Source organism: Lethenteron reissneri, chromosome 39 (genome assembly GCF_015708825.2).
Source record: "Lethenteron reissneri isolate LAM-NWPU_2019-01 chromosome 39, ASM1570882v1, whole genome shotgun sequence".
NCBI classification, from domain to species: Eukaryota; Metazoa; Chordata; class Hyperoartia; order Petromyzontiformes; family Petromyzontidae; genus Lethenteron; species Lethenteron reissneri.
The window spans coordinates 11,548,230-11,664,445 of NC_083817.1; the positions used below are offsets into that span (position 1 = coordinate 11,548,230).

The 116,216-nt window shown below is 47.7% G+C and overlaps 4 protein-coding genes across 13 annotated transcripts in view; 1 reads left to right on the forward strand and 3 right to left on the reverse strand.

The window, feature by feature from the left end:
* AKR1A1 (aldo-keto reductase family 1 member A1) overlaps positions 1-20,915 on the reverse strand; it is a 25,218-nt gene extending 4,303 nt beyond the window's left edge. The window contains exons 1-6 of one of the 3 annotated variants that reach the window (XM_061567480.1): positions 20,601-20,915; positions 19,347-19,445; positions 4,390-4,509; positions 2,372-2,523; positions 1,488-1,683; positions 625-824 (exon numbers count right to left, since the gene is read on the reverse strand). In XM_061567480.1, the coding sequence (XP_061423464.1) occupies positions 625-824; positions 1,488-1,683; positions 2,372-2,523; positions 4,390-4,509; positions 19,347-19,436 (758 nt within the window). In that variant the 5' untranslated portion in view covers positions 19,437-19,445; positions 20,601-20,915. Of the gene's footprint in view, positions 1-624; positions 825-1,487; positions 1,684-2,371; positions 2,524-4,389; positions 4,510-19,346; positions 19,446-19,803; positions 19,823-20,210; positions 20,382-20,600 lie in introns of those variants that run through there. The other 2 variants (XM_061567481.1, XM_061567482.1) reach the window with 2 other exon arrangements.
* Positions 20,916-38,932: 18,017 nt separating this feature from the next.
* Positions 38,933-55,930, forward strand: LOC133352062 (peroxiredoxin-2-like). Of its 2 annotated transcripts, none has more exons than XM_061567791.1 (6): positions 38,933-39,081; positions 46,644-46,753; positions 48,908-49,061; positions 51,853-51,975; positions 53,613-53,743; positions 55,265-55,930. In XM_061567791.1, exons 2-6 carry the CDS (start codon positions 46,651-46,653, stop codon positions 55,345-55,347), a joined length of 594 nt encoding a protein of 197 aa, XP_061423775.1. In that variant the 5' UTR covers positions 38,933-39,081; positions 46,644-46,650; the 3' UTR covers positions 55,348-55,930. The 2 variants fall into 2 exon arrangements, with proteins under 2 accessions (XP_061423775.1, XP_061423776.1); XM_061567792.1 differs by having other exon boundaries at positions 39,023-39,096.
* A 7,544-nt stretch (positions 55,931-63,474) lies between these two features.
* Positions 63,475-79,291, reverse strand: LOC133351993 (CARD- and ANK-domain containing inflammasome adapter protein-like). 3 transcript variants are annotated; one of them, XM_061567667.1, is made up of 2 exons: positions 79,156-79,291; positions 63,475-68,641 (listed from the first exon to the last, which is right to left on the reverse strand). In XM_061567667.1, exon 2 carries the CDS (start codon positions 67,598-67,600, stop codon positions 65,147-65,149), a length of 2,454 nt encoding a protein of 817 aa, XP_061423651.1. In that variant the 5' UTR covers positions 67,601-68,641; positions 79,156-79,291; the 3' UTR covers positions 63,475-65,146. The 3 variants fall into 3 exon arrangements, with proteins under 3 accessions (XP_061423651.1, XP_061423650.1, XP_061423652.1); XM_061567666.1 differs by lacking the exon at positions 79,156-79,291 and adding an exon at positions 78,889-79,089; XM_061567668.1 differs by lacking the exon at positions 79,156-79,291 and adding an exon at positions 69,138-69,165.
* A 3,563-nt stretch (positions 79,292-82,854) lies between these two features.
* On the reverse strand, positions 82,855-106,912 carry LOC133351957 (probable 2-ketogluconate reductase). Of its 5 annotated transcripts, none has more exons than XM_061567591.1 (7): positions 105,284-105,394; positions 104,460-104,626; positions 102,455-102,866; positions 90,827-90,998; positions 86,645-86,823; positions 86,421-86,517; positions 82,855-85,025 (listed from the first exon to the last, which is right to left on the reverse strand). In XM_061567591.1, exons 3-7 carry the CDS (start codon positions 102,822-102,824, stop codon positions 84,863-84,865), a joined length of 981 nt encoding a protein of 326 aa, XP_061423575.1. In that variant the 5' UTR covers positions 102,825-102,866; positions 104,460-104,626; positions 105,284-105,394; the 3' UTR covers positions 82,855-84,862. The 5 variants fall into 5 exon arrangements, with proteins under 5 accessions (XP_061423575.1, XP_061423577.1, XP_061423576.1 ...); XM_061567593.1 differs by having other exon boundaries at positions 104,460-104,547; positions 105,284-105,380; XM_061567592.1 differs by lacking the exons at positions 104,460-104,626; positions 105,284-105,394 and adding an exon at positions 106,876-106,912.
* Between the last annotated feature and the right edge of the window lie 9,304 nt (positions 106,913-116,216).

Genomic DNA, 116,216 nt, shown 5'->3' on the forward strand with positions numbered 1-116,216 from the left:
CAAGCGCGCACACATGCACACACAAAGGCCAAGGTCCACCGCATAGCCTTGACAGACTGTTGGGGGTGCCGTGGTTGCGAGATGTTATCTCCCTCGCCTGGTATGCAGGAAGTCGTGGGTCCGATCCTGACCCTGATGCCTGCTGTATATTTGGAGCTTGTGTGTTTCTCTCCCCATGGGCACATGGGTTTTTATCTGGGTCCTCCAGTTTTTCCCTTCACATGTAGAAACATGCGTTCAAAATAATTGGCTGCTATAAATGTCCACATGATAAGCCACTTCGTTGAGCTATCATTGATGGCCAGGTTGCTTTAAAAAAGAGCTAATAGCTCAGTGGGCCTTACCTGGTAAAATAAAAATAGTTTAGTTTTTAGTTTAAGTGCTGTTAGCGAGCACCTATGAAGGCCGGCATGGCACATGAGTGGGTGGCATGCACCATGCCTGGTTGCCTTTGTCTCCCCAATGCTCATGTTTACACACTGCACCAGGCACTCATTTAAGGCCAAGTTGACCCAGGGGAGGCCCAGGAGTAGTGTTGGCCATGAGTGGGAATCAAACTCGGGTCACTGGGTTTGGAGTGCTGCGCGATCGCTCAGACGTGCACACACACACACACCCACCCACCTAATGATGACCTGGGCGGGGGACTTGCCGTACTTGTCGGCAAGCGAGCGAATAGCGGGCTCCTCCAACACGACGGGCTCGTGAGACTGGCGCCACGCGCGGTCGGGCGAGCCGAGTGGGCTGTAGGCCGTGAGGGCCACCCCTCGTGCCGTGCAGTGAGTCAGCAGAGCCTTCTGAGATAGGTAAGGGTGGCTTTCCACCTGCCAATCGGAAACAAAGTCATGTTCAAACAATGACAGCAAAATCCATTGCTGGATGAGGGATTTCCCCAAGCTGCTGCCCTCTATCAACGAGATGCAGAAATCCACCTAGCACTTGCACGTGAGCTGATTTCATAGCTCCATCTCCTCGGTATACGTCATCTTGGCTGCCACTGTTGTTATATTTGACCACCGACCATAATTCCCTCAAGCAAAAATATTATCGAAGAATGAGTTTCAAGACATTTTCAGTAGGACTCTGAATTGGGATGTTTAGCCATTTCTTTTTAAATGAGTTTTTGCAGGTGAGATTATACCGTAGTAAGTGAACAAAACGTGCACATACCAGGTCTACAAAGACGGGTTTATGAACCAAATTGCTATACTGCTATGTCCTGGCCACCTTGTGGCCGAGCAAATTTTAGAGCTGCAAACTTACATGATGTCACAATGCTTGCCTTTAAATGCACTATGTTACAGCGTTAAACCCCTACACAACTCCAACTTGGGTGTAAACATGCCAACTTGTTGCCAATCTAATATCCGAGTGCATGCGAAGTTTGCATGCCAGTTTAGACAGGATTAAATGCTCGATTCCTGCCACTGCTAATTATTTTCACATCACACACAAACACGCTATGTGCACATTTTCGTTCTAGCTACCTGCAAGATGGCGGGTTTGACGGTAGCGATGGCGATGATCTCGTCGATCTGCCGGCTGTTGAAGTTGGAGAGGCCAATGGCGCGGACGAGGCCGCCTTCCACCAGGCGCTCCATGGCGCGCCACGTCTCGCGGTAGTCCGTGTAGTCATAGCGCACCGTGCCGTCCTCGTTTTTGGGGAAGGCGATGTCGCCGCGTCTAAGCAGAATCGCCGTTTACATGGTGCTATAAGAAACTCGGACACATATCACTCTGAAACTACTCCTAGACAGAAATCGCCCAGATGTCGGTTGAAAGATAGGGTGCTCGCTGTGGTGAGATGTTATCTCCCTCTCCTGGTATGCAGGAGGTCGTGGTTTCGATCCTGACCCTGACGCCTGTATATTTTTAGTTTGCATGTTCTTTTCATGGTCACATGGGTTTTTCTCTGGGTCCTCCGGTTTTTCCGTCCACATGTAGAAACACGTGTTTAGAGTAATTGGCTGCTATAAATGTCCACACTATAAGGCACTTCGTTGAGCTATCATTTATGGCCAGGTCGCTTCTGAAAAATAGCTAATAGTGTGCTTTAATCTTGATTTGAAGCTTTCGTGACTGCAGGAATCCATACTCTTTGGTTCTTTTCGGTAAAGTCACGTCGGTAGAAATAAAACAAAATAAATCACGACGTTTCTATAGCAACACAAGCCATCGTCTTCAGGTGAAAATCGCGATAGCCGCGATGTCTGCTGTCTTAACAAGGCAGCAGACATCGTGCTGCCTTAACAACTTTACCGAAAGAAACAAAGTATAGTGTGCTTTACCTGATAAATAAAAGGGTTTTTTTCATTCAACGTTACAAACCCAGGGGTTGCGCTCATGGAAGCAGGGACTGGCAGGTTCTTACTCGAATCCGTGGGGCCAGTGAATGAGGTAGAGGTCAAGAAAGTCGAGCTTGAGGTCCTGCAGACTCTTCCGGCACGACGGCTCCACATCCTCCGGGTGGTGCTTGGTGTTCCAAAGTTTTGACGTCACAAACACATCCTCCCGGGCGATTGCCTTGATCGTTAGGGAAACAAAAATATGAAGGTAAAATGAAACTGTGCTGACAAACAAGCAGCATTTACGTGTCTTTTTCCACATTTTTATCCCGATTGTGCCATTGGTACCATCGGAAGCTATTCCAGAACAATACAGGTTTCCCACACATTATGCTGGAGTAGATGCATTCCAAACAAAGGTTGCAACAAATCCAGATACCTGCCTGTGAAGTTGTACACAGAGTACACACAATGTTGTTCCACGTCGAACCGCATAGCTGTACATGAGTGAATTCAAACCACATCGAGCAAATTTTTGTCATATACAGCGCGAAATCGCACACACCGGACCCGCATAAAGCGAAGGAAAGCTGTACAACCCTTCATGTTACTTAACGAACCACAGAATTGGATGCCACAGAGCTACCTCTGAGATCCCTTTCAAGTGACCTCTGGTCTACACAGGAGGGGGAATCACATTGCCACCCTCTCTGCCACTGAGAGAAATGTTCGTCAAAAACAAATTCAAACTGGTATTTTTAATTCTCAGAGCTGGAATTTATCCAAATGAAGCGCACAACCAAATTTAACACGATGGTTTTGTTGTGTAGAGTTATTGGTGACCAGCCTGGGACTATCCCCTCACTGGAGAACCGGCTTTAACCACTGTGGCCTGCTGCTGAGCTATGCTGTCAGCAGATGGCAGTGCAGACAAATCCATTGCTGATTCTGATGAGCGATGAAGATCTTTTTCACAGATGTCCAGTGAAAGTACTAAACTCTACCCCGATGTCTATCTATGTTGAACTTCTTTCACACTGGATGTAGACAACTGTGCTAATCGGAGGTCTATGCTTCCCACTTTCACCAAACCACGCTGACTAGTGTGGTTAAGTTTGGTTAAATAAGCCTGACGACCCACACGGTGTCGACGGGTTCTCATTCAGCAGTGGACTGACAAAAGAGCTGTACATGTTGCTGTACATATGATAAAAACGATCACCATCAGTGGTGCTGTAGCACGTGGGATTAGACGACCCTATCAAGGTCTTCAGGACTATTGCACCCTCTTGTATTGTGTCTAAACTAATAACCCGTTGTCTTTTTTACTGAGAATAAAGTGACTGCTAATCTTGTCTCACGTGAACAGATCTTGCGGCAAAACATATCTCGGTACAGTACAATTTGGATTGATAAACTATCGAAATGAAACAGCACCTCAAGATGCTGTGCAAATAGTGCGACATGTACATCAAGATAATTGTAAGAGGAGGGATTATTTATTAGTTCCGGTTATGCAATTGCAGGACTCAGACCCTACCAATTCTGGGGTAATCCTGGGAAATACCATCTGATAAGAGGACGGGCTCATGCATATACACGTGCAAGTTTGTAATCTTGGAGGGCACATATCTACTCTGCAGCAACTGTGAGATAAGGCAGATTGTGGAAAGTCTTGGCGAGGTGTGGGGAGCTCGACAGCTTTGACGATGACAATGGGGCGCCACGGTGGAAAGATGTTAACTACCTTTTCTGGTATACAGTAGGCCGTGGGTTCTATCCCGACCCTGACGCCTGCTGTATATTTGGAGTTTGCGTGTCTCTCTCCCCATGATCATGTGGATTTTTCTCCGGGTCCTCCGGTTTTTCCCTCCACATTTAGAAACATGCGCGAAGAGTATTTTTCTGCAATATATATTTCCACGTGATAAACCACTTCGTTGAGCTATCATTTTTGGCCAGATCGATTCTGACAATGAGATAAAAGCTCAATGGGAATTACCTGGTAACACATATATACACACACAGTAACATCTTCAGCTATTGATCTCCAATGAACCATTCTGCCCACTGGTGTCGACCACGCCTGGCTCGTGTGGCGCACCTTCCCAGCACCGAAACACTCCATCAGGGCCTCTCCAACCTCCGCCTCGTTCCCATAGACGGCGGCGCAGTCGATGTGCCGGTATCCCGAGTTCAGCGCCGACGCCACGGCTGCCTTCACCTGTGTGGCATAAAATACAGCTGGGCGTCATACTCACACAGAGGTCAGCACAATGCACTGCCATGTGAATTATTATTGAAGCTGCTCTCATCTCCATCAGTCATGCAGCGGCTGATGGTGAGACTGGACGAACATCTTCCTCTCCTGTAGGCCTACATTTATCTCTTTTAAGAGCTCATCTTTGATGCCAGGAAACCACCTCTTGCTATCTCTTGCAGACGGCTAAATACTTCCTGTACCTTCCACATGGCTGTTCAAGGCCACTGATGATAATTTGAAGGATGGGAGCTCTTGATTCGATTAATTAATGGTAAGAAAAAAGCGTATTTTTTATTGAATCATTAATAGTCTTGAAATTATTTAATTTAGAGTGCCAAGTGTAGACAAGGCTTTGGTACTCACGTTAAAAGTCACGTTAGGCCCCGTTTTCAGAGGCGGCCACCGCCACACTTCAAGGTCACTTAATGATCTACATCCTGTGCCAGTGTCTCAAAGTCTCAAACATTTGACAAGTGGGGGCCCTACCCCCTACCCCCCTCTCCTCAGAGAGGCAGGCACCAAACCCCAACCCTATTTCACAGGTCCCCAGGCCCCGTTACTCAGTGCTACCTTGTCAAAGAAAACAATTCGGGGACACGCACACAGCCTCCCACACTTAGGATATTATGCCACAAACAATACAAAACCAATCAAAGCCCCCAACGTCCCACCCCCTACCACAGGAGACAATGCGACACCCCAGGAGTGTGTTTATTGAGGTAAACGAGGGAGGGAATGGAGTGGGGTGGTGGCTACCTCTGTCAACTGGGCTTAATGTGAGCACGAAAGCCCTGTGGTTACTTGATTAACCCACAAAAAAGGAAAACAATGGAAAGAGCACTGCCGTGCCAAAACGGCCCTCCTGAGACAATAGATTGAGTGCAGGTTTGGAAGGGGACTCAAGACCGCTGTCTGACAAATTGCGGCCAATGGTATCCCCGACCTACTAGCCCAAGACACTGCCATTATTCGAGTGGAATGGTGGGCGTGCATGTGGCCAACCCGGCCAAATCCCTTAAGTACGCGATCTAACCCAAAAACCTTTATTATGAATAATATTGGTCGCGAAAGCCTACGTGTTAAATAGACTTTCTGGATTCACTCCCGCACCCAGGCTGCGACCAGCTGCGACCAGCTGCGACCAGCTGCTTGGGTGCTAGTTCGCCACGCTGCTGCCTGGCATGAAAGACGAACAGCCAGTCGGATTTTTGTAAAAGCCACCTGACACTTTAATTAAAGAGATAGCGCCCGAACCAGGTCAAGCCTATGCAATTGTGCGTGGAAGTGGGAATGGCTTGGTGAAAAGAGAAGGCAAATCCTGGTTGACATGAAAATCAGACAAGGACTTGCAGTACAAACTGAGGAGAGGTAAGCAAATCTTCCCACTCGTTATAAATTAGTGAACAGATTTGAAGTTTTCATGACTGCAGAAATCCATACTCTTTGGTTCTTTCGGTAAAGTCACGTAGGTAGAAAAATTAATAATAAATCACGACGTGTTCAGCAGTTCTACTGCTGTATCTTTCCACCTGATGACGCTTGCTTGTGCTGCGGTTGAAACGTCGTGATTTATTATTTATTTACCGAAAAAAACAAATAGTATAGGGAACAGATGTGCTGCCATAAGCACCTGTAATACATGCACTCGCCTGGCCAAGGTGATGGGCAATCAAAATTTCCATCGTTAGAGGCAAGAATCTCTCATCACAGGCTGCTATTGGGTCAGAGGGTCACAAATGGCAGTTCCAGGGAGGCAAACTGAATCGCACAGTAGCCTTTTCCTGCTTGGAAAGCCAAAAACAGCCTTCCCAAAAAGACTTGAAGAGCCCAGTAACTTGCCCCAAAGGACTAAATGGAATGCCAAGATAGCCAAATACCTTACGACGTTCGGGGCCATTGTGGAACACCCCTTATGAAAACATTTTCCATCAGGTATGTAGTGATGGTGGTCAACCTGCAAGACACACGGTACAAGCCGCGGCCAGCACACCAACGGTTGAAGTGGCACCAGTGGGAGTTGTAAACTCACCAGATGGAAGGGCGGAGACATTTTAAGAGAAGATGTTGGACTGCGACATCAAGCCCTAAATGACTGAACTGCTGCCGTTCAATTGCCATGACAGCAATCCAAGGGTGTGTTCCATAAAAATACCTGCTGGCACAACAGGTCAGGCTGTAATGGCACCGGCCGAGGGTTGGCATCAATGAGGCCGGGAGATAGGAAAACCAGGACATCTTTCCCGGTTTGAGGCAATCAGGTTAACACACACCAATTTTTTGTCTGGCCACCTACTAAGGAACCTTCGAGATCATGGCGAATAGAGGAAGACAGAACCGAACTCGCAACAAAACAGCTAAAATATCAGGCCATCTGTGGACAGCGCGCCGGTCTGACAGAAATGGGACACAAAGCGAAGCAGCTTGGCATTGCCTGGTACTGTGAGCAAGATGGCCTGCCATGATGACCAGAACAGTCTCCCGGCTAAACCAGCCAGCTGTCACGTTTGGCGCTGCTCCCTCCGACAGGGAGTGGTAGGACTCCACACCAGTCAAATGTTTCATATTTCTGAGGCACTGACAACGGGATGGAGTTTATCAAGAGACCACTTGGAGCTCGCTGGGTGGCGGCCGCCGAATGTACAGCATCACCTCAATTGTGGCATCTTGACTTGGTTTCGGTTGTTTTGTTGCTGTCTAACCAGGTGCGGACTTCAAGCGACCAGGATAATTTTGTTTGTAAGAGCGACCTGGGTCACCGAAATTACAAAAGTTATTTAATGAAATATAAAGTACCGCGATGAAGCAAATATAAATTCGATTAAAAAAAACAACAAATTGAAAATTTGAGCAAAAACGATCGTGTTAGAAGAGAAGTCACACGTGCATAACTTGGCAATGTTTTGTAGAACATCTTCAACTGGCTGGGCCTTTGTGTTTTTTTTACATTGTGTGTTTCTTTTATACATGTCAATAGTACACTTACTATACACCGTGAAATGATCCATGGTTTTGGTTAGGCTGCCTCGTGCTTCCTAATCATACATAGTATTCTGGGATCTAGGCGTTACAGCCCTGGGTGTCACGAGATGAAAAAAAATAATTAATGCATCATAATTTGCAATCATTAAATCAATGAAAATACATGTAGATTGAAAATACATATATTCTAAATGAAGCTGGAACAAGAAAATAAACGAAGTAGAATCTTTGTCAAATCTATTCAAAATTAAAAAAGACCCAAGCGGCTGAGCCCGTCGGCACTCCAGTCTGAGAGAAAATAATTGAATTCTGTGTGGAGGGTCCTCAGGGAGAGATAGGTGGCAGGGACAGATGCTCAGTACCTGTCTCCAAACTCTCCCTGCAGATAAGGTTTCCATGCCTAGGGATAATTGCTAAAGTTGATGCATAAGTACAGTCCTTGTGGGCGCCAACACTGACATAAAAATGTACGGTTTTGTTCAGGTCTCTGAACTCTTCTTAACCATCAATCCTGTTCTAGGATCTGTGTAAATTTACAAGAGGCTCTGGAAGTGTAAAATGCCTTGTGCAACCGCAAAAAAAGGAATATTATTGACTTACAGCCAGTTTTAACTGCAGGCTGAAGGTTAACCTGACAGTTAAATAACCCCACCCATGACACTCTGCCGACTGATCAGCATGACAAAGCTCAGTCTCAGATAATCTGCTGTTGGGTAAATACAATTATTCGATTAGTCAATCATGAGTCAGTGACACAGATCATGAATGTGTAGAGTTCATGAGGGCACGTTTGGGGTTGAATGTGGGGGTCACATAGCAGACAAGAGACCACGCCTATAAAAAAATAATTAAAGAAGGGTGCTGGCAAGAAGACAGGAAAAACGAGATAGGACATTTGAGGGGATAACCCCAGTAAGTGTGAAAGGGAAAAGGGTATATAAGGGATGGGGAGACAAAGAAAGAGCAGCTCTGGGAGAAGAAGTCTTGCCGTAAAGATGTGTGGCCATGCCCCGCAAATGTTCATGTTGGTGATGTTTGGAATATTAAAATTCCCTTACCAGGACGACTTGTGTGAACTCCCTTACAAATGCACCAAAATCTTGTGACTTATCCATAACAATAAAAAAGTGACTTATCTTCTTCTACTTTGCACCCTTGCTGATTATGGTTTACCCAACATCCTGCTTCTGCCATTGGAACTTTCTGCTGAGGTACATGGTGCCAAACTCACACATGTCACTGCTTTGCTTCTCTTTTACTCGACCGGTGAAAGAGTTTGGCGGTGAAGAGTTCAAAATAGTTTAAAAGTGGTGGGCCTTGACATGAAGCACAATGGACTGAGTGGAGAAAGTGGACCTGGAAGGCAGATCCCAAATGACTGGGGAAATTCCAGGAAGAAGAATAATAACAAAGTTTGGTACAGGAGTCAAACCCCTGGCAGAGAGATGAACACAATTTTAAAGAGTGGCAACACTAACATAATTTAAATGTCTTACGAAACATTTTCTCCTTCAACGGAACTGCTGTCTTCATTCCTGCAGCTCAAATACAAGTGTGGTGCACTGCCTAAAGTACCCTTAAATAAGCTCTTAAATTCATGATTATCAGAATCAGAATATGCACTTATACTGGAGGAATCCTATGAGTAAATTATCAATCACACTGTGCTTAATGCACAATATACACATTTTCTTCACATTAAAAAATAATGCAAGTACAGGGGTAAAAAAGAAAGTCAAAGTGGTTTATTGCTCAAATAAGCACTGGGGCAGTGCTCATTTCATGTGGACAGTCCTGAAATAGTAGTGGACATTGCACATTCTCATTACAGGGGTCATCCTCTCAACAGAACTACCACTGTTGAGCTGCAGTGAACAAATGATTATGCCGATTGGAAATACTGTATATGGCTGTTGTTCAAAATTGCACCCAGTACAAAAAGTGTGCCTGTCATTTTATCGAAACCAGAGGAATGAGACGGCTAAGCCAACCCCCAACCGTGATTTGAAACACAACCTTACCAGTGTGAGTCACTCTCACCAAGTACATGTAAATCCCTTTGTCAATCCACTGCTGTATGAGGGTCTCTCCATGCCGTATCATTCATGCGAGTTGTTTGACCATATTTCACCACGCTAGTGAATGCAGGTTGGTGAAGTGGGCGCCCCAGGAATGGTTCAGATATCACTTGCCACTGACGTCAGTCATTGGCTGGGAGATGAACTCAGGTTGCCAGGTTCATAGTGCAGTGCGCTAAATGCGCCAAGTACTGCACCACCATTCCTTCCCTTTACACACAGGCAACAAATTTCAATATTTTAACCATGGAAACATGCAACGCTCTCTGTATTTTTAACATGTGACGACTAATCCTATCCTCTCCAAAATAACTGTGAAGTGGTTTACTGAGAACTGCGGACGATAATTCCCAATGCAGAATTTAAATCATGAATTGCTTACCCTTTTATGAGCTTGTTGCACTTTATGGAAGAGTTCACACAGAGGGCATACTTGTTTTCTGGCCAGTGAGGTTATGCACCGACAGCAAGAAATTACACATGCGGCGTAACAAGTCACCGCTGTATTATGTTGCCAATCTCAATAGAAAATGAGAGAAACCTCCCAACACCTAAACACAGACATTGAGAAAATATTGCACCAGCATTCATCAAAAATAAATATGGGATATTTTTTTTATCATTATCATCAGTCATGATCAATCCACTGTTGGATGCAGGCCTCCTTATGCCATCGCCGTCATTAATGATCCTCCGATGCAATAACCAACCTCCCCAGACCATCACAAGTTCCTCACAGGCGTTTTTATAGCAGCCAACTATTTATTTTGGGCAATGACTTTGCTTACGACTAGCCCACACAAGAAAGATGTATAAATTAAAGATGTTCAAACAGGTTGGGCATCTTTTATTACCAGCATATTAGCCCCGAGTGACCTAGTGAGTGCACAGGATGTGCGTGTGTGCCTCCGAGTGCTATTAGAACTTTCTCGATGGCTGGACAAAAAAATGCAAGTCATCCTGAACCAACACCCACGTCACAAGGCTAGGGCTTACATAAACAGTTCTGCCCATTTGCGAAGCAGAACTGTTTGGAGAGAAAAAAAGTGAAATGTACAATAAATGTGTCCTTCAAAGTATGCATGCCTGGTTATACAGTACAAGTGTAGACATTGTTGTAGTATTGTATTGAAAGCTTTAGATAACATGCCAAGATACGGATGCTGTCTGCTCACGATCTTAATTTGCGGGAATGCTGGTGCAGTGGTTAGCACACCGTGCTATGAACACATTGACCCGTGCTCAATTCCCAGCCACTCCTATGGGGAGGCTTTCAAAGTAGCATTGGGTTGACAAAGGACGTGTGGTGAACGTGCAAGGAGTAGGGCAAGTGCCAGTACAATAATTGCAGGGTTGCACCTTTACCTTATACAGTACCTTCACTAGGATTGTGAAGCTGGATCTATATACAGTACTCATGGACACCGTTGTGTGTGCAGCATGCAGAATCCTCCCATTTCTACTTGGTAGCAAGATATCTTATTGTGGAAGATTTAAGGGGGTATGAAGGCTCATGGGCTGCCCAAAAATTTGCAAAGTTAAAATTATGTATTTAGCTTTATAACAAGATGTAATTGCGCAATGTTATTGTGCAATCAGTCTACGTGGTATTGCACAATCTACATATGTAGACAAAAGCCAAAGCACTGCTTAATGCAAGAAACACACAAATTGTCACTTCAATAACACAATTCGAGTGCATAAACGATTTGTTTTCCAGCCTGTAGTATTTTCTCTGATTATGGTTTGTCTCGATATGTGCAGATTTTAATCATACAATTTGCATCCACGTCTGGGGGTGAATGGAAGTCTTCAGGGGCTCATCGTGGCCATGTTCAGCAGTGCGCCAGAACATCCGAAATAAGATGTTTAAGTTCTTGGTCTCTGCGTCTCTCACAGTGGGTTCACAATGGCTGTGCCAGAGCTCTGATTCAGGTTCAAGTCCTGAGACTGGGTCTGAGACTCACAGTGCCAAGCAGGTTCATCATCAAGGTTCTCACCGATTCAGCATCAATGCCCAAAGATGGTGGCTGCACAGTACAATGCAGGAATTTCACAATGACAATGTAAGTATGGGACAGGAGAACTCTTCTTATCCACGTAAGAATAGCACGTAATAGGAAGCCCCGCCGCTATGAATTTTCGGGTAAAATCTGGAACATGAATAGGGCTGCAGAAAACAGTAATGGATGAGAGCAGTTCTGTATTTAGCTTTGCCATTGCCAACACCCCAGGTGAGTGTTTACTCAGTGAAAATGTGCTATGTCATTTGACCAAAATATACAACTGGTTGAAGGTGCATTTCTAAAAATACCATTTGTTTCCTTGCAACCAATCTTCACAAATAGCTATTATGCCAATTGGATCTCATCAATTTATCATTTTCCAAAAACAGACAGTAATACAGACCTAGAACTTCATAAATGAGGCTGTCGGCATAGACACTCATCAGATACCCAAACAAACCGAAGTAAAAATCCCAGAGATGTACAAGTATTTACCCTTTGCGGTGGCCAATGCCTCAGGCATTTGAATTAAACCAGTGTTGGCTGAGCGTAAAAGACAACATTTTATGGCAAATATGCAATGTGATTGAGAAGTTTTGAGTCATAGCTTTGGACTGCATAAGCTCACATCCACATAAGCTCCGTAGAAGTGTTGAAATAATATTTAAATAACTAATGTGTCTGCGACCACTATGATACATATATAATTATGCATGCGTTTTTCTCAACAGTGATGTATCTACATTTAACCAGGAAAAACTCAATGAATCTCACGCCGTCCTTTGAAGGATATTGCGTGGAATGTTAGACCAATTACTTTTTTAAAGTATTTTTGTACATGGCAGAGAGTTACTGGAATTTCCGGAGAAACGCCACACAAAGACGGGAAAAGTAGGTTTGTAATACTAGTGCTCCTTAAAGCCACTTCATGTCTCAAAAAAAGCTTGTCTCACATATATACAGCTCTCGAATCTGCGATTCAGTAACCTGACATCCAAAGTCGCGAGATGACAGGCATGACCCACCACACCTGATTCTGGACAGCCTCAACAGTGAACGTGTAAATGAAACACTCACTCACCCCTCCCAGTGACGTGCGTCATAATTTGGGGTGATAAATGGAGTTTAAAAAAAGAAATCGTTGTCTTATTACCGTCTCGTTTAAATTGCTTCTCATGGGGAATTTATCGTTTGTACAGATGCGTTCACCGCATTAGCCTAAATGTATCGTTTACATAAAATTGCAATGGCTGTAATGTAAATTGTAAATCATCAATTCTTAAATATACAAAATAACTCCTCTGATCTGTGATTTTACTGCACTTATCTGCGGGTGGTATAATCACGGATAATCGTGGATGATAGGATGAATTTGCCACACGACTCCACTTATCCGTGAAAAACTTGGGGATAACGGGAATTATGGCTGAAGGTACAGGCCGTGGGTAAAAGGATACATTTGCCACACAACTCCACGTATCTTTGAAGATATGGTGGATAATGAGACACGCTGTAGGGGGTCAATGACAATGTGTTAATAATAGAAAGCATAGGGTCACAGAAAATGCGTTTCCACAAGCCTTACAGCTGCCACAGATAATACGAGTCATATATAATATGGCTGAGTATAACAGAATATCAGCCATACAATGTTGCTGCATGTATTGCAGACAAAGGGTCAACTACCATTTTAACTGTGTAACTGTGTAATCTGAATACAATGAATATCATCACAATCAATAGACTCACGAAGAATAGCATTCACAATATTTAATTCTAGCTTTGCAGAAGATGTTGCTGTAATTGCAATGTTAATTGACCAAAGGTCTAACATACCGTGGTTGAAGAACCGATCTCAATCGAGGACTCAATGCGTGCCTACTCAATACAGAGACGTATAAGCTTGATATAGCGTCGAGTTCCATTTCGTGTGAATACTGAACAAGTTTACTTGTTTTCAAAATGGCAAATGGGTGCTACTATTGTCTTGCACAATTTTTATTCAACGGCAATGCCATCCAAACATGGCCTTCCTGTGGAAAAAAAAATATTTTAGAGGTGTTTGATGTAAAGTGGGACAGATAAATTATAAACACCTACCCCTTATTTTATATCACGAGGGAAAGTAATTCGTTATAATACAGTCATCTGACTTATTGTGGAAAAGATGAGCGCAGGCAGTTGCTGACACACGACTGTACCCGACATATAATTTAATATAAAGTACAAAGTCAAAATATTCTTATGGCTAACACTTCAGAATCACTTATTTCCTTCTGCTAGATCCTTCAGATATTTAATAGTTGTCAGCTACCTTCCAAAGTCTCCTGTTACAGTATTACACAATCCTGGCTTAGGTATTTAACACATTTGCCAATCACTGGGTGTCCATTTCAATTCTTGTCTAGCTAACCCACTGTCCTTGATCATTTTCTTTCAAAGTTATTTATTTAGGTAATTAAACTGCCCTGCCAACACAATAAACCACAACACTCCCCTTAACGATAATCTCGTTATGCTAAAATCAGCATACATCATAACCTATCTTTAGGATATACAAACAATTCAAAAGAAACTAGATGGAATTTACAAGGCAAATAGCACAAACCAGACAAAATATAATTGATTATTGAGTTGAACCCTAACATCTCCTTGATTCCCTGTGGGAGGTGAACCATGACGTGCCTATTAATCAGCAATCCAACATTGAAGGGGGATGTGTAATTATGAACGACTTTCTCCACTCCAAAAACAAGTAAAAAACCCGAACAAAGGTCGTTCTCAGTCAAGAACTGCTGACAATATTACAAAAAAAACACCAATAAGAAATGTGTGATGACACTGTGGAATCTGAGGATTTATGTTCACTGTTACTTTAGAGTAAACACATTTAACCAGACAGCAGCCAGGTAAAATGTTTGACCTTTTTGAATTATCTTTCCAACCACTACCACATAGGTCCAAAGTCTCCTGGATAACTCAATTGCCACTGTTCTGAGTAACCTTTCACCTTTTATCCGACTCCAGGCAATTCTAGCCCATTCACGGCTAAACCATATAACTTTTCTCTGGGATGTGTTTGCTCACTAATGCTTGACTTGTATACTGCTGACTAAAGCACCTCTTGCTAAAAGTCAAAGTGATTTCCCACTCATCTCCTGTTTACAACCCTGCACCAGTGTTGGCTATTCCACATCCTATGACGGTGGGGAGTTTATCATCCAACAACCAATGTTGACTTCCCCACAAAAATGGCCCTCACTTTATTGACCCCAAAGATATGATAGGCTGAATAAACTCCTAACCAAACTGAAACTTAAAACTTTCGTGACTGCAGGAATTCATATTCTGTGGTTCTTTTGGAAAAGTCACGTAGATAGAGAAAATAATAACAATAAAATAATAAAAAGAAAGTGAATAAAAATATCACGATGTTTCGATCGCAACACAAGCGGTCGTCATCAGGAACAGGGAGGTTAGCCTCTGAGAGCAAGCTGTTTATAAAGGTTTAGAGATGGACGGGGCAGCTAATGTTAATGTAGGAGAGGGCTCCGACACCGGCAGTAGGTCAACACCAATCAAAGCATTGCACCTCACTCCATACACCCACACTGCTGACGGTGGAGGTTGACAAGAAAACACAAATCAAGTCATGACCCAAAGTGTATGATGACATCTTTCCAATGATTTCTGAGTCTATAACCTTTCTCTCGGTTGAAATTGTCTCTGTGTGTGTATATATGGATGGCTTCATGAACGAATCTTTGTTAATAGCCAGTAGGCTTTCAAAGTACCATCGTCTTAGAAAAATCAATTTTGTCTGAGCCAGCCGCTTTAAAATAATGATCAGCCACGGCAGAAGTATTGGTCCTACCATGTTTCAAATCTGCCTTATGTTCACGGACACGGTCCGAGACATGTCGCTTAGTTTCTCCAATGTAACTGCTGCCGCAGATACAGCTTAGTTTGTAGATGCCAGGATATTGCATATCAGGAATCTTGTCTTTCACCGATGGATCTTGTGTTTGTTCATGATTTTGGAAGTATATTTGGTTACCCCTGGCGGCGTGACGATGACGGCAATGTAAACCACGCAGGAGATCTTCCACGTGGCCGGACGACGGAGAGAGGTGTCGGCAAGCAGCGACGCAGCCAGGACCCAGGACCCCACACACGAACCCCGAGCCCCGGGTCCGCTCCCCCTTATATCCCCCCAGGCGTGGCTAGGCCCTGCCTCCGGCCACGCCCTCTCATGGAACCTTCAAGCAGGTTGCCGGAGTATCTCAGCCAACCCCACCTGTTACCTTTGCCCCAGATACACCTCCTTCTCTGATTAGTTGTTACTTAACCGTGCCCGTACCCGTGATTCCCTTTCCAGGCCAGCAGGTGTCACCCTGTCATTACACAAGCATGATAATATAATTAACAGAGCTTATGCAGATTTCAACTACAGAAAAAAATTCCATTAAATATCAATGACCTACATTTATGGATTATAATACTGTGCATTCAAATAGATAGCTTTTCCAACATATTTTACTGTATTACTGTAGTGTACTTTGTAGGTTGTAGCTGTACAAACTTGGAAAAAGTATGATTGTACAGTACGGCTAGCATACACACAATCATTTGAATAATCATTTGGTGTTGTGAGACGGAGATTACCAATGCATTTTAAATACTCTTAAACTAATCACATACCAGACATGATCTAATTCCAATCCAAATAATTATTTCACTGAACAAACATCTCTTCTATTATATATGAAACATTTAAAGCACTGTGATATTGTATTCACTAATTCTGTCACGTGGAAAGCAATGCAAATTTAGCTGATAATTACTTTTCTGCAATCAGCAGTTATGGCTTCTGAGATATAAGGCATGTTTTCGTTCATGATTAAAATACTTCTTCCTTCTAAAAATATAACTCTGTTATGATAGAGTAATAATTTACAGCACATCGTCCATACACTGCTGGATGAAGGCTCCCCACACCATGCCAGTCATTGGGGCTGTCTTATGATACTTCACCATATTGGTCAATGTGGGCTGGTGAATGGGGAGGCCCCAGGACCAATTCAGAAATTACTCGTCACGATTGTTAGCTATGGCCTGAAATTTAAACCAGGTCAGCAGAGCTAATGTTTAGCCTGATAACCACTGCATGCCACTGCTCCTCCCAATACCACTTTCAACCTAAAAAATGAAACGTATTCGTGTACACTCTTCTAAATTCATGGGATTGAGAGAATCTGAATTTTTTTAAAAATAGATACACTTTCAAAACATGTACCCAGACTTCTGCACATTTTTTGGCTTTTTTGCCATTGCATGCATTGTTCCTAAAACAAGGACATTTAGGAGTTATGTAAGCTAAGACTTTAGAAACATTTCAGATTTTTTTTTTTAAAGAGCAATTGCAATAAACTAAAGATTACTTAATACGTAATACATACACACATTTGCCGCACAAGACAAGTTTAAAAATATTTAGTGTTTCACAGACTGACAACAGGCGGAGGTTTTCAGTGTAACCTGGCGGTCACAGCAACAAATACGGTAAATGCTGCAAATGCATGACACACATGTACAGGTACAATTTTGCATGAACGTTCATGAACATACAAATACAGTCAAGAACATACTATGCACAAACAAGATGGTACATCCTATATGTCTTGTACGAACAGATGATTGTGGACAACAACAGTCATGATAGGAGGGCAGCAGACAACAAGAGTTTTATTGAGCACACTTTTCATCAAGCTAAAGGGGTCACATACCAACAACAATGACTTTCTGTCTTCTGCCTGATCCCCAACCTGTTACAGAACCATTATAAACCATCCAAGATGTATTCTTACCACATCCCACCAGATGGTTATAGGTCTTCCCCTTAGTTTCTGACCTGTCTCAGCAAACCTACATGTGTCCAACCTGCACATATTGCCTAGCCATCAGAATCTTCTCTTTATAGGATTATAAAAAAGTATCACATGTTTTTCAAAAAATCCCAAGTTTCTTACCTTATCTTGCCATGACATTTCTAGCAAACTCTGCATGTACCTGCACTCAAAGGCCAAATTATAATTTCTAGTTGCTTTGTCATATCAACTGTCCAACAAATGCAGTAACACAAACATTCCATATGCATAAAAAAACCGCAGCTTTTAACTTAACACTCTAAAGTATTATACAGTCGTTTATGTTGTTCACCAACAACCTATGCTTATGATGAAACTTTGCCTGTTGACATTCCTTTCAGCCTCGGGGTTTACCACCTAAATACAGTGCACAAACCCCTCTACTCTCCCCCAACTCCAACTTCCCGCTGACTCATGTGAAACAGGAGCTCCTTTACTCAGCAACACACCTAACCTTACAGCCCTCGTATCCAGTCTCGTTGAATAAATGTACAGATAGCTGAAATGTGTTATCCAATTATTTTTGACCTGATCCAGGTACTTGAGATCACTGAGGTGAAACTGACTAATCGTGACTGCTGTGTTGCGTACCATCCCTACCCCATCGACAATTTTCATGAACATAAAGTGGAGCACGACATTCATCAAATGTGGGCGGCAAAATTAGGTGTCGCAAGTGTCATCAAACCATTCTGAAGCCTCTACCTCTAAATAGACAAGTTTCATCTTACAAGTTCTGAAGCATCATCTTACCTTTAGCTCTTATAGCTCTCCAAACAGCATACTTTGTTTTCTTAAATAAACTAAGCCAATTTAAAGCTCTTACCCATATAATATTTATACGAGCTTATTGTTATAATAAAGGTACTCCAAGACACCTTGCAGGAATGCAGATTCTTCAAGCAACTTCTACACCACACTCCTCTACTGATGATACAAATTCACCAAGGCCATTCATTCAACCAACATCCACGTTAGATGCTCATAAACCAGACCCTGAATGAAACGTACTTAGGTATAGGCACGTTTTGATGCCTGACATAAAGGTTAAATGTGTGTGACAGAGGTTCTAATGGAAGACGGCTCGTTAAATTTCACAAACACTTTACCATTGGCAAAGGCCAGATGGGTTTGCGGAGACTGCCCAGGAAATAAAAGGTAAAAAAGACTGCAGTGGCTGGTTATGATAAGGTGTAATGTCTTATGTAAAATATGCAGGTGCAAGCTCAAAACTATGCTTACACATTAGTAGAATATTTCAAAATAGTTGCCTAACAATAAAAATCTAACCTGCTCAAAACACACAATGTTTAGTTTTTTTCTATCTTGAAAGCATAGTTGGCTACGTACAGTGCGAAAGAAGTTCAACATACATGCATATGGAGAAAAATAATGGGAAATTTAGACATACTGTTGAAAGTGGCAGGGGCCTTTGCTATTTTTCCTTGAAGGAAAGTTCCGCAAACGGGCAGAGCAAAATGACTGTCAAAGTGGGCACGGCTCAAGATGATCAGCAGCAAAGGAGCACCAGAAGGAGGGGGAATTATTGGCACAAGATGTCAGGGATGGGAGGGTAATGAGAGGGGAGGGAAGAGTGGGAGAGAGATGGAGCAAGTAGAAGCGAGCTGGACAAAGCGGCTTCTGTTTTGACAGGGGGCGGGGCGAAGGGAGGGATTCTGAGTGGGAGTGGCAGCGTATAAGTCACGTGATTGCAGGCTTGAGTTAGATACTGTAGAGATTAACTAATATGTTATACAAACTTAATATAAAGAGTTCAGTTCAATGTGGATGTTTGATGCATGACTCACCTTGCCTGGCTCACTCTTCCACGTCCCCAAACCGATCATGGGCATCTTAGCACCATTGCAGAGCGTGATAGCCTCACCAACTTTCGCCATGACTGCAATCTAGCCACGTGTGGACAACGCAGTGCATTGAATCATATGTTGTACACAATATACTGTAGAATTCAGAAACGTATATAAATGACCAAATATTTTGATGTGATCCAAGTCAAAAGCACCACAGTGAATTTCTTCGGAAATTTGCTATGTTTTTGTATAATATACTTATGTTTTGTTATGATGGGTTTACTCGTCATGTTCCTGTCAGAATGAGGCATAGTCCGGCTAATTTGGTCAAATGCATAACATATATAAGTGAGAGACAACACAACATAGACACACGTCTATGTTGTGTCTCTCTCTGCTTGTGTGTCTGTGTGTCTCCGTGTTTGTGTTTTGTCTCTCTCAAATTTAGTTTTACCTGATGACGACTGCTTGTGTTGCAATTGTAACGTCGTCTTCTATTATTTAATTTCTTTTCTTTCTACGTGACTTTACCGAAAGAACCAAAGGGTAATTCCTGCAGTCACGAAAGCTTAAAATCATATACAAATATATAAACCAACACGCTGCGTCGTTGTGCAAATGACATAACTTCATGTAATAAAGTGTATACCGAACAGAAACGCGACTGTGCATGACTTTGTTGAGCATGAATCTTGAATCTGTCACATCCCTGGTGCCTGTGCAATGTTGACACTGCACCGTCTAATTGCAAGCGCATGCGACATCGCGCAATGAGCACGCAATCGCTCACAACAAGGTGTCGTCTTCCAAACACCCGCTACAACGTCCCTAGAAGCATTAGTGCGAATAGCCGGCGCTTGCCTTTTGTAATGTTGCGTTGAAGTTATGGCTCGGGCACTACAGAGCAGGCCCAGTGTGTCAAACAAGAGCCTGCCGTGTATCCTAGATCTCTCGCCCGCGTCGCTGCCCTCCTCGTCCCGCCGAACTCTACCCAGGCGGCGCCGCGGATTGACACGAACAATTCCTCTCAGGTTTTTTCGGTAAAGTCACATAGGTAAAAAAAAATAGAAGTTATAGAAATAATAATAGAAATAAAGTGATTTGTAACTTTATTTCTATTTTTTTTTACCTACGTGACTTTACCGAAAAAACCTAAGAGTCTGAATCCTTGCAGTCACGAAAGCTTCAAATCTCGCACTAACAATTACGTTCTCAGCGACGTGTCGACGTTACGAGGGGAGCGCAACTTACTGCGTTTTTTGTCTCCGCGCGATGTCGGCTGTCGAGTCGTCTCCCTGAAGCAACTTTGCGGGAAGCGTCGCGCTGCGTCTGCAGAAGTGGAATGAATGACTCGGGATGCCACCCCCCTCGTGTCTTGCAAATTCTTAACCTAACATCGGTTTATGCAACACTGTGTGGTTAATGTGTGAAAGAGCGTCCTTTTATATCAGAGGTAAAGTGTCTCTGTGCACTCGACGATTACAATTACTTTAATAATGCTGCTTTTGCCGAGCAGTGAAATGAATGTTATCTCCGTCTGCACCGGTGCGTGGCGAGGAATGTGGAGTGGCGGCCCTCCTCTGTGCGTTGTTGCAGATAAGAGTCAATATACAGAGCTCTCTGAAAGTTCGTCATTCACAGTGAAGCCTAAGATGTGCCTTCGCTCTGGTCTGTGAAGATGAGTCATGCTATGACGAAGGCCCATTGCTCGAAACGTCGCCTATTGCATTTTGGTTTATTTTAAGGCCACTGTTATTGACGAATCTGTTGAGTTTGTTTAAGGGATGAATACATTGACGCTAAGAAGCACAAGTGGATCCTTTAGCTCGGCTCAGTTAACAATGAACTCTCAGAAGATCAAGGAATGTCAAGTCTGGCTCGTGCATAACCACTCCAACATGATCCTGCCAAGTAGGATCGCCACCTCTTGCACAGACCGAACCGGTACATGGTTCTCGCTCAGCCTACGTCTATACAAATGGATATATCACAGTCGACGGGCAGTTCTCAAAGTATGAGCTGAAAATGTGGGGCCTCCCATCTCTTTACAAGGCGTGTTGTCAGCGTGGAAGAGTAGACCAATTCTCTCTAGAGCTCCTACCAGTTAAGATATTTCCATCTGCAGTGGTGTGCGCAAGCGAGAAATTCTAGGGGTGCAACTTTTTGACCTTTCAACTGAGAAATTAGGGCAAAATATGTCAGATATGGTGACTTACGCCATCGTGCCGGTTGTAAGTTCCCGCCTCCCATCAATGAACATAATTTCACTGGAAACGAACACTCTACCAGTTCATGATGTTTGGAACCGGTAATCTATTCTCAAAACGATTATTGGTTACCGTTTAACTTCTCTAATCAAAACGTTTACAGTGTTCTGAAATAAAAGTTCAACACAATACCGGTACCAGAACTCAGTACAAATCAATTACTGCCACCCGCATCAGATGTGCAAATTCCCAGTCTGTCCAGGTCAACTCCAGACAAGTGACAGCCCCTAACCCTAAGAGTAATAAAGACCTATAACATTTTTCAGGGTGCCATAGCTTATTTGGACAGTTGTGAAAGAACATCGTTGGTGAACACGTCTCTACATTTACCTTTGAAATTAAGATACATTTCTTTTTAAACCCATAAAGTCTAGTGCATCCGACTCCTGGAATTACGTTTGATTGTCATAAGCATCTATTAACTCACTATTGGTAATGCAGTGTAATTATAATGTATGTTGACATCCTTTTGCACCGTACGAAGCCAACCGTGCTGATCGGAGGTGCGGGGCAAGGACAACAAACTAAACACAACAATATGTTTTTGTTCATAATAATAACAGCGATGGCACCCGGCTCATTGGACTCGTTGGACACAAAAGGACTCGTGGAGGACTGCGTCCTCACTCGATCGCTTTTGAGATGCGGTATTAAATTGCGTTTAATACGTTATGCCAGTTCTCAATGCTGCGATTTTCCATTGGTTATATCTGTCCTCTAACTTTCGTCCACATCTCATGGTGTGAACGATGCCATTCATGTCGGGGGACAGCTGCTCAAGACAAAAGTCCCCTGTCCTCAGGACGAGCAGAGCAGCCTGACAACAACTCTGCTTAGTGGGGGCATCGGGAACGTTGCGGGAAGGGCCACTGCAAGGCAGACCAAGCAGAGATATTTATTTGAGTGCAAGAAGTAACATGATAAAGTTGACTAGTTTAAATATTGGATCATTTGGCGTTCAGTGTTTCGCGTAATGTTCCACGTGCATCGTCATTGTACTGCAGTCAAGCTATCAGACACGCTCTATAAATACTTTTGGCTTTCTTTAGTCTGACACTGGCGAGACTAGGTCATAAAGTTTCAAAGACAATGCATACATTATCAGAGCATGTTTGTTTGCATGATTACCACAAGTACGTGTGGTTATTGCAGACCCGATTCCTTGCAAAAGGTATATATTTGGTGTTTGAACATCTTAACTATTGTATTGCCGGACAGGGTAAACCCTATTCTTATTTCTCACACGATCTATAATGTTTCAGGTTGTGCGAACCTCCACTGCAAAGACATTTACAACTCAACTGGAAAAAAGCAAATGGTGAAATAAACTCAAATACTGTACATTGAAAGGGTAAAAACATGCCTTTGCAAACAACCCATGCAGTATAAAAGAAACTAAAGTAGAATCTCGTCCTAAAACCATCCGATGATGCTTCCGTGTTGTTGATTGCATTGTAGTAAATCTGTTCTTGCAGTGTACTGAAACAGGCAAACGCAACATGATGAAGTGCCTGATAGCTTGACCGCAGGACAATAGTATTGATCGTTCATGCTTTGTACATACGTTCTTAAGTTGCTCGCTATCGTAGATTAGTACCATACACTGCATATGTTGCTATTTTTTGGTTTCTTAACGTTTTGTTCATGTCTTTTGGTACCTCAAGCTTTCTCGGCGCTAGTTATTTGCACGTTAAAGAGTACATGGTGTGTGGGTTAAGGGAGATTGAGATCGCCTAAGTGCGACAAGTGCACTCCCCATACCAGGTGAAGAGAGAACCCAACACCGGTTTCAGATATCGCCACTGATGTTAACAAAATTGAGTCTCCATGTTCCCAGAATCGTGTGCTAACCACTGTTCCATCGCCTACGAATACCAATGCCCAGACTTGTATATAGTATGTCAATATATACTGTGTACAGTGTTTGTCTCATATCCTATTTCCACATGGCCCCTTTAAACTGACTGTGATTACTCGTAGCCGGATTCCGTGAGGCAGTGTTTATGATTAAGCTGGATACACTGTCGGGATTTACAGAGGCCGGATTAGTTCCTGTTCTGCAATATCATAATGGCCAGTATGGACAAACATGAAGCAGGAATCAGGAGGAAAGCTTCGTGTTACAACAATGTAGACTGTAGCCTGCTTCTTAATCTGAGTGAGTGTACTGGTAGTCTATAATGTAGACTGTAGCCTGGTTATTAAGTTTGGTGAGTGTACTGGCAGTCTATAATGCAGACTGTAGCCTGGTTATTAAGTTTGCTGAGTGTACTGGCAGTCTATAATGTAGACTGTAGAAATTAGTATTCCGCTGGGTGAGTGTACTGGAAGTCTATAATGTAGACTATAGCCCGGTTCTTAACCTCGGTGAGCGTACTGGCAGTCTATAAGGTAGACTGTAGCAATGGTTATTGAACTGAGTGAGCGTACTGGCAATCTATAATGTAGACTGTAGTCTGGTTCTTAACCTGAGTGAGCGCACTGGCAGTCTATAATGTAGACTTATTCTTTGGTTCTTTCGGTAAAGTCACAAAGATAGAAAAAGTGAATAAAAATAATAAAAAAACAAAAACCACGGCGTTTCGATCGCAGCACAAGCGGACGTCATCAGGAAAAGGAGGGTTAGCCTCTAAAGGCTAACTGTTTATAAAGGTTTAAAATGGGCACAGCCCAAGTGTCAGCAGCATGGGTGGGGCAGCTGATGTTAATGTAAGTGATGGTAGTAGTGGGCAATGGCGGCGCTGGTGGTGGGTTTCCACCAATTAAAGGGCTGCCAAGTAATCATTGCACCTCGCTTTACACAATCACATTGTTGACGGTGGAGGTTGCTGTTAGAGGTGATGGTAGTAGTGGGTAATGATGGTACTGGTGGTGGTTTTCAACCAATAAAGGGCTACTGCTAGTGCTGATGGTAGTAGTGGGCAGTGATGGTCCTGGTGGTGGGCTTCCACCAATTAAAGGGCTGCCAGGTCTAAAATGGAAACATAACAGTCAGTTATGACTTCAAATGGTTGATAACGTCCTTCCAGTGATTGCTGAGTTTGTACCCATCTTCATGGTTAAAATTGTGTCTATGTCTGTATATATGGATGGCTTCATGAACGAATCTTTGTTGATAGCCAGTGGGTTTGCAAAGTACCTTCGTCTTATAGATATCAATTTCGTGTGAGCCAGCCGCATTAAAATAATTATCAGCCACGGCAGAAGTATTGGACCTACCGTGTTTCAAATCGGCCTTATGCTAACGAACACGGTCCGATTCATGTCGTTTAGTTTCCCCAATGTAACTGCTACCGCAGATACAGCTTAGTTTGTAGACGCCGGGATATTGCATGTTAGGGATGTTGTTCTTCACAGATGGGATCAGATCACGAATGTTATGTAAAGTGTTAAATCGGAACTGGATCTTGTGTTTGTTCATGATTTTGGAAATATGTTTGTTTACCCCTGCTGTGTATGGCAAGGTGATGGTTTTGATTGGATCCTCAGATGTCTCCTTCATCACGGTTGGGGTGATGGCTTTGCGGATTGTGTAGTCAGAGTATTAATTCGCCTTGAGAGCTTAGTGTACGTGTTTGAGTTCACTGGTTAGGTGTTCATGGTCAAAGATACATTGAGCTCTATGGTGTAGAGTTTTGATGAGGGAATTCTTCTGGGATCGATGGTGGTGGGAGTCAGGTTTTAGGTAGGCATCAGTATGGGTTGCTTTCCTGTAGATAGAATGGCTCATTGAGCCATCTGGTCTCTTTTTGATTAGAACATCCAAGAAAGGTAGCTTGCCATCATTTTCTACCTCCATGGTGAATTGATGACTGGGTGTATGGAATTGATGTGGTTGAGGAATTGATTCAGAGCCGGTCAGCCATGTGGCCAGATGACAAACGTGTCATCCATGTACCTCTTCCACAAGGACGGGTGTAGAGTGGATGCCAAGATGGCGTCCGTCTAAAAAATTTCCATTAAAACATTGGCTACAACCGGAGATAAGGGAGATCCCATTAAGGTGCCTTCAGTTTGTTTGTAGAATGTTCCATTCCAGGTAAAGTATGTATTGGTGAGGCAGTGTCTCACCGGGGCCGGTGCATCAGCATTCAATCCTTGTTGGATCAAATCTTCAATGATTGCAATGGTATCGGGCACATGAACTTTGGTGAACAAAGAAACTACATCGAAACTAACGAGAAAATCACCTGGGGACAGTGAGATGTCTTTTTGATGATACCAGGTGAGCTAAGTACAGAAGAGGTGGTCTTGCCAGTGAATGGCTGTAAGGTCTCAGACAGATATCAGGCCAGCTTGTAGGTGGGTGGGCCAATGGTGGAGACAATGGGACGAAGGGGTGTACCTTCTTTACGGATTTTTGGTAAGCCATATAGCAGCAGAAGTTTTTAAGGAAAACCGTTTGTTCTGTTCAATTAATGAAGTTGAATCAGTGATGAAACTGTTCGTTTTTGTAACGAGGCTGTTGGAAGAATCTCTTTAAATTTTTGTGTAGCTACCATCTTTAAGTAGGTCCTGAATTTTGTTGTTGCACACGGTTTTGTCCATGATAACAAAACTCTCATCCTTACTTATGTTGCTGACTGGTATCTTTGGGCTTTTGAGGGTTGTAGCCATTTCAGGAGAAATGCTCCGACACAGTAAGTAACTTCGGTATATTTATTCAAGGTTTGGTACTGCCACCCCTCTCGTTCTGTGAATGTCGACCCGCTCTTGTGGCTGCGCTCCCCCGCGCCACGTGGCACTCACCCCGCTCTCTACCACACCGCCGGCTGCCAGCACGCTGAGGAGCGGCTTGAGCGGCTGGAGGTCGAGCCGCCACATGGTAGGTGGAAATGGCGCGGCAGCAGCGGCAGGGAGCTCCTCTTCGATCTTCAAACACCAACCCTTAACGTTGCTGTACCCTCTGCTTATATTCTCTTCTCCGAGGCTAAGCCCCGCCTCTGGCCACGCCCCTCGCCATCTTTACCCACTACTACCATCACCTCCACTGTCAACAGTGTGATTGTGTAGCCCTTTAATTGGTGGAAACCCACCACCAGCACCGCCGTTGCCCACTACTATTGAAATAAACGACTTTGACGACGACTGTTGACTGGCGTCTTTTTATTAGTAGAACTTCTGCACAGCTCACTCCCGCTCTCCGAATATTTCCCTGCTCTCTATTTCCAGGGACGAGCCGTTCTCTCTGCTCCACCATTGAGGGTCACCTCTCTCTCTCTCCCTGATCCCGCCGCTGGTTGGCGGCGTGCCGGGAGGGGAGGCGAGCTTTGCCGGAGTCCCGCCACGTGGTCGATGGCGAGGAGAGGCTTGTGCAGTGACGTGGTCCAGACTCGAGCTTTCACACACCGACCTCGAGTCCTCCCCTGCCTCTGCTTAGATTCCTCTCGGCGGAGCTAGGCTCCGCCTCTAGCCACGCCCCCTCGTGGAACCTTCCCGATGGTTCCCGCACGTTCCCCTTTGACTCAGACCATCACCCTTGGCCCAGATATATCCCCGCTTGGGATTGGATACCCGTTACCCGGTGGTGGCCGTACAGTTACCACTTGCTGCCCATTAGATGGCGCTCTTTCATTACATCACCCCCCCCCCCCCAAATCAAGTTAAGAGTAGTTAAGAGTAATGAAGAGACGCTTAAAAGAACCCAGTGGTAAGTAAACATAGGGCCACACACAACAGGGATGAAGGCGATAATAACAAGAATTAACTTTGAGAGCAAAAGAAGTAGGATGAATCCCATAACGCAGGTAGATGAACAATCATACAGCAACATCAACAAAACCGAGGAATTTTGGAACGAGTCCGCGACGCTGGACCATCCACGGCAGCCGTGTCTGGTCAGGAGTTCGCTGAGTGTATTGCATAGCAGTGTAGGACTCGTACAAGGGTTGTCTTTCTCTCTCTTTATTTTCCTCTTAGAGTCCACCTTCGCCGCGCCACCGCTCCGCGTCTCGGTCTGTTCTGAGCGACCTCGGTTGCACACGAGAGATTTTAAAATTTTCCATTTGAGCATCAAGAATCTGCATCTGCCATGGTTTGTGCGGATACAGTTCATGGTGAAATGTATGGAGTCTTTTTTCCACTCCATTGATTGCATCCAGCCCCTCGGGCAGAAACTCTTTTCTACTGCACAACCAAGCCACGCCAGGGCTCCACCAAACCAGCCCAGCACAGCTCAGAAAAAGACATGCATGCTCTTTTCCACAGCAGAGACCCCAAGCACTATCGTTGACGTTTAGAAAATTGTTAACCCCGCTCCTGGCCCTGCCTGGGCCCGAGCCAAATTCAGATGTGTTGTGAGGATCAAAGTGCATGCTTTGGTTCTAAATCAACTCAACTCGGCAAATAGCCAATAAAAAAACATCTGTGCTTAAATATACGAGTGGAAACGGAGTAGTAAGCAAAGAGGGCTCCTGTATTCTGTCATAGTGTAGAGGTGTAATTGCGCATGGCTACGGATGTTGAGGTGTAATTATGCATGGCCACGGATGGCCAACAAACACAAGGGGCGGGGTTACGGCCGTACACAAGGGTGGCGCTCGCACCGACGTCCGCATGTGCATCCCCCACGGGCCCCCCCTCGGGGGCGAGTCCTATAAAAGGTGATGAGCTCGAGGGCTCGAGGTCGGGGCTCAGCTTTAACCAGAGAAGAAGGAAGACCTGCTAGAATAGGCCCCAGAGCTCCCCTGGCTCGCTGTCCTTATAAAGGCCGACCAGGGCAAGCCGGTGGCGTGGCCCCGAGAGCCCAGACTAAGCTGGTCTGGAGACTCAGGGTGCCGGGATCCCAGCTTAACCAGGCTGGGACAGATAGCCTCCCCTAGCCCCGTAGTGGAGGGATTGGCATAGGTTAGCGGGGTTAGCTGTTGTGCATCCCTGTAGCCAAGTGACCCGTGATTACTGTGTTGGTGTAATAAACAAGTGTGCCTCCGATCCTGTCGTCAAGCCTCCTACATAAATACTACATCTGGTGTCAGAAGTAAAAACGTTCAACGATGGACACACGAGGGACGACACGTACCAAGGAGTCGGAGATGGAAGACGCCGGGGCCGAATCACCACCAGAGATGGCCGGGGTCGGATCGGAGCAGCCGGGGCCGAGTACGCCCGCGCCGCTACGACAAGAGGGGGGGGATGCGTCGGCCGAAGGACTCCGGCTGGCTTACTCCCGCCTGGCGGAACTGCTCTATGCCGCGGCCGCCGCATTGGAGGAGATCACGCGGCTGGGAGCTGGAGGGGCAGCGCGGGTCGACGACAGCAGCCGACGCGCGGCGACGTTTCCCGCCACCCCGACGCGGCTCGCGGTTAAATTTCCCGCCATCACTACAGTGCGAGCAGAGGGCGGGGCCGGCCCGCGTCAGGTGACTGCTGAGCGCCAAGCACAAGCCGTGACATCATCAACACCGGCCAGCGCGTCAACATGAGAGCGACCGGCGATGCCATGCTCGCAGCCCGCCCACACTGTATCATCTGCTGGGAGCGACGGAGAGCGATCAGCAGCCACGGACGTCGCGTTACAGCAGCGTCTGCCGCCTCTAAAAGAATTCGTCGGTGCGGACGGAGACTGGGGCGGCTTCAAGAGGCGGTTCATCGCTCATCAAGAGATGGCGAACTGGTCGGACGCCGAGGCTCTACGCGCGCTGCCGGCGATGCTGGACAACGACGCCCTGGCTACCCTCACCTCGGCGCCTAAAGAAAAGCGCGCCACTCTGCACCTGGCGCTGCAGCTGCTGTCAGCCGTCTATGGGCCGCCTTCGGACTGCAGGCAGCTGTTCCACGATCGGCACCGGGGCGCCAACGAATCGCCCCTGGCCTTCCGGACGGCTCTCCTGGCCCTAGCGAAGGCTGCTTTTCCACGGATGGACGAAGAAGGAGTGGATGCCATGGTGGCTGAGAAGCTGCTGATACTCGCTGATGAGCTGGACGTCAACGTCCTGGCTCAAGACGACGCAGAAATGTCGTCCCTGCTGGTCGCGCGCCACATCCACGGGGGCCTGCGGTCCCTACGTCGAAAGGCGGCCAAGGGGGCGGCCGGCCATGCCATGGCAGCCACCGCCCTCCCATCGGAGGAGGTCTGCGGGGTGGAGCGGCGAGGGGAATGGAGATCGGCAGCACCACAGGCTCGGAATGGACCGAGCCGCCAGGAGTAGCCCAGGACATCTGGGGCGCTCACACGCTGCTACAACTGTGGCCTGCAAGGCCACGTCGCGTCAGGATGCCGGGCTCTCCGTCAGCGCGGGGCGACACCTCGTCAGGACGCCACGCCGTCTCCTCCCAAGCTCCAGCAGAGAAATACGGCGAGTCGTGGCACCTCACACGTTTGGCCCATGCACACATCCGACACACACTCGCGCGCTCAACTGAACAGGGCTCGAAAATCGCCGTCCGTCGCGCGCGATTGTTCTGTAATGCGGCGAGCGCTCCAACCGGGTCAGTGGTCGGAGCTCGCCCATCGTGTCGTTGCTGCGTCGGCGGGATCATCGGTTGTGGTTGGTCACATTGATGGGGTAGAGGTGCGGATTTTAATTGACACAGGGGCATCGGCGACCATTATATCTGATTTGATTTATAACATCCTTCCCGTTCAAAGTCGTCCCTTGCTCCCTGTTGACGTGCCATGCTATGCTGCTAACGGGGGCTCGCTGGGCATTATTGGGCAAATCCGCGCCACTATTTGCATTGGAGACATTAAATTATCCGGGCCTGTTTTGGTTTCCTCCTCACTCGCGGTTCCGTGCCTGTTGGGGACGGATTTCTTGGCCAAAATGCCCATCCGTATCCTGATTGACCAGGGGTGCATCGAGCTCCCATCGGGCCGACGTGTTACATTTTTGTCTTCCCCCACCACGGAGCGTCGGGCGTTTGCCACCGTGCAGGCGCTCGTGACAAAAACTGTGCGCGTACCTCCGGGGGCTCAGATGCTCGTCCCTCTTAGGTTGCGTCGCCGTTTAATGAAGGGGTTGCGGATCGGGGGGTCTTGTTGGGACCATCTCGAGCCGGGGTCAATGGACCCGATTTGCTAGCGGCTCAGACCATGGTGAGAGGGGATGGGGACCCCTTCATTGCAGTCCTTAATGTAGGATCGCGAACGGCCGTGGTTCCTCAAGGGACCGTGCTTGCACACGCAACGCCGGTACCCTATGAGGAACCACTCGTGGGTCAGGTAACCACCGATCCTCCGTCGCGACCGCATTCGGACTGTGATGACGGATGGCTGGATGCGCTTTGCGCGGGTTCAGTGGACCTGTCCGACGCGCAGCGCGCGCAGCTGCGAGTTCTCCTGAGCGAATTTGCTGACGTTTTTAGTCAACACAAATTTGATATTGGTTGTACTAAATTGCTGCGACACCATATTGACACGGGTGACAGCGCGCCAATCCGCCAAAATCCCTTTCGGTTGAGTCCTGCCGAAAAGGATCATGTCAAATCGGCTGTTGATGACATGCTAGCCGCCGATATCTTTTCCCCTTCCAACAGCCCGTGGGGCGCGCCGATCGTTTTGGTGAAAAAACACGACGGCTCACTGCGGTTTTGTGTCGACTTTCGGCGTTTGAACAAAATTTCTGTGGCAGATGCGTACCCGCTTCCTCGAATGGATGAGTCGCTCGATGCCTTGGCGGGGGCGCGATTCTTTTCCACCCTCGATTTGCTATCTGGATTCTGGCAGCTTCCTCTGGATGACGAATCAAAACCTAAGACTGCTTTTCGTACACCGCAAGGTCTCTTCCAATTTAACCGCTTGCCGATGGGTTTACATTCTGCGCCGGCAACTTTTCAGCGGTTAATGGAATTGGTCTTGGCAGGCTTGCAATGGGATTCGTGTTTAATTTACTTGGACGATGTCATCGTCTTTAGCAAATCCTTCGAGGAACACCTCCAGAGGTTGCGTGCTGTTTTTCTCAAAATGCGGGCTGCCAATTTAAAATTTAAACCGCAGAAGTGCCATTTACTCCGCGAATCGGTGCGGTATTTGGGTCACATTGTTGGGCGCTCGGGGATATCCACTGATCCCGCCAAAACGGAATGCGTCAGCTCCTGGCCGACTCCCACCTCGGTGGGAGAGGTCAGGAGTTTCATTGGGTTCGCGTCGTATTATCGACGGTTTGTGGCTGACTTCGCTACGATCGCGAAACCATTGCATGCCTTGACATCCAAGGGAGTCAGGTTTCATTGGGGGCCGGAGGAGGAGGCTGCTTTTCGCGCCCTCCGGAATGCCCTGGTGGGGGCTCCGCCGTTGAATTTCCCCGATTTTTCACAACCCTTCTTGCTCGATACAGATGCAAGTAACACGGGCATCGGGGGCGTGCTGTCCCAGCTCATTGGGGGCGTAGAGCATGTGGTGGCTTACGGTAGTCGGGTACTGTCTCCAGCCGAACAGCGGTACTGCGTTACCCGTCGGGAATTATTGGCAATTGTTTATTTCATTCAGCAGTACCGCCCGTATCTGTACGGTCGGCGGTTCACCGTCCGTACAGATCATGCGGCCCTACAGTACGCCCTGCGGGTTCAACAACCATTGGGCCAGTTGTCTCGATGGTTGGAGATTCTCCAAGACTATGACTTTGTCACCACATATCGTAAGGGCGTCCGCCACACGAACGCTGACGCCCTGTCGCGGTTGCCACCCACTTCGGAGTGCGCTTGCCTCTTGGGTTCGGGGCGTTGTAGGCCCCCGAACGTCACCACCGATTCGGTCCTCGTGGCCGCCGCCGATGCGCCTTCGGCTTCGGGTCCTATCGAGCAAGAAGGGAGGGATTCGTTGCTGGGGTTGTCGGTCGCGGAATGGGGACGCCTCCAAATGGAGGACACCTCCCTCCTCGCTCTGCGCCGTCGCGCCGGGGGGGTTGGTCAGGGGGTGGCGAACGTTGACTCGTGGGGGTTGTTCCAGGGTCTTTTAATGCACTGGGACGGAAAAACCCGCCGCCAGCGGCTCGTGGTGCCTGCAGCATTAAGGGGTAAGGTGGTATGGGCTGTTCATGAGCGGCTTCTGCACTTGGGGGTTCACAAGACCTTTGCCACGCTCCAGCTCGATTTCTTCTGGCCGGGCATGGCAAAGGACGTGGGGGATCTCCTGGGGTCGTGCACGCAATGCGCGCAGAGGAAGCCACCTGCTAGGGGGTCCAACCCTCCGCTGCAGTCCATAAAGGTTTCCCGGGTTAACGAGCTCGTTGCTCTAGACATACTCGGCCCATTTCCCGCTACACCCAGGGGAAATAGGTATTTATTAACGGGGGTCGAGTACTTCACGAGATGGCCTATGGCCTGGCCCCTGGCCAACCAGTCGGCAGCAGCCATCGCGGAGGCCTTTGTCCAGGGCTATGTCCTCGACAAGGGTGCTCCGGAACGGCTGCTTACTGACCAGGGTAGGAATTTTTCTGGTAAACTCCTCCGCGAGGTGTGCGACCTCTTGGGTACGGAGAAGGTTCGGACCTCTCCGTATCACCCACAAACTGACGAGATGGTGGAACGGCTGCATCGGACCATCACGTCTATGCTGTCCCAGCAGGTGTCAGTATCCCAGACAGATTGGGACCTTCGTATAGCCGGTGTGTTGCAGGCCTACAGAATGGCTCCCCATGCGGCCACCGGATTTTCCCCTTTCTTTTGAATGTATGGGCGCGAGGCTAACCCCCCTGTGACGACCCAGCTGAAGCTCTCGGCGCCCCAGGCGAAGTCTAACTTGTCCGAACATGTTAAATTTAACATCAGCAAATTGTCTGAGGCGCGGGAAGCGGCCGTGCAAAATTCTGAACTCCGCCAGAGGGCGAACGAGAGGCTTCGGTTGGGGCGGGTACATGTGGTCAAATGGAAACCAGGGGACAGGGCATGGTTGCACTGTCCCCAGGTGCCGTGGCGGGGGCCAGTGGAGGTTGTACAGGTCTTGCGGCCGCAATGTGTTCGCGTCAAATGGGGGAGGCGTCGGTGGTATGTGCACCCCTCAAGGTTGAAACCGTTCATCGCGCCGCCCCGTGGTTCACACACACACACGCATGGCCAAACGTGTGAGGGTTCCGCCGACTCCCCGACGTCGCTGCGCTCGCCTAACCTGACATCAACTGTTCCGTCCCCAGGTGAAACAGGAGTGACGGGTCCACACCCGCCAACCCCTCCCGGAGGGCTCGGGGGTCACTCGGCAGCGACGCCTGACTCTCTTGCACCCGGACCGTCAACAACCGCCACTGAGCGTGCCGGGACGGGCCCTTGTGACGGGCCCGCCGCGAGAACGCGCGCCAAAACGCGCAGACTATTGTGAGGTCGGCCGTTGGGGGGCCTTGCGGACAGTGTGAGGGGTGGCGTCCGGAGTGTGTGTATATATGTTGGTTTTGGGGTGTTTATTCGGGGGGGTGCGTCGGGTTATTTTTTTCTCTCTCTCTCTCTCTCTTCCTGTTGTTGTTCTTGTTAAGGTTCTCTTTGTTCTTGTTAAAAATTACGCGAGGCACACACACACGGTTTTCGTGAGGGATGCACCTTTATTCTGATTTTTTTTTGCAGCCGGGGACGGCTGCGAGCTGTACAGGGGGGGGGTGATGTAGAGGTGTAATTGCGCATGGCTACGGATTTTGAGGTGTAATTATGCATGGCCACGGATGGCCAACAAACACAAGGGGCGGGGTTACGGCCGTACACAAGGGTGGCGCTCGCACCGACGTCCGCATGTGCATCCCCCACGGGCCCCCCCTCGGGGGCGAGTCCTATAAAAGGTGATGAGCTCGAGGGCTCGAGGTCGGGGCTCAGCTTTAACCAGAGAAGAAGGAAGACCTGCTAGAATAGGCCCCAGAGCTCCCCTGGCTCGCTGTCCTTATAAGGGCCGACCAGGGCAAGCCGGTGGCGTGGCCCCGAGAGCCCAGACTAAGCTGGTCTGGAGACTCAGGGTGCCGGGATCCCAGCTTAACCAGGCTGGGACAGATAGCCTCCCCTAGCCCCGTAGTGGAGGGATTGGCATAGGTTAGCGGGGTTAGCTGTTGTGCATCCCTGTAGCCAAGTGACCCGTGATTACTGTGTTGGTGTAATAAACAAGTGTGCCTCCGATCCTGTCGTCAAGCCTCCTACATAAATACTACAATAGCATCAATATACCTTTTAAGTTAAGACAAATATAAATAATTTGCGGAATTGCTGCTGCTTTGTAGCATATTTAATATTTTAGATGGCACCATTAAAAACAATAATTGTCCGCAATACCTTCCCTAAACCCACTGTGACATGACATACAGAGTAAAACACCTGATTTCATCACAATATAAAAAAAAAATATTAAAACGCATCAGAATTCCCAAGCACACAATTAGGCCAAGGTGTTATACAAACAAGTGTAAGGTCATTAAGGTGTGAAATGAAAATGCTGGCAGCAAGTCAAGCCAGATTATGCTATATGCGTTGAACATTGGGGAATTAAATGTTCAGTATATTGGAGCTAATTTAGCTGAACTCTCACTAATGTATCCACATGGGACACTAAGCTTTTGCTTCGATTGCTTATGCCCAGCACTGCTATGCTATGGTTTTAGTGGTGGTTCGCACACTGCACTGCGAACCTTGACTTGGGCTTTGTTCTCGGTGGGAGATAGCATCAATAACGAGCGGTATCTGAACATTTCCTGAGCCTCCCTTATGTTAACTCAGCCTTAAATATGTAGCTGACATTGTGTGAATATAAGCACAAGGGAAATAAAGGTAGCTGAGCATAAATAGTGTGGTATAGGCCACCCTAACTCCTTATGCGCCGTGCTTGCCTTCCGATTAGTACGGTTGGCTACGTACTGTGCAAAAGAAGATCAGCATACATCCAATAGCTGCTCGCTGACAGCACCTGACTATTACCAAAGCATGGGTAGAAGCCCAAAATATGGTTCAGGAATAGTACTCTGGAAAACCTTATTCCAGGCCTGGAAATAGTTAATTTCAAAAACAGTATTTCTTAATGTATTACTATTATTATCATTACTTCCACCTTCTAGTTTACAAAAGTGAACCATGACCACTTGTGCCATTCACAAAAACAGGAAACAACTGCAGCCATCAATATTCATCAACATTATTCTTTAGGGCTTTGTAGAGGTAATGGTGCAGCACTGCAGTTGTGTGCTCGTGACACTGCTGCCAGAAGGGCCTTCACGAAAGCGAACTCGAGAGAGCCCCTATCAAAGGATATTTGGTCTACTCTTCCAACCTGGCCAGATAACTCGGGAGAAGTAGGAGTACCCACACTTTACCTCACCACACGCAGCCTGCCGATAAACTGTGTACCAATGAACAATGCTCGTGGACAAAGGTTGGTGTCGTGCCGAGAGGGCTAGGAAGTGGTATTCAATGGGAGGAACGCCGATCACGTATCCTCGTTTGACCTTAAAACCACATTGATGCTTGTCTCATTGCTTCTCTGTGAACTGCGCAACAGGCCCCCAGTAGTATACCACACAGTACGGTACTCTGGTGCAATGCCCTTGTCGGAGCGAATTTCAAATGTAAAACATAGAAAGATTCATGTTCTACAGTTTTAAGTCAGCGGTTTAGCAATGATATACAGTACATTTTTTCATAATCAACGTTTTTGGGTTTAGATCGCGTTTATTTATAAATGTGTCGTAACCCTCCACCACCCGACACGGCCAATCAGTAAAAAAGTGTCACGTTGACAAAGACAAACAGTTCACTGCTTTAGCCCACCGGTGTGTTGAAGCCACAACAATTGTAAATTGTTGTGGCTTCAACACACCGGTGGGCTAAAGCAGTGAACTGTTTGTCTTTGTCAACGTGACACTTTTTTACTGATTGGCCGTGTCGGGTGGTGGAGGGTTACGACACATTTATAAATAAACGCGATCTAAACCCAAAAACGTTGATTATGAATAACATTGGTCGCGAAAGCCTACGTGTTAAAGTACATTTTTTATATTTATGTTCTGCGATATATGCAGTAGTTTCTTGCGAATAATATGTAGCAGTTATTTTGGTTATGCGACTTGCTATTGATAATTATAATTGGAACAGCGACCGATAAAGAGGTTGGGGGTGTGGTGTTTAAATTAGGGACCGTCCATAAATGACGTCACGCACCTAGGTGGGGGGGGGGGGGTCAGACATTTGTGACGATGTGTGACGAGGGGGCGGGGGGTTAAGAAATGTAGAAATGTGACGTCACATCAAAATGCGCAACTTTAAAACAATATAGACAACACGTTCTACTAAATTAAATATACTTTTAAATACATGCTTTCGCCTACAACATCAGAGTGCAGCGCCACATTAAATACGCACCACAATGACAATAGTTTAAAGCGATTTGAAGCATGTTTTATTTGGGGGGGGCGGAGCTTTGTGACGTCATATTTGAGGAGGGGGTCTGACTTTTTGTGACGCCGTGTGACGAGGGGGGGGGTCAAAAATCGTCCAAAATCGCGTGACGTCATTTATAGACGCCCACTTAGTGATTGCTATTGTTTGGCTGTAACGGGTGGGTGATTGTGAAGGCGTGGGTAACTATGGAGGGTTGGTTGGGTGGTGATGCAGGAGGGGGGCACAGGTTTGTAATAAGGGAGTGCGGGGAAGATAATTGGAGGGGTTATACAAAGAAGGGGGGGTTATAAAACTGAAGGGGGAGCGCTACCAGGGTGTGAAGGGGTTTGGATTAGGAGGGAAGAGGGAGGATGAGCAGCGGTTTTACATAGCAAGCAGTTTAATTGAAACGTCGTGCTCAGATTGTAAATATTGTGGCTTTGCTCTCCAACACACTGGTGAGCTGTACTAGTAACAAATTTGAATGCTCTGTTTACGTGACAAACCTTACTAATTTCATGTCAGGTGGTGACAGATTTAACAACACATTTACGTGATCTAACCCAAAAAACATGTGTTATGGAGTTTAATTTTAGATGAAAAAAGGATAGCTGCCGCAATGAATAGTTTTTAAAGGACATCTTGGGTTAAGCGTTCACGCATACCTACTCTCACTTAGGTAGCCTGCCGGTTTTAATTGTTTTTGTGAATGGTGGCTAATAATAAAGAAGTATCACGAAGTAGAACGTTTTGATTTGAAGCTTTCGTGACTGCAGGAATCCATACTCTTTGGTTCTTTCGTTAAAGTCACGTAGGAAGAAATAAAATAAAATAAAACAAATCATGACGTCTCGATCGCAACACAAGCAATCCTCATCAGGTGGGACAACCACAGCAAGGAAATGCAGAAGTCGGCGGGAGAGCTGGCATGGCAAGAGGTTATATAGGGCAGAGAGGGGGGAGGAGGCAAGGGGGGAGAGAGAGAGGGGGGTGTGGGGGAGGCCTCGTGAGCGCTTGGGGAAGAGGACGTGAGGCTGGGGGGGGGGAAGTGGGCGGGGCTAGAAGTGGGAAGCTGGGGAAGAACAGATAAATGTGCTAGTAAACCGGCAGGTAATGATGGGAACAACAACAACAACCAGTTTAAGCATTGCCTGGTTGATAACATCCTTCCAATGAATGTTCAATTTGTATCCATCTTCTCGGTTGAAGTTTTGTCTATGTTTATATATCTGGATGGCTTCATGAACAAACCTTTGGGCCCACTTAATCTCCGACCAACACCACCTAACCAGTGAACTGGAACACGTACATTATTCGCAAAGCTGTTTCTCAAACCATGGAGACACAATCTCCTGAGAAACCAATCAAAACCATAACTTTACCATACATAGCAGGTGTTACCAAAATATTTCCAAAATCTTAAACACAAGATCCAGGTCCGATTCAATACAGTACACAAAATCCGTGATTTAATCCCATCTGTGGAGGTCATTCCTGACATGCAATACCCTGGAGTCTACAAACTGAGTTGTACCTGCGGTAGCAGTTACATTGGGGAAACGAAACGGCATGTCTCGGACCGTGTTCGCGAACACAAGGCAGATCTGAAGCACGGCAGAACCAATACCTCTGCCGTAGCTGACCATTGTTATAACGATGTGGGCTCGCATGATATTGTTTTTTTCCGAGACCAAGGTACTCTGCAAACCTTCGGGCTACTATCAAAGGTTTGCCAGTTCAAATCCTGGTTGTGGGGGCTTCACCCAGCCCATCATCGTTATCCCCCAGGAAGGGCCTTCATCCAGCCATGGATGATTGACCATAGCCGCTGGTAATGTTTTACGCCTCCTAACAGCGACACAACTTGAGACGAAAGTCCCGTTGCCTCTCCGTTACGTAACTGCTGCGGTGCACAGCCAATCCATTGACTCTCTCCGCATTATCGATTAGAATCGATTCGAACCGCCGCAATCCGTGGTACGGGGAGCACACGACGTGCGCGCCGCTCGCACGAATCGATCAACGCATTGTGTCAAGTCTCGCGATAATTGCGGCCCCCAGTTCTCGCGAGACTTGGAGCTTATATAAGACGGGTGCTTCCCGCGGAGGGCGCCACTCGCTGCTTGAAGCATCAACGACGAAGTCGCTCATCCACTTCTCTGCTCGACCGCGCCCGCCGCATCCACCCTCCCGTACGACTCGCTCGGGTTTGGCTACCGCGTTTATTTATTGACAGTAAACCCCTGTACAGTGTTGCGTTGTGATCTCAGCGATGTGGTTAGTTTCGGTGCGTCGGCAATGAATGAAGGAGCGGTTCATTGAGGCTGTATCGATTCCAGGAATCTAGGTGGGTCGAATCGTGGCGAGTGTGGGAATGGAGAGTTTGAAACGAATTCTCACTGCGAAACGATTGTTTAGTGAACCGATTATTTTGTTTACGCATCGTGTGTACAGTATACTGTCCAGTATGCTACGAGTGCAAGCGGCAAAGTTTTTCCATCGGATTTAACGATTCGCCCGGAGCCGTCACGATTCCATTTCGCGACGACAAATCACGATTCCTTTTGTATCTGGAATTTGTTGTAACGTCTCGCTCCGTGAGATCTCGAGCGGGTGCAGTTTGAATATAAGAATTGCTTAATAGCATCCACGGTAATTGCTTTATTTGTCGTGGGGGGGGGGGGGTAAGAATTGATTGCAATCGATTTGCCCTCGATACTGATGGGGACAGGCGTGAGTGGGCGTGCGTAGCACGTTTGGGGCCAATGGTGGACACGTTGGTGCGCGCTGCAGGCTGCCGCAGTCCCTCTGACCGTCTCCATCACAGTCGCCCTCTTGCTACACGGCTCCCGTGTTTTATCTATAATCCAACCTACCGCTGGACGAGGGCCTCCCCGCAACGGGCAGCGCCGTGGAGGTTCCCTGGCAGCAGCGTCTCGTCCCGCTGGTCAAAGCCGGGTGTTTGTGAGGGTTGACGGCGCCAAGACGCGCGGAGACGCAATTCTATTACGAAATCTCCATCGCACCCCCATTGCGGTCGCTGCGAGGAGCGTATGGGGGTCCTCAAATCGTCGCAACACTTGTACCGACGCAATTGATGACCCCCCCCCCCCTTTCAAAAATAAGACTTTCCTCTGTTAAGTAAATATAATACGTAGGGTACAATATCATACAGCCCCGTGTATACACCTGCTTTGCCATTGCAACTCGTGTATTGGGCGTGAACCCCATGGCGTTGCTCGTCTAAACGACACGGACTCTCTCCTGTCGCCCTGTCGTGGCGAGGAATCCTCCACACTGGCTGGCCTCTGCCCTCGTGATGCAAGGCACAGAATCCCGTGGTCCTTTCTAGAATCTACAGCGGGTGGCTCTCTCACCTCTGGTCCGCAAGCCCCGTAGTAGGTAGCCCATGGAGCTGTTGCAGACACCAAGATAATTCACAACATAATTTTTTTAATCCTGAACATTTCCCAATTACGCACGTTTAATAATTAAAAGCAGCTGCCTCGACTGCGTCTGTCGATTGCAGCATTGGTTGGAGTAGTTTTAATGTTTCAACCTGGTATTGGTGGTACGAGAACATTCGATGTTAGGGTTGACTGGACGGACCTCTGTGAAAAGTGCTTCCTAGCTCGGCGGATTCCTGCAGTCTCAAGGATTCTGATAATAACTAGAGCGTGTATGGCACATTGTTCACTGTTGGATGAGGATATATACATACAGTATAGACTAGAGTATTTAAGACTTTAATGTTCAGTAGGTCGTGACGTCGATGTGAGCAGCCCTCGATTACGGTATAAATACATCGTTAATGTTTAACGCATTTGTATGCCAAGTTCAACTTAAGCAGCAATATATCAACGAAATGGTGTTACTGTGTGCGGTGTGCGATAGTGTAAAATGCCGCGGGGCGTACTGTAGACATGTCTAACTGTTGGCGTGTTATGCTCGTGTGTAATGTATAGATCACTCGTCTTACACGCACAACACAGTGCATTGTCTGCGCAGTTGCCGCCGCTAAAATTACAGAATGCTAATGTTGCCAAGTATGATAGGCGACGTATTGGGCAGTCGCCCTTCATCATATATAGCACACAAGGCCCTTGACTCTTTCTTCAAGGCAATGTATTGACGAATTGATGTTATTTGTGCGTTTGCACCACTGCCAACGCAGCAGCACCACCACTAGATAATTTGTTTAATACTGCAAAGCAATACTATAATTACGACCACAATGACATCGCATTGTCTCGCATGTTGCCTTAATAAATTAGCAATAACTATAGCATTCTACTACTAGATGAGGGTGTCACCTCGTCGTGCGAGTTTGTAGTTATTTAACCACACTTCGCTACGCTGGTCAGTGCGAGTTGGCGAATGTGGGGAGTATACACGTGGAAGCATAGTACATTACAGCAATCGCTTTTGTTCTATCTTTGGTTGCCATCTTACTGCCCACAGCGCAGCCATGTTAACTTGGCACACCATGACACGAGACATAAACCACGTATCTTTGCAAAGAGATCGGTGAGTGTGTCTAAATGTAGATTAAGCGATATGCTTGGGGGTGTATTGTTTACATACTATTGCCCTATCTGTAAAGTTGCTCGTAGCTTATGCGAGGATACTTTTACGTCTTCAACAGGGACTGCTGCATTTGTTTACGTGCGTCATACTCTATGCAGTTTGGCAGGTCAAACTAAACTTGCCACCAATTTATACCAGTGCCAGATAATGTTAGTATTTACACGTGTTCGCCTTTTGGCGTTCTCTGGTCTAAACACCGGTGAGACATGTTCATAAAGAAGGATGTCTGCTGTAGGCCAGTTCGTTCCAAAGACAATGCATATATTATCGGAGCATGTTGGTTTGCATGTTTTGCCACAAGTACAGTACGTGTGGTTAATGCAGACTTGATGCCTTGCAAAAAGTATCTGTGGTGTTTGAACATCTAACACCTGTGTTATTGGCACAAAGGGTAAAATATATTATTTTTAATCAAATGAAATCCTCTTAGACTAAACAACAATTCGCATTTTAGAACACTAAATTGGGGTTTTCATTGATATAAATATTTTTTACACATTTTCTCCATGAAGATAACTTTAATGCAGGGGTGGGGAACGTCCGGCGCGCGGGCCGTGCAAGGCCCGCGAAATCATTTGGTGTGGCCCTGCCAAGGCAACCGCAAGTGGGACTCGAAATTCAATAAACCCAGGAGCAATCCTGGAAAAGCAGTTGCGAGTAGCAACATCATCAATACCAGCTAACATCACACGCCTTACCAAAGAGGAGTTCCAGCCATCGCATAAGGGGTGAGTTAATTAAATGTTTGACCAAATATAACAGGCAAATTTTTAAGTTGATAATTTTGTATGGCCCGCGAATGATGTTATAAATATCCAAATGGCCTTTGGTAGAAAAAAGGTTCCCCACCCCTGCTTTAGTGGAAATGCTTGAACAAAATCCCCTTCCTATGGAGTATGGGTGGTATTTTTAGCTGGTCTGACTGCCTGGTAGAGGTGTGGCCAGAGTTTGGTTAAGTTCAGGTGAGGTATTTTCCCTTGGGGATAATGTATTGGCGAAACTTTAGTTAAAGCACTGAGTCACTTGTGAAGCACAATTGAAGAAGATGATTATAAATAAATAAAAATCAATGATTGTACCTATACACGGACATAAATTGCTATTCATAAAAAAAATTCCCTTGAAATGACTGTACGTTTTCCAAAGTTGAAAACTGCACATTACATTATTTGTGCACTTAAATCGTCTGTGGGGGAGACACGGTAGTCATTGGATCCAATCGTGTCGGTGCGGCAGCTCGATGTCACTCTTTGCAGATTTCTGCTTGTGTGATCGATTCTCCAAACAGAGTAATGGAGAACTTGCTGAAAAGTGCAGAAAAAAGCATTGGGAGTGAATGCGACGAATTACCTTTGGTGAAAGTGAAAGACGTGATTTAGAGAACATACAAGTTGGAGATGACATCGACAGATTTTATTTAAAAAAACAAGTGGGCTTGCAGAGGACATTTGCTTGAAGAGATGGTCAGTGTTTTGAGACTTAAAAATGACAGCCTTCTTGAACATGCCCAATATGGCACGTGTTCCAACCAGGTACAAATTTGATTTAGGAGCAGGCAGTGTCGTTTTCCACGCGTCAGTACAGTTGGCCAGCCGTTAATGTATTCGATTGCAAAATCCTTTGGTGGCGAAATATTGAAAGGCTCTTGTGACATGACTTCAACGCTATCTCCACTTGCATTTGTGTTTATGCACGTATTGCACGGTTTTGTTTGGAGATAAAACTACACCGTGCAGTCGTGCTTTTTAATCGTTTCAAATGTTGCCGTAATGCATATGATGTTACTATTTGTGTATGATGACAATATGAACTGTTTAATATAAGATCAAGAAGTGGTTATGGCCATTGCTGTTGATACCACGAAACCTCATTGCTTCTTTTCTGCTACATCCCTCCGATGTTGTCATTTGACGCGTGACCTGCAGACGTCGATTGTACAGTATTTAACCTTTGCACCTGTATACTGTACATTATAATTCTGAAGATGCTATGGACAGAACCTATGGCCAAATCACCTGGAATGCGTCCGTACTCGTTATCTCTGAAGCCAATCATTTTCGAGCCTGCATATCGTTAGAATCCATGACCGCAGCACATAAAAGGTGGTGTAGGCTGCTGCGGGACATTGTTTTCAGCAGAGATTGCAGTGCAGCTAAATACATTGCTGTACCGTGCTCCAGTGCCAATGCGCTGCTGTTAACCAAAACTGGTGGGCGTGGTGAAGTTTGGTTAATTAATCCCCACTACCCACACAGGTGTAGGGAGGTCGTTGTCCCGCATTGGGTTGAATAAAGGGCTTTACAAGGACGTGTTTTATTCAGTACTGAGTGTTATACTTCATGGGACCTCCTTTGCCAGTACCAAAATACACCCAGTACGCCTTTTGGCGTCCTCTGGTCAAGGGCAATGCATATATTATCAGTTTTTTTTGCATTCTGACCACAAGCATTGTGGTTAATGCAGACATGATTCATTGTAAAAGGTTGAAGTTTGGTGTTTTAACATCTGTTTTGTTGCCAGAAAAAAGGGGAAAACCTCGAGTTATACTGTCATGCTGTATACAGTGTTGACCTTGACCAGGATTTGAACTTGCGTCCTTTGCTCTTTCTGATACTGTAATCCTGGTCTTTCTAGTCCTGTGCAGTGCCCCTGTGAATTAATGCAGTATGCTATACTCTCATGTATATGGGAGCAGTATTGTTTTGGAGTGTTAGAGTACAGGTAGTCCCCGAGTTACAATGGTCCGACTTGCGATATTTCGATCTTACGATGGCGAGAGCGATACAACAAAATTGCCATCAACAACCCAACATCGTTCAAGTATGCAGACGACGGACAGAATCTTGGTGGGTACAGTACAATATGATACGTTACGATATGTTCAATGCATGTATGATACGTAGCTTTAGCGATTTCATTTTAAGGTTACCACGATACGATACGTTCAATGCATGTTAAAAGTTTTTATAGGAGATAGGATTGTTTCCTGAACTTTCTATTAAATTGCAGTTCATATAGGTAGGCTAAGAATTTACCTTGTTTTTTTTACTAACATTTTACTGTGCAATACAGTATTGTAATTAATAAATACATACAGTATATAGTTTATACAGTACGGTACTGTAAATTGCTCTGTTTTGCTAAATTACCATTCTTTAAGAATCCGAGGTAGGCTAAGCCATCTTCGACTTACGATATTTTCGACTTGCTATGGGGTCGTCGTAACGCATCTCCATCGCAAGTAGAGGGCTACCTGTATGGCACTGTTCATTTTTCTGAGTGATTTATTAACGCATGAATCGGTAGCAATTAATCTCACTTTTTATCACGCATCCTGGGGGGTTCACTGTCTAAACAGGTTAGTGTGGCAACATCTACCTTTGGGAGACTCCTCTGGACATAACACATGCCCTTTTGTGTAGTGTCGGCATCGTCAGGTGCTCATTAACATTTCCCCCCAACCGCCTACAATCTTCTAATCGTGTATTTTGATCAAATGTTGGCTTTGAGTTTTTTCTTGGCTGTTGCTGTTACACAAAACAATTTAGGGACTAAAAAGGAAATGTAAGTTTAAAAAAACATGCAAATCCTTCATTGTCTTGTGCTCCCCACGTGCTCGGTCACGTACGCTATGGGGACGTGACGCCATGACCCAGTTTCCATATCCCACGTCCCTCCCCGCAGCTGTTGTTGAAGTGGCTGCCTGCATGACTTGCCTGGCCCACGCAACTTTCCCCAACTGACTTTCCACAACTTTAGGAGCTTGCACAACTTTTAATGCTTATTAAGCACGGGCCCCAAAGACTGCCCAAACTGCCAAGCTAACGATGGCAAATTAGCATGACTTAAGATGTAATAGAGAACGAGTTAAAGTTTCTTGAATTGAGCCAAGTTTATGATGAGAAGATGGGGGAAAGACAATGGAAAGGAATTCCAAATCTGAGCAGTGCGAGGGAAGAAGAAAAGAGTCTTGACCAGCAGTGTGGTGAGTGAGCACAGTGGGGATGAGATGAAAGTTTTGGATATGGTCTTCCACATGGGTGGCGCAATAAAGTAAATGAGTGGGAAAAAGTGAATGGGCACTAATGATAGCAGAGCAATGAGGAGGTGACTGACTGCCGGTGATTAAGTGACTAGAGTTGAAAGTTAATAAGTACATTTTTTCTCCCACTGAACGACAAATCCTGTTTTCTGTACGATTGAGCTGATTCATGATTCCTCCTGTTAATTACATGTCTACCTTTCTTATCGGCAAATTAAATTACTTCTCTTTGTAATTTCACGTATCAAATCATTGTTATTTAACCTTTATCCACAGGGTAAAAACGTGGATAATAGTATGAACTTGCCATGTTTGGGTAAAGTAAATAATAATTTAAACAATGAAAATGTATTCCCCTGTGGTTTTACAAAAGAGGATGTGCCGTTTGTCTTGTTTGGTTGCACTTCACTTTTCACAGGCTGCTACAGTCAAACCACGCATGAAACACAAACTTCCATTTACGTGGATTGTTAAATGTGCTTTCACAATTGTCCAGTTTCTTAAAATATATATCTGTAACTAAGATGCATATGTTGATGTTTTTGACCATAACTTTAACATTAGGTTTAACAGGTATGGGTTCTCACCTGATGAAAATAACCTTGACGAACTAACACATTTTCTCATAATTAAAACGCTTCAAATCTGATGTGGACAACTTTTTATTTGCTTGAGGTTTTGAGGCATACATTCTCATCCAATTGCACCATTCTCTGTACATTCCTCGGGATGGTTCCATGGGAGGTTTGCATCGCGTGTGAGATGAACAAAAGTGGTGGGCGTTTTGGCATTTCTTTGGCTCATCAGTGTTCATCACGTGTGCCGTCATTTATTAATAAGGTTCCCAGTACAAAGTGAATATTTACATTGGATCCTGAGGTTTCACACACTGACATTTACCCTTTCATGGTCCATTTGGCACGTTTGCAACATGTCAACCTTGGGTAGATTTGGACATGCAATCGTTTTATAGAGATATGGAATTTCATAAATGCTGCACTGGCATTGTTTGTATATTATGTAGGAGCCTTTTACAATAGTGGGGCCTTAAACTATTCTTTAAAAACTAAATAAATGTATTATAATATTGATACAGAACGTTTGTGTTTACATATATTACTACAGAGTCATCATGTCTGCTGGCAACGCTTCGATCGGCAAGCCTGCTCCGGATTTTTCTGGTGTGGCTGTGGTGAACGGAGCATTCAAGGACATCAAACTGTCCAACTATAAAGGTGCGTGACGGTTTAAGGCTCAGAAAGTACTCCTGAAAAAGCACAGCAGATCACAACACTGACAGCCTGCAACATTTTAAATACTTCGTTATTTGTTTACATCTTAAAATAATGTAATACTGAGGCGCGGTGATAAAGCGTTGGTGGTTTACAAAAGTTGGCTTGTGCGGCAGAAGTATCTGGTCTCTCACAGTTGGTGAGGTTCAGCAGTCGCATGTTGCCGCCTCTGCAGATTGTATCACCCAGTGATCAAAGTTCCTTACGCCAGGTAGAATCAGATTGGTCTTGTCAACACCTTGGTAGTAAGAGCCAGTCTTTGAGCGCCTCTAGCATAACTTTTGAAGTCTCGGGTGTTTCGTTTTACATTTAGTTACTTATAGTTTGTGTAAAATTCTAATCTTAAGGTAAAGCACTTTTAAAAGCCTGCACTTTGAAGCAGAAGAGAGATGACCACTTGATCGTGCATTTACACTGAATACACAAGCGATTCCAATGCTCTTAACACAACAGAGAAATTAGTCTCCATACCTCTTATTGCCTGCGCAGTGTCCGAGTCTGGCCTGCCGTCGGCTCCAGTTTATCGTGGTCACCCTGGCTTTGCCATTTGTCTCGGTCGACTGCACGCACTCGTCCAGTTTTTGTGCATTTCCGACCTCTGTCAACACTGACCCGGCTCACACGTGCCACAGTTGCGGTCATCGTTATTGCAAAAATTCGAATGAGAGCCACTCGCCCGAGCCCACTGGTTAGGTGTGCAGCAGCTCACATTGGCTCGTGGTGTTCAGATACCAGCCCAGGCAGAGGCGGCGATGTTGCCGGTTCTATTTTGGGGTTTGTGGCTTCTACCTACAGCTCCTTTTGAATAGTGTGCAAAGCGAGACTCCATCTGAAGGTCCCAAGCCTGCCAAGCATCCCTTCACGCGAGTCCCCTGATGAATACCGCATGCGCACTGTCCTCCAGTGTTTCTGGTCGTGCCACTTGGTGTTCGGCATGATGTCCAACGCTTTGCTCCACGTTTATGAAAGTGCACTCAAGAGCTATACGACACAACCACATCTTTCGATTTAAAGCTTTCGTGACTGCAGGGATTCTTCATCTTGGTTCTTTCGGTAAAATCACGTAGAAGGGAAATAATAAAAAAATATAAATTAAACATAATAAAATACAATTCTCACGACGTTGCGGCCACAACGCAAGCAGCCGTCCTCAGGTGAAGAACAGGTCTGTCGGAAAGACAGCGTCTGAATGAACACCACCAAGCTTGGCAGCGTATATTTAAGCTGGGTTAGGGGAGGAAGGGTGCCTTGATAAAGGAATTTGCATATCAACAGAGGAATTTAGCATATTTATGGAAAATGCAGATATGGGATTAGTCACTACTTGTGGAATGCGTAGGAGGTGGGGGGGTGTCTCAAAGTCATATTATGCTCGTGCATTATGTAGGATTAGCAACCTCCTGGAGACAAAGTACACTAAATCAAATAAATCTAGCAAAATTTCGAAATGTAATGCAATGCAACACAGAGGGCCGGTCAACACACAATTAACGCATAGCCTGGTTGATTACGTTCTTCCAAAGATTGCTAAATTAGAAGTTAAGTGTGAAATTTGTAAGACAGACACGAAGACTGATACACAAGCAGAGAGAGACAACAAAAATCCAAATTAAGTATGAGTGAGTGTATCACGGCCTCCTCCACGCCATCACGGGAAAAACCGTCCCGAGTTGACGCGGACGCAGAAAAAACCGCGCGACGGACGCGGGGTCTGGGTCCTGCTAAAATAACTGCAGTAATATAAATATAATTTGAGATCATACACTTGGCAAAGTGGGTTTGACTACGTAGAGGGTTTATAGGGAGTTCACAGAAGACATAATTTCAGTAAACTTTTTTCATAGAGGTAAAAATAAAGGCATTCACTAACCACTTCATGCCATCGCCCTGTACGCATACACAAGCAGGAGAGGTCACAGTGGAGGGTCGAGGATTTGGCACTGATGACCGATAAGATGCACCGGGTGCAGGGGTTGTGTTTGTACGCACTGCATTTCGTGACTAAAACAAACAAAATCACTCCTAGGTTCACAGTTCTGCTGTTACGGTTAATTTCTGTCAGTTTGAGCTCATATCACGGCGGCGCGTTCTTTGCAGGAAAGTACGTCGTGCTGTTTTTCTACCCCCTGGACTTCACGTTCGTGTGCCCCACGGAGATCATCGCGTTCAACGACCGCCTGCCTGAGTTCACGAAGCTGGACTGTGCCGTCATCGCTGCGTCCACCGACTCCCAGTTCAGCCACTTGGCATGGTACTCTCACTCGCACACGCCCAGTCGCACTCTTCATCGGCAATGGTCAACCCACTTCTGGATAAAGGCCTTTCCATGCCACCAACACCTCCCACAATCCTTCGATGTAATATTCAACCATGCACATGAGCGCGGACGAAATTTGTCACTCACCTTCCTCGGTGGATGTCATCTCGGACGTGATCCATCCCTTGGCTGCCACGCCATTATTATTTGTCACCATTGTCAACCCTTCCAGCGACATATCCTCCCCAAGCCCACTTGCTTTTTCTAATGGTTTAGATGCAACTAGACTCCATGTGTTATCTTATCAATGTGTTCCTCTTTCTCTCAATATAATTCCAAGCATGCATCTCTCAACTCTTCATTGCATGCTTTTGAGCCTTGTTTGATTGTCATCGTCAACGTTTCTTAACCTTGTAAGCCACAGCAAGTGATCCAAAAATCACTCCAAACAGTTCTCTGAACGAGTAAGGCCCAGACTTGGAGTTGCTCCAATCCCAGCTCTTAAATAAGCATGGCAATTCTCAGGCTGTGTTCTTGCCATGGCTCTCAATAATGAGCCCATAGCGCTGGGTGAAGTTGCGTGCTTATTAGAGGCCGACGAAAATTCGGTTTCGGTGCCGAATGTTTGCAAATGGCCTCTTTCGGCATACTTTCGGTTAGACCGAAAGTCAATTTTTTACTTTTGGTCTGGTTTCGGTTTCGGCCGAAACCAGAAATTCAGCTTCGGTCGGCCTCTCGTGCTTATGAATGTTGCCGTTAGCCCTTGCAGGACAGACAGTGAATGCGGTCCACTTGAGCTTTTTCAAGCATCAAAGGGCACTCTGCACTTGTGCGTCTAACCATTCGCATCGATCGCGCTGCCCTGGAGATTGTTGCTTGGCTACGGCTTAAAGTGTGGTACTGTGTTATCTGCCCCCATTTGTGGTGCACATCAAACCCCTTGTTGGCTTTTTTCTGGTGCTCAAAAATGAGATTGGCTTTATCCTTTTGTATTCCAAGCTCCGGCCCTAGGTGATTGAATATGAAAGATGTAAATAATTGTGGATTTGTTAATTTGAAAACCAGCCGAAGGCCCTTGTGATCTCGTGAATAGGACATCGTGGACTCTATTAATGCTGTTTTTGTATAATTGTAGTCGTTTTTCAAATGTGGGTTTGTGGTTGCGATGAGGCCACATGGCACTTTGTTCAATGAAGAGCAAGTTTTTCAAATTTCCCTTTTGCAGTCGATGCTTAGCGGCAATACCTGCAAACCTCAAACGCTATTTAAACTGGCTCCATGGATTGTCGATTTAACATAAGAAAAAGTGCACCTGGGGGTTTGGATCAAATAAATGTTATGCATTCATTTGTATGTGCATTTTTTTATTTAACTTTAAATAAATGGAGGCTGAGCTGATGGCATGGATTTGCAGCTTGTAGCTTAGAAGACAGGGTTGATAAGTTGATTGTTTAATACTTTCATGGCAACCGGACAGACCATTGACTGCAAAATTATTTTCGAGTAAGTAAATATTTGGTCGACTTCCTGGGTTCGAGCCATTTGGTGCGCAGCGGAGCATTGTCCAAGTTTGCTTTTTGCACCGCAAAAACTCGTGAGCATATCGCAAACGTTGGCGTAAGGTCAAGTGGAGAACCAACAGTGTCCGCGATTGTCGTGCATGACACCACCTGGAGGTGTTGTCATTGCACTACAGTTGTGGAGCAGTTAACGATGAAAATTATTCAAAACGTATTATATTGCTATTATTTTCTAACGCGAGCATTGGACCCCGGCACCACACAGAGTGAAAATCCACGATGCGTAGTTTCAGTGCTGTCTGTCATGCCACAATTGCTCTATGTATAAAGCCATTTTCTTAATCCAGTGCTGGATGAGGGATTCCTCATGCCATGCATATCATGGGGGTTAATTGGCCATCTCATGGTTCTGGCCATTGGGAGTTGATACTTTGTACAGTGCAATAAAATATGTTGCTGCACTGACCTCTGTTGCCCACCATAAAACATATTCATCATATGGGGGGAGGGGGTGGTGTGATTGCTGACTACCCAGAAATCAATAAACTATTTACAATTATTTTATATTAGCAGGTTGGGCCCACTGAGTTCTTTTTGCAGAAGCAACTTGGCCACAAATGAAAGCCCAATGAATTGGCTTATGGGGAAATCTCTATAGCAGCCGAATACTCTAAGTGCATGTTTCTAAATGTGAAGGAAAACCAGAGGACCCTGAGAAAATCTATGCAGCCACGGGGAGAATATGCAAACTGAGGATCGGGATCAAACCCACAACCACCTGCATACTAGGCGAGGTAGTTAACATCTTGCCACCACGGCATGCATCTCATCACTGTGATGCTATTCATTAATCTAAATACCAGATTGACCTTTTTTTTCCCTGAGCATCGTAGCCCATGACCAAATCACCTAGATATTGCGCCTGATCTCGTCACGATCTCAGAAGCTCAGCGTGAATACTCCGCGATCGTGATTTGGATCGGTGACCACTGTGCATAACCAGTGTTATTTGCTTATGCGGGGCTACGTGATGGGCAGCTGAGGGAAGTGCATAAATTTGTACTGTAATTTAATGCTCCTCGTTCTCTGCTCCCCGCCTTTACCAACTGGCATTGACCTGCACGGTGAAGTCTGGTGAAATAACCCCCACTGATACGCAAGCAGTGAGGAGGCCCTCATGCCAGTGGATTGACAAGAGCGGTTCATGTACAGTTATCTTCATGTTCGAATGTTGCTTACGGCAGTGCATTTCATATCTATTGCAGGGTGAACACACCGCGCAAACAGGGAGGCCTGGGTCACATGGAAATCCCACTCCTTGCCGACCGAACATGCAATGTCGCCAAGAACTATGGAGTACTCAAGGAAGATGAGGGCATTGCCTACCGGTGGGTTACATGTGCAGTGGTATTGAGAAACCCATATTACCACTATTTTACTTGCTTGCATCTAGCCAGCTTTGAAACGTTGGTAATGACCAGGATTCTTATTTTATTCTCTTAAATGCCATGGCGTAATATCTGCTTATTTATCCTGTTAATTCTATTCTCCACAGCGATGTGATCATTGTTTTGTTAAACTAGGATCCATATCTCGCTCGCCAGTATTGGTTCGAAGCAAGCCTGACTGTTGATGAGACTGCAGCGTTTGCTTGAGCTGAACCAATTCTGAAAATCTACTCCATGAAGGCTCTACATCTGATGGATTAAAAAAAAGTGCTGAGAGTACCTTGCGGAGGGAGCTGGTAGTAACGTTGGGTTGCTCGGTTAATGGCCAGGGTCAACGGCGGCGTGGTGTATTCCGCAAATATGCCCGACTGTGAGGGCGGGCACAAGCCGGCGTGAGTAGGTTAAACGTTGAGTTTTAGAAGGGCACCACGGGGTGACCAGCCCCTCCACACCCAGCCCCACCCCTCCCAGCCCCAGCCCTTCCCCACCCAGCCCCACCCCTCCCAGCCCCAGCCCTTTCCCACCCAGCCCCTCCCCCACCCAGCCTGACCCCTCCCATTTTTGGATGCACGACGGACGGACACAATAATCCCCTGTGGGCTGGTGTAACCAGGAGGTTCCTTCCAGTATTATCCTGTGAATAATCAATGCGTAGTAAATTCAAAACACATATGACCAATAATAGGGCAAGAGACGGGGAACACGGGGAGGACGCAGAGACTTTTTAAAATTAAAAATGTAAATGTGGTTCAATCTTCACACCGTGGATATAGTGATCGGTGGTGTATTGATGTATTAAATGTAATCGTCTCCTCTCAACCGTGTTTATTCAAGGACACTCCCTAACAGTGTGAATGTGGTGAACCGCTTAAAACACTGGAACATCTCGTGAGCAGCTGTAGCCGAGTAGCAGTCCCTATGCACTATTCCCATGGACATGTGGGTTCACTTTGCATCTGCCGAACCTCTTGATCGGATATCAAAACCTAATGTATTCCCATATAACGTTTCTATGCCTCTACGTGACGGTCATCATCATTGGACAGTGACTTGGCCCGGAGCTATCATGTTTGTCACTTGTAGATATTCCTCTTCAAATCCGAATGGTCTCCCTGGTTAATACTGCATGCATGTATTAACCATAAAATACCACAATCCATTGGCTTCGGGGGATGTGAAATATCCTATGTAATTCGAGGAATAGGCCCTTATGTGCCATTTTCACTTTCCAAATAAATAAATCAGTAACTGCTTGGGAAATGATGAACTTGTCACTCCCCATTGCGAGAACTTAGCAGGACCCTCCTGACACAGTCTTGACTCGGCCAAGGCTTCCTTGAGTAAATAATCTGAATAAATTAAATCCAAGAACTTTTAATCTCACTTTTGACCATGTGGATGCATGTTAGACTTCTTTCTCCCCGTACATAGCCAACCGTGCTAATCAGAGGTGCAGATGAGTCGGGTGCTGACATGTCTGAAGAGAAATAAAATCACTCTTTGCCTTTCCTCTTCTTGTGACTTCTTAACCTATTGTGACCACACCGCCACCAACCTTTCTGGCCTGTGTTCCACAGTGGCCTGTTCATCATCGATGGCAAAGGCATCCTGCGACAAATCACCATCAACGACCTGCCGGTGGGCCGCGACGTGGACGAGATCCTCCGCTTGGTGCAGGCCTTCAAGTTCACGGACGAGCATGGCGAGGGTGAGTGCCTAGCGCTTGCTGCCGGTCTGTCCCCTGATCGCTAGCAATGCACCCAGTCTCGTCAGATCTCGGCAACCAAGCAGTTTTGAGCCTTGATGATGCTTGTGCGTGGGTGACCACGGTGTATGAGGCATCGGCTGTTGTGGGGCTATGTTATCAGCAGAGGGCAGTGCAGCGCAATCCAACTCTTTACCTTACAATGCCCCAATGTCTGTCTCCCCCCCCCACTCCTTCAAGCGGCACGAACCAGCGTGATAAAGTATGGTCATGTAACTCGGCATGATCCTTAGAGCATGGGTTGGCTCTCGCCCAACAGTGGGATTGACAGTTCGGTGACTATTGTTTAAAGTTGTTGAAACCTCAGCAGAATCCACTAGGATTCTCAACCAAAGCAGAATTCAGTCTCAAGCTTCTACAAACCTTGTTTGTAGCGGATGCTTGGCTTTGGACAATTTTCCATAGAAATTACAGAGTAACTATGAGCAATGAATGGTTGGAATAGTTACAGTACATGTGTAAGAGTCTGTGTGGGGTAGAGACGACTTTGTTGTTTCAGCGTCTTGCCAGCTTCACAACCTACAATGAGTTATGGGTGCAGTATCTCAACAGCATTGGGAAGATCATTATTCACAGGCCCACATTGCTCATGCGCTTCGGTAGAATGGGGTGTTTGCAGACATTACCCACAGTCAATAATCCGTTGGGCTCTTTCCATTTGCAATATTGGATAATTATATAAAGGTACTGGTGCAGTCTTGCAATTTGTTATTCATGACACTGCTGGAAGAAGCCCCAGCATTGTCGGAAGCTTTACAGAGCCCCCTTTAAAAGATATTTGTCTACTCTTAACTTAAAGCTTTCGTGGCTGCAGGAATTCATATTCTTGGGTCTTTCGGTAAAGTCACAGGTTCAAAGAAAATAAGCTTATAACCAACCCCCTTTTCCTGAAGACGACCGCTTGTGTTGCGATCGAAACGTCGTTTGTTATTTTTGTTATTTTCTTTAAACCTATCTACGTGGCTTTACCGAAAGACCCAAGAATATATATTGGTTTAGTCTTCCAAACTGGCCAGACACCACACACGACCTGCTGTGTGAACAGAGGCAGGGGATTTAAAGAAACTTACACCATTGTTTCAAGTGCCACGCTGGGAGAGCAACCTCTGCATTGCAAGTAGTGTTTTAACAATTACTCCATGGCAGCACCTTAAGGCACTGTGTTTTGTATGCATCCTCTTTGCAGAGTACTTTAGTAATATTTGTTATTTTACCAAATGGCAAAATGCGAATATTTTTGGTAATTTTATCGGTTACTCCCTTTTGTAGCAATTTAATTTTCCTATACCTTAAATATTACATTACATCTTGTATGACCAACTTGAATTTTACGTTCAACCCCTTAATATTTTCTTAGCGCAAACTCTTGCATGCACACAACTAACAGACCTCCACGCCACCTCCCTCATGCCAAACCCCCCCCCCCCCCACCGCTAATCCCCGAACATGGATGTGTGACCACAGTGTGCCCTGCTGGCTGGAAGCCTGGCAAGGACACCATCAAGCCAGATGTGCAGAAGAGCAAGGAGTTTTTTGCCAAGCAGTGAGACGGCAAAGCTGCACTCCACCGCAGTGACGACGTCTTGCACGTCTTCTCCCCTCCACCAATCAGCAGTCATGAGGCGTTCAACAGTCTTGTCAAGATGTGTCAACTCCTGTCAGACCAGAACCACAGCTCTGATGTCATAAAATTACCTAAAGGCCATGGTGCACAGTTGTTTATCAACTTATGTGGTCTTTGAGGCCAAGGGCTTGCAAAATTCAGTTTTCTCGCATCCTGCCATTGTTTTTGTTTTAGTTCAGTCCTTATTGTTCAGTTGAAGATGTACACATTAGTTGGAGAATGTTAAACTCTGAGGGATTGTGATGACTGGAGTCTGGGAAAACATTGTAAACCGATTCTAATTGGATTCGTGCAAGTTACAATGCATGAACTAGCCATTACACTTGTACCATTGCCTTTACATTCCTGGCTGAACTACTTGTGATGGGAAAAAAAAAGCACTTGCTACGTTTGAGTCGAGTTGTTGGTTTGGACAAATAGTTTATCTTGTTTCTGACGAATCGTGACTGCTACAAAGTGTGCCTCATAGTGCTGGGTATTTTGTCCAATAAAATTAGAAGGAAATACAGCTGTTTGTGTGAATATCTTTACCTGGGAACTGCTTGTCTGGTTGAGTTGTGTGAAGATTTCATTGAAATTTGGTAGCGTGTACCCATGGAGTGAGGGCAGTGGAGCAAATTACCGTTTGTACTGCACGTCTTTGCCTCCCCAGCCCAACCCACTGAACAGCGTGGTGAAATACGGTAAAATCTCGAATGTGCAGTGTGGGGATACCTTTATCCGGCAATAGTTTCGCAAGAGTGTCTACATGTGCAAGATCAATGATTTACAAAATACATTGTGCCCAAATCTTCGATTTTTTTTAGTGCGTTCAAGTGATGCATGGAGCCCATGTTTAGTAGGATTAGATTTGAGCTATGGGAGCAAACCAGAGAACCAGATTTGTGGGCAAACCCATAGAGAACAAGGTGAGAATATGAACCCTACACTCGAGTTGGGAATCGTACTCTGGGTCCTTGCTGCGAGGTACAAATGTTTTACCACTTTGCCAGCCTGTGCCACCCACTGAGTTGAATACTTTTTTCCACAGTGACCCGCCGACCAGATTGATGGCAATACCGTTGCTCGGGTATGTTGTACAAGCGGGGAAACCCGTTGTAATGGAAGCACAATAAACGGTGCACACGTCCTTTGAATACTTTTGAAATTGACTGCATTGTATGCCCCAGGTTCTTGTAAATGGGAGAGTGGATAAGCAACTGACCAGCTCCATTGTTGGATCAAAGGTCTATCTTATTATTTCTACCTCATTCGCACAAGCTACGTGTCGTAATCTCTCAGATTACGTCTCATTCGTTGCAACTGATGGAGTGGGTTTGGGAGGAATATCCTGGACAAATATAAACCGATTATATCAGCATGTTTGTTTGCATGTTCACCGCAAGTACGTGTGGTTAATGCAGACTTGATTCCTAGGAAAAGTATGTTTGGTGTTTGAACCTCTTAACACCTGTTGTTATTTTTTTACTTGAAGCTTTCGTGACTGCAGGAATTCATACTCTTTGGGTTTTTCGATAAAGTCACGTAGAAAAATAACAAATCACGACGTTTCGATCGCAACACAAGCAAACGTCAGGTGAAAAAATCCAGCAGAGCTGCTGAGGCAGGGTAAATAGGTCTGGTTTTTTTTCAACGGTTTTACTTAACTTGACTCCCATAGTCCTATGTTTGTCGTGGTCAAATATTGTAATCAACATTTAGTCTACTTTCTGTTCAATGAATTCCAAATTTTGCACACGTACTCATATCCGGTGACGATGCGTGCCTGTTTCAAAATCGGCATCAATCAATTGGCTCTTTTAAAGCAATGAACATTTTGTATGGACGGCTTATTAATTAAATATTTTTTGGGGAAGGTCAAAAACGCCGCGGTCCCTAAACTCTGGAATCGCCTCGCCCAAGAAGCAGGCGGCACGTCCCTCAGGCGCCACGTGCACGCTCCGTGTGAACGAGTTACGGAAGTAATCAATTCAAGTCAGCGTTGATGTGGGAGCAGGCGCAGCATCATTGACGTACTTCTCGACCGTGAGCTAAACGAAGTTGTTAATAAAACCGTTGTTTAAAAAAAAAAACTTTAAGGAGTTTATTTTACCTGAAGACGATTGCTTGTGTTGCGATCGAAAGGTGATTTTTGTATTATTATTTTTCTATTTTACCGAAAGACCCAAAGAGTAGTCTGAATACCTGTTTTATTGCCAGAAAGGGTAAAACCTACATTCATGCAGAGATTAGGTTCATTTATTAAGATATGCTTTATTCAAAAATAAAATTTTTACAATTGCACAACAAACGCAAATACTTTAAATCAGGAGTTAACATCGGTATATGAATAATTTCAGCATTCGGCGTATGTATGGCAACCCATGTTATGCGATACCCATGGACCAGATCCACTTCACACAATTGGCCCCGGAGCTCCTCGCCTGGGCAAGCTTCCCCCATCGCCGGTCACGGGGACGTCGGCGCATTCCTTCCAAAATTCGGGCGAACTCGCAACGGACCAATGGGGGCGCGCAGTCAACGTGACTAAAACATTAATACAATCACTCGACGAAGCTGTGCACATTCGGAATCAGTCGCGGGTTTATAAACGTGGTTTTTAAAGTGCCCGAAATGCGCCGGCTGGTTGCAAGTGCCGCAGTGCGTCGGCTGCTCAGAGCCGATGAAATGTCTAAAACTGGGAAAGTTATGCAGCGTCGGTGAAACCTGGAGATCCAAGTTCCATTCCCGGCCACAGCTAGCAGCAGTGGCCGAGTGATATCTTGAACCAGTCAGTCCTGGGACACACCTACTGAACCGAGCCATGCTGACCAGCACCTTGAGGTATGGCCAAATCACCCCCTATGCTCGACACGGTATGGGGGTCGAGGCCTTCATCCAGCAGTGGATTGACCAAAGTGGGTAAGATTTGTTGAGTCTAATGTGTTATTTGGACCTAGTGGCCATAATCCCCTGTGTATAAACTAGCGGTTTACGTCCATCGGGAACAAATCGTTGAAAAGTAATACATTATTATAGGTCACCTTTATTAGGCCTTGGGAATTAAGTCATAACACATTGTATAGGCGATATTTAGAATCTATAGAGCCTATGAATCCACCAGAAAGAAAAAAAAATCGCTTATTTTAGTCTAGTATTTAACATTGACAATGTTAAATTTGAAAGCAGATATATTAAACTGGGTTAAAATATTATTGGTTCTTTTGGTGAAGTCACGTAGATAGAAAATAAAAAAATATTCAAATTAAAAAAAAGTTTGGGTTAAAAAAGTTTGCCTCTAGCCCATCACAACTTTCTTATCGATACCTCGCACCCAGCACCCAGAATCTGTTATATATATTTTATTACGCTTTTTTACTCTGAAAAGCCGAAGTCTCAACTCTTTCAAGGAGCTTCTGCTAAGATCTTGCAGTGTGGGTGGATGATTGCTATGGGGTTTCCAATTAAGTAATTTGCGAATAAACTACTTTTTTCAAATGTGGACCGTGATGTTTGGCGCACGACGGCCTGCTCGTCTTCGAATGACGGCACAGGCCCTCCAACATCCACCGTGAAGCGGATGGTGCAGAATCATCCATGGTGAACACACTCTCCGATGGAATCGCTGTGCTGCTGTGTCGAGTAAAATTTACAAGTTGCAATTTAAATGCAAAACTGAAGCTCTCCGAAAGGAAATACATTTCATTTTTGTCACAGATGCAGGAAAGTGGAGGTCATGGCATTGTGCGGTGTTTCTCAGCTCCAATTCCTGTCGACCCCTTTGAACCGACCACGTCTTTGTGATTAGGAGTCGTTTCTATTTGTATGCAAATTAACCACTACATACTGCATGATACCTGGTGATCTTGAAGAGCTGTAACATCATTCCATGGGTCACAACAGAAACCGGTACCACCTACGGTGACTAAACTCTCGTGGTCGTGAACAAAAGTGAATAATTATTCACTTGATACTGGCCAAGTAAAGAAATCGAATCCACTAAAACGATGTCACGTCAGGTGGTACGGACAAGTGAGATCTCGCATCTGGTCTAGGCTCGTGGATGACGCGGTTGCGTTACGAAGGCTAGAGTTGAGAAACACTGCCATAATGTACATGTCGAGATGCAGTCATGTTTTGAAGACAGGATATTACGAGCGCATGCACACAATAGTTTAACACGTAGGCTTTCGCGACCAATATCATCCATAATACAAGTTTTGTGGGTTCGATCGCGTAAATATATAAATGTGTCGCTAAACCCCTCTATTTAAGGAACCAAACAGGAGATTTCTCCGCAAATATGGCTGTTGCCTGATGAAGCTAGTTGTAATTACTGGCGAAACGTCGTACTCGGATTGTAAATGTTGTGGCTTTGCTCTCCAACACACCGGTGTGCTGTCCTCGTGATGAATTTGCACGTTCTGTTTACGTGACAAACCTTACTAATTGGCTGTGGCGGGTTTAACGACATTTATGCGATCTAACCCTAAAAACCTCGATTATGGACACATGTTATTAGTGACTCACAACATTTCATCCTCGTTCGCCATGTCGCGAATCAAGACCCCTCCCTCCCCCCACACCACACACAATGTCTTCAACTGTCTTTATGAGGGATTGTGATGTAATATTCAATTGTTGTCTCATTAACGCTCTCGTTGTTATAATTTCTTGATGGTGCTGTTAGATTTTTCCGTATGGTGGAAAAGGTATTTTTCAATTTTGTAAAACATTTCGAAAATAAGTACTTTGTTGCTCAACTGCCAATGGCAAGTATTGACCATGAAAGCCCATCGACCACAAATTTACCTTTTTGTGATGAGCTTAATTAAGTATACAGTATATGTGTAACATTTTATACGTGACAAAAACAACTCAACACATTCGTCAACAGCACTGCCTTGAGAGGAAAAATTTATACAATAGGAGACGTTTCAGGCAATGGCCCTTCATAGCACGTCATGTGTCACATGTCATATGCAATGGAGGACAGTGTGGTTGACGAATCACGTGTTGAGTTTATTGTTATTTGTGCTTGTGCACCACTGCGCAATGCAGCATTGTGCACCACTGCGCAATGCAGCATTGCCAAATAATTTGTTCACTTTTATGTAGATATGCATTATGATCATCACATGTTACAAGTAAGCCAAATAAAAAAATATCCAGGCTATTAACACCAACTTGTGGTACATAATACTGGGTTCAAATCTGATTTCCTCTAAACTTGTTAACTGCAGCGTCAATGGTGCCATCATGCACGCACGTCCAAGAGCTGCCTGTACAGAAATCACACACGTCACAGAAATTATATTCACTCTTTTGAACATTCGGGACTAATGGATTCAAGTACTGTATCTCCTTGTTTTGAAACGGGCAATCAGACAGGCACCACTTTGGCAAAGAAGCTTTCAAACAGCGCGATGCAATAGCAGCCTGTGCTGTCGAGTTGTATACGCACCTTTGCTTGTTGACAATGTACTGCATGTTTTATTTACCGCATATTGTTCGAAAATCCAACATCACAAAAACATCAGACATCATAAAACAATGTATACATGCAGAAACAAATATTGCTCAAATCCAAACATATGGTATAGATTAACCCAACACATAAATTAGGGCGGCGATGGTGCAGCGGATAACACAATGCACTCATAACCCTGTCGCCCGAGTTGGATTCCCAACCACGGCGAACACGAGGAGCGAATGCTGTCTGACTGGGTTCTGGTTCTCCTCTTCAACCCACACTGACAAGGCTGCTGAAGTATGGTCAAACGTCTCGCACGACCGACACTGCGGTGACTGCGTGGGAAGGCCATCACGTGGATTAACCCAAGGGCTGTAATGGCATTGTCCACACGAGTGGTGAAGATACAATACGAACCCTCCACGGAGAGACGGGCTCGCTACCCCACATCTCCATCTTTGCACCCCCAGTCACCCCCCCCCCCCCTTCATGAGTGACCCCCCCCCCCCCCCAGTGACCGTGGGGCACCCCACATAGCCAACCCTTATAAACTAAACATTTGTATTTATTTTACCAGGTAAGGCCCCCACTGAGCTATGCTGGACAGCTCTTTTTCAGAAGCGACCTGGCCATCACAAATGATAGCTCAACCAAGTGGCGTTATCGTCATCGTCACGTGGACATTTATAGCAGCCAACTTAGCCCCACCCGGCCCCCCCCAACCCCAAGCGCGCACCCCTCTCACGGCCCCCACCCCCTCCACCCGCGTGCCCTCCCTTACCCGCGCACTGGGCACCCGCGTGCCCTCCCCGCGTGCCGGGCCCCTCCCCCCTGTATGTGATGATTGGGAAGGAGGGGGAAATCGTTCTGACAACAAAACGTGAATTCGATATTGTGCGGTTTTCAACAAAACGCATGCGTGACTTTTCAATGTAAATTGAAAACGCGTTTCTTTAGAACCGCTTTGTTGTGTTTAGTTTGTTTTCCTTCCCCCAGCACCTCCGATTAGCGTGTTTGGCTACGTGCGGTGGGAGAGAAGTTCGACATACACGTACTTGACGAGGGGAGTGCTATCACGTGCCAACATGGCACATTTTAAGTTCAATCAACACGGATATACCTATCAACCCGTACCGTTTACCCGTATTCTGGTGCAGGGAAATTTAGTATCCAGGTTCATACAGCATACAGCCGTTTCTAAATAAAATACATGTCTATTTGTTTATGTTTCGCCCTTGTGATTCGACTTTGTAGGATGAACGTTGAGATTTATAATGGCACGGAGTGACCAATAAGGTCTGAATTGTTCTGTAATAAGGTAGGGCACTGATAAGGGGTTGACAGGTATGGGATATGTTTTGATACAGGTAGGAACAATAGTTCCACACTGCCCACCAGGGATTATTTGTCAGTCTGTCGTGCATGGCCCCGCCCCACCAGAGCCCTCCCATTGGCTCGGGGGCGCCGACCAATGGGAGCGGTGAGTTGGGGTTGGTAGAGGGGGGGGTTAGTGGTGGGGGGGGGGGCACCGCTGCGACTCGGGCCAATGAGGAGACAGGCAATGTTTCATTCACAAAATGGAACTTGGGGAGGGTGGCTCCATTCATAAAATGGAAGCCTTGAAAAGAAAAAAGCAGATCTTTTTGCCTCGTGTTTCTTTCAACATTCCCAGCCTTAAGGTGATTCAGTTGGGGGTGGGAGGGGTGGGGCTGGGTGGAGAGGGGCTGGGTGGGGAAGGTGGGGCTGGGTGGGGAGGGTGGGGCTGGGTGGGGAGGGTTGGGCTGGGTGGGGAGGGTGAGGGTGGGGCTGGGTGGGGCTGGCTGGGGAGGGTGGGGCTGCGTTGGGAGGGTGAGGGTGGGGCTGGGTGGGGAGGGTGAGGGTGGGACTGGGTGGGGAGGGAGAGGGTGGGGCTGAGTGGTGAGGATGGGGCTGGGTGGGGAGGGTGGGGCTGGGTGGAGAGGGTGGGGCTGGGTGGGGAGGGTGAGGGTGGGGCTGGGTGGAGAGGGTGGGGCTGGGTGGGGAGGGTGGGGCTGGGTGGGGAGGGTGAGGGTGGAGCTGGATGGGGAGGATGAGGGTGGGGCTGGGTGGGGAGGGCGAAGGTGGGGCTGGGTGGTGAGGGCGAGGGTGGGGCTGGGTGGGGAGGGTGGAGCTGGGTGAGGGTGGGGCTGGGGGGTGAGGGTGGGGCTGGGTGGTGAGGGTGGGGCTGGATGGTGAGGGTGGGGCTGCGTGGGGAGGGTGAGGGTTGGGGCTGGGTGGGAGGGTGAGGCTAGGTGGGGAGGGAGGATGAGGGTGGGGCTGGGTGGGGAAGGTGAGGGTAGGGCTGGGTGGGGAGGGTGGGTGGGGAGGGTGAGGCTGGGGCTGGGTGGGGAGGGTGGGGCTGGGTGGGGAGGGTGGGGCTGGGTGGGGGAGGAGGGTGAGAGTGGGGCTGGGTAGGGAGGGTGGGGCTGGATGGGGAGGGTGAGGGTGGGGCTGGGTGGGGCTGGGTGGGGAGGGTGAGGGTGGGGCTGGATGGGGAGGGTGAGGAGGGTGAGGGTGGGGCTGGGTGGGGAGAGTGAGGGTGGCGCTGGGTGGGGAGGGTGGGGTTGGGTGGGGCTGGGTGGGGAGGGTGGGGCTGGGTGGGTCACCCCGTGGTCCCCTTATAAAACTCAACGTTTAACCTACACACTACACGATACACGACACGATACACTACACTTATACAGGTAGTAACAGCTTCCACACTGCCCACCAGGGATTATTTGTCTGGCTGTCGTGCACGAATGCGCTGTCCAACCAAGTTCCTACCTGCCCACTCCGAAGGAACGTGTCGCATGTATAGCGTGTTTGTTGTTGTAACATTCTGACCCTACCAGTGGCGGGCCGTGTATTTTACACCCATGTCTTCAGTGCTATCCTCCCGCAATTAAACAGCCTTCGAATAACCTCACCATGACACTAGGGCTATTGTCATTCGACTTAACCACCCCATATTCACAGTGACGGTAACCTTTATCGAGTAGAATAAAGTGATTTAACACGAGGATCAACACCTATGAGAGTTACAATACACTAATTGGCAGAGACATGAATATTTGGTGACTGAAACCATCAAGGATGTACCACTATTACGCAGTATGATAGGATGCTGCATCACAAATAGACATCGCATCGCCCAAATCAATGTCATTACCAAAGTAACAAGAACAAACTCACAACAACCAGTCACATTTACTCATACGACCACCAAGCAAGCATAAATTCTGTAAAACACAAATAACACAATCAGGATTCAACAGGCTTCCCCACAGAAAAAAATCTAAAGCACTCCATCTAAAAATCTAAACGTCACGAAAGAAAGTTTAAATACATTTTAAATGATGCTACGTTATGTGCTAGCTAGTTTTACTTCATTCAGCTTACTGGCCCTCCGATCACACCACACGAAAAATGCGAACGTAGGCGGCTAGGCCAGCTCGAAGGCTCCGGCGTGTCAAAGAATACGCCCAACATGGCAACCTCGAAATCTGATTGGTTAAAGAATATGACAACAACATCGTCCCCATTTTCTTCAACAGCAGAGGGGATTCATTTGACATTCTGAAGGCCTCAGGGTAGATTTTTCACCCAGAGAGGCTGAGATAGCACATGTGGAAAATCTGATTGGATAAAAGCTCTCATTTATGTGAGCTGTAGTCGACGCAGCGCAACTGAGGGAGAGAGTAGCAATGAAATTACATTAATAGACTGATGGGAACTAACTTTGTAAAATACATATAGCATTAATGGAAATATATATTAAATTATAAAAATAAATTTTTCTGATTCTGACAATCTCTAAGCCAGCAGAGAAGGCCTTGCTGGCCCTGACGGCCCGCCTCTGGACCCTACTGGAGCGGGTCAGAAGAGCTTCATAGCTCATCGGATTCCTCCAGGATGAATACAGATTCTGATTGTGTTTTGTCACCTGTGTTTTCCAAGAATCGTCCTTGAGATAGCTGTCTTGGGAAGTCTTACAGATTTTCCAGGATATTAAAAGTTCTGTTTTTATTGCCAGTTGCGTAGTAATAACAATAATCATCATCATACTGTACACCACAGCAAGACATTTACGTGCAGTTCTCCCATCTTCCGGTATTGTGGAGACATTCCTTTAACTCCTACAATTTGTCCCGGAAATGTATGAGGTGGCAACCCTCCTGTGGCGCGGCGCTCATGAGTTGCATGCCCTGCACGGCTCTGATGTTCACAACCCGGCGGGTCAGGAAACTCGCGAGCTGTGCCGTGCACATTGTTATATGATCCTCATTTTCTTCCTGAGCAGGGTGGCGATCTCGCGGTGACCGTCCGTGTCGCCTGCCTCCGCCAGCTGCAGTGGCGTTTTGTCCAGAGCATTGGCGGCGAACAGGTTCGGCTTCTCAGGGCCCTCGGCCCACCCGGCCAGGAGTTTGGCCGCCGCCACGTGGGCCCCCCGGACAGCGCAGTGCAGGGGGGTGTCGCGCGAGTTGTCCAGGGCGTTGAGCGACGCACCGCCGCTCTTGAGCAGCAGCTCCACCAGCTCGGGCCGCCCCGTCTCGGCCGCGATGTGCAGTGGCGTCTTGCGCCACGTGTTGCGCTCGTCGGCGGCCGACTTGCGCTTGCTGTTGGTCTTCCCCGCGCGGCCGGCCTCCAGGAGCACCCCGGTGGTCTCCGCACTGCCAGCGGCAGCGGCGAAGTGGAGCGCGGCGTTGCCGTCCATATCGCGCGAGAAAGCCTTGGCTCCCCTGGCCAGCAGCAGCGACACAGCCGACGCGTGGCCGTGTCCCGCCGCCAGGTGGAGAGGGGTCTTCTTCTCTCCATCGGCCACGTTCACATCGGCTCGCTTCTCCTCCAGCAGCACCTCGAGCAGGTGCACGTCGCCGCCCATCGCTGACAAGTGCAGCGGCGTCTTGCCTTTTTTGTCCTTTGCGCCGGGGTCGGCGCCGTTCTTCACCAGCAACCGGGCCACCTCCACGTAGCCTGATTCGACGGCGAGATGCAGCGGCGTGGCGCCGTCCCTGCCTGCCGCGCCGACCTTGGCCCCTTCCCGCAGTAGGAGCTCCACCACGGCGAGGTGGCCCTCGGCGGCCGCGGAGTGCAGGGCCGTTCGCTCCAGGTGGCCAGCGACACCAACGGCCAGGCCCTTGCCGAGGAGCAGTTGCACCGTCGATAAGTGACCTTTGCTGCTCGCCAGGTGCAGGGCGGAGCTGGAGTCTGACGTCCTCACGTCAACACGGGCGCCCTGCTCCAGCAGCACCAGCGTCACATCCGCGTGACCCATCTCTGCCGCAAGCAGCAGCGGCGTGTAGGAGGACCTCCCAGCGTCCGCCACGTTGGGGTCAGCGCCCTGCTTGAGCAGTGCGAGCACCGTGCCGTCAAAGCCTCGCTCCACAGCCTTGAAGAGGAGCCTCGTCTTGGCCTCGTCCGACATTTCCCCAAGCGCGTGGCTCAGCAGCAGCAGCTCAAACACGCCTGCATTGTTGGCGTCAAATGCCACGTCGACGAGGTCATGGTCGCACTTGGCGCCGGCCGCCAGGAGGACCTGCACGGTCTCTGTGAAGCCGCCGGTAACAGCATAGTAGAGCGCCGTGCGGTCCTTCTCATCCGGAGAGGCCACGTTGGCTCCGCACTGTAGCAGCGCGGCCACGACACGGCTCTCGTTCTTGAGGGCCGCCATATGGATGAGGTGCTTCCTGCGGTCTCGCCGCGTCTTCTCGTGCTCCACAAGGACGCTCGCGGCGCTCGTGTGGTTGTTTCTCAAGGCCAGCTCGGCAGCATTCTCCCCCTTGTTATCCAGAGTGTAAACATCAGCCCCGGCGCTCAGCAGCAATCGGAGCACTGCATCTTGGCCACTCTCAGCCGCTGCGTGAAGCGCGGTTCGCCCATTTACATCCTTCATATTGAACTTGGCTCCCTTCTTCAGCAGGAACTCCACTAAGCTGGCATGGCCCTGTGCGGCGGCCAGATGAAGCAGGGTCTCCTTCCTCTCATTCATCTTGTTCATGTCGCCACTTGTCAGAGAAGCCCTCTCGAAGTAGGCGAGGTCTCCGTCGATTGCAGCCTTGAAGGTCGCTTCATCGGTGACCACCAGGACCTCGGGCTGCGGCTGCGGCGGTGGCGGCTCTGTTTCCTGTGCCGGCTTCTCCACCTTGGGCGGAGGGGCGTCTCCCACCGGCATCTTCCTGGGCTTGCGGGTGATCACCTTGACCTTGCTGGGCGGATCGTCGCCATTCTCAAACTCCTCCAGGCTGCCGTTGTCTCTCTCGAGCAGGTAGCCGATGAGCTGGCGTCGGCTGTCGCCCACCTGGCGCGACACCTCGCCCACGTAGCGGCGAATGGTGGAGTAGAGCTCGGGCTCGGCCTGCTTGAGGCACGGATGGAAGAAGAGGCGGCATGCCCGCTCGCCGGACCGCGCCACCATCTCGAGCATCCGCGTGTTGCGCTCCTCGCGTGTCCGCAGCGTCGACAGCGCCATCCTCTTGTCGTAGCTGAGCACGCCGTGCTCCACAAGCGACTCGAGCAGCTGCTCGGTGTTGATGATGCCCCGGGAGAGCTCCTTCTTGCGCAGCCGCACCACGTCGATGGCGTACGGGTTGGAGGTCTTGGCGCCAGGGGCCGCGTTCGTACCCACGTCCAATCGCGCACGTCCCTGCTTGTCTTGCTCGCCCGTCATTTGCATACGAAGGAGGTTGAATGTCTGCGATGGTGGCTGCTGCTGCTGTTGCTGCATTCTATCTCAGCACGATGATCTGATCCAATCACTCGTTTCCCCTTAATGCTGCATATTGGCCGGAATTCCGAATGCGAGTTCGGGATGTGTTCCCAATTTTCAAACTCTTAAAGAAATGAAAGTTCTTGTTTTGTTTCAAATTAATCCGAAAACTCAAAGGGATGTCACTAATATGTCACTCCCGTGCTCCAAAAGTGACGGAACGTGGATTCAAGTGACGTCACTATCGTTAGCATTAAGATGTTGCTACATTAGGACACGATGTGAACAATCTGAAAATCCGAAAAATATCTGAAATGTAATAGGCTCAACTAAAACTTTATAAAAAATGCGGACTACTACGTGGTTCTTTGTCCACGGTATTTGCAAACACATGTAGCGGTGTAACCTCACCGGGCGTGTACTGATTCTGAATTTTGCTCATTTTGTATCAGCACTCTTACCTGTGTATTGACCTCATGGTTTAAACAATGATCATTCAGTAAAAGAAAAGTGGGTATTTTCGTTTTAATTTATCATATTTAATAATAATTAAGATCATTCAGACACGTCCAGTTGAATATGTTGTTATTGTTCGATATTCATGATTGCTTGTGTCTCTTTAAAAGCGAAGTTAGAAGATAAATGTATAGTTTTTCAATTTGGATCTCCTGTATAATACACATGATATTGAATGATGAGGTCTCTACTACTACAGAAATTCTATCGAAGCTCTTGCATTGGAAGCAATAGCAATTAGATGGATTAATATTCAGTCTATTAATATTAGCGTGTCGTGTACCCTATGCACCATTCGTTGTTGTCTCTACAGGCAAAGCCTCAATGAACGGTTGCACATTGAATGCCAGCCACGCATATCGAAAAAGGAAGCCTTTGTAAATGTACGGTGAAATAGTAATTTAGTAATCAGCCCAACAATCATGATGAATTTCCAAAAGCCCACAAGATTGCTATTCTTGCCACTGGTTGCCGAAATCTCTAGTTTGTTCTCCCTGCACGTCCAGTACTCTATTGGCCAGGATGCACTGCTTGGTGGCGTTTCTGTGAACAGAAACAAGAGAATTCACGAGCATACATCGTCACACATTATAATCGAGGTTTCCCTCGCTTTATGCAGTAGATACATAAAGTCAGGGAAAAAACGCACACAAAGCGAAACCGCACACGACAGCTGTCTGCCGAGTAGCGCGTATACTACACACACAGTACACACACAGTACACACACACAGTATGCACACAGTACACACAATACACACAGTACGCACACAGTACACACAATACACACACAGTACGCACACAGTATACACAACACACAAGTACATACACACAGTACACACACACAAAATACACAATACACACACACTACACACACACTACACACACAGTACACACAATACACACACAGTACACACACAGTAGACATCATGTTGTCCGACGTCCGACCGCATAGCCGCATGTAAAATTAATTCAAACCGCATAATATAGCTAATTTTTGGTAGAAATAGGTGAGCTGCATGTACGCGAAATCACACAAACCGAGCTCCTGCATAAAGCGAGGGACACCTGCACTGCATACGCTATCTCAACAAGCAGCGGCAATCAATCACCTCGACTGTTGTGCTCTATCACAGCAACTCGCAGCCTATCAGGGGCCCTGCGTGCCACTGTCAACCCTTGAAAAAAAATGTTTGCGGGAGCACCGCGCGCTCGTGACATTTTGTATTATTAAAGCTGCTCTAAAAACCTCAGTATCACCAACGGTGTTGTGGACCACTTCCCATGGCCTTAGGGACCACCAGCGGTCCCCGAACCTCAGGTTTGGAACCACTCCTCTGTTGGCAGTTTGTCTGACAAAACGCGGCGTTAACACAAGAAAGTTCTACGCCAGAAATGTTCAAATACATTTCCAAAGGTCGCACAACACTTCAATCACAACCCACGACACGTTTCGCCACTTGTTTGCAGAGGTTATCGGCTGTCCTCGTTAATATTTCAGGTGTACGAACCATAAAATACTGCAAGGTATCATCTGCTTCACAGTGGACGTCAGAGGTTACCGTGACATCATTTGAAGAATAGTGGGCAATTGTGTGGAGGCGTTACGGTCTAAATATGAAAAGTTACTTGCAGATACTCATACTAATTTCAGATAACTTAATCTGGACGATATAACACCTCACGTAACAACATCGTCCCCTACTGATAGACCGATGTGCATTTGATGAGAAAATGAAAATAAAATAACCCTGTTCTTATTTGCTGGCAGAAAGGGTAAAGCGTATTCGTATTTTCTCATCATTTTGATATTGGCAAAAAGGTCCCATCGACGATGCCCATTTGCAGACTGGTGCTGTACAGACTGGTGGTGTACAATATCGGTATGCTTGCCACTGGGGTTGCGGGTCTCCTTGTTGGCGAGACAGCAGCAGGGCATCGGAATGGTTGACATGGGATGCGATATACAGTAATACACTTTGAGTTGCAGAGCCGCACGATACATCACAAATGCTTATCTGGAGCGTGCGTCAATGTCCAGAGGTCAGAGCACAGCCAATCCCACTCACGCCACCCAGGGGGTTCTCAATTGCTGCTCTTTGCGAGCTGTGAAGGGCTTGAAACTCTGGGTAACGAGCAGGAAGCACAATGTGAATGGCCAAATGGGACACGCTTGAGTTGTCATGCAAGCCTAATGCGTGAGCGTCGCCATCGTGTGACTGTGCGACATACGCCTGGGTTTCCAGTTAAGATTTTTTTCGGCTCAAATTAAGTGTCCGAGAGCACGTCCAGCGTGGACATGGAGCGGTGAAATCGTTTGGTGTGCACGTGCAGGGTGGATTGGTGCATCTCAGGATCGTGGCGGGGGTGGCTTGGGGAGCAGTTGTTTGAACATGACTGATGATTACAAAGTGCCAATTACTCAAGTGCAGTGCTTTTGGAAAATTGATGGGATGGGTAAAAACCAGATCATATCTCTCTTAGAAAATATTCATCCCACTCAAGGCGTGTGGCCAGTTGCAAAAAACACCCTTGGTTGAAATGGCGCAAAGTTTGTAATTTAAAGTGATATCAAAAATTAAACCCAAATCCAATTATTATTTACGGCCCTCTGTCAATCTGCTGCTGAAGTCCTCCCACAATGGGGATCCGTTTGATCATACTTCACCACACTGGTCAGGGTGGGTTGGTAAAAGTGGGGGTGGCGAGGGAGACTTGTCCAAACATATGTTGCCACTGACGTTAACCGTGGCTGGGTATCGGCCTCGGGTTGCGCGGTTCAGAGTGTGTACTCATCGTGTAAGCCGATATGGGTTATTTGCACTGCGCGATGAACCTGACGACCTAAGTTTGATTCCCGGCCATGTCATGCCCACTCTTCTAAGGCGGTGCACATCTCCTGTTTATAGAACCAGTGGTGGAAATTCCCCATTCATATGGCGGGGGCAAGTATATCCATTTGGCAACCGCTGTTGACTTCCCCACAAAGTGGTACTCATTATATCGACCCTGGTCCAAACCAGTTATAAAGTTATGCACACTTTATATGCGTGAGACTATGGATTATATGAAGTTTCAGTCCTGTAGCGTAACTCGAGACGAACGTGCTGAGTTTTTTTTGGAAGGGGGAGGGGGGTTATAGCTCCGGTGTTGATAACTGAGCGCGTGTGAACACTGCACCCCTTAAGACCGACGGAACGCGGATGCCCCGATTGTGTTTCGCCCCCGCGCCGTGCCCGGGGGTCTCAAGTGGCGACAACGACGCGGGTCAGCCAAGGAAGCAGGAACAGCTTCTCCGTGGTGGTCCTGCCGTGCCGTTGTCGGCACGCGTGTGTTTGTCTCGAGTAAATACCCTCCTCCTTCTGAGTCGGGCCCCTGAGCCAGACTTGTCTTCCCATACAGTGTGATCATTGTGCGCTTTCTCGTTCATTTCCCGATGCTTTGTATCCCCCCACACACACACACCGGCACTCATCATCATCTCTCATAATACAATTTTTTTGGGGTTAGATCGCGTAAATACATAAATGTGTCGTTAAACCCGACACCACCCGACACAGCAATTAGTAAGGTTTGTCACGTAAACAGAACATGCCAATTCGTTACTAGTACAGCACACCGGTGTGTTGGAGAGCAAATCAGATTGTAAATGTTATGGCTTTGCTCTCCAACGCGATCTAACCCAAAACAAACTATATTATGGATGATATTGGTCGCGAAAGCCTCCTGCGTATGAATCATCATCACTGCTGTCGCGTGTTGTGTATTCGCTGCATTGCACGGGCCGCAAACTCGCAGCTCTTTAAAGATTGCTTCGTGGCTCTCAATGCCATCATTGCAAAGTGTAAAAAATAAAAACCCAATCCTAATTTTATTTTAAATAAAGGATGAACGTCTAAAAAGCCCAACAATTAATCGTAACTAGCCTTTTGCCCGTCCAAGGACGGGTGTATTGCAGTAAATCTGAAACTTGCAAGCGAAAAGCAGACGTGATATTCATTGCATTAATGCGTGTGCAATTTGTAAAGGCGCGGTGACACTGACCTATTTCATTTAAAGGTTCTAATGCCTTGTTCATCATGACGTCCTTTTTACTTCTATATAGCGTTACGGAGATCGCGTGACGTGAGGATTCTGCCTTTGTAATGAGGGTTGTAAGTTGACGCTGAGGAGGGGGGAGGAGGCCCCTTGGCCCCCCATGTGGAGTGACGTCACCCACTAATTATTATGAATGGGGGGGGGGGATGTCCATTTGGAGGATGTCACCTGTTCATGATTATTAATGAGGGGGGCTGGTCGACGTGGAGTGACGTCACGTGCGTTACACACTGACATTCTTGTAGTAAATACGGTCTTACAAATCATTGTGCGTGTGCTGTTCTTAAAATAGCGATTGCAAAAAAATATGGTTTGACGTTATTGATTAAGTAACCTGTCTTGTATTCACACGCATTGCGGCTATTGAGTTTGTTTTACCAAATTATAAGAAAGCGGCTCTTCTTGTTATTTTGGTGGCCGACCCCTCTTGTATAGAGTTTTGTGTCGAGCTCGGACCCATGTCGACAAGAGAGAGGGGTCCTGGCCTACATACAAATCTGTCAGCTCACCCACCAGCGACAATTACTGTTGAAAGGTCGTGGAAGCGACTTCTGGAATTCGGTCTTTATTTGTCTTTCATTCACAACACTCCTATCTTACTCCTTCACGCTGCTGACAGACAGCGTGAAAGGAATAGATAGAGAGAGAGACACGCGCGGCCACGTGGCAGCCTGGACCCCGCTCCAGCGTGGCCTCACCCTCTGTTCGTTCCAGATCTGACCACGTGTTGTCCATCTCCACCCCTTTTAATACCCGGGTCACGTGGTACCTTTCCACCAGTCCTGGTTAACATCTATGGAATCTTCTAGACTCCATCGTACGCTCCCGGGACCACGCCCCTGACTCGTCCCCCCATTGGCTGTGGCTAAAGCCAGCAGATCCAATCCTCTACTTACAGATGTCACCTTCCCATTACGTCAGGGCCACGCCCCTAGACTTCCCCCCATTGGCTATGGGCCAGGACCGGCAGAGCCAATCATCATAGCGAGGTGTGATCCATCAGCAACCTGGATATATCCTCACATTACACTTGTAATGCTGAAAAATGTACTACTAACAAAGGACGTGTAGCTGATGGGATCCTGTATTTAAAGATAATGCTTTTATTTTTATGTGGAGAGACAACTATGGATAGGAGGCGTATCGTCTACTTATTTTGTTTCCATTATTCGAGTCGTAGGGGTCTTCATCATCAGCAGCCAGGATGTATCCACTGCTACCATGAACACCTTCTCAAGATGTAGTCGTCTCTCAGCCTTGTGATGTAACAAATCCACGTAGCACCTGCACCCTTAGACAATCCCATCACTCCAACTCCTCGGTTGACGGACTTTCAGGTGGACATACTTTCGGACGCGTTCCCTCCTTTGGCTGCCACTCATTCAGAGAGATGGAGTGATGTGATCAGCCAGTTTGGCGAGATGTTAACTACCCCGCCTGGTATGCAGGGGTCGTGGGTTCGATTCTGACCCTGACGTCAGTGTATTTAGAATTTGCATGTTCTCCCCGTGGTCACATGGATTTTTTTTCCATCTCCACATTTAGTCTCAACATCCGTTTATAATATTTGGCTGCTATCAATGTCCAGGTGGCGATAAGCCACTTGGTTGAGCTTTCATTTGTGGCCAAGTCGCTTCTGAAAAAAGCTACATAGCTCAGTGAGCATTGCCTCTGGTAAAATAAAAAAAATGGTTTAAAGTTAGATGGAGTATTTCATCGCATGATCGTGAAGGATGATGACAGCTTGGGGGAGGCTCCCATCCAGCAGTGGATAGATTAAGGCTGATGATACAGATGAGTAAGTCTCATTGTTCAATGTCCAAGCTTTAAAAAATATGCATACAGTGAGGGAAAAAAGTATTTGATCCCCTGCTGATTTTGTACGTTTGCCCACTGACAAAGAAATGATCAGCCTATAATTTTAATGGTAGGTTTATTTGAACAGTGAGAGAGAATAACAACAACAAAATCCAGAAAAACGCATGTCAAAAATGTTAGAAATTGATTAGCATTTTAATGAGGGAAATAAGTATTTGACCCCCTCTCAATCAGAAAGATTTCTGGTTGCCAGGTGTCTTTTATACAGGTAACGAGCTGAGATTAGGAGCACACTCTTAAAGGGAGTGCTCCTAATCTTAGCTTGTTACCTATATAAAATACACCTGTTCACAGAAGCAATCAATCAATCAGATTCCAAACTCTCCACCATGGCCAAGACCAAAGAGCTCTCCAAAGATGTCAGGGACAAGATTGTGGACCTACACAAGGCTGGAATGGGCTACAAGACCATCGCCAAGCAGCTTGGTGAGAAGGTGACAACAGTTGGTGAGATTATTCGCAAATGGAAGAAACACAAAAGAACTGTCAATCTCCCTCGGCCTGGGGCTCCATGCAAGATCTCACCTCGTGGAGTTGCAATGATCATGAGAACGTTGAAGGAACCAGCCCAGAACTACACGGGAGGGATCTTGTCAATGATCTCAAGGCAGCTGGGACCATAATCACTAAGACAACAGTTGGTAACACACTACGCTATGAAGGACTGAAATCCTGCAGCGCCCGCAAGGTCCCCCTGCTCAAGAAAGCACACATTCATGCCCGTCTGACGTTTGACAATGAACACCTGAATGATTCAGAGGACAACTGGGTGAAAGTGTTGTGGTCCGATGAGTCCAAAATGGAGCTCTTTGGCATCAACTCAACTCGCCGTGTTTGGAGGAGCAGGAATGCTGCCAATGACCCCAAGAACACCATCCCCACCGTCAAACATGGAGGTGGAAACATTATGCTTTGGGGGTGTTTTTCTGCTAAGGGGAGAGGACAACTTCACCGCATCAAAGGGACGATGGACGGGGCCATGTACCGTCAAATCTTGGGTGAGAACCTCCTTCCCTGAGCCAGGGCATTAAAAATGGGTCATGGATGGGTATTCCAGCATGACAATGACCAAAAACACACGGCCAAGGCAACAAAGGAGTGGCTCAAGAAGAAGCACATTAAGGTCCTGGAGTGGCCTAGCCAGTCTCCAGCCCTTAATCCCATAGAATATCTGTGGAGGGAGCTGAAGGTTCGAGTTGCCAAACGTCAACCTCGAAACCTTAATGACTTGGAGAAGATCTGCAAAGAGGAGTGGGACAAAATCCCTCCTGAAATGTGTGCAAACCTGGTGGCCAACTACAAGAAACGTCTGACCTCTGTGATTGCCAACAAGGGGTTTGCTACCAAGTACTAAGTCATGTTTTGCAGAGGGGTCAAATACTTAATTACCTCATTAAAATGCAAATCAATTTATAAAAAAAATTGACATGCGTTTTTCTGGATGTTTTTGTTGTTATTCTGTCTCTCACTGTTCAAATAAACCTACCATTAAAATTATAGACTGATAATTTTTTTGTCAGTGGGCAAACGTGCAAAATCAGCAGGGGATCAAATACTTTTTTCCCTCACTGTATATATAAATCAGATCACATGTAATACTGTACACGATATTGGCTGAAGTGTGTGCAGTACGTTTTTAACGTCGGACATCATGCAAACAACACACGGCACGACCCTACAACAACTCGGAGAGCTACACAGCACAACCATAAAAGCCTCCGCAATAGTTTTACAAGCAGGGCTTGCCGGTTTAACAAAGACTACGCCTGCCACTGTCCAGTTTACAGAGGCAATGTCAGGATTCCAGCCCAAGCCAATGCCAACCCCTCCGCACTCAGCATTCCACAGGCACCCCACAAGCCTTAGCCTGTAATGTAACGTGCATCCCTTTGTCAATTAATCCACTGCTGGATGAGTAAGGCCTCTCTGTGCACGCTTTGACGTCATGGGGGTTGTTTGACCAAACGTGGATCACGCTGCTCACGTTGGTGAACAGAGCATAGGCATGGGACCATACAAGCACAGTCCAACAATTAATGTTGCTGTACTGCCCCCATCTGGCAGCAGATTGACAAGAGGGTTGTACATGCTAGACTACAGACCGCAGTACAGTAGTTGGGAGTTCAATGTTCAGTTGATAATCGCAACCGCATCGCCTGCACTTATCAAAACCAAAAGCTATGTGAAGTTGGCTAATCGTGAATGCTTAACCAAACATTCACTTTTGCTGTGGATCATTAAAATGCCCGAAAAAAAAATCGAAAACCCCATATTCACAGGCCGGGATTCATCTCGTCTCGGATGGTCGGTCTGTCTGGCTGTTGTTGGCAGAGCGATCGTAACAGCGACTCCAATGCTCGAAACGAGAGTCAACTCCGTGCGTCGGTACTGAGGGTGCCACGGTGGCTAGGAGATGTTAACTACCTCGCCTGGTACACAGGAGGTCGTGGGTTCGATCCCGACCCTGACGCCTGTAGATATGGAGTTTGCATGTTCTCTCTCCCTGTGGTCGTGTGGATTTGGAAACATGCGTTTAGAATACAGTATTTGGCTGCTATAAATGTCCACATGGTAAGCCACTTCGTTCAGCTATCATTTGTGTCCAGGTCGGTTCTGAAAACGAGATATATAGCTCGATCGGCCTAACTGGTAAAATAAAAAAACAGTTTAAATCGTTTAACAGATCACCCTTCTGACAGGGTGGCATTGCAGATGAGTGCTCTGCTCCCAGTCTGGGATCACCTCCCTTCGTCATCATCATCACCATCATCCCTCTCTAGTCAATACAAGCAGTACCACACTCTGGTAAATCAACAGCTGTGCCCGTCCTATGGAGGCACTGATCACCGTCCATAAAATAATGGAATGGCCACCACTTTCTCAGGGCGGCTAAATGCAGGAGCGCACTACCCATGCTACCCCGAAAGAGATGTCACTCTGTTATCAATATCCCACCGGCTCCTCCGGTGTATAACACACGCTCTGGGAAGTAAGACGCACCCTGAACTCGTGCACGGTGTTTATAATTAAACAAACCAGGTCACACACACACAAACATACACCCAACGGATTATAAGACGGATTCAATAAAGTTACACAAGTCTGGGTCACACACACACACCGGATTATAAGACGCACACCGACAGTTTGCTGTAATGTACAGGGCGACCAGTGCGTCGTATAATCCGTACTGGTATAGTGTACAAACAAATCCATACTTTACTATCTGCCCATTTCTGTATGCTGTGGGTCTACAGTGTTTGTAGAGGGTGTATTGCGAAAGGCTAACAAGCAGCTTTATTGATTATACACGCAGGCTGTTTAAACAGACTCCAGTCATACACACAGTACTCGCTGTACCAGTCAGCAATGGTCAGCGTGGTGAAGTATGACCAAACTCTCCGAATGGCTGACACTACGGCCTTCATCCAGCAGTGGATAGACAAGGGGGAGAGGGGGGCTGTTGGTATTTACGAAGGTACACTGTCATTGTAAAACTGGCAACTGTGTTTATGTACGGTGGCACCGTGATTTGCACACGAAGATATCGAAACTCGGCGACTTGAATTAAGTTTTGTAAAACAAATTCCTCGCCACGGCGGTGTCTGAACCAGGTCCTGGTTGTTGTCCCCCTCCCCCTGTTTCACGACCAAACCGGTACTGACCAGTGCGGTGAAGTATGGCCAAACGACGTCGAGAGGCCGTACTTCATCCAGCGGTGGATTGGCGAGGCGTGGTTATTATGGTTACTGTCGACTAAGTAGCGAACATGGCATTAAGCAAAGGCAGTGCGATTATGTGTTTATCAGTTATTGCGGAAAGTTGTTCACGCCCGACGCTGTGAATGGAAGCGAAGAAGTTCACCAACGCATCTCAAATGATCAGATCACGATTCTCAGACCCCTATTCCAATCCCCTGCAGGATGCAGGCCCTCCCACACCTTGCCAGTCACCACGCCGCTGGTGAATGAGAATTTTGGTTAACGTTGACAAGGGCCCGTTCGGACATCACTCGGCCACTAATGTTAGCCGTGGTTGCTCAAGCGTAGCTCGACAACCACTGCGCCACCGCTCCTCCATTCCAAACCAATGTGACGCGTGCGAAAGAGCTCGTCCTGTCAAGGAGATGGAGCCATTAAATGAGCTCGCGTGCAGGTGCATAGGTGGATTACCACATCGCAGCCAACGGCTTAGAGAGGCATTCATCCAGCGTTGAATTGACCACGCTGCTGCTGCTACTGATAAGACATTCGCCTGTGCGTTTTGGGAAGAACAGCGAGCGGGAGCGATGGAGGAGGAGACGGCGGCGGCGTTGTGTCAGCGCGCTATCGTAGTGACGTATCGTGATGTTGTAGTAATGTAGTAGTGTGATGTAGTAGTGTGATGTTGTAGTGTGATGTTGCAGTGATGTTGTAGTGATGTAGTAGTGTGATGTTTCAGTGATGTTGTAGTTATGTAGTAGTAATGTAGTAGTGATGTTGTAGTGTGATGTTGCAGTGATGTTGTAGTTATGTAGTAGTGTGATGTAGTGATGTTGCAGTGATGTTGTAGTGATGTAGTAGTGTGATGTTGCAGTGATGTCGCAGTGATGTTGTAGTGATATAGTAGTGTGATGTAGTGATGATGTTTCAGTGATGTTGTAGTTATGTAGTAGTGATGTTGCAGTGATGTTGTGGTGATGTTTCAGTGATGTTGCAGTGATGTTGTAGGCGACTGCTGGCCCCACGCTAGCTGTATCATCGTGTAGCTGGACACACGTAGGTGCGCGGTGGCATGCGTGCATCACCCACACTTGTTCACAAGCTGCGGCACTCACCAGAAGAGGAGTGGGGGACGTGGCCGCCCGGCAATGCGCGAAACAGCGGCCGGGTGAACGCGCAAGGAAGGAACCCGCCGCGTGGTTTGGTGGAGGGGACGCGCGGGGGGGCGGGGGGGGCAGAGCGAGGGGTTCGCGTGGCCACGGACTCACACAAACATCGGCGCGTTTCTAGGCGCCGTGCCACACGCCCCTCCTAACACCTGCCGCTGCGCGTTTGTGTACACAGTGTCCTCTCGCTCTCTCCTGCCCCAGTGAAAACCTCACCCGCAGCGGCAGCGCTCAGACACGGCCTTGTCCGGCCCCGGGGGCTGAGCTCCGGAAAATGCAGGTCCCTGTCCACGTGGGAGTCTGGGCTGTTGCGTGTTGGCGCAGATGAAACGGAGGACCCCGGAAAATGTTCCGTGCAATGGCAGTATGTGAATGGGGTATTAGTCGTGTGAATGAGTTAGGTTTGTTATCTACAGCGGAGGGGAAAGCTAAGCGTAACGCTCACAACGAGCGGAGCGCTGGGTGGCTAAGATTACGCAGAAAATGGTCACAGTGGCGAGCACTGGCGGTGCATCTGCCGGTCATCTCAGTCAACTCAAAACACTCGGAACTGTCCCGTGACCTGCCAGCAGAGCCTTCCACACTTACACGTGCTAGTCTCAACGTGCACCTAACCTGGCACAAGTGCCATGGTGACATTACCGCGAAGCTCACGGTCCACCCTAAATCGTATCCGCACAAATCATGGCATATGCGGATACCTGACGCACAAATGTAAAATTAAAAACTCTCCAGCAGTGTGCGACTGTGGTCATCCAGAACAGACCATACAACATATCACAACGCAATGCCCGATCCACAAATACGAATGAGACATCACGGCGGTGATATACTCCGCTGCTACTGACGCGGTTATCTGGGCTTGGCCACCTGAATGTGAAATTGTAGTTGTTGTTCTGCGTCTACATCAGACGTACGAAAGACGAAGTGGCCAATGAATAATGCTTCAGAGTCCCATAATTGAACTTCTCTCGACAGCCCCGTGACCTGCTTGGGTGTCAAGCTGACGTTAGAGGTGCAGCCCGACAGATGCTCGCTCTGGCCACTGGAGGCAGCTCTGGAGAGCCCCTCTCTAGAGGGGCCTTGGTCGACTCTGCCACGCTGACCAGACGTCTTGGAAGAGGTGGGAATACCCACACTTCAGCCCACCACACGCTCGAACTGCCGGTCGATAAACCGTGGTGTGCACACGCGGCCGGGTGGGCGGCGGCGCTGGGATTCAAGAAGCTTGCGCCGTTGTTTCAACTGCCGCGCTTGGGACATCAAATCGAGCCAGCAGCCTCTGGGTTGCAGCTCACCACGGCCAGCGAGCGTCCCGAGGCTAGGGAATTCATTCTCATTTGGAGCTCGTGAGTGTCCACTGAGATAGGAACACCCGGCAACTGGTATGCAAATGTAGTGAGTCCAACTGAGTCGCAGACGTTCTTTAGAGGCAACACATTTATTTGTAACATCAACACGTAACACAAAGGAGTAACTGCTCCTTCACCAGATACAGCCTAGGGTGGTGACCACCCAGCTAACTACCCTATATGGAGGAGTTACAGCTACGAAGGTTTTGACCCTCTCTCGGGTCCCGACCACGTGTTGATGATGCCTGTAGAGCTTCCAGCTTGTAGGACGTAGAGCTTCAGCTTGTAGAATGCAGTGACCCCGGTCCCTCTCAGGGACCCACCTTATATCCCCCTGGGTCGGGGCTGCTTCGCCCTTGACTCCGCCCGCCTTCTCGAGCCTTCCAGCTCTCTCCCGATCCCTCTCGAGAGCTCTCCCTGGACACGTGATCGCCCCCTAGCCCCCCCCCCCCCCTGGGTGTGTCTCTGTGGACACTCCGGATCACGTGTCTACGGGGTCAACCAGAGTGCCATGGCCCGAGGCAACCCTGCCCCTGGGCTGACACGGTCCTACCTTGTGAGAGCCCGCATTACACGCTATGCGTGGTGCCTGCGCTATCGCAGCGCACACCAAGCCCCGCTAGGGCTGGTACTACACCCGCCTACGGGGTGTACGCGATGACAATGCATTGCGTGCCATCACCCTCTCGGACCGGCACCATACAGTGACATCCCCGATGTCACTACACAAATACTAACAACTGCAGACACGGGTGGGTCGTCCACATTAAGTGTGGCGAAAATGGCATTTGTTCGGCACCACGAGAGTTCATTTCAGATCCCCCATTGGGTCATCCCCCCCTACCCTATAGTAGAAAAAAAAATCCGGAGCTCAGCCCCCAAATTGCTCAGCCTGAAGTTAAGCCCTGGGGTAACACTTCAAAATAGAATTAAGCCCGTTTCACAAATCAATGAGACAAAAAATAGTAACTCACATCAGCAAAAAATAACACGTACGCTTTCGCCACCAATGTTATCCATAACAGAGGTTTTTTTACGGATAACATCATCAGGCGACAACCACAAATCTGGCTGTCACCTGATGCTCGTAATTACTGGTGAAACGTCGTTGGTTTACTCTCCAACACACTGGTGTGCTGTACAGTACTAGTAACGAATGGCACGTGTTGTTTACTTGACAAGCCTTACTAATCGGCTGTCTGGTGGTGGCGGGTTTAATGACACATTTATATTTACGCAATCTAACTAAAAAAAACCCTCCATTATGCACATCAGCAAAGCCGTTTAATAAAGCACGAGGCATAAGAGATCGTAGGTGGAGTCGCGGTGCAGACTCGTGGTAAAACAACCCCCTGTGAGTGGCGTGACGCGGGCAGGGTCAGGCCCCCCACTCCACAGCGCACTGAACACACAGCTGTGAATTATGCATTGCGGTATTAATCATTCATCTTGATACTTTGGTCACGACCGACAGTCTTTTGTTACCCAGTGCGATAGTGACCCCGTGCCCTCTGCTGCAGTGTCTTGCTCTGCTGGCCTTGATCTTTACCGAGAACACAGAGGGTGGTTATCAATCTATTATAAAAGTCCGGCGTTCCGTTTGTCCGTCAATTCAATTATTAGAGCCTTTCAGAAGGCCTGAATCAAAAATTAATAGAAAGTGGACCCCCCCCGCCACACCAGATGTGGTTGTAAGAAGTTTATCCAACAGGTTCACACTAATTGTGGACCCCCCAACAAATGTTTTCACTCCCCCCCCCCTAAGGTACCTCAATTGGATGTATATTTTAAAGGTAACATTTTTATTGCAGGTGTAATGAGAGCCATGTATGGCTCACGTGGCGATCGGCTTGCCGGTCCCGCTTTGTAGCCAATGAGGGGAGAGCCCGGGAGCATGGTCTCGGCGTGATCACAGCATGTTAGCTAAGGTGATTGGCTTGGCCGATCTTGGCCTCAGCTAATGGGAAGCCGGATCAGAGGCGTGCTCCCGGGAGTTGACGGGGAGTGATCTGGAGCCTTCGATGCCGACTACTGAGGATTGGCTTAGGGGTACCACGTGACCCAGGGGTTAAGAGGGGGAGAGACGGAGGAGTCGGGAGCAGACCTGGAAACGAAGAGAGCAGGAGCCACGCGCGTACGGGGCTCTGGATGCCACGTGAGTGGTGCAACTTCGCTGGCTGTCTGCCCGCTTCCCGTTGCCTGCCAGCAACGGGGAGTGTGTGTAACTGTGGAAGTGGGAAATAAAGGACTGATTCCAGAAGCCGTCTCGAGAAGTTTATTACACAGGTTTGGATACATCTGGTGTCCAAGGATGTTGTGGTCTATCCTGGCTTCATTACAATTTTCTTTTGAGGTAAGGCAAAATAAAAACTAAATATTTCTTAATTGAAATAAGTATTTAGCTTATTGGATTGAATACTCCGTGGACATCTGGCGTTTGGGAGACTAACTAATCCCACAACCCGAATGATCTAATTATTGTTTCATTCATTATCCATAAATACATCATTTCCATTTATTGAGCATTTATTTAGAGTTTTGATGGTTGCGGTCATGGATGGAGGGTAACATTCAAAAATATCTAATTTAACTTTGAGGCACAACCCAGTAGCATCTGCACACAATGGGGGGGGGGGGGGGAGGACAGTGGGGGCGATGGGCGAGGTGCGGAGCGCCGAGAAGCCCTCCGTAGGAGCTAGAAAAAGGTGGCCGCCGAAATTCTAGTACATTAAATTGTCAAGGTTCGGTAGTACACGTGGTATTCTTGCTTCACCGCTTCATCTCTCTCTGTCGCCACGTGGAAAAAGTTTCGGTGAAGATTTAACCCGAGGAGACAGAATCGTCCGCCTCCCCCTTGTGTGTACTGAGTTACCTGGGCCACCATGACTACGATCCCAACAACCTGGGTGTGATTCCAAACCATGGATAACAAGGGGCAAGTGGTAAATGAAGATATCCTGGGTCTCACATAGGTCGACTCGACCATTATATGGGTACGTGCTGCACCGCGGTGTGCGAACATGAGTGCCGTGGAGATAATGGTGGCCACGCGTAGATCTAGCCACATGACCCTATCATGGACTGCCAGTTTCAATCGACGCTCGCCAACGGCACATTGTTGCTGCAGTCTGCCAAGCTAAACAGGGGTCTCTGGGTTTGTTGGTGTTGCGATTGAATTGTGGTGTGAGCTGAGGTTTGTTTCTGTGGCGGCTGAGGTTGCTGGGAGGTTTTGGATTGTGAGGTTGAAAAGTCGGATTAGCCGGACATAGAAACCCGTTTCTATTTTGGCTGTGGCTGTTTTCATAGAGGGTGGAGCGGTGGCGCACTCGTTAGCGAACTACGAACTCGGCCGCCTGGTTTACATTCCCGGCCACGGATAACGTTAACGCCGGGTGGCAACCCCAAACGGTCTTGGTCCCGCACTATTCACCAACCGGCTGTGACCCAGCGTGGTAAAGTATGGCCAAACAATCCCCGTGATGGACACGGTTTGGGTGAGGCCTTCATCCAGCAGTGATATACCACGGTGCTGCGTCTTAACTTTGAAGTTTCAAAGTTAAAACGTATGCTCATTGTTTTTATTCAGATGTCACATCGGCATGTTTATACCTTTGGTAAACAATACCGTGATCCAGTAGGGCAGTGTTCAACATTTTCTCTCCCTTTCGTCTGCGTCAATCAGATTGTGTTGTTAATTTGCAGTCAAGTGCCAACAGCGTTTGCAATTTACCCGATGTTTTATTGTGCACACAGTTCCGCTTTATCAAATAACTTTTTGAATTAAAGATTATGAGTTTATGTTTTTGTAACACGCCGTCCCATTTAAATAATTCTACTCTTTTACATATCAGTTGTAAACAATTAATGGTGAGTTGAATCAAAGGCAATCGTTATTAAGTGTAACAGTTCTGAACAATTGGGTAGCATTAGACAAATAAAACATCATGAAATAATTGACCGCGCAGAGCAAATTATTAAAAGTCAGTGCCAGCAAAAGTGGAGTCGATCTCTGTGCAGAGCAACGTTCAGCCGGCGATTACAATAAACACTTTGTGCAATGTGCATGTGCCAAATCATCAGCAACACCCGCTGCCTCTTATGAAATATACTTAACTAGAGCTTCATTTCTCACTGAATATCGTCTGGATCGCTGGTAGACCAGGAGGTGGCACAAGACGAGTAGCCAAAGCCCCGCAGTGAGATATATACTCTATGTGGTGTGCCGATTGTAGAAGTGTTTTCTGGGTTCGTCGACCGGAACAGACCCGACTGAAGTTAATCCCTGGACTTAACAACACTTTTCAAATTTAACATAATTCGGAAATGTTTCGTGTGGTGGGGTAAAGTGTGGGTAACTCCCACCTCCTGCATGACGTCTGACCAGCGTGGAAGAGTAGGCCAGAAATACGCCCTTTTGAGCTCCCTTTAGTAGAGGCCCTTTCGCTAATGGTGGCGTGAGCCAGCAATTGCCGGGGCTGCACCTTTACCTCCTGATACGAAATCCCCCATTGCGGCGCGCGCCACCACGCACGCGGCCGCCGGCTTCCGCTGACGATGAAGAGGCGCGCGTCTCAGGCGCGACGAGGGGAGAGCTCGCAGGGGATGGCCCGGTCCTGCACGCCCGCCAGTGCGTTCTCAACCACCGCCTCGACGATGGCGCGTCTCGCCCCCTCCGTGTCGACGCCCAGGTGGGGGGTGACGATGACGTTGGGGAGCTGCAGCAGGGGATGGTCCCTTGGGAGGGGACGTCAGCAACAGAGGACCTCGCTGGTGCCGTTTGGCACGAGAGCACCTCGCAGGGGGTCCGTGCTCATAACTCGTCGCTCAACGCGGGGCAGCAAAGTAAATCGGTGCATAAAGAAAATAGTGTCTGATGGGAATGGCCTTATTGCATCTGAATCTAAAGTCGGTGCCGTGCTGTCGATGCACTTGCAATCGCGTTTGATACATATCCCTGTCTGACCATACTTCACCACATTGATAAGTACAGGTTGGTGAAGGGGTCGGGGTTGGGAGGGGCCAGTCATCTCAGTCGACCCGTGGCACCTGCTGGGTCCGCCCCATGACCTCCTGCCAGCGGGCGTTCGACACTTCACGTGGCCTCAAGGTGCACATAGCCTGGCACAAGCATCGTGGTGACATCACCGCCACTTAGTGGCGAATGGCGGTTGTTGTTGTTGTGAGGGGCAGGATTGGTTCAGATATATTGCCGTATTGTTTGCTATTGTTAACTTGCTGACCCACCCATACCAGACATCTGTAAAAGAGACGCTTCATAGCTCATTGGATTCCTCCTGCAGTCTAAATAAAGATTCTGATTCTGAGATATATTTGACTTAAAACTTTCGTGATTGCAGGAATTCATATTCTATGGTTCTTTCGGTAAAGTCGCGTAGATAGAAAAATAATAATAAAATGAAAATAAAGTGAATAAAAATGTATATATATAAAAACAAAACATTTATGCACTTCATTTAATTGTATTATTATTTTATTGTTATTCTTTTTCTATCTACGTGACTTTACCGAAAGAACCATATAATCTAAGATATCTGTCACCAATGATATTATATGTGGCCTTGAGTCGAACTCGGCTCGTTGGGTTCACAGCTCAGTATGTTAACCACCAGCGCTTCACTCCCCATCACGCTTTGGCGTTACAGTATTTTGTGAGTCAGTAGCACAGTGCTATGATGGTAATATGCCATCGACATGGATATAACTAAGAGTTTGTAATACTTACGATGGCGATCATGCCTAATCTATATTTTGTTATGTCTGTTTCGTGTAATGGCTCTAACGTAGTGTTATTAGTGAAGATTCACCAGCCTCAGAGAAGCTGAGAGTCGACTCAAAAGGCAAGGTGGGAACGTGTTGTATTCAGAGAGGAAAACCACATGGTGAAGAACATGGAAGCATCGGGGCAGAGACTGAGGCAGGACCTAGAGAGAGGTGGTTCCAGGTGGTGAACCAGGACGTGCAAGGACTGTGGAGTGGACGTGGAGATGATGGACTGGCATTGGCGTGAGTGGACAAAGTGGTGTGGAGAGACCACATAAGAAATTCAAGGAAGAAGAGTAGTGAAGAGGTAGGTGTTGGGTAACTGCTGTGAAATTTGTGCAGTGTTACCTGGGTAGTGGCTCGGGGTCAGTGACATCCAAAGCTGCTGCTCTGATCCACTTGTTCTGCAGGGCCTCCACCAGAGCCTCTTGGTCTATCACTTTGCCTGACCATCAGCATTACGTTGAGATATCATGTGGGGATTCATAAAAAGCACAACAGCATGAACGGGCGAGGATCATGAAATTACACACATCATGAAGAATGTGCGATCATATGACAGCTTTAAATACCTCTGGCGACATTGATGATGGTAGCATTGGTCTTCATTAACTTGAGTTCTCTCCTCCCGATCATTTTGATGGACTCTGCGTTCAGGGTGACTGTGACCATGAGGAAGTCACACTTCTCCAGGAGCTCCTCAAGCTTCTGGCAGTAGACGGCGCCCAGGCCTGTCTCCTCGTCCAATGATCTGAAAAATATCAACGATCCACGCATACAATGACGCCCTGCCCCTTTCAACATTAGCATACCTGTCAAGCCCTTATCAGTGCCTTACCTTATTACAGACCAATTCAGGCCTTATTGGTCACCCCGTACCCTTATAAATCTCAACGTTCATCCTACAAAGTCCCATCACAAGGGAGAAACAAAACATACTCCCCGGTTCTTTCGGTAAAGTCACGTAGGTAGAAAAAAACCACGACGTTTCGGTCGCAACACAAGTGTCCGTCTTCAGGTGAGAAAAAATCATATCTGCTGTTGTGGCTTTATATAGGCACGGGAGGGGGGAGGGAAGGGGGGGGAAGGAGTTTGGCTGTAGGAGTTAGAAATGCAATGTCCTGGTGTCTATAAGTGGAGTTGTGTCTGCGGCAGCAGTTACATTGGTGAAACGAAGCGATGTGTCTCAGACCGGGTTCGCGAACACAAAGCAGATTTCAAACACGGCAGAACCAACTCCTCGGCGGTGGCGGATCATTGTTTCAATGCTGTGGGCACACGTGACATTGTTTTGTCCGAGACCAAGGTGCTCTGCAAATCCTCGGGCCACCATCAGAGATTTGTTCATGAAGCCATCCAGATATACAAATGTAGTGACATAAGAAGGGAGGGGCTGCTGGGGGCTCTGGGTCCCTGGGCAGGCCAGGCGCTTAATCCCCAGGGCGCCAGGCGCTGGGTTCCCAGGGGGACCAGACGCTTAAGCCTCTGGGCGCCAGGTGTTGGGTTCCCAGGGGTCCAGACGCTTAAGCCTCTGGGCGCCGCCAACGGGGGGGGGGGGGGGGGCTGTGTGTGCTCTGTGGAATGTCTGGTGGCGCACACGGCCCCACCCCTCGTTGGACCAGGCATAAAAGGAGAGCTCCCTGGACGATCGGGGCCCAGTTGTAACTCAAGACCCAAGACCCACGACCAGCCATCTGAAGACCCTGTGATGCTGTGAGAGCCAGTGGTGAGACTCTGGAACTCCCGACTCTACGACCTTGTGAGGGCGAGTTCCAGAGCGTAGCCAGAGTAGAGTATCTAGGCTGTGTAGCTAGGCTGTGTACCTAGGTTGTAACAGAGTATCAGGACTGTTGGAGTACTGGGCCCTCGGGTTTTTCCTGCCACGTTTAAAAATATGGCTGCTATAGATTTCCATGTGATAAGCGACTTCATTGAGCTATCATTTGTGGCCAGGTCGCTTCTGAAAATGAGATGTATACCTCAGTAGTACCTACCAGTTAAAATAAAAAGACTAGTTTTTTTTTATGCAGGCTGGGACAATTTCGTAACGTTACTCGAGACTGCCGTGTACTGAGGCAGACCAAACGTGTTAATTGGTTACGTGTGTCCAGTAGACAACAAGATTTACCTGCTGGAATGCTACCCCGAGACCTGGCGCCTGCGCCCTAATCCACAGTAGACTTCCATCCAAGCATCAAGACCGTGACGCTCCTGCAGGTGTTCAACGGGACTGTGATGCAAATGCAGGTTGATCCAGAAAAAATATTTTTGTTTCAGGCATTAATTTATATTTTACATATATTCATTAAAAAAATTAAGTTAGGTAAATTACCCCGATTAGACTACCATAAGCCTTCCCCTAAAAAAATCATCATAGCTGCGTGTAAAATATTTTTTATTATGTTCCGGTAATAATTATTTTTTATTGCTGGTATTTAGAGAGAGAAGGGAATGCGTATTGTCACCAGGGGTGTGGGGCTGGATGGTCCGCAGAAATGTGTAAAAGAGATTTATAGCTCATAGGATTCCTCCAGTATAAATATTCTGATTCTGTTTGCATTACCTGAGTGGTGCGGAATGCCAAACAAGTTTGAGAGCTACACCGCTCTCGCAGAAAGGCGTCTGAACCACAAATCCCACCCAAAACCCCTGGGCGTCACCCTGAATAGAACTCTCACCGATCGGCCCACATCTCACCAGCACTCGGCCACAAAGTAACAACTAGGAGGCGAACCTCATCCACAAACTCGCTGGAACGTCATCGGGGGTGTGGGGGGGGCACAGTCAGAACAGTGGCCCTGTCCACTCTGCTGCAGACCACCTGCTCCGCCTCACGGCCCAGCAACCGCCACACAGAGATCCTAGAAGTGCAGCTGAACACCGCCATGAGGATGGAGTCAAGGACGTTGAAGTCCACCCCAACGGAGTAATTCCTGGTGCTGTGCCACGTCATCCCGCCGGCCATGTCACTGCGGCGCCAGCGTGCCACAAGGTGTTTTGTTTGTGAATTCCCTTTGGCACTCAATTCAGCTCTCCACGCTTTATAATCGACCCATTGTCCAGGTGGTCATAGTCGTGGAACACCGCAAACGAGGTAGGGAAGAACACCGCACAAGGTTCACAGCAGAGGGGGAAGCGATGATCCACGGTGGTCAGAACAACTCCAACCCGCGAACGCGCTCACGATCACGCCGGACATCCTGGGAAACGGCAGCCAATAACCACGACAGCTAGCACCCACCCATCATCATCAGCTTCTTATTTTTCTTATTTCGTATGGCTGCTGATATCGGTGCAGAGCAACAACTACAATTCCCCAATCAGGTGGTAGCACGTGTTTTAGTTATCGGCCAGTTGGTTTTCCAGTAGGTCGCTAACAAATGCTGCTGGATAATATTGGTCTGGAAAGCCAATAGCCCAATTACTTAAATATATCATTCATACATTGAGACACAGAACAAAAGTCTGTATAATGGTTGGGTAGTTTCGTGGTTGGAATCTGTTTCCAAATGAGTCTGACTTGGATTCTTCATCTTTCGTATGGCTGATGTAGATGCAGAGCAACTACAATTTCATTTTCAGGTGGTCAAGTCTAGATAACCGCGTCAGGAGCAGATCTCTTTCGTATTTGTGAATCGAGCATTGCGTCATTATTCGTTGCATGGTCTGTTCTGGATGACCACAGTCGCACACCGGAGAGTTTCTAATTCATGCATCAGGTATCTGCATCTGCCAAGTTTTATGCAGATGCGGTTTAGGGTGGACCATGAGCTTCGTGGAAGATCAATACCAGGGATCTTCTGCGTTTGTTCTTTCACAATGTGTTTGTGTCATTATCCACCCATTATCCAGGTGGACAGAATCGTGGGACACCACATGCAACATAGAGAACCGACACCTCATCAATGACCCATCAGCAGAGGTCCCTGCCTTCGACCTGCCTCGAAGTCAGCGGACGGCAATCGACCGACTTCACACAACAGGACACGGGGGGAGGGGGGTTAATGAAGCGGTGGCCACTTTGCTTCACGAGTGCAGGACGAGGGTTGTAACTCCCAAGAGCGACTGTGGCCGCGAGTCCCGGACCGTGGAAGCCATCGCATCGAGCTGCCCAGCACTGACATCTGTTGCGAGAGGCGCTTCCTGTTTCTCCACTCAGCATCTCAGGAAGCCACTGAGCGGATCGCCGAACTAGACTTGGCATTGTCAGATTTTGTCAGAAGAAGAAAACAAGATTACCAAGTTGACTGCCTGGTGGACCTGATAATATTGGGGATGGAGGGTGGTGGGGAGGTGGGGGCATAGGGAATTGTGCACCCCTCACGCCAACATTGAATAACTAAGAGTGTCTGACTAAATATTTGCCTACTTTAGTCGCAACTCAATGAAATCCACAGACCAAACCTGGACAGTAAATCCCACAGGCCATCTCCGACTAAGACTACTAATAATCACCAGCAAAACGTCACGGCGGTACTCGAATCGTAAATGTTGTGGGTTTACTCTCCAACACGCCGGTGTGCTGAACTAGTAACGAATTTGCACGTTCTCTTTACACGACAAACCTTACGAAATGGCTGTGTCGGGTGGTGGCAGGTTTAACGACACATTTATATTTACGCGATCTAACCCAAAAAAAACTACTTTTATGGATAACATTGGTCGTGAACGCCTACGACTACTACGTATTAAACTATGATCATGATTGAAACGATGCTGGATAAATGAACTCCGGTTAACCGCTTAGGCCGTACCTCCTTGTGCGGTTGTGGTACAGGATGTCCATGCGGAAACCGCGGGCCCTCTCCGCCACCAAACGGCCAACGCGGCCCATGCCCAAGATGCCCAGGGTAGCACCATCGACGTCCACTCCAACAAAGCTCCGGTCCTTTGCCGTAAACCTTTGTGACTTTGTAAGGGAGACACCTGGCGAGAAATCAACGGAATTACGCATTTAGCAACAAGATTCATTTTCAGACAATTCGCCTTCCTTCCTATGTCCTGTCCATCCACATACAAAAACTAAATAAAGTATTCTTTTACACATCCCATCAGCCACAGGGCCCTTCTGAAAGTGCATAATTTTAGCAACACAAGCAAAACTCGAGATCGGTTTCCACATTTAGTGTCTCATCAGCAGTTAGGTTTGCTGGCGAACTACCAGACGTTTATAGGCAGGGATCCTCCGTGTTAGGTATGGGTCCTACTTCAACACAACGCTATACAGTAACACACAACACAAACTCATTCTTTGCGTCATTGTGGAGAAAGAGTAACACGATAAATAATATTATTAACACGATTTTTGTACTGTAGTGTTATTTTATAATTGCTTATGCTTAAAAAGTATAGAAAATGGCTGTTATTCCCCACAAACTGTAATTTAAAAGTAATTAAGACATCTGCAATGAACACACATGGACACTGAAGCATGTGAGCAATACGCAAGGAATACAGAAGCCACGCACGTGGCCGTATTCTGGAACGTTCTCCAACGCGCGTTCGTCCTCAAAAATGATTTGGTAATCGTCACGTCACGGTTCAAGGTGACGTCACCGCGATGCACGATGTATGACATCACGATATAACGTCATTGGGGGGAAGGGAGGTAGTTGCGTGCTTTTAGCATTGGTTTTGTGAATAATTTTTGGCCTGGTTTTGTGAATCGTTTTAGTACTGGCATGTGAATATTTTAGCACTGCTTTTGTAAGTTAACAGAAGCTTACACTAAAGCTTCGTTCTTATTCAAGCATGCTCATGATCGTCGTCGTTACCTTCTGTTTAGACAAACACACGGACCGGCTGGATGCATTAATGCTTGCAGATGTAGGGGTGTCAGGGGAAGGATTCCCACCAATAGATGGGTTAGTGGGAGGGGTGATCGAAGAGATATAAGGAGAGAACGGGCGGGAAGAAGGGGCCTTTGGCGGGAACGAGATTGGGACGGCTGGGGGACAGGTGTGGATGGAAGGAAAGGAATAAAGGACGAGACCCCTGCAATCTGGTGTCGGCTCCTACTTTACATCTGGTGGCAGCGGTGGGATCTCATGGCTACAAAGAAAAATCCCCGCGGGAAAGAGCCAAGGGAGGAGGAAGCAGGGGCCGGGGATCCTTCCCATCCCGGGCAACAAGGGGGCCTGCTATCAGAAGCAGCAGCAGGGGGCCCGGATCGCCTGGAGGACCCCATGGAGGACCGCATGGCCCGCGTGGAGAGGGCACTCCAGGAGCTCCTACAGAGGCTCCCTATGGGGGACCCGCCAGCACCGGGACCCCCACCCCCACGCGTACTACGGGAGGAGAGGCCACGGGACCCGGAGGCCGACCAGCCGGCCGGGCAACCAACCTCGTCACGCCAGCCGCCGCCGGTCCCGCCAAAACCCCCAGGGCTAACCACCCAACACGGAGAGCAGGTGGCCGGACGGCCGCGTCGGCTGGGGCCCGTCGACAAGTTCGTGGCTGAGGAAGAAGACTGGGAGGAGTTTGTCCGCCGATTCGAGGCTGCCTTCCACGCTCTCGAGTGGACAGACGAAGAGGCACTACGAGCGCTGCCATCCAGTTCTGGGCAAGGAAGCACTCGCCTCTTACACCTCCCTTCCCTCGCACAGCAAGACCACGCTACAGGCGGCCTACGAGGCTTTGGGGGAGATCTATTGCCCGGCGGAAGGAGCCTTTAAACGGTTCCAGGATCGCCAGCGAGGGGCTAAAGAATCCCCTTTATCCTACAGGGGTGCACTGCTCGTGTTGGCGAGGAGAGCTTTCCCTCGCCTGGCTGAAGAAGCGCTCGAGGATCTCGTGGTCGAGCACCTCATCGCCTACGCTTGCCGCGCCGGCGTTGTAATGCCCGTGGTGACGCCGGGGGAACGCACCTCGCTGTGGGCTGCCCGGACCATCCAAGCCCACGAGCAGGTCATGGGCCGGGCGCCACCCGTGGGCCCGGTAGCTGGCGCGGCGGGGGGGAACAGCCGAGCCGTTGCCGCGGCGCTACTGGGTCCAGCGACACCAACCGCCGAACCTGCACCGTCGCCACAGGCTGCCTGTGGAGCAGCTGGGGACGGACCCCCGACGTCTGAGACGGAGCCATCGCTACGGGAGGTGTACGCGGCGATCCGGGGACTGGCGGAGCAGAGGGACCAGGGGCGCGACCAACCGCCGCGTCGCTGGCAGCCGCCTCTACAACATCGCGCCGAGCCCCCCCGACGGAACGCCCCGTGGGTCTGCCACCGTTGTGGTCGAGAGGGGCATGTGGCGAGGGGGTGCCGCACAGAGCCGGAGGCCGCCAACGTCACCTGGAACCCGCCGGGGCCGAACGCCGACAGGATCCAGGCGAGTGACGCCGTCCCGCCCGGCCTCTCGGTCGGGCCGAGCAATTATAATTCCGACGCCGCGAACTTACCGGGAGTCTCCTCGGGGTGGGCGCCGTCGGTGTCGTTCCCCGGTCCCCATTGTCCGGGTCGGGGGAAGGGGATCGCGCCGGGGATAGCGCCGGGGCCTGGGATTGCGTCGCGACCAGGGGTGGCGTCGCGACCCGGAGTGGCGTCGCGAACGGACGTGACGTTGCATCCGGGAGTGACGTCGCGGCCAGGAGTGGTGTCGCGGATCGCGCCGGGAATTGCGCCGGGGCCGTGGACCACGTCGGGGATCGCGCCGAGGCCGGAGACCGCGTCGGGAGTCGCGCCGGGGCCGGAGACCGCGTCGGGAGTCGCGCCGAGGCCGGGAGGGACGTCGCGGGCGGAGGTGACGTCGCGGGCGGAGGTGACGTCGCGGGCGGAGGTGACGTCGCGGGCGGACGTGACGTCGCGGGCGGACGTGACGTCGCGGGCGGAGGTGACGTCGCGGGCGGAGGTGACGTCGCGGGCGGGCGTGGTTTCGCCGGCGGGCGTGACGTCGCGGGCGGGCGTGACGTCGCGGGCGGGCGTGACGTCGCCGGCGGGCGTGACGTCACCAGTTGCCTGCGACGCCGGCGAGTTGCCAGGGGCAACGGCCCGGGGGCGGAGGCAGCCCACAAGATTGACAGTGCGCCCTGGAGCAGTTCCACGGGCCGCCTCACCACCGCTTTGCGGCAGAGCGAGACGGAACCAGGGGGACCACGCCCCCGTGACAAAGGGAAGGGAGGGGAGAAGGGAGGGGCTCACGGGAAGGCCCACCCCCCAGTCCCCACTGCCCCCTACAATGGGGGGGGCCCCCCACACCACAAGGGGGGCCCACCCTACATCACCAAGGGGGGGCAAATTGCACCACATAGAGAGCACAGCCCTCAACCCAGGGGTAAGCCCACACTATGTAACAAGGGCGCGCTCACCCTGCTGCGACGCACTCCAAAGGGAGGAACCCCATCTTCAGTCCATTCACATCCATCCCCCATCATTTCACCATGCACCACAGGATAACGAGACGCCGCCTGGTCAGTGGCCGGACTCAGCCACACAATGGAGGAAGCTGGCAAGGCGGGTGGTAGCGGCCACGTCGGGAACCTCGGTCCTGGTCGGTGAAATCGCGGGAGTGTCGGCACGTATCTTGGTGGATACGGGGGCATCAGCCACGATCATCTCGAGCACCATGCACGAGATGCTGCCGGATAAAATCCGACCTTTAGTCCCTGTCAAGACAACGTTCATTGCAGCAAATGGAGGCAGCATGGGCTTCCTGGGCCAGGTTGAAGCCCCGATACAGATTGGGCAGCTCTCGGTAGCAGGACCCATCCTTGTCTCCGCAACGTTGCCCGTACCCTGCCTGTTGGGGACGGACTTTCTGAGGCGGATGCCAATGAAAATCGATCTGGCCAATGGGCGGGTGGAAGTCCAGGGAACGCATCTCCATTTCCTAAAGGCGGAGGGGGCCAGCCGGGGTGTACCCTACGTGCAGGCTCTGGTCAGTAAGTCTGTCTCCATTCCCCCGGCAGCCCAGATGCTGATTCCGCTGCAATATCGGTCTCCCCTCGTGACAGCCCGACCAGACTCACCCATCCTGGTGTCTCCGGCGTCAGCTGCCATGGATCGCCATGCGCTGGTGGGAGCCGAAACTATTGTACAGAGGAACCAGCATCTGTTCATTCAGGTGCTGAACACCTCCGATAGAACAGCGACGGTGCAGGAGGGAACAGTTCTGGCCCACGTTAGTCCCTTGTCACTAGGAGCCCCAGGGACAAAGCCCGAGCTTGTAGGCAGCATCAGCCAGTCCGAGGACAGAGGGGCCGAATCATGGATGGACCAGCTGGCGGGGCCTGAGCCGGGATTGCCGCCCGACCAGATACAGCAGCTGCACTCGTTATTGCATGAGTTCTCGGACGTGTTCAGCCGGGGACCGTTCGACCTAGGGCGCACAAATCTGTCGCAGCACCACATTAACACGGGAGATGCCGCACCCCTGCGCCAAAACACATATAGAATGAGCCCAATGGAAAAAGGGCACATTCAACAAGCGGTGCAGGAGATGCTGCGGGCCGACATAATTTCTCCATCCTCGAGTCCCTGGGGGGCACCGGTGGTCCTAGTCAAGAAGTCAGACGGGTCACTGAGATTCTGTGTGGACTTCCGACGCCTCAATGCCGTCACGCTAGCCGACGCATATCCCCTACCACGTATTGACGACTCGTTGGATGCACTGGCGGGAGCAAAATTTTTCAGTACGCTGGATTTATTGTCCGGGTTCTGGCAGGTCCCACTAGACGCGGACTCCCGGCCTAAAACAGCGTTCCGGACACCACAGGGCCTGTTCGAGTTCAACTGCCTGCCTATGGGCCTCCAGACTGCGCCGGCGACGTTCCAACGCATAATGGAGTTGGCCTTAGCAGGCCTCCAATGGGAAACGTGCCTCATCTACCTGGATGACGTCATTGTCTTCAGCCGATCATTCGAGGAACACATTGACCGATTACGTCAGGTATTCCTGCGGTTCCGGAACGCGAACTTGAAGCTCAAGCCGTCGAAGTGCCACCTTATGCAGTCGTCGGTACGCTACTTGGGCCACGTCGTCAGTGAGTCTGGAGTGGCTACAGACCCGGAAAAGACGGCCTGTGTGAGGGCCTGGGCTGTTCCCACAACGGTTCCAGAGGTACGCCGGTTTGTGGGTTTCGTTTCTTATTACCGCCGGTTCGTACCCAACTTCGCAACCATTGCCAAGCCCTTGCACGTGTTGACGGCGAAGAACCAGAGGTTTTATTGGGGCCCTCTGGAGGAAGAGGCATTCCAGCAGCTGCGCTCACGTCTGACAGATGCACCACCATTGGCCTTTCCGGATTTTGGCCTCCCCTTTATCCTGGACACGGACGCCAGCGATGTGGGCATCGGCAGTGTTTTGTCGCAAGTCCAGCAGGGTCGCGAGGTGGTTATCGCCTATGGTAGTCGCGTGCTTTCATCAGCGGAGCAGCGCTACTGCGTCACACGTAGGGAACTCCTGGCAGTCGTTCACTTCGTGCAGCAATTTCGACCCTACCTGTATGGTCGCAAATTTACGGTCCGCACTGACCACGCGGCCTTGCAGTATTCGCTCCGCATCGACCAGCCTTCGGGCCAGCTGGCCAGATGGATAGAGCGCCTGCAGGAGTACAGGTACCAAGTAGTGCATCGCAAAGGGACCAGACATGCCAACGCAGACGCATTGTCCCGACTGGCGCCCCAGGGCCCTTGTGCATGCACCACAGGCGGGGCACGCTGCAAGGAGGCGAGGCCGGAGGGGACAGTCATCGCTCCCGTACGCACGGCGGAGGACGCACAGGGTGAGGTCCAGCTGACCGACCACGACCTGGGGCTGACCTTGGACGATTGGCGACGGCTACAGCTGGAGGAAGCCCCACTGCGAACGCTACGCGCCTCAGCAGAGGCAGGGGGGGAGGAGTACATCGTATGGGAGGACCTCCTCATGCGATGAGACCCGACAGGGCGCCGACGATGCCTGGTAGTTCCGGAGTCGCTGCGTCAACAATTGGTTATGGACGTACACGGCCGCCAGCTGATGCACCTGGCGGGGCGGAAGACACTGTACACATTACAGAGTCGGTACTTTTGGCCAGGTATGACCGCTGACGTGCATCGATGGGTCGCTACCTGCGTCGAATGTGCGCGGCGAAAGCCGCCACCCCGGGTAAGCCGGGCGCCCCTACAGCCCATCACGGTGACCAGGGTCAACGAATTGGTTGCGTTGGACATCCTGGGACCACTGCCGGTCACGCCACAGGGAAATAAATACCTGTTGGTCGGAGTCGAGTACTGCACGAGGTGGCCGATGGCGTGGGCCCTCCCGGACCAAACGGCACAGACCATCGCCGATGCCTTCATGGGAGGCTATGTCCTTGATAAGGGGGCACCGGAGCGGTTGCTCACGGATCAGGGCAGGAATTTCTCCTCACAGCTATTGAAGGACGTCTGCTCTATCCTGGGCACTAAAAAGGTCCGAACATCTCCGTATCATCCCCAGACCGATGGGATGGTAGAGCGGCTTAACCGCACCATAGCGGCCATGCTGTCCCAAGTGGTGGACGAAAACCATTCCGACTGGGACCTCCACATTCCATCTGTCTTAGCGGCGTACAGGGTGGCCCCACACGCGGCGACGGGGTTCTCGCCGTTTTTCCTGATGTACGGACGGGATCCCGTTCCGCCTATTGAGGTGCAGTTGACGGACATTCCCGCAAGAGCCGACGCATGGCCGAAGGCACTAAAGACCTCCCTCATTTATTTGAGAGAGGCCCGCCAAGCAGCCGAGGCCGCATCGGCCACGAGCCAAGAGAGTAATGTACGGATACGGGAGAGGACAGTGACAGCCAAGCCCTTCAAAGTCGGGGACCAGGCATGGCTACACTGTCCTCAGGTGCCGGTTGGCCTCTCACCAAAGCTGCACCGACCCTGGAAAGGGCCGGTCGAGGTCATTAAAGCACTCCGACCGCAGTGCGTCCAGGTCCAACTGGGTAAGCGACGATGGTTTGTACACCCCACCCGCCTTAAGCCATACATCTCTCCACCGTCATCTTCACCAACATCACCACCAACATCACTGCCAACATCATCATCATCCCTACCCAGGCCAAGGTCGCCGACCACCACGCGCAGACCGGCAGGGGGTTCGGTGCCCTGTGTTCCCTTGTCACCTACAGCACCCCATGTGAGGCCTGACGGAGCGGCGGCACGAGCGGGGGCCGGAGAGACAGCGGCGCCGGGCAAGGCGACACCGGCACCACCGAACCAGGGACCGCGACGAGAGGGCCTTCGAAGGAGGGGGCCGCCACGGTCATCTGCTGCCTGTGGATGTCCGGGCTGTTACGGGATGCTGGCTGGAGACCTGGGCAGGCCGCGCAATTGATTTCGTTGTGTTATGTTGCATTGTATGGTTGTGGGGGGGGGGTAAGGGCTGTCGTCACTGTCAGTGGGGGGAGGCATGGGGAGATTTAAATGGTCCATGGGGGAGGCAGAACCGAGGACGGTTATTTTTTCTCCGGGGGGGGGGGGTGATGTAGGGGTGTCAGGGGAAGGATTCCCACCAATAGATGGGTTAGTGGGAGGGGTGATCGAAGAGATATAAGGAGAGAACGGGCGGGAAGAAGGGGCCTTTGGCGGGAACGAGATTGGGACGGCTGGGGGACAGGTGTGGATGGAAGGAAAGGAATAAAGGACGAGACCCCTGCAATCTGGTGTCGGCTCCTACTTTACACAACCATACGTTGGAAAGTTTTTTGTTAAGTCATAGGCCCTAACCTTGTTGTGAAATATTATTGGTTCTTTCAATAAAAATAAAATAATATAAATATAGATATTTATTTTATTATTTCCCTTCTACGTGACTTTACTGAAAGAACCAAGAATATGAATCCCTGCAGTCGCGAAAGCTTTAAATCAAAACTTGTGAAAGTTACGGTAGCGAGGACGTGTAGGATACATCGAGAGCACAACATTCATGAGTACAGCAATACACAGATAGCGACTGTCAGAATATCCGTGGTCGTGTAATCCTCGCTGTGAATTATTACCACTCTTCGCTCGTGACTACCACCGCGAGCACTGTCCCTGTGAACGGCGAACTCCACCAGAGTGACTGCTTCGTCTCATCCACATTGTTCACCACACTGCAGGCCACAACTACACAAAGACAAAGATTCTCCGTATAGCCTGAACAGACTGTTGGGGCAAGTGCTGTTAGCGAGCAGCTATTATAAAGGCCAGCACGGCACACGAGGGGGTGGGTGGCCAACACCACGCCCGGCCGCCTTTGTCTCCCCAGTGGCGATATACACCGCACCAGGTACTCATTTGAGGGTGAGTCGATCTAGAGGAGGCCCAGGACCGGTTCAGATAATCGTCACTGGTGTTGGCCGTGAGTGGGAATCGAACCCGGGTCGCCAGGTTACTAGTGCAGTGCGCTAACCGCTACATCACCGTCACAACTACACACACACTCAGTCACCCACTCACCACACTGCAGGTCACAACTACACACTCACCCACTCAAATCACCCACAGACCCACTCACCACACTGCAGGTCACAACTACACACCCACTCAATCACCCACAGACCCACTCACCACACTGCAGGTCACAACTAGACACTCACCCACTCAATCACCCACAGACCCACTCACCACACTGCAGGTCACAACTACACACTCACCCACTCAATCACCCACAGACCCACTCACCACACTGCAGGTCACAACTACACACCCACTCAATCACCCACTGACCCACTCACCACACCACAGGTCACAACTACAAACTCACCCGCTCAATCACCCACTGACCCACTCACCACACTGCAGGTCACAACTAGACACTCACCCACTTAATCACCCACTGACCCACTCACCACACTGCAGGTCACAACTACACACTCACCCACTCAATCACCCACTGACCCACTCACCACACTGCAGGTCACAACTAGACACTCACCCACTTAATCACCCACTGACCCACTCCCCACACTGCAGGTCACAACTAGACACTCACCCACTTAATCACCCACTGACCCACTCACCACACTGCAGGTCACAACTAGACACTCACCCACTTAATCACCCACTGACCCACTCACCACACTGCAGGTCACAACTACACACTCACCCACTCAATCACCCACTGACCCACTCACCACACCACAGGTCACAACTACAAACTCACCTGTTCAATCACCCACAGACCCACTCACCACACTGCAGGTCACAACTACACACTCACCCACTCACTCACCACACTGCTGCAAGTCACAACTACACATTCACCACTCAATCACCCACTGACCAACTCACCACACTCCTGCAAGCCACAACACTTCTCTTTCTGCATCTTCCCTCGAATGGCTCAAGTTTGGAACTCCGTCCCATCATCAATTATTCCCCTAGCTCCTGTCCAAACCGTGCTCATTGCAAGGAACGTGTTTACACTCCTACCTATCGTCACTTTGAGGTTTTGGGCTTCTTTCGAGACTTTTCTCTTGCATCAAAACAATTATTTACTACTATAATGAGTCAAGAATGTTTATGTGTCCCACGCGTGACGTCACTACACATCGGCCAGTCCCCCTCATTAATACTCATGAACAAGTAACGTCCTCCAAATGGACTACCCCCTCATTAATAATCATGAGCAGGTAACGTCATTCCACATCGTACAGCCCCCCACATTAATAATCATGAAAATGTGACGTCACTCCACTTGGGGGGGGGGGGGCAAGGCGCCTCCACCCCCTCCTCAGCGTTAACTTACAACCCTCACTACAAAGGCAGAACCCTCACGTCACACGATCTCCGTAACGCTATTGAGACATATAAGTAAAAAAGACGTCATGATGAACAAGGGATTCTAATTCTAGATTTGAAGCTTTCGTGACTGCAAGGATTCATATTCTTAGGTTTTTTCGGTAAAGTCACGTAGGAAAAAAAATAAAATTAATAAAAGTAAAATAAAATAAAAATCACGACGTTTCGGAGGCAACACAAGCTTCCGTCTTCAGGTGGAACCGTCACAGCCACGACAGCTGTATCAAGTAAATGAGAGATTACAAGAGCTACCACTCCGTATATATAATGGTTGAAGAGGGGAAGGGCCAAGTACGGCACACTTTTTATTAATATGGTAAGGTGAGGCTTAAGACTAAGAATAGACTGCATAACAAAAGGCTGAGCCTTTGTTATGGAGAGGTACGGTTTGTGACTATGCCTAGCCTACATAACAAAAGTGTGAATAAAGAAACTAAACCTGGTAAAACAAGCCTGGCTGTCTATCAATAACCTGTAATAGTTGTCTGTAAAATAAGATGGTCCAAATAAGTGTAGTTAAATCTTTTTTGAATGGTTAATCACATCTTTCCAATGATTGCTCAGTTTGTAACCATCATCACGGTTGAAATTATGTCTGTGTTTGTATATTTGTATGGCTTCGTGTACAAACCTTTGATGGTAGCCAGGAGGTTTGCAGAGCACCTTGGTCTCGGAAAAGACAATTTCATGAGAGCCCACAGAGTTGTAGCAATGATCGGCAACGGCCGAAGAATCAGTTCTGCCGTGTTTCAGATCTGACTTGTGCTCACGGACACGATCAGAAACATGACGTTTCGTTTCTCCAATGTAGCAATCACCACAACTGCAACTCAATTTGTAGACTCCAGGATACTGTAAGTCAGGAACGACATCCTTCACAGATGGAATCAGATCACGGATTTTATGCACTGTACTGAATCGGACTTGGATCTTATGTTTGTTTAGAATTTTGGAGATCTTTTTGTGACTACGCCTAGCCTACGTAACAAAAGTGTGAAAAAAGAAACTAAACCTGGTAAAACAAGCCTGGCTGTCTATCAATAACATGTAATAGTTGTCTGTCAAATAAGATGGTCCAAATAAGTATAGTTAAATTATTTTTGCATGGTTAATCACATCTTTCCAATGATTGCTCAGTTTGTAACCATCATCACGGTTGAAATTATGTCTGTGTTTGTATATTTGTATGGCTTCGTGTACAAACCTTTGATGGTAGCCAGGAGGTTTGCAGAGCACCTTGGTCTCGGAAAAGACAATTTCATGCCTCACGTGATGCAGCTAATCTGGCTGTGACGGTCCCACCTGATGACGGAGACTTGTGCTGCCTCCGAAACGTCGTGATCTTTATTTTATTTTATTAATTTTGATGTTTTACCTACGTGACTTTACCGAAAAAACCTAAGAATATGAATCCTTGCAATCACGAAAGCTTCAAATCCAGAATCGTGAAATATACTGCTTTGAAATTGGGTCCATCTTTTTGAAACACCCTGTCTGTGTCACCGCAGCCTTACAAATTACACACAAATTGATGCAATGAATATCATGTCGTGGTAAGCTTTTCGCTTGCAAGTTTGAGATTTACTGAAATACTCCCGTCCTTGGACGGGCAAAAGGCTAGTGAAAACAATAATATACCATCCACCAGATTCCTGGCAGAGGCGAGCAGGAGCGCCATGGCCATGTCGGCGGTAGGGGCGCTGACGACGTCGGGAGTGTAGGACACGGAGACTCCGTGGCTCCACAGGAGAGGCAGATCCAGATGATCCACCCCGACCCCGGCGCTCGCCACCGTCTTGAGCTTCGGCAGACTCTCCAGGAGGTCCTTGGTGACCCGCGGTTCCCAGTAGAAAATGCCGATGGCCTCGATCTTTTGGGCCAAGTCGCTGTTTCCCATCACATCTTTTAAAGTCACCAAGTTGAAGTGTCTCTCGATTAACTTTATGGCACTGTCACTGTAGAGTGTGGTGAGACATTCTGGTCCCAGCATGTATGGCAGTCCTTGCATGACGATGAAATCAGTACCAAATTTCGCGAAATTGACGGGGTGCTGTTCAAGGGAAAAAAACGTGATATTATTATGATAGAATGACAAAGAAACGAAAAAATTCGTTAGTTTTAACATCACGTTTAAACAAAAAATTAAGCATTGAAGGTGTCTCAGTTAAATTTTATATGCAGGCTTTCAGGACCAAGATCATCATTGGTTATAATTAGTTGATTTTGGGTCGGATAGTGTAGGTAGGTCGCTCGCGATATCTGAGGGTTTTTTTTTATAAACACCTCACGACACTGATTGTCATCTCCAGTGCAACTTCGTACAAAAATTGTCAACATCTTGGTTGCCTTTCGATCTTCCTCTGGTTTACTGAAAACAACTCAAACGGTTGTCACATTTACTCATGTCGTGACAACTTTGTTTGATTGGCTCTGTCGGGTGGTGGAGGGTTATCGTATAAAATATATGGCGAGTTATTTCTCTTTCCTGGTATGCTGGAGGTCGAGGGTTCGATCCAGACCCTTAACATGCCTGTTGTGTATTTAAAGATTGTCTTGTCGATGCCGAATACAAAATACTTGAAATAAACACCGAAAATAAACACACTTCAAAGTGTACAGTGAGGGAAAAAAGTATTTTATCCCCTGCTGATTTTGTACGTTTGCCCACTGACAAAGAAATGATCAGTCTATAATTTTAATGGTAGGTTTATTTGTACAAAATCAGCAGGGGATCAAATACTTTTTCCCCTCACTGTAATTGTAGCAGAAGGCCACTACAACTATTGTGTAAAATGCTATATACGTATTGTAGAGGGTGCTCCAGATGTCTTGCGACCCCCCACTCCATTGATCCGTAACATATTTATCCTTTGCATATTTAGTACAAAATCAGCAGGGGATCAAATACTTTTTTCCCTCACTGTAGTTCCTCAAGGACAAGTGAGAGTAAGTTTGTGTGGATAGCCCCATGGATGTTAATGTCCGCGTGTGGTGGGATAAAGTGTGGGTGGGTAAAGTGTGTATGGGTAAAGTATGGTGGGGTAAAGTGTGTGTGGGTAAAGTATGGTGGGGTAAAGTGTGTGTGGGTAAAGTATGGTGGGGTAAAGTGTGGGTGGGTAAAGTGTGGCTGGGTAGTGTGTGGGTGGGTAAAGTGTGGTGGGGTAAAGTGTGGGTGAGTAAAGCGTGGGTAAAGTATGGTGGGGTAAAGTGTGGGTGTGTAAAGGGTGGTGGGGTAAAGTGTGGGTGGGTAAAGTGTGGCTGGGTAAAGTGTGGGTGTATAAAAGGTGGTGGGGTAAAGTGTGGGTGGGTAAAGTGTGGATTTGTGAAGCGTGGGTGGGTAAATTGTTGTGGGGTAAAGTGTGGTGGGGTAAATGGTGGGTGGGTAAAGTATGGTGGGGTAAAGTGTGGTGGGGTAAATTGTGGGTGGGGTAAAGTGTGGCTGGGTAAAGTGTGGTGGGGTAAAGTATGGGTGGGCAAAGCGTGCGCACCCCGAACTCATTCAAGAGGTCGATTGAACAATTTATACAATTTTTTTTATTTCACCAGGTAAGTGGGCTTATCATCGTGTGCACATTTATAGCAGCCAAATACTCTGAACGCGTGATGATGTTGATTCTAGATGTGGAGGTAAAAACCGGCGGACCTGCAGAAAAATCCACGCGATGACGAGGAGTGAGACACGCAAATTCCAAATACAGAGCAGACGTCCAGGTCGAAATCGAACCCACGACCTGCGCCAGCATGGAGAAGTAGACCAGAAGAGGCTCTAGAGGGGCTCTCTAGAGCTCCCTCTAGTGGAGACTCTTCCGCCTGTCGCGGCCAGAGCAATAAATTGCAGGGTTGCGCCTTAACCTTTGACCTCAACTAGGTTTCTTATACTCGCACAATTCACATTGAATAGAATTAGCCAAATATCCCAGTGATGGACCTTCCTGCAAATGAGTCTTGAGATTCAATTGGCTTTTACGAAAAACATTATTAACATTACATATTTAGAATCTTTATTAAGCATAGGTATAATTCCACTTACCCTTCAGAGGTTTCAAAGCTTACTGCAACGCACACAATTTCAGGATGTCGCTCGATTCACGAAATGTCCAAAGGTTTAAAGCAAACTAGTGTGCAACGTAATCACGTTTTCTCTACAGCTACTGAGTTAAATATAACGGTAATTGTCCAATCATTAATCACACTGAGTGCAAGTCGTGTCTACAGAATGAACCCAATCGCGGACAAGCGGAGAGAAAGCCGACTCAGACGTCTGGTTTGCCTGCTCATTCCCATCGGTGCGATAACACGCGTGTACGGGATCGTCTATTCGTTTTCCACACACATTTAAATATGATTCACATCAGAATGTTGATTGTTGTGAAATAATTCACAACTGGCCAGCTTCACATTGCAGCAGTTGGTTTGAGACGTGTGTGTGTGATGCGGTTGCGAGTATCGAACGAAAGTCGAACTTACCGACCAACTCTGCAACGGTCTAGGGCAGTAGTTCTTAACTTTTACGACTACCGTTAATGTTAACCAGTCCCATCCGGAGTTCGCTATCCACCCGGCCCTCTTGCTGCTGCTGCCGTTTCAAAAGAAGAGGCTGAGTGGCTCCAATGTTGCTGACGCAGGAATGAGATTTGTCCGCGGATTCGTGTAATCAACAACAGGGGCTAACGTCTGTCTAAACATTAACATCAAATAACACATCTTCAATACCATCGCTTCAAGGCCATCGCCTCCTCAAAACAACCTTAAGGGATCCCCTAAAAACCACGTGCTGTCTTAGCACAACACAAGACAATCATAAGCGTCGTTATGGAGAGTCTGAGTGACATTGAAACGGATTGACAATCCGTGTACTCAGGCGTTTGTCTCGTAACTATCAAAATCACCCTTTTTGCTTTCTTGGTAATTCCCAATGCGTCTCCCCATTTACGTTCGTCGCAACGGCGCTTAATCGTTGCCTTGTGCTGTGTATTGCTGTAGAGAGCTGTTGTGTCAAACTAGGACCCATATATAACAATATAATACTCGCCTTGCCTACAGGCATCTGGCTGGTCACCGGCATTGGTTGAAGCGAGCCTGACTGCCGATGAGACACTGACTGTCGAACCGGTACAGAGTGTTGCTTATGTTGAACCAATGCTGCTGAAATTATGTACTCATAGAACAGTCTATGAGTACATAATGGAATGTGTAAAACAATCCTTTATAATTTTTATGTAGAGGGACAGATATTTGAAGGAGGTGTTACTCTGTTTAATATGTAGGCTTTCGCGACCAATATTATTCATAATCAACTTTTTTGGTTTAGATCGCGTTATTTATAAACGTGTCGTAACCCTCCACCACCCGACACGGCCAATCAGTAAAAAAAGTGTCACGTTGACAAAATACAAATAGTTCACTGCTTTAGCCCACCCGTGTGTTGAAGTGTAAAACCACAACATTTACAATTTTTGAGTACGACGTGTCGCTGGTAATTGCATCCAGCATCATCGGGCAATTCGCCAGAATGGTGAGGCTCTGCTCTGTCCCCGGTCTTCTACTCTTTTCATATTTCGTACATGTCTTTGTTTTATGTAATGAGATGAAAAATGTAACAAATATACTCGTGAATAGTGTAGAGCGGTGGCGCATTGGTTAGCGCACTTGCGTTGTGAGTTTGGCAACCCGAGATTTATTCCCGGCTCCAGTCGACAACAAAATAAAGTATAAAGATGACGAGAGACAAAGTGATATGGACAGGCCTCGACTTATGAACGGGAACACGTTAGTCAGCCGGGTGTTCGTAAGTCGATGACTGCTTGTACACAGACTGAGAGAAAGAGAGAGACAGAGAACATCAATTACAGAGAAACAGAGCGAGACGGTTGGGGATGGAAATTGCAGTATCCAGGGCTGCGTGCATAGTAAGTGCGAGAATAGACATGGATACACACAGAGAGAGTTACGTAAGAAACTTGCCCATTTTTTCAACTGCCGCGCCGGGAGGTCAATCGGGGGACCTCTGGATTGCAAATCCGGCGCTAACCATCACCGCTGCTGGCACGGGAGCTCACCTTTCCTACCGCAGCTGTTGTTCTGTTGCTGCAACTCTCTCACCCATCCCGACTGGACAGCTGTGAATAAAAAGTGTTTCATAGCTCATGGCATTCCTCCAGGATAAATAAATATTCTGATTCTGTATACTGTACGTTGGTCCATTTCATTAATTTCATTAAATTTATTGCTTGAGTAAAAACTCGCCCCCACTAAAGAGGGCATCGCAATAGTTTACAGTATAAAGTAAACGAAGGTAGTCCTACCTATAAAATCAAGACACATCTTACATATATCATATAAAAGGGAAATTTGTGAATGTGTGTGTCTGTTAAAAATGTTTAGCGTACTTCCAGACATGCAACACACTTGAAAATGTGAGTACTTTCCAGACTGCACACCATGCAAACATTATAAAAATAGACTTTTGTATTTTTGTTGGGGGGGGGGGGGGGGCGCAATAATGCATATATTTTGCACGGCAAGTGAGCTGTGACGTCACATCTGTCATGTGACCCGTGTGCGGAAGCGTAACGGAGTGTGCCTGCTGATCGCGTGTAAAGTGAAATACAAATGTTTTGCAGGTCTGAGGCGTTCTTCGCGCAGCATTGCTTTATTATTTCAGTCGTTTACTACCGTACGCACCCTGGAAGTTGTGTGTGTCTGCAGCAAGCACGTGTATGTGTACCTAAGGACACGCGCGCGTGTGTGTGTGTGGGGGGGAGCAGTAGTGCAGTGCTTAGCGCACTGCACTACGAACCCGGCGACCCGAGTTCAATTCCCGCTCACGGCCACCACCGGTGACGATTATTTGAACTGGTCCTGGGCCTCCCCTAGGTCGACTCATCCTCAAACGAGTAATTGGTGTGGTGTGTGAACATCGCCACTGGGGAGACAAAGGCGGCCGGGCGTCGTGAATCCAAGTCCCGGGCGAAGCCAGGTAGTACAGCTAGTCTATATATAAAAGGGATAATTGTGATTATGTGTGTCTGTTCAAAATGTTTTGCGTACTTCCCGACATGCAACAAACTTGAAATTTGCCATGTGGGTACTTTCCAGACTGCACACCATGCAAAGATAAAAAAAAATACACTTTTTTGGGGTGGGGTGGGGGGGGGGGTGGGCTCAATAATGCATATATATTTTTTACCTATAAACGTTATTCTTTGTCTGTCTGTCCCTCTGTGCACGCGCGCTTGCGAGGGATTTGGCGCTCTGACGGTGGGGTTTAGGCTAACAAAAAATTGCCGGGCGGCACGCCCCAAGCGTCGCGGTGGGAATAGGCTATTCCGTTTTCCAATCCTTCACCTTTAAAGTGGTAAAAATCTCATTTTTGTGCGATTTCTCTTCATTTATTTACTTTCGCCTATTCCCATTTCATATTAGTTGGTTGCATTTCGGAAAGTTTAATTTATTTGCGAGCGGCAAATACCCGGCGTTGCCCGGGGGAAAAATATATTTTAAAACTTCTGAAAACTTACAAACATAACATACAAATGAAAAGAAAACTCATTCATGAAAATTAAAACCCAAGCACGCCCCGATTCGATTCTTTAAATCGTGCAAAGGAATGGAAGATTGTAGATTCCTTTAGAATCGGCCTATTCCCGTTTAATATTAGTTGGTTGCATGTCGGAAAGTTTCATTTATTTGCTATATCCCTGTGAGCCATGCGGCTCTTGAGTTGGGTACAACCGCAACAAACAAAATATGAACAGAGAACATCTTAAAGCGACGACGCGTAACAGAATGGGAGGTTTATTTGAACAGTGAGAGACAGAATAACAACAACAAAATCCAGAAAAATCATTTCAAAAATGTTATTAATTGATTTGCATTTTAATGAGGTATTTGACCCCTCTGCAAAACATGAATTAGTACTTGGTGGCAAAACCCTTGTTGGCAATCACAGAGTTCAGACGTTTCTTGTAGTTGGCCATCAGGTTTGCACACATCTCAGGAGGGATTTTGTCCCACTCCTCTTTGCAGATCTTCTCCAAGTCATTAAGGTTTCGAGGCTGATGTTTGGCAACTCGAACCTTCAGCTCCCTCCACAGATTTCTATGGGATTAAGGTCTGGAGACTGGCTAGGCCACTCCAGGACCATAATGCGCTTCTTCTTGAGCCACTCCTTTGTTGCCTTGGCCGTGTGTTGTGGGTCATTGTCATGCTGGAATACCCATCCACGACCCATTTTCAATGCCCTGGCTGAGGGAAGGAGGTTCTCATCCAAGATTTGACGGTACATGGCCCCGTCCATCGTCTCTTTGATGTGAAGTTGTCCTGTCCCCTGAGCAGAAAAACACCCCCAAAGCATAATGTTTCCACCTCCATGTTTGACGGTGGAGATGGTGTTCTTGGGGTCATAGGCAGCATTCCTCCTCCTCCAAACACGGCGAGTTGAGGTGATGCCAAAGAGCTCTATTTTGGTCTCATCTGACCACAACACTTTCACCCAGTTGTCCTCTGAATCATTCAGATGTTCATTGGCAAACTTCAGACGGGCATGTATTGAGCAGGGGGACCTTGTGGGCGCTGCAGGATTTCAGTCCTTCACGGCATAGTGTGTTACCAACTGTTTTCTTGGTGACTATGGTCCCAGCTGCCTTGAGATCATTGACAAGATCCTCCCGTGTAGTTCTGGGCTGATTCCTCACCGTTCTCATGATCATTGCAACTCCACAAGGTGAGATTTGCATGGAGCCCCAGGCCGAGCGAGATTGACAGTTCTTTTGTGTTTCTTCCATTTGCGAATAATCGCACCAACTGTTGTCACCTTCTCACCAAGCTGCTTGGCGATGGTCTTGTAGCCCATTCCAGCCTTGTGTAGATCTACAATCTTGTCCCTGACATCCTTGGAGAGCTCTTTGGTCTTGGCCATGGTGGAGAGTTTGGAATCTGATTGATTTCTTCTGTGAATAGGCGTCTTTTATACAGGTAGCAAGCTGAGATTAGGAGGAGCACTCCCTTTAAGAGTGTGCTCCTAATCTCAGCTCGTTACCTGTATAAAAGACACCTGGGAGCCAGAAATCTTTCTGATTAAGAGGGGGTCAAATGCTTATTTCCCTCATTAAAATGCAAATCAATTTATAACATTTTGACATGCGTTTTTCTGGATTTTGTTGTTGTTATTCTGTCTCTCACTGTTCAAATAAATCTACCATTAAAATTATAGACTGATCATTTCTTTATCAGTGGGCACAAGTACAAAATCAACAGGGGATCAAATACTTTTTTCCCTCACTGTACAACCAAACTTGCAGTCATAGCTGGCAGCATGACACTCTCAGTGTATGATGTGTGAGTGAGTCACTGGTAGTGTGAGTGAGTGTATGATGTGTGAGTGAGTCAGCATATGATGAGTGAGTCAGTGTATGATGTGTGAGTGAGTCAGTATAAAATGAGTGAGTGTATCACGGCATTCTCCACGCCATCACGGCCTCCTCCCCGCCATCACGGTATGCTAAACCTTTCGAACAGACACACATATTCACAAATTTGCCTTTTTTATATAAGATAGATAGTGTCAGCATCTACTACTGTAGTGATAGCAGGTACCACCACAGTCGGTGTGGTGTAATCATAGCAGGTACCACGACCTGTAATCATAGCAGGTATCACCACAGTCAGTATGCACTGCTGTGTTAATAGCAGGTACCACCACATCAATATGCACTGCTGCAATAGCAGGTACCCCCACCGCAGTATGCACTGCTGTAATCATAGCAGATACCGCCACAGTCAGTATGCACTGCTGTAATCATCGCAAATACCACCACAATATTCACTGCTGTAATCATTGCAGGTACCACCACAATATGCACGGCTGTAATCATAGCTGGTAGCACCACAGTCAGTATGTACTGCTGTAATAATAGCAGGTACCACCACAATATGCACTGCGGTAATCATAGCAGGGACCACCACAGTCAGTATATGCACTGCTGTAGTCATAGCAGGTCCCACCACAATATACACTGCTGTAATCATAGCAGGTACAACCACAGTCAGTATGCACTGCTGTAATCCTAGCAGGTACCACCACAGTCAGTATGCACTGCTGTTATCATATGTGTGTGTCGGTCAATGTGTCTGTGAGTCTATGTATGTGTGTGTGAGTCCATATGTGTGTGTAAGTCTATGTGTGTGTGAGTCGATGGGTGTGTGTAACTCCATGTGTGTGTCTAAAGTCGATGTCTGTCTGTTTGAGTCTATATGTGTGCGTGCGTGTAAGTCGATGTGTTTCTATGTGTGTGGGTCGATGTCTGTGTGTAAGTCCATGTGTGTGTCTGTTTTTTTCGCCCGGGCAACGCGGGGTACTTCCCGCTTGTATCATATAAACGCACCATTGGTGGTGTGTCGGCAGGTCTCATGTGGTGGAGTCCACTGCGTGGCGCTGTCCAGCACTGAGGTGCATAGCGCGTCCACCCACCCCCGCGTGTGCCACCCACCCCCGCGTGTGCCACCCACACCCCATGTGCGCGGGGGCTGCTTTTGCCCAGCGTTGTTATCTCAAACCTGCCTCGTGCGAGCGCGTCACTTCGCAACGGCTGCTCACAGATTGCGACGCGCGTTCAACATCGCGGTGGCTTTTTAACAGCGTGGCACCTTCGCGTGCCCAGACGTGGCGCAGCACTTACACAAACAGAACGTGGGATACTTAGGGGTGCATAAGCACAAAATAGCATCAACTCAACACATCCGTTTAATCACAGCGAGCAGAGAGATCAATTTCTCTATAAAACCCATATCTAACAGAGATGGTAGATGTTCGCCTGTAAACATCTGGCAGCTGGCCAGCATTGGTTTTAGAAAGCTTGATTCTGCCGAGACAATGTCAAAGCCTGCTTCGGAGTATTCTGGTGTGGAACCAAATGCTGTTGAAAACATTCACTCCCAGCAGGCTGTGTGGCTGATGGAACGTGCAAAAATATACTATTTTTTGTTTCTGGGAGAGACAGCTATGGGACGGAATATTGTCTGCTCATTCGTTTTGTTGCATTTAAGTGTTTTGTTCACATGCAGTACTATGAATAATATTGTTGGTCTTATTGCCACTTAAACATTTAGCCTAACGTAATTCGCTATGAAATTACATCGTAATGTGAATATGCATTACTTATACGAAGGCGTAATATATTGAAGCAATATACAATTATAAAGCACGGCCCTTTGCCAATCCACGCCGTGCCAGTCGTGGGGGTTGCTTGACCATACTTCATCACGCTGGTCAGCAGTGCGGACTGGTGAAGAGCGAGAGCCTCGTGGTGAAGGCATCATCTGTGGCTGGTTCGCTGGCAGAAGTCCGTTCTTTGTAAAAAAAAAATCAACAATCCTTTCTTCTGTCCATGTAACGTATAAATTACAAGGTAATTAGCGATATCATTTAAATGTCAGTGCTGTATAAATTAAATTACAAGTATTATGGTAAAGAGAAGTGAATCCTATACGTACTGCAAAGTGGAAGATTGCCTCCCTCTTGTGGCAATAACGCATATAAGCAGATCGTTTGATGGCTTTACATATCTGTCCCTAGAAATAGAAAAATACATGCAGGAACATGTTTTTACACATCCCATTGGACGCACGGCGTCCTGGAACTGAATGGGTTCAGCAGTGTTGGTTTAATACAAAGCAAAACTAGGACCGGTTTCGACTTTCAGCGTCTCGTCGGCAGAGTCAGCCTCGCTTTAAACCGATGATGGTGAACTGGCAGATTGTTATAGGTAAAGGACCCCCCCCTCTCTATCTCCTTATATCGCTGGGAGATCACTAAAGAGATGAATACAAAAAGCACCTGGGATTTGTGTTACTGGATCCTGGAGGCATGTGTCGGGTTTCAGCAGTGCAAACCCCTATGGTGAGCTTCACACGTGCCCCTCATTCTGACTTGCCTGGGATGTGATATTTGTTAAACTTCTTTCGCATCATACGTAGCCAATCATGATCTTTGGAAGTGGGGGGGGGGGGCAACAAACTAAACACAAAAAGCAGTTCTAAAGAAATGCTTTTTCAATCTCAATTATTTAAAAGTGCAAAGCTCCAGTGGCTTCCTAATATCGAAAGGAAGAGCGGTCCAGGCGGCCGCAGAAACGCGTCTGAAAGCACGCGATGCAGAGACCGTCTTTGTTCGATGGCCAGCCAAGAGCGGCTTTGAATATGAACGGAGTGCGCCTGATGGTTTATGCTCCTTGACAAGATCAGCAAGGTTTTGTAGTTAATGTGTGGCAAGTACTTTATTTGTAGTTAATGTGTGGCAAGTACTTTATTTGTAGTTAATGTGTGGCAAGTACTTTATTTGTAGTTAATGTGTGGCAAGTACTTTATTTGTAGTTAATGTGTGGCAAGTACTTTATTTGTAGTTAATGTGTGGCAAGTACTTTATTTGTAGTTAATGTGTGGCAAGTACTTTATTTGTAGTTAATGCGTGGCAAGTACTTTATTTGTAATGAGTGCGACCTCATAACGCATCCGACACCGTCGGATCTTGCAGTAGGCGTCACGACACGTGCCAGAGTAGCTTGGTAACGTTCTTGCCAACCGTAGAGTAGTGAGTTGCCAATAATCGAGCCTTATGGGTTCTATGCTACACGCAGACTATTCTATTCTACACGTTGGCTACGTCACAACTCAATAGTGGTGAAATGTGTCGTAGAGTCCTGATATTAAAATTGCAGGACCTGATAAGGTGAGATGGATGTGGCGTCCCAAAATTATTTCCGGACCAGCGTTCTGGACTGGTGCAGCTGAAATGAAACACTATGTACATGCTGTAGTAGTAAGTTTTTACCCTTTTAAACTGGTACAAAACTGACACCTTTATTCAAGGCATCATGTTTGCAATAACCACAACACAAGTAGTCAAAAAAGCAAACAAAAAGAAGCAACTGATAATGATAATAATATGCACTGTCCTTGAAGTTGATTGGCCCACACCCGAGACGGCTTTCTTTAGAGCCTAGTCCCCATTGGTGTTGGACCAGATGACACCAGAAGGCGTACAACTCAAACACAGTGCAATATCAGAGTATTGAGAGCTCGGGGTAAGCATTTACACTATGAGATCTCTTTTACCAGTGGCAAAATATAGTAGTAAGTTTTTACCCTTTTAAACTGGTACAAAACTGACACCTTTATTCAAGGCATCATGTTTGCAATAACCACAACACAAGTAGTCAAAAAAGCAAAAAAAAAGAAGCAACTCTGATAATGATAAAAGTGTAAATGCTTACCCCGAGCTCTCAATACTCTGATATTGCACTGTGTTTGAGTTGTACGCCTTCTGGTGTCATCTGGTCCAACACCAATGGGGACTAGGCTCTAAAGAAAGCCGTCTCGGGTGTGGACCAATCAACTTCAAGGACAGTGCATATTATTATCATTATCAGTTGCTTCTTTTTGTTTGCTTTTTTGACTACTTGTGTTGTGGTTATTGCAAACATGATGCCTTGAATAAAGGTGTCAGTTTTGTACCAGTTTAAAAGGTTAAAAACTTACTACTATATTTTGCCACTGGTAAAAGAGATATCATAGTGTGTACATGCTGTTAGTGCAAGTGCTGCCTCTATCACCCCAATGCTGATGTGTAACACACCGCACCATTTATTCATTTGAGGATTATGCGACATAAGGGAGGCCCAGGACCGGTTTGGATATTCGCCACTGATGTCAGCCGTCAGCATGAATGGAACTCTGGTCGCCCAGTTCCTGGGCGTAGTACGCTAACGACTGCACCACCACTCATCGCAGAGATATAATCTATACACTCTGATACAATGATGAAAATTCTATATGTGTATTTATGAATGTGATAGTTTTTTTAAAGTTACGAATATAACATGGTTTATATATTTAAAGTAGTATTATCGACGACATTTTTAGTTATTTTTGTTATGTGTGCTTGTGCACCATTGCCAACGCAATTTCTTTTGGGTGTGAAGATCGTTTATCAGTAGTCGGTGAGCGAAGACATCTGAGGTCTAGCCATGAGAAAGAGTGCACGTGGGTTGATCATGTACAGCACACACACACCACTCGATATCAGATTCGATATCTCACCTCACCAGGGTCACAAAATCACGCGACTTTAACTTACACGTCAACACTTAAAGGCGTGAATTTGGCATCAAACCCAGAGTACAGAGAAATGTGCGTCAATACTTGTTTTTTTTATGTGTAACCTAACAAGAGGTGTTTCATCTGTGAAAAAGAGCTGCGTAGCTCATCGGATTCCTCCAGTATAAATACATATTCTTATTCTGATAATTTCACCAATGTAAAGCAATTAATTAACACACAAAATAACTGGTATTAGTCAAACATCCCAATGATGAATTCCTGCAAATGATAAACTTTTCCACAACACACAGAAGCAACATCGCTTACCCCCCCCCCAATCCCCCACTGCGAACACCTGGCAGGACCATCCTGTAAGATTCTTGAGACTCAGTGAGGCTTCCCGTAACGATTATTGTATTAATAATGATTTCACGTGTACGTCTACGTGTGTAGCCGAGATGTATAGGGATCGTGACTGAAGCGTGCTGAAGAAGGCAGTAATGCCCTTGTCAACTTGTGCGTGACCAGTCATGATCAAGTTCATTATCAGGTCTTTTTCAATGCCGTGCTGTATGAATACATTAACATAATCTTTAAATACAATATATATATATTTATTATACCAGGTAAGGCCCACTGAGCTATAGAGGTATTTTTCAAAAGCGACCTGGCCACAAATGATAGTTCATTGAAGTGGCTTATTACGTGGACATTTATAGCAGTCAAATATTTTCAACGCGTATTGATTCTAAATGTGGAGGGAAAAACCGGAGGACCCAGAGGAAAATCCACGCGACCACAGGGATAGAGACACGTAAACTCCAAATATACAGCAGGCGCCAGGGTCGGGATCGAACCCACGACCTCCTCCATCCCAGGCCGAGTCAGTTATCTCGCCACCGCGGCGTCCTCCCCACGATGTGCGGGTTGTGAGGGTTTGACCATACTTCACCACGCCGGCCAATGGGGGTGGTGAAGGGAGGGCGGGGTGACCTCAGGACCGCTTCAGATATCACTCGCCAATGATGTTAGCCGTGGCCGGGAATCGAACACGAGCTTCTGGGTTCCTGGTACAGTTCGCTAACGACCGTACCACAACTGCACCCCAGTGATGCCCATATTGATAGCAAATTTACTGTGCAGAAGTGGATATGCACATTACACGCGGTTCTCCTTTAACATTCTCACTTCCCAGTAACTTAAGAGCACGGTGTAGTTATTGACGAATGTGTATGGTGAGTTTTATTTGCTAAGCGTACTTTGTGCACCACTGCCAACGCAGCAGCAGCAGCAACACCAAACA

Excerpts from the sequence above, each read along its gene's own strand:
- LOC133352062 (XM_061567791.1), top strand. The coding sequence starts at position 46,651 with ATGTCTGCTGGCAACGCTTCGATCGGCAAGCCTGCTCCGGATTTTTCT. Across the intron at positions 46,754-48,907 it reads CAAACTGTCCAACTATAAAG|GAAAGTACGTCGTGCTGTTT; the intron begins GTGCGTGACGGT and ends CGTTCTTTGCAG. Across the intron at positions 49,062-51,852 it reads CAGTTCAGCCACTTGGCATG|GGTGAACACACCGCGCAAAC; the intron begins GTACTCTCACTC and ends TATCTATTGCAG.
- LOC133351993 (XM_061567667.1), bottom strand. The coding sequence starts at position 67,600 with ATGCAGCAACAGCAGCAGCAGCCACCATCGCAGACATTCAACCTCCTT.
- LOC133351957 (XM_061567592.1), bottom strand. The coding sequence starts at position 102,824 with ATGCAAGGACTGCCATACATGCTGGGACCAGAATGTCTCACCACACTC. Across the intron at positions 90,999-102,454 it reads TGCCAGGAATCTGGTGGATG|GTGTCTCCCTTACAAAGTCA; the intron begins GTATATTATTGT and ends ATTTCTCGCCAG. Across the intron at positions 85,026-86,420 it reads GACCCCGAGCCACTACCCAG|GGACCATCCCCTGCTGCAGC; the intron begins GTAACACTGCAC and ends TCCCCTCCCAAG.